The sequence below is a fragment of the Spea bombifrons genome, chromosome 1, assembly GCF_027358695.1.
Source record: "Spea bombifrons isolate aSpeBom1 chromosome 1, aSpeBom1.2.pri, whole genome shotgun sequence".
Taxonomy (NCBI): Eukaryota; Metazoa; Chordata; class Amphibia; order Anura; family Pelobatidae; genus Spea; species Spea bombifrons.
Window position 1 is genome coordinate 126224613 of NC_071087.1, and position 125196 is coordinate 126349808.

At 41.0% G+C, this 125196-nt stretch overlaps 4 protein-coding genes and 1 non-coding gene across 6 annotated transcripts; 2 read left to right on the forward strand and 3 right to left on the reverse strand.

Moving 5' to 3' along the window:
• Positions 1 to 2357: 2357 nt before the first annotated feature.
• Positions 2358 to 29879, reverse strand: PPTC7 (protein phosphatase targeting COQ7). 2 transcript variants are annotated; one of them, XM_053472967.1, is made up of 6 exons: positions 29248 to 29861; positions 12127 to 12306; positions 7960 to 8158; positions 6178 to 6301; positions 3095 to 3224; positions 2358 to 2831 (listed from the first exon to the last, which is right to left on the reverse strand). In XM_053472967.1, the coding sequence occupies exons 1-6, from the start codon at positions 29447 to 29449 to the stop codon at positions 2773 to 2775; spliced, it is 894 nt and encodes a 297-aa protein (XP_053328942.1). In that variant the 5' UTR covers positions 29450 to 29861; the 3' UTR covers positions 2358 to 2772. The 2 variants fall into 2 exon arrangements, with proteins under 2 accessions (XP_053328942.1, XP_053328949.1); XM_053472974.1 differs by lacking the exons at positions 2358 to 2831; positions 3095 to 3224; positions 6178 to 6301 and adding an exon at positions 6745 to 7242 and having other exon boundaries at positions 29248 to 29879.
• Positions 29880 to 38185: 8306 nt separating this feature from the next.
• TCTN1 (tectonic family member 1) lies at positions 38186 to 56074 on the forward strand. Its single transcript, XM_053454227.1, has 14 exons — positions 38186 to 38609; positions 38938 to 39058; positions 42560 to 42690; positions 45199 to 45341; positions 45902 to 45989; positions 47756 to 47862; positions 47960 to 47980; positions 49372 to 49497; positions 50172 to 50297; positions 53029 to 53110; positions 53259 to 53400; positions 54327 to 54495; positions 55415 to 55537; positions 55737 to 56074. The coding sequence occupies exons 1-14, from the start codon at positions 38186 to 38188 to the stop codon at positions 55881 to 55883; spliced, it is 1950 nt and encodes a 649-aa protein (XP_053310202.1). The 3' UTR covers positions 55884 to 56074.
• A 151-nt stretch (positions 56075 to 56225) lies between these two features.
• HVCN1 (hydrogen voltage gated channel 1) lies at positions 56226 to 71369 on the reverse strand. The gene is made up of 6 exons (XM_053472998.1): positions 71240 to 71369; positions 62930 to 63154; positions 62115 to 62219; positions 58862 to 59093; positions 57175 to 57287; positions 56226 to 56484 (listed from the first exon to the last, which is right to left on the reverse strand). The coding sequence occupies exons 2-6, from the start codon at positions 63104 to 63106 to the stop codon at positions 56404 to 56406; spliced, it is 708 nt and encodes a 235-aa protein (XP_053328973.1). The 5' UTR covers positions 63107 to 63154; positions 71240 to 71369; the 3' UTR covers positions 56226 to 56403.
• A 19649-nt stretch (positions 71370 to 91018) lies between these two features.
• Positions 91019 to 100418, reverse strand: PPP1CC (protein phosphatase 1 catalytic subunit gamma). The gene is made up of 7 exons (XM_053473052.1): positions 100311 to 100418; positions 96574 to 96705; positions 94662 to 94892; positions 93933 to 94037; positions 93058 to 93281; positions 92110 to 92244; positions 91019 to 91780 (listed from the first exon to the last, which is right to left on the reverse strand). Exons 1-7 carry the CDS (start codon positions 100363 to 100365, stop codon positions 91691 to 91693), a joined length of 972 nt encoding a protein of 323 aa, XP_053329027.1. The 5' UTR covers positions 100366 to 100418; the 3' UTR covers positions 91019 to 91690.
• Positions 100419 to 108194: 7776 nt separating this feature from the next.
• TRNAQ-UUG (transfer RNA glutamine (anticodon UUG)) lies at positions 108195 to 108266 on the forward strand. The gene has a single exon. It is a non-coding gene; the product is annotated as a tRNA-Gln (tRNA).
• The last annotated feature ends 16930 nt before the right edge of the window (positions 108267 to 125196 follow it).

Below are 125196 nucleotides of genomic sequence, written 5' to 3' on the forward strand. Positions count from 1 at the left end.
CTCTATTTATTAAATAATTTCATACAGTCGTCTTAATTGTATGTACAAACCTACGCTTGTGTTTTGAGACATTTCATTCACAAAATGTTTTTTTCTTTTCTGAAAATGATATATACACATATCTATCCCCATCTAAAGTATATAAATACTCGGATTGTATACCATCATCGTTTGAAAGTCTAACTCACGCACTCACATGATCTGAACTTTCATTTTTGGACACAAAAAAAATACACTCATATTTTCACTAGCGTCTTACCACATGGCTTAATCAAACATAAATCAGGATTCAGCCATACCTACGCATCTATCAGAACACTATACAGAAGACATACACACTCCTAAATCGTTCACTCTATATTACACTTATCAGTCAGCAGGCTTACACAGCCAGAATGTGCAATTATTCGGGTTATTTCTGTATTTTATAGACGGATTATGCAGCACTGTTATCAGCTAGATCCCTTTTTAGATTACATTAAACAAGACGGGAAAAAAGCAAGCAGTCATTCACCTTGTCAAAATCAACCAACACAAAAACAAAAAAAAAACGGACTTGTAACTTATTTGATCACGTGAGCATTTACACTTTCAGAGAGTTCCTTCTGACATTAAATGTTTTGTGCGCAAACAGCTTTAGAGGAAGAGATTAAGTAGGCATGTTAAAGAGTGGAGAACTCCAAACCAGTTACATTTCACCAGAATCCAGATTAAAGATGATTTATACTACATTATTGCTTTATAAACCGAGATGGAAAGCTATTCATTTGACTTTGCTTTGGCATTTTTAGTGAAAAAGCTATACTAGAGATATAATTATGAGGAGGGGTTCAAAAAGTGCTAATTGAACAACAGGGCACCAATGTAGACCATATACCATAATTACAGAATGCCATGTATTCAAATGTAATACAGCTGCACTGAACCAAGGAGCGGAAAAATATAGATATTAACACAGCTCCAGAAAATCACATAAGCTTTAAATCAAGCATTGGAAAGAGGCAGACATGTTCAAAGTTTCTTAAGTAACCTGTAAGCAAGGCACCGACAAGAAGGTTGATATTAACCCAATAGGCAGTGAGGTTAAAGGGAGAAATATATATATATCAAAACTATGTTGAATGGGCACAAAAAGCACAATGGATCCTAGCCACTTGGATATTTCCATGCTGTATGTTACACCATCACTCCCCAACATGGTCCATTCCAGTCTAACCTTGTTGGGTGCTACAAAGATGGTCCTCTGCTGTTTATTTAGTCTCCCCTCTCATTTCTATAAAGATCATTTACTGTTGCAGGTTCACATTCACTTTATCGTTTTATACGGTTCTAACATCATTTGTTAAAAATATGGATTTATTCCTCTGAACACTAAATGCCATCAGAAATCAATTTGGTAGGAAGAGGGCGATTTGATTAAACCAAGTATTGTACATGGAGCTTTGTGTGAGGAAAACCAAAACCACGGCATTAATTAAGGTGATGCTGGCCTGGTTGGCTCCTTGAAAATAAAGCAAATCCCTATTTTACAATGTCAGTTGAGAAAATGCTCAAAGATCGTAGAAAAATTCTCACTTGCTGTACTTATTTAAATACACAGCGATCTTTATAAACTCACAATCCGGTAGAGCTGCTTTGCCAAGTTATGGGCAGTTAAGGCAATTGAAGAAGTCATTCAAAGAGACCTCAGGTACGTACGATACCAGTTTCGGAATTACACCTATGATAACTTCTTCCAAATGAATAGCTCGATACCATTTAGAATGAAATGCCTGTTACAAGCATGATGCGCTGTCATTAGGACATGTACATGGTACATGTTAAAAGTCTTAAATAAAAGCTTAACATACAGTTATGCAAATATACAGTACTATTTCACACAAATGAAGAAAAAAAAAATGTGGGGTAACATTACACAATACAATCCTTTAGATTTTACATATAGGGAAGAGTATTGTAATCCCAAAGTTATAAATGGCTAACAATGTACGGTACATTTTATCATGTTACCTAAAATTATGCAAAAAAAAATTATATATATATATATATATATATATAAAATCATGGCTTTAAGTATCCATTAAAATAACAAACATACCATTTATATTGTTAACAAAAGTTAACAGAAGGTACTAACCATCTCATTCTTATTTTTACAGCAGTTGGGTTTCACACAAAAGCTTATAGTTAAGCTCAATAATTTAAAAAAAAAAAAAAAAAAAAAAAGACAGAACATTCATATTTTTACACAAAAAAAAAAAAGAAAATATTTACTAGTCCCCAAAAGATGAACCTGGTTAAATACCACAGATTTAAGAAAAAATGTTAATCTTAGTAATTGAGGTCTCCAAGTGTGCTTCTTTTTGGTAAAATGGGGAAAATACTATAATAAAAATAACTGACATATTATGTACATTAATATATACATAATAAAACAAAAGACAAAAAATGAATCAAACACATTAATGTTATATGGGTTTCATATGGTATGCTCCTATATTTTTTTTTTATTATTATTATTTTTCCTTCAATCAGGGTACATTTTTAAGCTGGTTCCTTTAAAAAGGTCCCATTCGATGCTTCCATGATTGCAGTTCCTACATTGACCTTGGTTGTATCAAACACAGATATAGCCTTTTTTTAAGGTCTTTCATAACTGGCCAATGAAATCAATTGAAAAGAAATAGTAATCCTGCCAGCAGGAAACAGTGCAACATAAATTTAAGAGTTCTATAGAAGAAAAAAAAAAATGTATCAGATGCTCCAGGAAGGTCAGTCTGTATATTCTGCTACTATAGAAAGAAGAACAGTGATATCATCTGGTTTTCCTCCTGCAAAAAAAGAAAAGTAAGGGAAATGTATATAAAACACAAGGATATCTGTACTGACTGACGTGCAGAAATACTTTTACACTTTTAAAAAAAATACAATATAATGTTTTAGATTGCATAATACTTGGCATGCATTTCCTCTCTCTCTCCATATTTGTATTATATACACACACACACACATCATAACTTTATGACAAAGTGATTGTTTTGCCGCCGCACAGTAAAAAGGTTAAATAACTAAGAACAAAAATGCATGTACTTACCTCTAACATTCAGTCCATAGTCGCATGCAAACTGTGCAAAAGGTGACATGTAATTTGGATCGTAGGCCAGGTCATGGGCTTGCTCTGCAATGCTACGCGCCGTCTGCTGTATACTCTCATAATTGGTATTCTAAAGCGCAAAAAGAATAAAAGAAACGCCTTTACCCAAGGGAACTCGCCACCAGTACTTCTTTACATCCGATTTATTATGTTAGCTATAGACTTGGCAAACAGCCAAACAATATGGTTCGGTTATCATGTAACATAATTTTCTGTTAGTGACCAATTCATTAGGGCTAAATCAAAATCTGGAAAGAAGAAACAAAAAGGGCAGAGGAATAAACTCATTTCACATTGAAATGTTCTAACAATAGGGACCAAATGAATGTGTGTGTTCCAATACTGCAGTAAAGATATATGCAAACATATCTACATCACATTGGGTTCAGGAATATACACAAGACCTGTAAAGAATGGAGAAATGGGAAAAGAAGTGTTCATACCAGCGACTTTAATCAAAATGCAGTATGGAGTGATGAAAGTTCATACGCACGGAAGACAAAGGGATAAAGCAGCCTTCGGTCGTTTGACTGTTCACATTCACTTTATCTTTAACCCCTTCGCGACCTTTGCCGGTTCAGGACCGTCATGACAAGAAGGTCACTAAATGACCTTTGACGGTCCTGAACCGTCAAAAAGTTAAATAAGCTTAGAAAGTGATCAAGGATCACTTTCTTCGCTTAAACGGCCTTGCTGCAATGCCTCGATGTCGAGGCATCCAGCAAGGCCGAGATCGGCATCGGGGGCCATGTCTGGCCCCTCCCCGGGGCGTCAACAGCCGCCATACATTGTATGGCGGCGGACGCCCGTTTTAAAAGCGTTTAGGAGGCGATCAACGATCGCCTCCTAAACTTAAATGGTGTCGCTGGAATGCCTCGATCAGGAGGCATCCAGCGACACCAAACACTTACCTTTAGGTGGGCTGTGACCGCTCCGGAGAGCGGTCACAGCCGCAGCTGCCGGTGATCTTCGCCATCAAGTAAGATGGCGGCGGCCCGGGAACTACAACAATAAAGACGAAAAAGTTCGCTAGAGGGTCTCCAGACCCTCTAGAGAACTGGCTCCACTTGCTGGTTGAATACAGGTACTGCATTCAACCATGCAAGTCAATGGAGCCCAGCTTTCTAATCACTATGTGATTAGTAAAATATTCAAAAAAAAATAAAAAATAAAAAAATGGAAAAAAAAAAAATGTGCTAACATTTAAAAATAATTATGCAGTGATGTCACTAGATGAACCATCCAGTACCAGCACAATGTGTAAAAAAAAAATATAAAAAAAGTATTAAAAAAATAAAAAAAATAAAAAAATAAAGTTTATTATTTTGAGCAAGTGCTAAAATTTCTCAAAAATCTCAGAGTTAAAATAAAAGCACTTCAAATACCCAAGGGGTGTCTAATATATAAAAAAAATGGCTGATGGGGTAAATTGGAGTGGCCTAGCTCACAGATAGGGCATAGGTACAGACTGACCAAAATGGAGAAAAAAAGCGCACTTCCCAAATGTGGCATTTTAAATCTGAAACAACCCGACAAACCCATGCATGTCGGGTATCACTGCACTCAGGAGATGTTCCTGAACACATATTGGGGGGTTGTTTGACAGTGACATATACCAGCACCTGTATATCTATAACTAAAGTACAATTTGTGTGAAAAAAAATTACTATTACAAAGTTTGACAAAGTGTAGTTCTATAATTGGTGCATGGAAAGGGTTAAAATAACAGCATTCGGAATACCCTGGGGTGTCTAGTTTTCCAAAATATATGGTTTGAATGGGTTAAATTGAGTTAACCGGCTTCAAAGATATTCCAAAGAGGAGATGGAGGCAGAATGACCAAATGACCACTTGGATTACGCATGCCCCAAAAGTAGCCTTTTACCAGCCAAACAATCTGACAAACCCATGCATGTGGGGTATCGCTGTACTCAGGAGATGTTGCTGAACACACATTTGGGGGTTGTTTGATAGTGGCATATACCAGAACCTGTATATCTATAACTAAAGTACAATTTGTGTGGAAAAAAAAATAAAAAAAATTACTATTACAAAGTTTGACAAAGTGTAGTTGTATAATTGGTGAATGGAAAGGGTTAAAATAACAGCATTTGGAATACCCTGGGGTGTCTAGTTTTCAAAAATATATGGTTTGAGGGGGTTAAATTGAGTTAACCGGCTTCAAAGATGTTCCAAAGAGGAGATGGAGGCAGACTGACCAGATTTGTTAAAAAAGATTTGGAAATCATAAAACGCTGCTTGTACTTATTGCCCTATAACGTACAAAAAACAGCAAAAAAACATAAAAACATTGGGTATCTCTAAACTCAGGACAAGTAGTAGAATCTATTTAGCTAGTTTTTTTACTTGCTTTTTTAGGTGAGTAAAAGATTTTTCAAATAAAAGTCATAAAATGTCTTTTTTTTCAATTTTTCACCATGTTTTTTTTATTTTTTTTATAGTAAATAAGATGATACGATCAAAATAATGGTATCTGAAGAAAGCCCATCTTGTCCTGAAAAAAACAATATATAACTTATGTGGGTACACTAAATGGGTGAGGAGAAAATTACACCTGAACACAAGCACCACAAAAGTGTCAAAACAGCCTCGGTCCCACAGGGTAGAAAACGAAAAATGAGCCCGGTCCTTAAGGGGTTAAAGTAGTATTGTGTACCCAATGTTGAAAATTCACACAGTTGTAATATAAATTTGTTAAAAATATGGATTTATTCCTCTGAACACTAAATGCCATCAGAAATCAATTTGGTAGGAAGAGTTGATTTGATTAAACCAGGTACTGAACACGGAGCTTTGGTGCAAGGAAAACCAAAACCACGGCATTAATTAAGGTGATGCTGCACCGGTTGGCTCCTTGAAAATAAAGCAAATCCGTATTTTATAACGTCATCTGAGAAAAACTGATTCAAATCTATAATATCTATAGATGCATTATAAACATTTATTATACACATATAGATATTTAAAATTACCAATATTAATAATAATAATAAGCTTTCTACCTTTAACTTCTTGAGCTCCTGTAGAATCATATAGTCAGGCATATTGTCAAAAAGTCCATCAGTTGCTGTCAATATAATATCTCCTAGTTGAACATCAAATGAGCTACTGTCAGCAGCATCAGGGCTGCAAAAAAACAAAACCATAAATGAGTTATGTTAGTAGAATTGAAAGTCGGAAATCAATGCTATACACACACACACGTAGTAGATGTCTTACTGCAATCATACGTTACATTAAAAAGAGTTAAAGAGGCGCTCCAGCAGTCATACGCACTCCAATGCATAGGAGAGCCGAGTGATCCCTTTAAATATTCGTGCAGACGCTTGGGGAGATTCTGCAGAGTACCCCCACGTGTATTTGTCACTTCCCCTGCCTCTTAGCACGTTGTCTTGCAGAAAATGTGTTTGACCTGCTGCTGGTATACTCACTGCCAGGCAACTCCAGCGCTATTACAACAAGGGTTCTGGGGTGGATCTTACAAAATTCCCCTTCTGCATGCGCAGAGAGCACTCTGATTTCAATGGGAATGCTTTCTCGTTACCGATTGGCTGCTGAGATGACCAGAGAAGGGGCATTGCAGCTTCTCCTTATGGGAAGTGCTTTATTTGTCTTTAGTTTTCCTACAGGTTTGATAAATGCATATTAAGTCACTCAAAGTACTTTAATATGCATTCCTTGTTGTGGAGGCTGCATGGAACATTAGTCCCTCTCGGTATATATTTTACATGCGCAGCTACACGGAGCAGTGAGTGAAGCACCAAGCTGGAATCATGTGTAGCTCCTGGATCAAGGTTCAGGTCCAATGTTCAGGCTGGTGCTGAATGCTCATCTCGTGCCAGAATCTGCTTCAACTGCATGGGAAAAAAAGAAAAGCCGCATGCAATCCTATGAGCAGGCCGGTTTCCGAACACTCCCACCGGGGGCTTGCTGCCAAGTGCCGGCTGCTTTTCTTTGCTAGGACACAGTGTGCTGTAGGACATTTTTTCACACTGATGAGAGAGAAACATGAGATCACTTTGATCACATGTCCCACACAGCCCTGCTCTCCAGAAAGCTTTCCTCTACTGTAATAAGAAACATCAGATGCAAACACTGAGCTCAATCACAGAGCATCATCTACAGGTCTGCTGTATAGAGGCATGAAAAATGCATCATTAAAATAACTTTACCTTTTCAGATGATACAGTGGGTTATTGGAATAAAATTAACTTATGTAATCTGTATTCTATTTAGAAACATCTTCAGTAAACATGTTGTAGCTTACACGTGTATTTTGTTTCATATGATGACAGTTAATGGAAATAGTATGTGTGTATGTCTTTGCGTGTATGTTCTCGTAATTAGTATCCCCTTGTTAAGCTTTAAGAAATGAACAGCTTCACTGTTCTGGCCCCACGCCAAACTAAGCAGCATTTTAGCAACCAATTCAGGAGGCATGGCCTAGGGTTTCTTGCACCCTCAAGAAACGTGTCTAGCGCTTGCAGAAGATAAGCCGGTGGCAGCAACCGCAGCTCAGAGCCCTAAGCAGCTCCATAAGCTTGTTTATTTGGTAGGGCTGGTCTTGTGATGCAGCCGCCATTTATGTGTTGTGGCTGGGTTCAATATCAATTCCCACGCTATAGATTTGTATATAGGTTTGTTTCAAAACTCACCACATGAGTCACCCCCTGCGCTAATTGGTACCTTTCTTTTTAATAACCCATTCACTAGCACGCAAGACTGTACCACGGACTTCACATAGACATGTATAGGTAGCTCCATGCTACAAGAGGCCTACATACCTGTCACTGAGCACAACACCTTCAGCCTCCGGAGGGGCTATAGAGAGCTGGAACGGAGTGTTGAAGTAGTGCTGCTGCTCATCAGACCGGTGGACCACTTCGCCGGCTCGGACCACTAGAAATCCAGAATCACCTAAATTTGCAGTGTGTAAACGATGACTTGTTCTGTCCAAAACTACTAGACAAGCTGTGCTGCTTCCTTAAAACAAAAAAAAAAAAAAAGACACGGTTGTTAATGATCAAATCCATTAGCTTATCTATTTGGGGTACAATACATACATTTTTTGATCAACTTCACGTTTCACAAACATTTATAGCCATTAAGATCCAACAAGTCTTGTCATACCCCTTGAATACATGTATTGTAAGATGTGCTGCGTAAATTGTTGGCGCTATATAAATAAAAGACAATAATAATAATGTCAGCTTCTATGACCTCACTGGGCCCTATAAGTGGGTATAAATCTTGTAGTCTCACCATTTAATGTATACAAAAAACAAAAACTGTCTGCGCTTCTTACCCTAATAAAGTTGGCAACAAATATATAAACATAATATAAATGAGAGGTTTTGGTTATATGAATTGGCCAAAGCATAATTAAGCTCACCCGCCACGTCAAGGCACACTCTCAATAGGGTGAGAACCTCCTACGTAGTGGACACACAAAGCAGGGTGAGCTTAATTATGCTTTGGCCAATTCATATAAACAGTTTTTGTTTTTTGTATACATTGTTTTTTGTATACATTGTACAGCCAATACACTGTTTCTTGCAGCATGCTTACACCTGTTTGGTAGGCCTCGTATTATACATTTGTATTATTTGAGCCTGTGACTAGCTTAGCGCACCGACATTTCTTCTTTTCCCTGTTTGCACATGTTTGAGGTTGTTGGCTCCTCATCAGTCTGGTTGCAGCTTGCTGTCCAGGGGTTAATAGGGAGGAGGTTTAATTGCACCTCCCCCACACATTAATAAGGTTTTGGTAGCAGTATAAACTGCTTTTTGTGCCCACTATGTAGGAGGTGAGAGTAGGTTCTCACCCTATTGAGAGTGTGCCTTGACGTGGCGGGTGAGCTTAATTATGCTTTGGCCAATTCATATAACCAAAACCTCTCATTTATATTATGTTTATATATTTGTTGCCAACTTTATTAGGGTAAGAAGCGCAGACAGTTTTTGTTTTTTGTATACATTGTACAGCCAATACACTGTTTCTTGCAGCATGCTTACACCTGTTTGGTAGGCCTCGTATTACACATTTGTATTATTTGAGCCTGTGACTAGCTTAGCGCACCGACATTTCTTCTTTTCACCAATTAATGTGTCACATTGGCCCACTAATCAGGTTATGCATAATTTAGAATCCGCTAAAATACTTTTAGAGGGAAAGCGCGTACAAAGGGAATGACAAATTTCTGCTGATATCATGTAGACCAGACATTGGACAATGGACGGTCCCTAAACCCATTGAAAACAATGCATTTTGAGCCTGTACATGTACGGGCTTAGTCATTAAGGGGTTAAAATCATAACATTGTAACATAGTATCTTATTATAGCATAATAAATTATAGGAATACACTAGTTCATGTAATAATGTATAATGTTCCCTGCCTCAATAGCAATAGCTTATACACAAACAAATACATAATATACGTACACATGCAAAAAAAAAAAAAAAGGAAGCACGTGCTAGAAAGTATATAATTATATATACATACACAATATATATTGTATATATTTGCAGGTTCTGACCAGACTTTGGGGTTAAGCACCTACCACACAGGTGACCATTAATGGTGTCCTGAGATGGCTTTTAATTGGGTCTCATTGGGTTAAAATGCAGCACAGTTCCACTGATTCAGCTCATTGTAACCAATACAGCCGTGAAAAATTATATGGGACTCGCCAAACTTGGGGTACTTTTTGCGAGGCTAAGCAGTATATGCCATACAGTGTTATGTAATCCCCTATATTGATGTAGTATTTGCTGGGTGTGCACTGAATCCTTGCTTCGTTTATAATATATATATATATATATATATATATATATATATATATACCCCAGTGTTAAAAGAAGCCGTTTAAGACAACCACATATTAGGCCGTACAGATTTCTAGAACAGTGCCAAGTAAAGACTGAAAAGTTCAATTACAGGGTTGGCATAAGCTAAAATAAGAACGGCTTATGTGTATTGAACTATCACATGCTTCTAGGCCGTTTCCCTGGAAAGAATTCCTTTAGCTTGAAGACCAAATAATATACTGTCTGTATACATATATACAACTGATCAAGATACTGGTCTTGAAACCCGCCGCTTTGAACAGGATGCACGGCAGAACTGTTACCGTTGTATGCAGGTCCATATGTATAATATATTTACGTGCGTGTGTTCATTGACGAAACGCACATGCAACTTTTTCTTTGGATGCTCCTTTATGTTAACTGTAATAGTAACCCCTTAGCCACCCCATAACATCGCAGACCCACCATACTTCTAATAAGACATATGAACACTGAGGCAAACCCGGCTGTTAATCAGCGGGAATATTATATATAATAAATAAAATCAGCAACCTCTAATTATTAGGGTGTTAAATTCTTTACAGAGTTACAGACGCTGTGGCTGGAACAGGCTTCGTGTTGTATTAAAAACCTTGGCATTTTGTGGCCCGTGTTATTAATACTATGGGCTATACTTGGCCAGCAATAAAATGGTCTCCCGTGCTTCGGAAGAACATCCCGATCCTGACTGACCTTTACATTCACATTAAGAATAACATCTGCTCTATCACAAGGTCCGTGTTATAGAGATGGATTTCAGTTCATATCGCTTGCTGGTATAGTTTAGATTGCAGGAACTCATTACGAATGATAACCAACATTTTAGATTACCCATACTATACACTACATTATTTTAATACGCTGAGAGTGATAGGAGTGAATAATTAGGCACTTAATATTAAATAGAAGATATAGTGGAAGATGCCGACGGTTCTGACGCTTAGATTAAATCAGGTTCCAGGTTAAGGCGACAAACCGCCTGCGTTGTACAGAAAGAGACAGAACTTTATGTTCCTGATTGGAAGGCTTTATGTTCCTGATGGGAAGATATGATACCCAGCCTATTTGATTAAACATCGTTATTAACAGCAGAAAGGATACACAATGTGCTGAAAGGTACAACCATACAGTTATCAAAAGTATAATGCTTTACAAGAAAATACTACATGGAAAAAATGGCATATTTAAAGAACATGTTCACGTTCCCACTTTGCAGCAAGGCTGTGTTCCCGGCTTTGTCGAAAGGGTGTAGCACAGCGGACATCGGCTCTCAAGGGATCCATGTATACAGTAGATATATAGGTGAAAGGTGACCATTGTTAATGTTATTTGCATACGTCTACCCAGAACCAAAATATTTCTGAGGGCAAAACAAGCTTTCAGGCTTGTCTGGTGGATGTAGATAAGGCCTTAATAATGCTACTGTTACCCCCTTCATTTAAAGTGGAAGGGTTTTCCATCATCTTTACCCGCCATAACTTTTGTTAGCTGTTTAAATGGAAAAGCTCCCTATAATTATCAATAAAAAAACCATAATAATGAGAAGGAAGCAAGTACTTAACAGGAGTTTTTTTCTCCCCAATGAGTGGGTGGCATGTTCACAACTTAGTTTTACTCACTATAAAGCATCATTTTCACATTAGTGACGCATATTCTTTCTTTGAAATATAAGAACGTTAACCTGTTCAGCATCAGTTAGCATGAGCAACGTGCGCATTTCTCGCGACAACAGCATTGATCATTAAAAATAGTAATATTATAGACATATGATACATCTTTACCTGTCCTGATGCACAACTCTACTGTATGAGATCACCCTGTTGCCCGGATGACTCGAATATACAATACTATATAGGAAGATGCACAACGCAGTCAAATTAGTTATCGCTAATAAACAGCCTTGTGCTTTTGAGATTTTTTAAAAGGAAATATCTGTCACTTAAGATCAGTGGTCAATGACCACATTGCATCCAATAAATCCAAGGTTATAACTGACCAGTTACGTATATATTATATATAACCTTACTACCAGTTGTTTACATCTGTGTATGCACTTTGGGTAAGAATCCATATTTAATGAGAGTAATGGCGCATTGCACTCACCTAATAAAGGTACTTTGTTCTGGAGCAGCTCACAATAACTAGTCGTAAGTATTCCAACAGGGTTGGTTGGCACAAACCGTCCTTCTTTCACCAAACGTTCACAAGTCCGCATAAGAGTCTCTGAGAATTGAGAAGGGTCAACGCCATAGTCTCTCCATCCTCCAACACCATCGGCCACACCTGAATGAACAGAATCGCAAACGAGGGTCAAGACATTGGCTGAAACATCAAGATTAACAGACACCAAAATCCTAGAGCATTTGCATTGTTACAATAATTATATAACTAGTTTACCATTGGGTCCGTCATTTATGATAGAGGGTCTCTAAATGCACTACCTAAAAAGGCAAAATTAGAACATATGGTATTATGAGCCTGACTAGAAGAGTGACAAACAAGAACCTGAAAACGGCTGAACACTAGCAAACTGACAATTGTCGATCAAAAAGAATGGGAACGGTCATTTAAATGGACAAAACATCATCAAATGTTTAACATGCCTTTCTAAAGGGAAGCCACAGACTTGGCTGCTGAACGTGCCTTAAAGGAATAGTAAACATCTTCTAGGAACAGGAAAAAAATCTTAAAATCGGCTCCACAGATGCTTCTTCCTTCCCTACCAGCTTCTATTTACAGCTAACGTCGCTTTCTGTAAATACGATTTTCAAACTGCTTTTGATATCTACTAACATGGCTTCTCCTCAAAACGGCAGACGCAAAGTATCAGAAATAAAGACTTTCCCTCTCTCTGCTTTAGGTCTCTTATAGAAACGAGTGTTTTATTAAGTCTTATTTTGAGAAATGACAAGGTCGTTCCTGCCTAAACCGGCCCTGTCTGCTTACAACTGAAAGAAGGCAGTTAATCCTTTTCGCAGCAGACCGCTGCAGTACGGAGAACGTCGTCTGTGATCGCCAAACACGCGTTCTCACGTTGGTCTCTACTCATTGCGATCGGAACAAAGATCTCTTACTGTGGAGCACCTCAGATCATACAGTTTGTGTGGCTAGAGGCGCTTGACAGACCCAAATATTCCTAATTAATTAAACATACACAGGTAATAAGTAATCAGCGGCACTGACAATAAGACTGAAACACAGTCATCACAACAGAGAAAACACTGCAAACCAGCTATTGCTTCTGTCCTGGAAGCCGCTGCAAACATCTGACTCAAAAATAAAAAATGTACCTACCAAACAAACATTATTCCAGGAACAGGTTTACACGCTGGGATTTTCAGTTATTTATTTTTTAACATGCCGACTTTTTAAGCCTCTTCTGTGGCTGTACTTATCTGATATTTAAAAGATTAGGCATGAACCCAGGAAGATGGAGAAAATGCAATGTTCCCTACACCTTATGGGGACACTGGTCCATCCAGAAGATGGGCACATCAAGGGAGAATGCAGAAGAGGTCAGGCCGCTGTAAAGCTATTCACTTGATTATTAGGAAAGGTTCTAGTTTAAAACCTGTCATGGGTCAAGAATACAAAAAGTAGCAATCTGAGATACGACAATTCCTCGTAACCCCTCTCGGACACTGATCCGTAAGGTCCTTCAAGAAAGACTTTTCAGAAAGAGAAGGGGATTTCACATTGACCGGCTTGTGAACTCGGTAATCTGATAGCAACCTGCTGCCAGACTGCACACTGCCTAGAGAGATTAATCCGACTGAACTCAATAGAGGCCAACGCTTCACCACCTGTTAGGAACAATAAAATGCATGCAGCATCTCAACTGCTCTATCAAAACGTAAATACAGCCCGCGGCCTATGTGACCAAGAACACAACAGTTTCTCTATTGAAAGGGGAACGGCTACTGTCATGGCTCTTATTGCTATGGTCATCATCTGAAACAACCTGTGTGGTATGCTTTTTATGTGGCACTGTAATTATTTTGGAGATATACTGTTCAACTGCTAACCTGATGGATGCACAGATCTATACGTTAGGATGGCAGGGTGGCATTATCTACCAATTTCCTGCCTGAATCTCCTCTTCACCCCAACCATACAAAGGCTCCCTGAACCGTTCAACAATCAGAGAAGAGACAAGAGGGATAACCATGCAGATACAGGGGGGGGATACCCCCACCCCTCCATTGAGCATAAGGCGGGTTTCTAATATGTGTATAATGCTTATTTTTAGGGCTGCAACTAACGATTATTTTAATAATCGATTAGTTGGCCGATTATTTTTTCGATTAATCGATTAATCGGATAAAAAAAAACAATATGCAAATTTTTCATTTATTTAAAAGAATTTAATGAACTGGATGTTAAAAAACAACTTAAAATTTACATTAACATTCTTATTTTGTTATGATGTAATAAAAAACAATATTTTCAAAGTACAAGAACCCAAACACAATATTTATGAAACAAAATAACCCCAAACATTCTGAAAAGAGGTGGACTATTACTGTTCAAGAAACTTTGCCCCAGCACTTTGCACCCAGCACTTTGCACCCAGCACTTTGCACCCAGCACTTTGCACCCAGCACTTTGCACCCAGCCCTGGCACTTTGCACCCAGCACTTTGCCCCAGCCCTGGCACTTTGCATCCAGCACTTTGCACCCAGCATTCAGCACTTTGCACCAGCACTTTGCACTTTGCACCCAGCCCTGGCACTTTGCACCCAGCACTTTGCACCCAGCCCTGGCACTTTGCACCCAGCACTGGCACTTTGCACCCAGCACTTTGCACTGTGCCCCTGCACCCAGTCTCTAACTCTGCCCTGCACCCAGCCCTGCCCCCACATTCTGCCCTGCCCCCACACTCACACTCTGCCCTGCACCCACTCTGCCCTGCACCCACACTCACACCCTGCCCTGCATCCCCACCCCCACTCTGCCCTGCACCCAGTCTCCCACTCTGCTCTGCACCCACACTCACACCCTGCATCCCCACTCTGCCCTGCACCCAGTCTCCCACTCTGCTCTGCACCCACACTCACACCCTGCATCCCCACCCCCACTCTGCCCTGCACCCAGTCTCCTGCCCTGCACCCCCCACCCCCACTCTGCCCTGCACCCCCACCCCCACTCTGCCCTGCACCCCCACCCCCACTCTGCCCTGCACCCACACTCACGAACCACTCTGTGCGAATGGAGCCACTCGCACAGAGCGAACCGCTCTGTGCGAATGGAGCCACTCGCACAGAGCGAACCGCTCTGTGCGAATGGAGCCACTCGCACAGAGCGAACCGCTCTGTGCGAATGGAGCCACTCGCACAGAGCGAACCGCTCTGTGCGAATGGAGCCACTCGCACAGAGCGAACCGCTCTGTGCGAGTGGAGCCACTCGCACAGAGCGAACCGCTCTGTGCGAGTGGAGCCACTCGCACAGAGCGAACCGCTCTGTGCGAGTGGAGCCACTCGCACAGAGCGAACCGCTCTGTGCGAGTGGAGCCACTCGCACAGAGCGAACCGCTCTGTGCGAGTGGAGCCACTCGCACAGAGCGAACCGCTCTGTGCGAGTGGCTCCATTCGCACAGAGCGATTCGCTCTGTGCGAGTGGCTCTGTGCGATCCGTGCACATAGACATGAAGAATACTTACCTCCGGAACGCGTCACATCCGTCACGTAGCTAAAAGAAGGCGGAGACTGCAGAGCGTGTAGCAGAAGCGGGGAACGCTCGCGGAGGTAAGTAAAAGGAGCCGAGTGCTCCAACAACGAATTGATCACTCGATTAATCGATAACGGAAATCGTTATCGATGATTTCCGTTATCGATTATTATCGATTTTATCGATTCGTTGTTTCAGCTCTACTTATTTTAATCACACCACCACTAGATTTACTGCACATAAGTGGGCAAAAACAATTAACTGCAAGTACCAAAAAAGGAGCATAATATTGTGATAGATGACAAGGCCAACTGTGAGGTATAAATAAGCATAGAGAAAACAAATATATAATATATATATAATCAAGATTTTAAACTGGTTCCGCATCAGGGAAAAGAAACGCGATGCTGGGAACAGAGGGTGAGGGAGGGAAGAAGCCCCAGAGTACAAGGCACTGGGGGAAAGAGTTCTAATTTCCAGCAAGATTACACCAGGTGTATCTCCCTGTACCCCTTACAGAGCTATACCTGTGCCCCTAAAACGTATGCAGACAACTGTCAAAATCAGATGTCTTGGTACTGCTTCCTCTCGAAGATCAGCCCTGCTTGAAAGGTTGTACGATCATTCAATAGGAAGGTGTGTGCCATGGCTCAGACATCGACTTTTGGTTCAATGTGTGGTTTACAGTAATTTACTCTAAGTAGTATATTACTAGTACAAGAAGTGGCTGGAAATGCATTATAAACACACACACTAATATATATATATATATATATATATATATATATTTATTTTTTTATTATTATTATTTTTATTTATTTTTTTAAAATAAATTTAAATATTTACAGTCACTTAATCCTGGCATAGGCTTCATGTGCTGTACACCTAATTGTTCTGTATGGCAGCCACAGCTATATAAAGCATGTAATTACTCTGCATGCAATAACGTTATGTAAGCAACCTATGTTTAGTTTCATTGTAAGAGTCTGAATCACGCCAGCCGACTCAGAACCGAGCACAGTGCCACAACCTCCTGAAAACAATTCCTATACGGCCTACCAACGTGTGCAAAAGTGCCACGCTTACTGGGAATTTATAATGCAAACCTTCATACTCCGCGCAAGATGAACTACAAACCACAGGAAATAGAATATAAAACAACTTCCAAAAAAGGTATAAAAACTGGCAATGCATGAAATAAACAAAGAGAAAAACATTCCTTTTTAAAATGTGCCAGGGGCCAAAAATTGGTAAAAGTATCAGAAAGACATTTTAGCACTTTTAGGCATTTCTGGTTGAGGCACTCAGCACAACAGTGTAACTAATCAGATATTTTAGGAGTTTGTAAAGCCACAGATTCAGGCCATAGCTTAAGAGGCCACATTACGATATTTCACACGCAGCTATGGTTTTTGGGGCCTCATTGACGCTTATTGTTATATCCAATATTGTGGACACCCTGGATGTATTTATGTAGCCACAGTTGTTGCGACCGCCCTTCTGCCCCAGGTGCATTACAATATATTATTATTATTAGACTTTATTTATAAAGCGCCAACAGATTCCGCAGCGCTGTACAAGGTAAATTTTTTTTACAGATAACGACAAGTACAAGATGACAAGCAATTGGCATACAGACACAAGAGGAATGGAGGGCCCTGTTCCCGCAGGAACTTGCATATAAAGTATGGAAGGAGACAAGGTAAACCATCTGCACATGAAACGATCAACCAAAATAAATAAATAAATCCACGTTGGTAGATATTAGAGACAATGGCACGGTGGCAAATATCAAGCAGTTAAGTGACCATGTCAAGTTTGTAGCTCATGGTTGGCAACGATGCAGACAGGCTGTGCCTTGTTGTAAGTGGTTAAAAAAAAAACAAAAAAAAAAAACCCACAATGATTACTTACAAAGCAACAGTATTCGGGTGTCTTAAGGAGAGCAAGGCTGACAAACTATACATGAGGGTATTTCCACAGCTCGTGGCTGGGCGTGTAAAAAACATTTCAATGTCTGAATTCTCCCAAAACGCTTACAAGTCAAACCGCCAACTCCCTACCCAGAGGGCTTGGAGACTCAATGAGGAACAAATTCAAATATAAAATACACATGACATGTTTAGGCCTCGAGATGTTGTGATACAGTAACACACGAAGTCAGTCACAAGTAAACAATGTTACCCTGTGATTGATGGGTGTGTTACCCAGCACGGCACAGTGCGTTCTTCAAGCAAACTTAACCCAGGTGGCACCTGTCACTGATTCACCTTTAAAAGTCTAAGGGGGGGGTATCATTCAATTTATATCAACGTGAAGATCTATAGTGCTTAATTAAGCAACAACATAACTGAGAAGCTGCTTAAAAACAGGTTTTTAATGAAATACCGCAAAAGCGTAAAAGAAATTTATGATAGGGAGGTGCAAATGAATCAACACAAAATAACCTACTGGTGACCTTCAGAAGAGCGAGTAAAACAGAATAGTTCTCTGCCAAGAGTTAAGTTAAAGATTACTTAAAAAGTGCAGACTGCCAATACATAGGCACCTGAAGGACATGGAGATCAAATTCCGTCATCTCGGGGTAATGTTTCAGTAACGGTGTCAAACTGCTGAGACTGTGGAAGGTGTGAACCATGCCCCAGTGTAAAGTCCAGTTGGAATAACATCTCAAAAAGACAGCCAAAATACATATTCTCTCGTCAGGTGACTACACGTACTTGGAGTCCTCACCGCGGATGAGCAGAGACCCATTGCACGAACGGGTTAATGCAATGACTTCCTTCTACAGATGAAAACCGCCTTCACTATGATATATATGTGCACAATGCCTTTCTATATGAAATCATTGAATCCACATTAACCTTACACTATTTACTACAACAGCCCAACTGCGTATAGTTACATTGCATACATCAAAGTGGACACGACCATCTATACACGACCATATTTTAAAACACTCAGTGACGCATTATAGGATGGACCCTGCAAATATGACGCCTTTTGACAGATTTAAGAGAGTTAATGCACTTTTATCAACAAAAATGTAGAAATGAGGCGCTTCTTTCAAGTCCATTCCATGGGCCCGTAGTTAAGATATACTGTGCAAATGTGTGTTAGAGGTATATTACTCTACAGAAACAAAACATTCAGTGCCAGGTAGATGAACGCCTGTCACAGAAATGGTTAACCTGAACGTGTTAAATCTTTTTAAACTGGTCTTTAATCTAAACAGGTGTGCAAATAGCAACATCGTGGGATCTATACAGACTCCAGCATAGCAGCAACCAGAACTCGTGTATCACCGTGTCCCATTAGGATATTCAGAGCCGGAAAAAATGCCCAAATATTTTAGGACGATTAAGGAAAACAAATATGATCCAATTAGTAAGGAAGGAAATAAAGCATTTGTTCTAGTAGTACTAACTATTCCCTTGATTTATGCAAAACAGGAACAAAAGACATTCGGTGTCTCTCACGCTTGCACTGAATATTTGACGCACGTAATATCTGTGGTGCTGCCCGCAAAAAGCAATTCTCTTTCCCTAATCAACGGAATTTTGGAAACCTATTACTGTCATGCAGTTTAGAACAGTTTCTAACACAAGCTTTCCATAGGAAACGGAATCTACAACGGAACACAAAACTTTGTAGGACTAAGCAGGCAGTCCTCTGAAAACAAAGTCATTGTATATAAGTCCTACCTACAAAATACCGGTAGTTAAAGAAAAAAGGGAAACCAGGAAAGAGAGAAACTGCATCTCTCCAATGTGACCTTCAACATAACCCGATCTGACAGCCTCATACAATGTTTCCCAATTCTGGACAGAAGCCGGTTACCAGGGTGTCACCTTTCCACACCTTGGGAGAGAGAACAAGAGTTGTATATATCTTAAACATGTTATGATACTGGCAATTAATTTTAACAACATTGTTACAGTCAGCTCATACTGCTGCTAAAGTTTTGATACCTTTACGTTATTTCAAGAGAAAAAAAACCCTAACTTTTATTAGCCATTTTCAAGGTATTGGGCACTCCAATGCATACGACAGCTCAGGGGTACCCTTAAATGTCCATGGTGTCCCCACCTGCAAGTGCATGGGGGGGGGAACCGTGGACTCCTGCACCAGTCATTTGTAGAAGGCTCCTATAAACTGTTCACCTCCACTATGCAAAAAATACCTTGGTGGATGTTGATTTTATATTATACTCAAAGCAACAACAAAAAACGACAAAGAAGCTCTGTTTGTTATTACGGATAAGATGGGAATGTTTATACAACATATCATTTGATTTATTTAATTATTTCATAAATTAAAAGGTTTCATCTGGTTGCTTTAAAGACTAACAATAATAACCTAACCACATATGGATAAAGAGCATTTTGATGATTTGGTCAGTCCTTTTTGCCTGCTCAATATGGGGTTTATTCAATCACGAGCTGTTCGGTTAGTTGCAGTGACCTTATAAATGTAGCCCCATTTACCTAACCATGCATTACCAAGGGAAAAAACTGTCAAGTTTCTCTTGTAAGGGCAAAGTTTGTACTGCATAATGTACAGTTAAACTGATTGCATTTTCTTTGCATTAATTTGACTACCTCCCCAGCACTCGCGTCCAACGCTGTGCGCCCCCTCACATCACAGACACGTTCGATAACACTTTGGGTTTAATACTTTCAACACATACCCTCTCTGTCATCAATGTCCAAGTTATGAGTTAAATTCTTTCCAGGTCAATTATCTCTTGAAAATTAAGCATCATGTTAGGAGCTCTGAACTTTCTCAAAAACATATGTGACCTTCTTGGAGACTGAGTAACAAGTGCTGCATCCAGCGTTCCAAGCAAGATCTGATCCGTGTAAAGAGACAAGCCCACCACCAATACTTCTCACTATAGCAGGAGTGCCAAGTTTTTTTCTCCAGTGGGCGACTCCATCAGAACTGTATGTGCGCATGGGCCGCATTCAATTTTCATTGAGAAAACATGGCCCAACCTGCCCGAAATTCACAATATGCACTATTATTTATATGATAATATTTTAATAATCAGTCACCTAAAGTGTCACTAATGATGAATCAGGTTGCAATAATTATGTATTAATGTTTGGATTCTTTATTCGTGTGTAATTTTTTTTTTTCTTTTTAGCTTGGATCCCCCCTGTCATAATGATCAGATCCCTTCTATTGGTCAAGAGACATCTAACATCACCCCGCTCCTGACTGGCTCTGCATCGGTTTAAACTGCTGCAGAGCCTAAGGGACCAAAATTGATGTGGAAACATCTTTTACTTCCAGGTCATTACTGCTGAAGACATTTTTACTCTTGCAATGCTGGTGCGCCATAGGAGCACAGCAGAGAATATAGTTTGGAATGATCGGGCAGCAGGGGAGGGCCCACTACATTTTAACACCAGTATATATGTCCTTTGATGTCAAGGGGTTTTAATAAGTACCACAGGCGAGGAGGATTGTTCCACAAATATCCACACTGTCCCCTAAGTGGCAACCCTAGTTACCACTGCCAGTTCATTTTGGACGCACTTGCACTACACAATCCAACATCCTGCTTTGATACGATCTAGCACTCACCATTATATTACTTGCTACCAAATTCTCCATTTTCAGCCCTCCTAGAAAATATTACTTGAATGTGTATAACACTAAACAAGATCAGCCAAACCCTTTTACGGTATGAGAGAAAGAAAATATTGCGTGTAGGGCTGCAACTAACGATTATTTTAATAATCGATTAATCGGCCGATTATTTTTTCGATTAATCGATTAATCGGATAAAAAAAAACAATATGCAAATTTTTCGTTTATTTAAAAGAATTTAATGAACTGGATGTTAAAAAACAACTTAAAATTTACATTAACATTCTTATTTTGTTATGATGTAATAAAAAACAATATTTTCAAAGTACAAGAACCCAAACACAATATTTATGAAACAAAATAACCCCAAACATTCTGAAAAGAGGTGGACTATTACTGTTCAAGAAACTTTGCCCCAGCACTTTGCACTTTGCACCCAGCACTTTGCACCCAGCACTTTGCACCCAGCACTTTGCACCCAGCCCTGGCACTTTGCACCCAGCACTTTGCACCCAGCACTTTGCCCCAGCCCTGGCACTTTGCATCCAGCACTTTGCACCCAGCATTCAGCACTTTGCACCAGCACTTTGCACTTTGCACCCAGCCCTGGCACTTTGCACCCAGCACTTTGCACCCAGCACTGGCACTTTGCACCCAGCACTTTGCACTGTGCCCCTGCACCCAGTCTCTAACTCTGCCCTGCACCCAGCCCTGCCCCCACATTCTGCCCTGCCCCCACACTCTGCCCTGCACCCACTCTGCCCTGCACCCACACTCACACCCTGCCCTGCATCCCCACCCCCACTCTGCCCTGCACCCAGTCTCCCACTCTGCTCTGCACCCACACTCACACCCTGCATCCCCACTCTGCCCTGCACCCAGTCTCCCACTCTGCTCTGCACCCACACTCACACCCTGCATCCCCACCCCCACTCTGCCCTGCACCCAGTCTCCTGCCCTGCACCCCCCACCCCCACTCTGCCCTGCACCCCCACCCCCACTCTGCCCTGCACCCCCACCCCCACTCTGCCCTGCACCCACACTCACGAACCACTCTGTGCGAATGGAGCCACTCGCACAGAGCGAACCGCTCTGTGCGAATGGAGCCACTCGCACAGAGCGAACCGCTCTGTGCGAATGGAGCCACTCGCACAGAGCGAACCGCTCTGTGCGAATGGAGCCACTCGCACAGAGCGAACCGCTCTGTGCGAATGGAGCCACTCGCACAGAGCGAACCGCTCTGTGCGAATGGAGCCACTCGCACAGAGCGAACCGCTCTGTGCGAGTGGAGCCACTCGCACAGAGCGAACCGCTCTGTGCGAGTGGAGCCACTCGCACAGAGCGAACCGCTCTGTGCGAGTGGAGCCACTCGCACAGAGCGAACCGCTCTGTGCGAGTGGAGCCACTCGCACAGAGCGAACCGCTCTGTGCGAGTGGCTCCATTCGCACAGAGCGATTCGCTCTGTGCGAGTGGCTCTGTGCGATCCGTGCACATAGACATGAAGAATACTTACCTCCGGAACGCGTCACATCCGTCACGTAGCTAGAAGGCGGAGACTGCAGAGCGTGTAGCAGAAGCGGGGAACGCTCGCGGAGGTAAGTAAAAGGAGCCGAGTGCTCCAACAACGAATTGATCACTCGATTAATCGATAACGGAAATCGTTATCGATGATTTCCGTTATCGATTATTATCGATTTTATCGATTCGTTGTTTCAGCTCTAATTGCGTGCATTAGTCATTGAAATTTTTTGGTCTTAATTGTGGAAATTCTGAATCCACAGAACAAATACTTATATGGTGCAGTGACTCATCTCTGTTCTATCTTCTATTGTTTTCACACACACAGAAAAGACCCGGCACTTACACCAAACATACAAAAGAGACTCATTAAGAATTTGCGAAAGGACAAACAAATCCTATCTGCATTTATTATGGGCTATGCAATCTTGTTCTTGGCTCGGTGCTATGCAATTCAGATATCATTTTATTCACACTGTGTATGCTGCCATGTTCAGTGATTAGATATTTCAAAAGAGAAGCCTTGCAGCTTATTCTATTACAGCGACAGCTTGTTACCCAAAGTTTTCCCTCATCCTTGTAAAAGCGGGGAATCTGCTAAATGAGATTAAGCCTTTATGCCAAACGTAACAGCCCTAGAGGAGCCTGAATAATGCGTAAGGGTTTGCATTTCACTAGATGGCTTTCCAAGTATCCATTTGCAGAAGCACATAGAATGATCTGTAACAAGCGGCTACACCATAAGCGCCCACCTTCCTCAGAAACTAACTTGGATGACTTGCTAATAAAACATGGATACGAGCAGGGCTCATCACACAACTATTCTGCATTGCAGGAACATGCCAAGAACACGTGTAAAGTTAATGAGGACCTGGCTAGGAGCAGTCATATCATTTTACAGATCATTCCTTTCATTTTGAGGAACATAACAGACCTCTGCCAAGAACTTCCACTTTAGGATCTGAAGTCTATATGTAGGAAGAGAGGTTCTGCTTTGACAACAGTTACAGTCTAGAGCAGGCATGTCCAAAGTCCGGCCCGCGGGCCAATTGCGGCCCGCGTTCCGGACTGATGCGGCCCCCAAGTGAGCCACGGGACTTGGCGTCATCAGCCGGCGCAGGGAGAAGGAAAGCGCGAGATCTGGGCTTTCCTTCTCCCTGCGCCGGCACACACAGCCACACACAGCCACACAGCGGTGGGCGCGGCTTCAGTGTTGTGTGCCGGGATCTGACAACAAACCCCGGCGCACAACAGCTGTTGCCGCGCGGATCGCAAGGGAGCAGTATCGGAGGTATTTACCGGACATCCGGCTTAAAATCACTCAAGGGAGCCGGATGTCCGGTAAAGACCTCCGATACTGCTCCCTTGCGATCCGCTCGGCAACAGCTGTTGTGCGCCAGGGTTTGTTGTCAGAAACCGGCGCACAACACTGAAGCCGCGCCCACCGCTGTCCGTGCCCTCTGAACCCCGTGGCCTCGGAAGAAGAAGGAAGAACTGAAGAAGAAGAGGAGCGAAGAGCAGGAAGAGGAGCGAAGAGCAGGAAAAGGAGCTGTAAGGAGAAAAGAGGAAAGGTAGGAAAGCATACAGTGAGAGTGGATTGGTGTATGTGTGTGGATTGGTGTATGTGTGTGGATTGGTATATGTGTGGATGTGTATGTGTGGATTGGTATGTGTGTGTGGATTGGTGTATGTGTGTGGATTGGTGTATGTGTGTGGATTGGTGTATGTGTGTGGATTGGTGTATATGTGTGGATTAGTGTATATGTGTGGATTAGTGTATATGTGTGGATTAGTGTATATGTGTGGATTGGTATGTGTGTGGATTGGTATGTGTGTGGATTGGTATGTGTGTGGATTGGTATATATGTGTGGATTGGTATATATGTGTGGATTGGTATATATGTGTGGATTAGTGTATATGTGTGGATTGGAATGTGTGGATTGGTATGTGTGGATTGGTGTATGTGTGTGGATTGGTGTATGTGTGTGGATTAGTATATGTGTGGATTGGTGTGTGTCTGGATTGGTATGCGTGTGGATTGGTATGCGTGTGGATTGGTATGCGTGTGGATTGGTATGCGTGTGGATTGGTATGCGTGTGGATTGGTATGCGTGTGGATTGGTATATGTGTGGATTGGTATATGTGTGGATTGGTATGTGTGTGGATTGGTGTATGTGTGTGGATTGGTGTATGTGTGTGGATTGGTATGCGTGTGGATTGGTGTATGCGTGTGGATTGGTATGCGTGTGGATTGGTGTATGTGTGGATTGGTGTATGTGTGTGTGGATTGGTGTATGTGTGTGTGGATTGGTGTGTGTGTGGATGTGTATGTGTGTGGATTGGTGTATGTGTGTGGATTGGTGTATGTGTGTGGATTGGTATGTGTGTGTGGATTGGTATGTGTGTGTGGATTGGTATGTGTGTGTGGATTGGTGTATGTGTGTGGATTGGTGTATGTGTGTGGATTGGTGTATGTGTGTGGATTGGTATGCGTGTGGATTGGTAAATGTGTGAGAGTGATGGGTGTTATGCTGTACCATTTCCAATGTATTTTTCATTATATAATTATGCTCTAAAGTACATCATAACTCCCATCACTCTATACTGTTCTATACAGTGGCAGAGCTGGGAGACAGAGGCCTTGCACCCCCACCGCAGGACTCCTGAAAGGTAAGTGAACTTCAAAGAGGGAGAGGGTAGATAGTTAGGGGGGGTAGATAGGGAGAAGGGAGTGAGAAGGGGTAGATAGGGCAGAAGGGAGCGAGAAGGGGTAGATAAGGCAATCATACTCCTATCAAGCCAAGTCTGCGACTGCCTCCTGGAATCTGGGTATGCCTGGGCATGATAGGAATGTGATTGCTGTTAACAATTATATTTATATAATTAAATTATTATATATAAAAAAATTATATATATATATTGTTATTTAATTGTTTTGTCCTATTTTGGTGTGTTACTTACTTTTTTTTATGGTGTGTGTGGGGGGTCATATTCAGTTTCGGCCAGGTAGTTTTAAAGTGTGTGTGGGGGGGTGCCACATACAGGATCCGCCCTGGGTGCCAAATACTCTAGGTACGCCCCTGCCCTCCCCTACACAATTTCTTCATCAGATGCCCTTGTGGCTGTGTGTGCCGGCGCAGGGAGAAGGAAAGCCCAAATCTTGCGATCTCGGACGTCGCTAGATTTGGGCTTTCCTTCTCCCTGCGCCGGCACACACAGCCACAAGGGCATCTGATGAAGAAATTGTAGGCAGTGGCGGAACTACCGGGGTCGCGACTGCGACCGGGCCCTGGAGTTCTGCCAGTCAGGGGGGCCCAAGGGGTGCTGAGCGGTTGCTGAAAAAGGAGAGTGAGAAAGGGATAGATGTGGTATGCCGTTTTCAATAAATGTTGCATAAAATAGTTAATTTGCATTTCATTTTAATGGTTCAGAAAATGTCAGGCAAAATGGTCGGCCCTCGCACATGTTCACCTCATCAAATCTGGCACTCTTCGAAAAAAGTTTGGACATGCCTGGTCTAGAGTAACCTGATTAAATGTGCAGGAGTTGTGGTCTGAAGATGCTGTACATATTGTTGGATGAGGTGGATCACATAACAGTAAAAAAAAAAAAAAAAAAATGAATAATATCAACTACAAGTGTTCTCCAACCCCAAATTCCGATGCAATAGAAGATAGGCACCAGCTGTAAAATATTAGGAGTAATGGTTACTTGGCTGGGAGGCATGTAATGAATGCAGCATAATTTTATATAGTCTATGACTTACACATAAACATGCTAGTTGGAGAGTGGCTTTAGGGCATACCTGCAAAAACATGTAACTATATACATACAAAAAAAACTAAATCCAAACTGGTGATGATGCAACTGTTCTTACCCTAAATTTAACAGGAGATTTACCATTAAAACAAATACAAATATTGCAAATAAAAAAAGATGTTCCAATAAGATGGCAAGTTTCCTTTGTCATTGGGTGAAAACTATAAAGGCCTTATTGCCCTGGTGTGCTCCACTGGACATATAGAAATAAATAATCCAGTGACGCTTTTTCATGTCCACCAGCAAGCTACCAATGGAATATTCCAGTTGGCTGTTTTCCATTACTGTAATTTATAAATACAGGCAATGAGGGTTATGTATTAAAAACCGGTTGCTAAAACAATTAAAGTGAAGCAATGGGCAGGAGCATGCCCTCAGTTAAGTAGAGCGCACCACATTAAGCACACAGAGCTGCTATTATACGTGCGTGACCTGCCCACCATACAATGGTGCTGAATATACTTTATGAGTAAATGAGGGAAGTGATCAGGGCTGGAAATTTTCACTAGCTCACTTGCCAGTCACAAGTTACATACATCATAGGAAAAAGGGGGGGGGGGTTTATCTGATTTTCCATATACTTATCTCTGGGAGGTTTACTTTAGTCCTTATACAAATTATCAACATGTTCTAAATCATTGTCCAACCGCAGAATCAACAGCATAACATCACACTTAGACATAACTGGGGGTTTATTCACCAAGTATGAGTGGCCCTCAGCAATACCCATAGTTAAACCAAAGAAAATATCAATGCCCTCCTTGCCAGTATAAAGAAAAGGGGTCGCTCCTCCATAAAGAATAATCAAGATCAATTATCCACACAACTCACAATTAAATGAATAATGTTCTGCTAGTAATGTTTCTGCTAGTTGGTTAAACCTAGTAGGTGCTCTTTCCTCTACTCTGTCTAGGTTTCCCATGCAGCACTTTCGTTAAGACATGGCGTACAGAAGCTTTTAGAAGCAGCTCCCTAGTTTCGGAGACAAGTGCCAAGTTCCATTATGACCTTGGGCAAGTTGGTGCACAGGAGCTGTGTCTGCCCTTCAACATACAAGGTGGCAGTCACATCATCAGGTTACACAGCTCTCTGTACTTACGGCACAGTCATAACAAATACTAAGGGTAGCGGTCAGACTAATCAGTCTTTGAACTTAGCATAGCTACCCAACGATTTTGACAAGGTTTATGCCACAAAACTCAAATTTGCAAATTATGCAAATCCTAGACGAGCATTTCAGCGACGTAATGCTCAACAAATCAATCAATGCCAAAAGCTAAACAGGTTAGGGTGTTTAATGCATGCAAACAAAGTAGCTTAAGGACAGCGGTTTAACAAAAATAAATAAAAAGGAAATAAGGCAAAAATAAAAGTTTGGAATACCTGCCTCCTAAAGAGCAACATTGATTGGCTTACAAAGAGAGGCAAGGCTGGGATAGAGTTTCTAATAGCTTGCCAAGTATAGGTCAGGGCATTAAGGACAAAAAAGCAGGTCCTAACACATTGAACCCTTGGTCCAGCATCAAAACGCAACTTTAAAGGAGCCGAAAGTTCTGGTCATCACAGGTCGGACCTAAAATCTTCTGAAAGGTGTTTTTGTGCCGTATCTACTCTACTGGAGTACCGGCAATGGAAGTAAAAGCTTCATACACATTTAGCGCATGGACGCTGTAATTATTAGATGATTGTCCTATCATGGACTAAAGACAGAACATTCGGATGGGGCTGCGTTTTAAACATCTTTAAAGCTGCACAGTGACCCCCCTTCTGTGCTAAATAAACAGAGGTGGAATTAGAGGTGGGAGTGTCATTCTCAGAACAGGATGGTACAAGGTAATGCCGGTGCACACTGCCATTGTGTAGATTACAACTTGCAGGGTTACGCAACAAGCTGCACAATGCGTGTGTTCACTGACGACCCATGCCATGCAGAGCTCATAGAAACTCCGATGTCCTTCAGACGCGTTCCTAAAAGGATCAGCGCCATAAACCAGGCATAATCCTGCTGGAAATCAGCATCGGAGTGCAATTACAATTAACATATTCCGCTGGGAACAGATATAGACAAAGCTTCATTTTTAAGCATTTCTGAATAGTATGGTCCATAACAGACCAAAAGGGGTAATAAAAAGTGGTTTCTTGGTCAAGTGTGAGAACACAACTCACACTGTTCTGTGCTCACAGGCTTCACCAGCAATCGGCTATCCGAAAAGGTTATGCAATTTTATGTGAGAAAGTCTGAACAGGCCAGAGGCTGCACAGATCAGAGCAATACATTGCTTCAGGACATTGCAGGGCTTGTGGGTCATAAGGGAAGATCATCTTGGTATGATCCATGTCATTAGAACTTCAGTTACCGATGAGACACCGAAGAAACAACTAAACCGCATTCCCGCGACCGGTTCCCAGCGCGCAAGGGCGGGAGGTCATACAAACTACTACCACGGTTGGACAATCTGTGGCCCTGAAGCTGTTGCCAGGCTACAGTGTGCATCATCTGAGGGTGATGGGAGTTGTTGTGCAGTTAATCATGCTGCCCATTCCGAGGCTCTTGTAGCAAACATAACAGATCCCTGTTAACCTTGACACTGATACCCGAGTACGCAGTTTACCACTCACCGAGCACATCTGCTGTCCGGTGCCGGGCTACGAAGCACGCGTCGTCCCCGTAGCACATGCCTTTCTTCAGGATGCCCTTCCTCGCATCCTTCCCGAAGCCGCAGCTGGCAGTTATCAAGCTGTAGTCCCGGGAATCGGTCTGGGAGAGCCCACCCAGCACCGCTCTAGCTACAAGTCTGCCGTAAGAAAGTACCGACAACATGGCACCGGACGGCTTCCCGCACCTCTTCCTCTCCTCCTTGTCACCCTCCGTTTCACCTAGTGCCTCCTCTTCCTCACCGCCTTCTCCAAGGACACCGGAGGCTGTACCCCTTTTCGCTCTCAGTGAATCTTGTCTCTCGTTTCACTGACTCTGACCTTACCGCAACTCCGGTAAAAGCTCGCTATGCCTGCCTTTCCGTACTCTCCGTTCTCTGCCCACTTATTGCCGGCTCTCGCGAGTCAACCGAACCTGGTGCGGCGCCATCTTTAACTCTACTAACTCACACACTGTCAGTGAGGCCGGAGGAGGGTGGCAGCTGCGCTAAGTCACGTGCTTTGTGAGGCGTCACCAATACGCAACAAGGATTCCCTACAATAGCCGATACGCATGCAGCGTTTGTTATGTCAAATATGGTCACTAGGGAGCTGTTAACCCTTTGTTAACGCTCAAGCGATAAAGCACACAAGATGCTAGCACAAGGGCACTGGTGACCGTAACAAGGCGTGTTAAAGCCATTGGTCCTCTATGGAGAACTTAATAAAAGGCATGATGCATTTTACCACTTACCCCTAGCCAGGAGTAGTTGATGGTGCTGTTCTACCTACTCTATTGAAATGTGAAGAAATAATTTTTTAGTCGTGGAAAATTATTCATCATTTTTGTTAGTGACACCCATATTAAGAGCTCATTTTAATAGAAGGATTTTAATAGAATGCCACCCTTGTCAGTCCGTCAAATTTCTGTACTGCTAGATCTGTCCCAGGCCAAAGTAAGTGCTGTTCTTGTGAGGTAGAAGCATGTAAGACCATGCTCACAGAGCAGGGCCACTAAGTGCTGTAGCGCTTAACAATCACCTGTCTTCTGTAGCATCACTCACCACAGAGGTCCAAACTGCCTCTTGAACAAACATTAGCGCACGTTGGGAGCTTCATGAAACTGGTTTCCATGGCCGAGCAGCTTCACATAAGTCGAAGATCACTATGTGCAATGCCAAGCATTGGCTGGAGCTGTGTAAAGCTCAACTAGGCCACGTCCTGCCATAAATGTTATCTGGAAACCTGTCCAGGCAGCTGCCCTTGGCCTGTCATTCCTGGGGGCCCATAGCAGCTGCACACTTCCCAACTGTGGCCTTTTATCCCCCAAACAACCCGACAAACCCATGTACTCGGGAGATGTCGCTGAACGCATACTGAATGTGTGTAAAAACAAACACATAAAAAATACTTCTGCAAACTTGTATGTATGTATGCAGGGAAATATTTAAAATTCCATCATTTGAAATACCCTGGGGTGTCTATTTTCCAAAATATATGATTTCGCCCTCGACACTCTACTGAGACCGCCCTTACTAAAGTTACTAATGACTTACTCACTGCTAAATCCAAGGGCCACTACTCCATGGTAATCCTACTGGACCTTTCTGCTGCTTTTGACACGGTGGACCACCTTCTTCTCCTTCAAAAGCTTTATGATCTTGGCCTCCGTGATACTGCTCTTTCATGGCTCACTTCCTACCTCTCTGATCGTACCTTCAGTGTCTCTGTCTCCAGTAACACTTCCCCTCCCTCTCTCAGTTGGGGTACCCCAAGGCTCCGTTTTAGGACCCCTTCTGTTCTCTCTTTACACTTCCTCCCTTGGCAAACTGATCTCATCCTTTGGCTTTCACTACCACCTGTACGCTGATGACACCCAGATCTATCTATCCTCCCCTGATCTCTCTCCCTCTGTCTTAGATCGTGTAACTAACTGCCTTGCATCTGTCTCTACCTGGATGTCTGAACGTTTCTTGAAACTCAACCTCTCCAAAACTGAACTCCTCATCTTCCCTCCCTCCAATGCTAAGATTCCCCCATCTATCTCCCTCAATGTTAATGGTGCCATCATCTCCCCGTCTACTCATGCACGCTGTCTTGGTGTCACCCTTGACTCCGACCTTTCGTTCACACCCCATATTCAGTCTGTCTCTAAAAACTGTCGCCTTCATCTTAAAAACATTGCCCGTATCCGTCCCATCCTAACGCAGCATACCACTAAGGCTCTTGTCCATGCCCTGATTATCTCCCGTCTTGACTACTGTAACTCTATTTTAGCCGGTCTCCCTCTTAACCGTCTTACCCCTCTACAATCCACCATGAATGCTGCTGCCAGACTCATCTTCCTCTCCCATCCCTTTACTAATGTCTCTCCCCTCTGTCAGTCTCTTCACTGGCTGCCTGTGCGCTTCAGGACTCACTTCAAAATCCTCACTCTTACTTTCAAAGCCCTTCACAGCGGTTCCCCTCCCTACCTCTCCTCTCTCATCTCCAAATACACTCCTAACCGGTCTCTCCGCTCATCCAATGATCTCCTTCTATCCTCTCCTCTGATTTCTAGATCTCATGCCCGCTTACAAGATTTCTCAAGGGCTGCCCCTATCCTCTGGAATGCCCTCCCCCGGTCTATCCGTCTCTCCCCCTGCCTTTATTCCTTCAAAAAAATCCCTCAAGACCCACTTCTTTAAGGGTGCTTACAACATAGCATACTAACGGCCTCTCATACTCCCATATTCCTTTAGCTCACCTTTCCTAGTCCCTCCTGCAATACTTTTACTAGTGTGGCTGGTCTATCCCTAACAACGGCACTTTTGCCTATTGTGTAATACACCCAACTCCCTCTAGACTGTAAGCTCTTTTGAGCAGGGCCCTCCTCACCTGTTGTCTCTGTTAGTCAGTTTGTAATGTAACATACTACTTGTTATGTCCTGTCTACCCATTGTACAGCGCTACGGAATTTGATGGCGCTATAAAACAATAAATAATAATAATAATAATGATGGAGTAAATTGAATTAGTTGGCTTCAAATATCTCCCAAATAGGACACTGGGGCAGAAAAATGCACACCTCCCAAATGTATCACTGTACTCAGGAGATGTTGCTAAACACATATTGGGTTGTTATTTGAGAGTGGCATATACCAAGAGCTGTAAATTCATACCTGAAGTAAAACGTGTGTGGAAAAAATGACAAAGGCTGGTGGTAGAATTAGTGCATGGAAGTAGTTAAAATAGAAATTCCTTGGGGTGTCTAGTTTTCAAACATATATGGTTTGATGGGGTTAAATTGAATTGGCCAGCTTCAAAAGTGTCCCAAATAGGACATGAGGGCAGTATGACCATACTTGCCAAAAAACAATACATAACTTGTGTGGGTACAGTAAATGAGAAAGAAGAAAATGTCAGCTAAACACAAGCACAGCAGAAATGTTAAAACTGCCATATAAGAATGCAAAGCCCAGAGCACAAGAAAAAGAAACTCTTTGACAGGCAACTGTAGGACAGCTAACCAGCCATCTTTGATCCAGCTGAGCTTGGCGTCGCGGAGCTCTGTGTGTGCTGGCAGAAGACTCCACACGGATTCCCTGCTCCCTTGGTACCGGTAGTAGCAGCAGGTAGAGGAGGTAAGAGGGTGACACAAGGTTTATGAATGAGGACTCAAACCCTAGGCATTTGAAGGATAGACTGTTTGTGTGGCACCCAGAATTAGGGCTACTGTGCTGCAGAGCCCGATTCAATAGCAAAATAAAACTAGGGAACGACAGACTCAAGGAACAAGAGAATGTGGGTCAAAATCGGTTACTGATAATTCAGGCAGTGTTACATCCATTGTGCAGCCTACACTCCACACAACTTTGAAGAGCCTCAGTGTGCGGAGGTAGAGTCTATTTTCCATCTGCCCAGGACCGTAGCAGGGAGTGTCCCAATTACTAGGGAGTGGCTCACAACTCTCAATGTAGTCAAGCTACTATTCAAGGCCTACCGCGTGGTGTCATCAACGTGGACAGACCTCCAGATGATTGAGTGAGCTCTCACCCCATATGGAAAATCCCCTATGCCAGTAGTAAGTTGCCTTGGGCCCGCCTGTATTGGCCAAATTGTTGCTTTTTAACGCTCTTTTACTGGCAATATAGAAGGTTGGTTAATGGAGCGAGTTGTATTCTTATATTATTATTTATTATAATAATTATATTATAGTTTTGACAAAAAAAGGAAACTGCATAGATTAAAGTATAAGAGGTCAAGGTAAATGGGCCTTGTTCCATATCATCATAGCAGCTTAAAAAATAAAACTTGATTTTGCTATGCCATTTGGGATAGAGATAGGAGAGGAGCCATAATGAATTCATTTTCATTTAGAATACCTAACCTAAACAAAAGTGTTAGAGAAGAACAATTAAAATATATGTCAGTCAAAAATGGAAACTGGAAATATTAATAAAATATTATAAAATGGTCGCTCAGTAATTAACAAATGTTAAACAATAGTGGTTCTTTGGTGGACTTAACCACTTACAATTTGAAGCAGCCAACTTTATTTGTGTGTAGGAAAATGCATTCCTGCAGGAGCTGTTGCTGCATTTACTTACGGTGTAGGTAAAAACACAGGTGTCATATGGAATTTTTGTATAGGCAACCTAAAAACGCAAGCGGTATAAAGAGTATGTATGGGATGACTAAGCCTCAACAAACTGACCACACTTAAAATATACTATAAGTATACCAGAGAACATCCAGGCTCCAGCTACCCACAGCCCTCCCTTTTTCGTTAAAAAAGCACCAAACTTTTAGGGTGCGGCCTATATATACGGGGGGCGGCCTATATCCGAGCCAATACGGTACATCCTGCAAGCAAACATAAGGGTACTTCTGAATTCAGCTGCAAAATACACATTTAAGAAAGTTATTCTAATAGCCTCTGAAAAATATAGGAAGACTGAGGGTCAAATGACATTCACTGCAATGTTTGGAGGTCAGGCTATCTGGTTTCACCATGACCCGAGGATTGGGGCTAAAATAGGAAACACTTCATATGTTCCTTCTCCAGATCTGGGTGAAAGGTGATCTATGTTATGTCTAGGGAAGCTGCTACAGATATCCAGCGTCTTCAATAAAATCCCAAATGCCTCCAAACTCCTATGTTAAGCATATAGGATGTATATATATTTTTTTATTTTAAAGCTAGCAGTAGTTTTAAGCAAGCAGAACAAAAAAAAAAACACAGAAGGAATATAACAGAAATGCTTCCCCTCTTAGGGAATCTCCAGGGACTCATCTGATCTCAAAAGACAAGTCCAAAACAGAAATCCTCTAATTATTATTATTATTTATTGTTTTATATACCGCCATCAAATTCAGTAGCACTATCCAGAATAAATAAATGCAAGCAGCTGGAAGTGTCCATATGCAAAGGAACAAAAGGAAGTATAGTGTAGTACTGATAAGAAATAAAAACAATTACACTCGCATAAAACAGTGCACTGAGACCAGCTCTTAATGCTAGAAAAGCACAAGTTTCTTTTACCAATATCCGTCTTCTGTGTTGATGTAAAGTCACACACGGTTACATTCCTAGCACAGATGTATAACTTTAAAGACAGTGATGTTATCCACTACCAGCAATATCCGCTGGACAAAAAGTGTCCTGAATGGCAATGGAACCAACACACAAGTAATGATAAAATTGCAATAAAAGCACCTTACTAACTCCCCATGGGTTACGCAGGTGTATCATATAACAATAATATAACGCACTTAAGGTGCGGGGTACTTTTTGTTGCAATGTTATCATTACTGGGGATATCAGAGGATGTCCCTGACTTGCACATGATACCCACTGCCAAAAAGCAGGACAGTGAGACAGTAACCCAGGACAGTACCTGAAAATCGCGACTGTCCCATCAAAACCTGGACTATTGGGAGGTACAGTCGTGTGAAGAAAAAAAATGTATGCCCTCTTTGGTTTTACTTATTATGACATAATAACAATCATCTGTTCCTTAACAGGTCTAAGAATTAGGTAAATACAACCTCAGGAGAACAACAACACATGACATTACACATGTCATGATTTATTCAACAAAAATAAAGCCAAAATAGTTTGTAAAGCCACCTTTATCAGTAATAACTTGAAGTAATCCTTTTCTGTATGACTTTACCAGCTTCTCACATCGTTGCGAAGGAATTTTGGCTGACTCTTCTTTATAACGTTGCTTCAGTTCATTGAGGTTTGCGGGCATTTGTTCAAGCACAGCTCTCTAAGGTTCCGGCCACAGCATTTCAATCGGTTGAGGTTTGGACTTTGACTTGTCCATTGCAACCTTGATTCTTCCTTTTTTCACCCATTCGGTGGTAGATTTGCTGGTGTGCTTAGGATCATTGTCCAATTTCATCCAAGCTTTAGCTTTCGGACAAATGGCCTCTTTTTCACATGAATGTATGTACTTAATTTCATATATTGATCTACACTAGTGTGTTTTAATACATTACATACCCATTTGTAGTGATTCAGACATGTGATATTCTATTACTGGGCACAGGAATCTTGTATTAATGGATACTTTTCACATCTTCAGGAAATTAGAACTTAATGAAGAAACCTGATCTCAAGTTTTCCTGCAATAAACGTTGCAGCAAAATGAGTGAACCTGGAAATGTCTCCTGTGTGTGATAAAAATGCAAGGAATGATAAACATGTCTCCTCTTCTGGATGTTGGAAGATGACCCATGGAAATCACATTTGGCAATCTTCCCACAATAATATAAACAGAAGCCCCCATAGTGGTGTTACAATGAGGGATAGCAACACTAACATCAATACACACACGTCATGTTGGTACAGGAGAAGAGGTCCCTCTCATTTTTGCTAATGTTGTGTGCAGAAGTTAATGGCATGATGACCTTGAAGTTCAGGGACACAGATGGTTTCTTTCCAGAGCATACTTCTCAATATGTGGATTTTTAGCAAGTGTTTAAAGTTAAAATACGGTAAATAGGGGAGAGTCTGACAGGACAGGGCATGGAATGTAAGACAATTGAAGTCATAGAGAAGCAGGAAGACAAGCGGTTGGAATTCATGCCTAAGGAGAGCTATACGGTAACTCAAGGGAAGGGCAAAGAGAGAGGTTCGGAGGGTATTTGCAGATAGAAGCAGAGATGTGGGATTAAGGTTATTAAATGCTTGGTAGGCTGGCATCAGGAGTTCAATTTAATTATGTAGCATATGGGGAATCAATGGAGGATTGACACTGTGAGATAGCAACTGAAAAATGGATATGATTCTTATATATTTTCTAGCTAGGTGAGTCGGTACTGATTTGACTTTTGCTTGTGAAAAGAGGAGAAGTACAAGTCAAGCCAGCTGTAATTCTTCTATTCGATTTGGTTTGGTTTTGTTAACCATAAATTCTCTCAGTGACTTTCCTCTCGTGCTCAGTGTGTCCTCCTTGGCTCATGCATGGCTCTGGATCGGGGCTTGAGTCTGAACCTCAAAATCAATTATTTTATGGTAACAAATGTTTTTTTAAATACCAAGATAAAACCAAAAATAATAAAACATGTTTGCATGTTGTTTGCAAAATAATTAATCCCACTCCACATACATTATATAATATTTGGTAGAGTCGCATTCATATCTTAAGGTATTTTTTAACATATGCACTGCGGCTTTACAAACAGTGTCATACAGCCCTCCACTGGAGATTTGCTCTAGAATGCCGCCTGTGGACATTGGTGTTCAACTAATCCCAGAAATTCCCAATGGGACTGAGATCAGGACTTTATCTTGCCTGATTGAACATATGTGTTTTCCATTATACATGGAAGCCTTTTGTTGACTTTCACATGCAAGGATAGACGCGTGTGGCTGATCCATCAATGTCCAATCAGCAGGTTCTTTTACATAAAAAAGATCATAAATATATATGTATGTACAACAACGATTTCCAAAACTTCACAAGTTTCAAATTCCATGTCTTTCCATACTTCTTGGAGGTCCAATCTATGTTGCTATTAATTTCTTTAAGGTAAGAGCTTTAGACCATTTGGACTTTGTCCAAAAAAAGTCAGTTTTCCTCGGCACAACAAATATTGTGTTTGATTTGCCTTAAAGCATAGAGCCTTGCCTTGAAGCTTCAGATGGTGTTGGTGTGTTTAAGGTCACTTTGGAAATATTTTTGCCTTTCTTCTGCAGGATTTCATTGGCATGGTGGAAGTTGCTTTATCGCTTGCTGGAATTGGATGCGTCTTTGCTCTCTCGAGATAATCTTTTAGGTCTGCCGTCTCCAAATTTGGTGAAAACATTGTTATAACCTTTCTTCCAATTATCATTATCTTTAACTTTGTTGCAATTTTCGAGCTATCCACTTACGTTTAATGAATGTTGCACCGGCCTACATTACTTCCCTATATGCATTGTCGTGCATTGGAGATCAATTAATTCAATATTAATTAGATAAATATGATAAATATGATATTGTCGTGAATCCGATCAACGCACCTTTGTTCTTTGCTGTCATTCACTAGGTTTGTCATGATTCACCAAAATCTGCAAAACCAAAACAATAATTACACATAAGTCCCACTTAGTGTGGATATATATATATATATATATATATATATATATATAGTGTAATGGTGGTTGATTTTATTAGTTAGCTATAGCTTTGTCATAGTATATGTACTAAGTATAAGTAAAGCTTATAAAAATACATAAAAATCACCCAAACGGAAGATGCCTTTTTTTGTTGTATAAAATGCTTAAGGTATCAACGAATGAATGAATACGAATGAATATGTGTGTGATGTGTAAGAGTATGAATTTATGTCACGTAAAATACCGGTGCCCGGCGCATTGCATTGCGTCATTTCCTGGATTCCGAACAGGCGCCCTGTTGTTTATAGCAACGCTCGTCGGGCCGCTGACATGTCTGTATTAGGGGGCTGCTTTGTCCTGCATTTACTCGCCGTAATAACTTTGTGTGTCTCGGAACAGCCCCGGGGTGGTTCTTACTCGGATTTAACCAAGATCGATGAACTGGAGGACCCGGGGATATACTTACTCACGGAAAACGGGACTGTCCCATGGGAAGACTCATCAAATGACTCCCATCATAGCAGGGAGCAGTATGGTCCCACTCCGTATGGCACAACAACGACAACAGCAGCAGCAGCAGCATCTGATGTGCTTAGTACCGAGAAGCCCGTGGTTACCCCGGTAACGGGAAGCTCGGACACAGCTCCCCCGGTTTCAGAGGTATTTCCTGAGACCCAGGCTCCTGTCATTGTGACTGACCCCGGTTCCTCTGTGGAGCCCCGTGCTCGGGCTCTGCCCTCCCCTGTCACTAACGGTAGGTAGCACAAAGCTATGCTCCTGATGAGCTGTATGGGCGATCACACTATAACCCGAGGAGCCGGTATTCAGTGAAGCTTAAAAGTTGCGTCTGTTTCTAGCTGCCAAAAAGATCTGAATTCTTCATACCGTGCAATAATTGTTGAGCACTGTTTCATATTCCATGCTGGCTTTCTAGAAGTCTTAGTTGATTCATGTAATACCCACTTTGAGTTTTGTTTATTTAAGCATGAATAAAGACCTGAAGGTATACATTCTATAGAATAAAGGAATGTTGAGTATTGTTGTAATAATTTCCCCCCTTGTATTTTATTTTTTGTTTGAAGTTGCCAGCCTGTGTGTTTGCGACCTGTTGGTGGATCAGTGTGATGTTAACTGTTGCTGCGACTCGACGTGTTCTGCATCGGATTTCAGCGTTTTTTCAGGATGCTCGATTCCTGTTGTCACGTAAGTATTATTATATGCTGCTTTTTTAGTGAATCAATGATTTCACGAAAGTTACTATTATTTAGAAAGTAAAACCCTTTTTACATTGTAATCGACCTTATGAAATGGTTAATCTAAGTCATAGTTAAAGACAGTGAGGGAATTTAAACATGCATGGGATAGACATAAAGTTATCCTGGATCTAAGACAAGACCAAGGACTGAATACGGTCTTGTCTTAAATTACATCAGGTAAAATGGGCAGACTAGATGGGTCTAACGATTCTTTTCTGCCTTCAAATTCTATATGTCTATGGAAATCAAATTAACTATCAAAGGAAGTCAGCTCTTGGCAATACACAGGGGGGAGAATAATAATAATGATAATGAACTCAGATGTTTATGTCTTTATAATCACAATGGGAGTATTGCAGCATGTATGTTTCTCTTTTTTATATACATATATATCTAAATTAAGAAAATATAGATTAATATATATCACAAAATATACGGTATGTAATAGAAAAAGGTTTTAATAAAGTCTTCATCAATACATGAAATATTTCGGCATATACAGTATATAATAATGTAATGATAATCCATTTAATAAAGTAATGATGAACACATTCATCTATTTAATAAGCTGATAAGTTAAAACATTAAATTATTGGTAAATAAGGTTAATAATTGCTAAATATTACATTGATGAATACATTAAATAACTGGAGATAAATGAATTCAATATTAATTAGATAAATATGATAAATGCATTAGTACATTATTAAACATAAATCTACCTGGAATGAGCTCTTTGTGCCTGTCACTTATGCTCTATGTTATGTGTATCCTTCATGCTTGCACGCGTGATAAAGTGTCGTGTGTCCACGTTCCGCACACACCTGTCAAGCACACTTCTGCTCCTCCTCTCCATCTACTGTGTGCCACTAACCCTAGGCTCACCCCTGACACACACACACCCCCATCATAACACCATATGCTGCCATCCACACACACTCATTCTAACACCATACATTAACATACACTTACACACTTGAAACAGTTTTGTCCTGATTTGAAGTTTGATTTGGTCTAAAATTTCAGATGCACATCACCCTACATAATTAGTTAAGGACATTAGTAATCTGTGCACAAAAATACAGTACTAGTTCTATGATCAATGATTAACTCAAATAAAGGCTGTGGTATGTGTCATTTAATGGTATAGTTTTGCTTTGTCCATAGTGCCATCTAGTGCTACCAAAATATATTATCTGGTTCTAACTTCATTTAGAAATTGACTATGTTCTACAGAACACTACTGCGATGATATACAGTCTTAATTTTACCGCCATAATAGCTCTTTAGCCTTAAAAACACAAATGCTTTGCACTATTTATGAATTGAATGAGAGATGATCCAGAGGTCTTAAACACGGATGCGACTCAACATTTGTTTTCTGTTGGGCCAAGAAAAGGTAGCACCTCCAGCCAGAGGCGTATCTATGGTATGGCACCTATGGCTCGTGCCATAGGCGCCATTTGAAGGGGGCGCCAGTGAGCGGCTTTCAAACGCCGTTTTTTTTTATTTTTTAATTTTTTGATGCGGAGGAAAGAGAGGAGCGCCTAGCAACCGCTCGGCGCCCCTCATTCTCCTCCACGAGGCCTCTACCTCCGTCCCGGTGCCGGCGCCGGCATTTCATGCTGAGCGCCGTAATATGACATCATATTTCGCGGCTTAGCAGTGAAGCATCGGGCACCAGCGAGCGGCTTTTAAACGCTGTCCTTTTTTTGATGCGGAGGAGAGAGAGGGGCTCGTAGGAGAGAGTCTCTCCGAGACTGTGGCACGAAAGGAGATAAAATGAGATGAAATTTCACAAAGCTTTCTAGTTAGGTGCAGGGTTTTAAACGGGATTCCAGAACATACAACCAACCAGAATAATGATTCACCGAGACAAAGGCTGTGCCAAATGTTCTACTATATAGTGCGTTACTTATTGCACACACACAGTCATGCGTGTGAGATTCCAAAGATATAGAGATAATCGTTCTATATATCCATTATTAAATTCCAGCCTGTTTGACAAGCATTTAAAAAAGCATAAATAGGGACCTGCGGTTCAACTTGAAATACAAAATCCATGATGATAAAGACAGAAGTGGTAAAAAGGCTAGATTACATTTCTGTAAGGGCATGAAGCCCATAAAAAAAAAACTTCATGGCCTGGAGCGGTTCTGAAAAACTCTCTTTATGATCCACACTTTGACAGGTGCCCTTCTCCGAAGACATTTGATTGAATTGCTTCCTCCGCGAGTGGGTGATACACTCCAAAATATTGTAGGTGGCTACCAGCAGGTGGCACCAGATATCCATTTTAATGTAAAAATTGCATTAGTGGTCCAAGCTGTTTTGGAGGTTTTTATGCACTGTTACTAATAGGGCTGTTCTCATACTGTGCAAAGAAATGGTTGAGCTCTTCTCTTGTGGCATTTTAAACAATTAAGAATTTCTCCATAACCTCAAACTGGACACTGATGTGGATTGAGCCAAGCCACACGAGAGCCAAGCCAGACTTGCCTGCAACATAAGGAAGCTTTGAGGATAAGAATAAATGGCAGGAGTTGGAAACAATTCTTACTCTCAACAAGCTGAGTGTTGGGATCGAGTCCTGCTCAAATCAATACCAACTCATCCGTTTGTAATAAAAGAAAGCTATGTTGGTACGACATTTGAGGAATGGTCGAATCTGAAAGAACACTCCATTGGATGAAAACCACATTTAAAACTTTGTCCCAGAATTGTTTTTTTTTATATACATAACCCCAATGTTTTATTCATACACACACCAACTTTGAGAAAAAACAAAAGTAAAACAGGGTAGTTAAGTAGACATAACAACAAAAATATTTTAAAAACTTATTTTAACTAGATTGTATAGTCTGTCATGATAAATGTAGGCTGTACAGATGAATTAAAAAGCAAAAAAGTGAAGTTGAACAGAAATGTGTAAAATTGACATGGCACTTTGAATTCAGAAAAAGAAAATCATAGTGTAGTACCGGTATATAGACGATTCTCTAGTTGATAGACTATATAACATATGTAGATACACTCACAAAAGTAGATCCAGGCTCTCGATTGTCAGGAGTAGGTGAGTGTTTTCACGATATGCACAACCACACTCTTTCACTTTATTTGGTGTGTTTGAAGGGTTTGCACACCAGAGGAGAATTTTGCTGCATGTCATAAAGAGTTACTATTAAAAGCACCCAATATTGACACACACTGGATCATATGCCACTGAAAGATGCCTGTGTGTTTCAAATGTGCTAAAATGTATTATTACAGTCCATCTGGCTTTCATCGTCAAGGTAACTTACAAAAAATTTATTAAAAGGAGCTGTCGGTCTTTCCGATGGCCTCAAGGAGTTGTTTGAGATATTATATATGCAGATATTTGACATTAAGTTTTTATTCATTTGATACACTGATAACTGACAGCATCTTCCATCTAATTGTTTTACAGTGGTGACAGTCAGCTGTGCACACGTGATGCTGCTTTCTATTCAATGAATTTTATCCCTGCAGTTCCCCAAAGAGTCATCCAAAATGCGGAGCTCATTAATCCAAATGTGTTCTGCATTCAAGCAACCAACTGTACGTATCTATATTTCGGCTACTGACGCGCAATCAATCAGAGAAGAAAGTCATCTAAAATGCTTCCATTGTGAATCGTCTTGCTTAATAATTTCTAATTTAGATTTAAAATACAAAATATTATGGACACTGTGTGCCTATATATAAGAGCTGAGATTCTCCTGAAATCAATAAGCTCAATGGATATTATTAATTGGGTACAGGCTAGGTATAATACTAATTTACCCCAATACAACCATTTACAATGTATTAAAAAATAAAGGTGGACCTTTTTAGGAAAAATGGACACACATAGAAAACATTCTTCCCTAACCTAGAAAGCGGTTCATTAGCAGTTAGGGGTGAGAATGATACCAAAGGATGCACAAAGCAAGACACATAATAGTTCAAGGACAGAGGATAGATTGAGACTAGTTTGCTAAGTGATGTAATCTGAAGTAAGAACAGATGGGGTCCTAGAACTGAGCCTTGGGGTACCCCAACTCAGAGGGGAAGGGGAGGGGAAGTATGATCAGATAGGTAGGATGTGAACCAAGAGAGAGCAGTATCATGGAAACCAAGATCGTGAAGAGTTTGAGGGAGAAGAGGGTGGCCCACAGTGTGAAACGTGGCAGAAAGGACCAGTAGGATTAGCATAGGGTGGTGGTCCTTAGATTTAGCTGTGAGTAGGTAATTAGTAACTTTATTATGGTAGGTCTCGGTAGGATGTGGAGAGCTGAATCCAGATTGAAGAGGGTCAAGAAAAGGTTTAGAGTGAAGAAACTTAGTTGGGTGTATAAAACTTGTTCAAGAAGCTTGGAGGCAAGAGGAAAGAGAGATAGAGGAAGATAGTTGGACAGATCGTCGGGTCAAGGGAATGCTTTTTGAAGATAGGAGTAATGGTAGCATGCTTAAAGGAGGATGGGATAGATCCAGCAGAGAGGGAGAGATTGAAGATATGAGCTAGCGTACGGACAAATGAGAGAGACTGGGTAAGATGAGGAGGGAAAGGATTGAGGGGACATGTGGTTGGACAAGAGGAGAAAAGAAGAGCACAAACCTCATCTTCAGTGACAAGAGAGAATTTAATTAATTTAAAAGAGGAAGAAGAGTTTCTTAGCAGTAGTAACGTAGAATTAATTTATAGTGCAAGAAATCAGATGTAGAATGAGGCTTCCGCCAACTACATTCAGCAGTGCTGGAACAACAAAGTTAGTTGGGCTTTGGGAGGAAAGAGAAGGAGTAGGAGTCAGAGAGATGTAAAGGAGAATTAGAGAAGTAAGAGAGAGAGCACATGCTAGAAAAAAATAAGGTTCAGCATGTGACCATCATCGTAAACATGGAAGTTAGTATGTTATGTGAGATCAAATACGGAGGTAGTGGAAAGGAATTTCAAAGCCACAGGACTAAGAGGGTTGTCAATTGGGATGTTGACATCTCTAAGAATGAGAGGACATCAGAGGAGAGGAAGTGGGGAAGTCATGAGGAGAAGTGGTCATGAAAGATATATTAATGGGTATACAACAGCAATACGTAAAAAGATGGGATTAAATAGCTGGATAGCATGGATCTTAAATGAGAAGAAAGAAAGTGATGGAGCAGAGGGAATAGGTTAAAAGGTGCACGTTGGATAGAATAGCAAGCCTACCTCACCACCCTATCCTGTCATCAGGTCTGGGAGTGTGAGTGAGGTGTAGGCCACCATAGGAGAGAGGCAGTGTTACACGAGGTAAGCCAGGTTTCAGTTAGATAAGGAAGGTGCAGGGAACTGGAGGTGAAGTGGTCGTGGACCAGCAGAGCCAGAGCTGGATCTGATTCGAGGTGCGTACATCACGTGCAGGGAGAGGCATTCGACCGAATGTATGTCCTGCAGGGCATTTAGCTGAGGGTGGGGAGAGGGGTGTATGCATTGAGGGGGTTGTGTTCTTTAGAATTTCATAGACCAAACGAAATGTAAAGGGACCTGTCAAGCATTAATGTTTATAGAATGGCTGGCATGTCCCTTTAAATGTAAAAAAATATATACCACTGGTCCCTAAGGGGTTGAAAAAGCCTTTTATTTTTATTTACTTACAGTAGTTCCATTTAAATAAGAAATAATATTTGTACTGATGCTACATGCTTTTCTGGGTCGTTAACGCTGGTTTTAAGTTAATCTCCATTACCTTTAATAAGGCTTGCATCTTCATTCGTGCGGGCTATGGGATAAGCAGCAAAACAATGCGCAGGATTCAATAATATATCCCCTCCCTCTCACCTTCTTAGTAAAATCTCCTGAGAAACCAATGTTGGGAAGAAATAAACAGTCAATATCGCCAAATAAATATTTAGTTTCCTGAGGAAGCGTTTGTTTGCTTGTATTGTTCTTGATCCTTGGAAGTGAGTCAAGAAATAAATGTTGAAGAATAATATATTTAACCCCTGAGTTAAAGATCAGTTGGCTCTACTGATTCAATATATGGTTTATTGTTTGACTATACAGACCTTTTCTGCCTTCGTAAAATGATCACAAACTTTTCTTCTTCTTAGATGGACCAGCATTGTCCTTCATCACACCTGATGTTCCTACAGAGAGTAACTTTGACAGTTTGCTTAAAGAGTTTGGTGAAGTTTCATTCAATACAGACAATCTGGTTGTCTCTTCTGGAGCCCAGAATGCAACAAGATATAAGGTGAATAAATCGACTGGGTTTGCAGAAATAGGCATATGAGATTTTGTAGGCATAGTTGAAAAACAGTTGTTCATGAGCAAATACGGTTAAACCTTTCCGGTACATGGGTAGAGAATAAGCATGTGGGGCACAAGCTCTAAACAAGGCAAGGTTATCATTAAGTCAGCCCGTACCTGTCTCCCACTGCACCCCAAAAACATGGCTTGCATTACACAGGACCCCCCCATCTAGAAAATATCATATAAAATGTACACTTTCTGCTAAGGAAATTGCTTGTTGTGTAAGGGCATCAAAAGCAGGGAGAGATGCTGGACTCCTTGTGGTGGTAGTTATTAGCACTGATATTGCAGGCAACAAATTCAACAAACAATATAAAATGTTCTTCCACAATGTTGGAACCAGATTCAGTGTGAAGTATATTTATTAATATAAATTAGTTTGATTGGGAGAAAATTAGTTTTCTTTATTTATTTTTTGTAATTTTATTATACAGGTCTAGACATGATGATTTCATAATTTGAATTTAATCGCTGCTATTTTTCATCTGTTTTTCCTTCCAGTATGGATCTCCTGTCTTAACTTCAGACTCTTTCTTAAAACTTCCAGCTTCTCTGGGTACCAATGTCTGCACAGATAATAATCCCATAGGTATGACTTTTTGATATTCCTCAATAACATTTCAAGAACTTCAGTGTGAATGTTCTATAAACATTATCAACATTTTGATTTGTATTATAAAATAAAGTTTTACTACTACTCAGTTTTGCAGGGGGAAAAGCCTTGAAAATTCAATTTGATTATGTATAATCAAATTACACTACTTTATTACAACACTCTGTGTATTATTATATCTGCTTAAGTTCCATATTGTCAAAATGTATCCAACAGGTCCATAAGTAGTATTAATTAATTAAGTAGTATAATTATAGGATTTTACTAAAACATGACGTAAAGTCATGATTTTATGAAAGACACGGAGGCGAATATTGTGCCACTCAATCTAGTTCTGTGTTTTGCCTTGGCAGGTCTCTTTGTTAGTTTATTCCATTAGTAGGAAAGTTTCTCATTGTGTATATATTACAGGGGCATATCCCTATCTCTCATTCATACATTATGGCTGGAAATAATTCGCCCTCTGGGGATCTCTCTGACCACGATCCCTCTATCAGAGAGGATTTAAATTCTGGTTTTGACCCTTTGAGAGAATTGAATAATTCTGTAACTCAGGCTATTGCCTCAGCCATGAGCTCTATGACCTCGGCATTGTCTGCTTCCCTGACTCAGGCCATCCATAGGTCTATGCCTGCTTCGCTTCCCGCTCAAGAACAGCCTTCAGGCTCGTCCCCTAACGCGCCCAAGGGCAAAAAAGCGGCATTTAAATCACGCCATACGCGTGCATCTGCCTCCAGAACCTCTATGACTGATGGCGACAATCCCATTCTAGACAGCGCTATATCAAAGCGCAAAAGAGCCCTTACTCGCCGGGCAGAACGGGCGAGGAAATGGAGGTGTGCTAGGGCACAATCCTCAAGCGCGTCTGACTCAGACGCTGGGTCATTGGAGGAGGCTAGGTATGGGTCTGACTCAGATTCCGCTGTGGAAGATAAGACCGCGGACGACACGGCTCACCCATCTGGGACCCCCGAGCAAGCGGAAGGTACCCAGAATATTCCTCCCTCCTCGGCCTCGGAACCTTTGGTTCTGGACCAATTTGGGGAGCCGTTCTTCGACCCGGAGGGTTTACATCACCCCCGTTCAGCCGGGTGGCTACCATCAGATCATGTGGCCCGCTATCTGCAGGCCAGAGTCCGCAAGCCGCTGAGCAAAAGTCTGCGCAATAAATTACGCGCTGAGTGTCCCCGGCCTATTGTCCCGGGTAAGGTATGCGAGACACCTGTTGTGGATCCAAAGATGGTCGAGTTTTTATCTAAGTCAGGGTGGAATCCCTGCAAGGGACTGGAGTCCACCTAGAAAGCTACTCAAAATAAGCACCTCGACATTTTTGGACCACTGACCAAAATGTTTCAGATCATTGAGGATTGGCTTGACTCAGGTTCCCCTCCGGATCCTATGGTGCTTAGAGGGTGGATGCAAAGAGCCATTTGCATTGCTGGTAATACAAACACTTCACTCTCCATTGAACACCAGTATAATTAGTAATAAGTAGTAAAATATTTATTCAATAATTATATTTAATAATTTACAGGGTAATCTGTTTTCATTTCTCAAACTGTCGACCTGATGACTGCATGGACATGTACCATCTTTTGTGGTTTTGTGTTTGGGAGGACTTGTTTTTTATCCCCTAGTTTGCACTTATTTAGGTATATCTGTACTACCAATAGCATGTCTAATGGGTTTATACAAAGATGCACAAACTTCCTTGTTTCAAGAATTGTTTTACCCAATTGTAGGTTTCCTAATGAACCAGGATTTTAGATGCACTAGAAGTGTACAGATTGACAATTGCTCTGTTCCTGCATTGTCCCTTGGAACGTACACAGATATTGGGATTTTGACAGTAAGTACCTGCAACTAGTAGGCATATGCTTCATATTCATTGAAAACATTTACTTTTGAGCAAGCATATTAATTAGTTTCATTTATTTATATTACAGGCACCTAATTCCGAAAAACCGGTAAGAATGTTTTCCATCTTGTTTATGTTGGTCCTGCAGTTACATGAGTTGATTACAGAAAGACATCAATTGGACCTGCTATTCCTTCCTTGACTCTAATAAACTCATAGAAGTTCATATCACTATTCCCTTATTTCCCTGGGGTTTTTGCCTATATGGTACGCTTACAGGGCTCGAGGGTAGTGCTGTATTGTGTGGAGGGTTTCAGGAAAAAGATACAGTTCTGCTCGCTCCTTGCACCCAGTTTGGCTTTATGGCCATACTTGTCTCTTCCGTCATACTCCAAGCCTACCAATGTTCCCAAGTATAATGTGTTTTACACAAAGTAACATCTTGGTCTGTAAAGGTTGGGAAAAATATCCAACCACCAACAAATCAGTATATTGTGGTGCAAACAAATACATGTCACTGCATTCAATATTCAATATGCATTATTGAAGACCAGCTAAGCTCTTGTCTAAGTAGGCATTCCCAGTAATTATCCCTGCATAATCCATAGATGAAGTAGTGGCAAACTTTTCTTTCTACAAAAACTCACCAACAACTCATAGATTGTTAAAACAACATTACTTTTTCAGAGCAAATATATCAGAAGCATGACTACATTCTAGACCGCTGCCCTCTGCCCCAGAGCTTTGATTAAAAGGGTCAAGAAATGAATGTTATTGAATCCCCCCAAAATTATGCTACCTATAGCCTTGCTAATAAAATTCATGAAAAAGTGCTGCCTCACTAATGATGAATGCATATTAAGCTATTTTGTAACCATTTACAATAAATCAGAGGTCCAGCACACCATCGCTCCTTTTGCGACACATGCCAGTTTTGGTTGCGAGACGCAGCCATCCACTCGATGACGGCCATGGATGTGCTTTCTGCACATGTGTGGGGAATCTTTTAGACATCCCTTTAAATCGCATGCGAGCCAGTGTTGGAATTGGTTGGCAGTGAGTATTTATGCATGGACACTGCACAGATGGAATACATCTCATTCAAGGCAAACGGCTGGGAGTGGAGTCTGATGAACACCTCAATGCATTTGTATGCATACATGAAAAATATAATGCCACGCAGCTATCATATGCATTTAAGTGTAGTAGTTGTAGACCAAGTTCGGGAGGGCGAAACACTTCTTTGTATAACAATTAAGGGAAACTTTGATACACTACAGAAACTTTAAAATGCAGAAACTAGTATGGGAAACCACTTGGCCTTCCTGTGCAGCCTTTTGCTGGCCTTGAACTTACGGCGCATAGAATGGCTGGAGTGTATCTTTGAAGTCTTGGTGACTATAATCTTAAGACTGCTTTGGAAATCGGGTCATGGCAGTGCGAGACCCGCAGGAATTCTGCTGTTACATCATTTCACTGAAATATTATTCCTCCTCCTAGGTTAATATCACGGTACAGTCTATTTTTCTGAAATCTCTGAATGGGACCCTCACTATAGAAAACCCCGGGAATGTTACACCATCTTTTGACAACGCTACAGGTATCTGCAGCTTTGTGGTTTTGGGGGTGAGTACGTTCTTGTAATTAATTTATTTATTGTGTAAAGCATCTTTTGTAAGATGCTTTATACTGAAAACTGTTGCTAAAATGTTATATCTTGAAATCCTGATATATTTATTAGTATGTGATACATGGAAGATTCTCTATGATTAAACATAATCCATTTGCAGTAACAATATACCCATATGTATAAAATAATTACCACCTATTAAAAATAAATATTTTCACTATATTGAAAAATAGATATTTAAAAATATATATATTTTTACAAATTCCATCACAGGCTATAGATAATAGCAGTTGCAAAATGCAACATATTTGAGGTCACCTTCTGGGACAATGATTCTCTCCCACGCTAGAGAATAATACTTGCAAGTGTACCCCGTGATGACCCGCTGATCCAGGACAAGACCCCAGCTGCCCCCTCCACAGCCACTGTCCTACCCGCCGAGTGCTGGGATATAACGCAATAGCAATGCTCTGCAATCCCCCCCACTGCTTATTGTATCTCTTCTAATTCTTATATCCAAAGCAAATTTACACAGATTAATTCATACCATATCAGATCAGCGTCAGAAATAGGTCAACGGTGGATTATACCAAGTGATCAGAATAGCACAGTTACTTGTTTAGAACCCCAACATTTTTTTGTTAATTTTCATTGTCTTATGTACCTTTAGGGTAGTTACACCATAATGTATACTGATCAAGGAGAGATTACAAATGTTACGGCTTCTTTTACCCTGGGAACAATTGACAGTACAGTGGTTCCAATAGAACAGAGCTTTCAAATTCGGTTCATCCAGGTAAATACGACCGTTTCTTCTCATTATATGCTAATAAATCACACAAGTAGATTATTAACCTTTCGGTAAAAAGGTAACAGCTTTGTTATATTCCATTTCCCATTGTTGTAAAAATAAACGTATTGGCTGCTCACATTAACCATTACTCCTGAGCCCGTTCTCAGGGGTGTTAGACTTGTGCAGATATTACTATGAAGCATCATTTTAGCTTTGAGAATGTGGAGCTGTAGATTTCGTGTGTGATGGTCGTGGGTGTATGTAAATACTATGAATGGGAGGAAGTCACTAGCTTTATGTGTGCCAGCTGGTAGCCAGGTGTTCCTAACTCTAGCCATGTGACTACATTACCTACTGTCAGACCTGCCACTCCTATATTAAGGTTCAGCAAGTTAATAAAATGGGCTTTCGGACATCACTGTCCATGTGCATTGGAATAAAAACATTCATCTGCTACCAGTGCATCCCCCTATGGAGACTGGGTTCAAGATTGAAGATCCATGAGCTGTCCATGCCATTTTGCCATTTTGGCCTGCTAGATAGGCTAATGTACAAGATCACAGAAAGGCAACAGGGGCCAAGCTCCTCTGCAGTGTGTTTTACTTAGATCTTAGGGCCAGGGGCATTTTCGTTAACAGTCTATTCCTGGAGGAATCTCTCAACAAATAGCCATATTAGCAATGCTGGCTGGAATGTTCTATTGTCCTCTTCTGTAAAACCTGATTGCAGTGCAAATGTTTGATTTAAACCTTCCTAGCCATGCAGTGCTGTATATTCTGGCATAGAGTTAAATACATACATGTGACAAGCAGGGCCGGCCCAAGACATAATGCCGCCTAGGGCGAAGTTTAAAATGACGTCGTCGTCCCCCCCGCCGACGCCGGGGGGGTGACATTTTTTAAACAGTCCTGCGTTTTAAACAGTCCTGCGGCGAGTCTCCCTGCTCTGCCACGGTGCCGGCTTGTAATGCTGAGCGCCAGAAATTGACATCACTTCCGGCGCTCAGCATTACAAGCCGGCACCGAGCTAGAGGGCTCGCAGAGGAGAGAGAGGGGCGCAGAGCGGGTACTGATAACTTGGTAAGCGAAAACCACTCGGCGCCCCTCTCTCTCCTCCGCTAAAAAAAAGTGCTTGGGGCAAAGTGCCGCCCCTTCAAAAGTGCCACCTGGAGCAATTGCCCCACTCTGCTCCATTGTCGGGCTGGCCCTGGTGACAAGGCACCAAATGTCATAAGACAGTAGTAGGCTAGGACAATACCCACGGAGCTGGGCAGTACAGTATTTTACGTAGAAGATGTTGAGTGTGTACATTGTACTGTTCTATTAAGAGGGCCATACCAAACTGCAAATGCTTCCCTGCTTGCAGTAAATTGGGTTCTCGATTAGTATAGATCACCTACAGTCCATACCCGGGGTTCTTAACCTGTGGGGTATGCCTCCTGGGGGAGGTTTAGACCGACTCCAGGGGAGGTGTGAATAGCCTCTCTACTATAAATTGTTTTAACAGAATGTATTCTGCCTAAGCCTAAATTTTGGGCCGTTAAAACATGGGAGGCGTGGGTCATAAGAGTTTTCACAAGGGAGGTGTTACACCCAAAAGGTTAGGAACCGCTTATCTATACTATAGTCCGCCTCCGTGCATGAATCATGCCAAATGTTTATGATTCTTTAATTGGCATGTAATCATATGATAGTGTATATTATTGACCGATGTATTATAAATCATCATGAAAACATCTTAGGACTGGGTGTCGAGATCTGTGAACAAATGTTCCATAGAAAGGAACATCTGAAGGTCAGACTGGGTCTTCTAAAGTGTTCTCTTCATGGAAAATGAAAAGGTATCACTTTGTAGAGTGTTCACCTATACATTTGTTAACAAATGTCGTGTACTAATGGCAAAGATATAAAAACAAATGTGGGTGCTGGGTTTGCTGTGCACACAACCATATTGAACAGAACCCAGAATCAACTTCTATATACATTTGCTAGGAATTGTGTGTCATGCACTTTAAAGTGTCAGTAAACCAGAAAAGTATCTTTTATGTCAATTTTCAGAAGGCGGCTTGTATTTTAGAAGCTACAAAGTTGTTTTCTCAGGTCTGCAGACAGTAAATCACTGCTCCTACATCCTCTCTACTGTTTGCAATCCTAAATGGAGCAGAAACACAGGATCATGCCTTCAGCCCCTAGTCTCAACTGAGACCCACGCTTAAACCAGCAGCCCGCAGCCGATAAGCTGTCATTCAGCTACAGTAAATGAGGCTTATCTCAGTTGATATGCCTTGTTTTCTGAGAATTCAAACAGGAAAAAAACCAAAAAGTTGTTCTTTTTAAAAGCTCTGTAACGAGATCAAGAATTTTTTTTTTTTCTTGTGGCAAATGTTTATTTTTACTAATGAATCAACTTGGACTTAATGCAAGTGGACCTTGGATATGCTGGCTTTGTAGCTACTTTTGCAAAGGGTCCTGGACTAAGTCTTGTCTTTACACAAAAGATAAGTCATGATTAATTGAAAGAGGCCCGTTTTCTGTTTTGCCTTCTGTGAAATCATTAACCGTACTAGGTAACTGTTGCCTCTCCTCTATGGTAATGTTTACCATTTTGTGCAGCTGATGGGAACAGTTTCCTAAGATTGAAAAGAATGAGATATTAATGTAGCACAGTCAACAATGGCTTTTATTGATTCAGTCATTATCTTAACAGTTATTTCAATCCATATGTTCTTTTACAGGATGGAACAGTACCTTCTCCAATCAGTGGAAATCCTGGTTATGTCGTTGGGTTACCTTTAATGGCAGGATTTAAGTTGACACAATATCCTTTTTTAATTTTAAAAAAAGGCAAGCAGTATGAGCCTTGCTTTTTAAAAAGGGATATAGCTGTCTATCTCAAGAGAAAACGTTGTCTTTAGTTGATACCTGTTATATTTCAATGGTCATATTTCTCCTTTACAACACTATAAATCGGGTATCATCCAGAGTACAAACAGGTTCAACCAACTAACTATGCTAAGAAGCTCTGCAGACCAAAACTGCCTGGTTGAAGAAGGTAGCAGGACACCAGTGCTGTTCGGTTATAACATGGTGTCTGGCTGCAGACTGCGGTAAGTATCCCTTAGTTGTTTATTAGCAATACTTGGTGACTTCCCACGGTTGGCTGCTAGAAGCTCGCTATACGAAACAGGATAGCGAGGTGCCTGTGATTAAGATAAAGGAATTAGACAGGACTGGATATAACCAAACACAGCTCCTCTGGTAAAAGAGGAGTTAATATTTGGTATGTTGAGTCCACATGAAAGTTGAGCGTTTCTGGGTGTGAAGGGCTGCAAAAGAGGAAGGAGCTATGCATGAGTGGGCAAAAGTTCTGGTTATGTGAGCACATCATGTGATTTATATTTATCATATTTATAGTTAGCTTTGTGAATACACTTCAGTGTCACAGATGTAGCGTGTTCATTCAGCAGTCAAGGGCTTTATAAATACATCTGTTCTGAAGTGATGCAGTGGTAAATTAAAAATGATATCCCCTTCAGTATACCAAGACAGTTTGGACGATGCTATGCTTACAGATTTGTGGGAACAGTTTGGGGAAAGCCCTTTTCTATTCCAGCAAGTCTGCCCCAGTGCACAAAGCAAGGTCCATAAAGACATGGTTGGATGAGTTTTGTGTGGTAGGAACTTGACTGACCGCACAGAACCCTGACCTCAATCCCATCGAACACCTTTGGGATGAACTGGAACAGAGATTGCGAGCCAGGTCTTCTCATCCAACATCAGTGACTAAACTCACAAATCCTCTACTGGATGAATGGCCAAAAAATCCCACAAAAACACTCCAAAATCTTGTGGAAAGCCTTCCCAAAAGAGTGGAAGCTGTTATATCTGCAAAGGGGGACTACATGTTAATACTTATGTATCTAACATGCAATGTCATAAAAGTCCCTGTTGGAATAATGGTCAGGTGCCCCAATATTTTTGTTGTAGATATAACATTAACTGTGTCATCAGAACTTTTTCTTTTCTCTTTCAGTTATTCTTTGACTGCCTTTTGCCAACTTGCAGCAGATGTTGTCCTTAAAGTTCTGAGAGGCCAGCAGTTTCCAGACTATGTGGCCTCATTTGGGAATTCTCAGCCGCAGAATGTGTTAGACTGGGTGCCGATTACTGTTGTTAGTTCTACAGAGCAAGGAAACATCCCGGTAATTGTTTTTGCTGACTACTGAGAAACACACACAAACCTATTTACTAAAATGCTTAATTTCTTATGTATTTTGTAGGATTTAGATATAGGAACTCAATCTCTTGTGATATGGATTTTCTAATTTAGAAAATCCATATCCGCACAAGTGGGCGAACTATTTTTATTTCTTATTGATGACAATTCACATCCGTCTTAAACTAATGCTTTTTAAATTCTCCCCACGTTCACCATCTGCTTTTTGCCCTTATAGGGGATTCTTTTTCTGACTATTTAGAGGAATTATTTTTTTAAATTCTAAGAAAAAAATAAACAGTGTTTGGCATGATTTCAAGTGCTCAGCTAATACACCAGACACTGGAAACAAGTCGGTATTGGATGAGATATCAGTTCTTTTCAAATGACACCTTTTGTACATTAGAAAATAAAAGGTAAAGCCAATATAATTGGAAATATTTCTTTTACATTACTGCTGCTGTAGTTAATTTGCATATTGAATTTCTAATTATTTTACATCAGCATCTGTTCTCGTTAATGAATGTGTGGAAAGGTAGAAGAAAGCTATCACAAAGAGGCACACAGTTTGCACATTTCATGCGCTACCAATAAAGGACAAAAGCATATTTCCAATTCACACTTTATATCCAGGATTTATTTAGTGTTCCCTACTGCTTATCTATCTTAACGAGAACACAAAATGTTCATATTTTACATTTTTTGCTTCGGTTTCTGAATTTTCACCTTATTACTGCAGTCAAGTAATGCTTAATATCTGCACTTAAAGCAATGGTTGTGAAGTCCGCTTCCTTATAATACGCATGATCCAAACATTATACAAGTAAATATCAATAAATAATTTCTATGTCATTATATTATTCATGATTTATTTCCTCACTGTCTTTTTATACTTTTCTTTTTAGGATGCTTGTAAAATCCCAGTATCTTTAGAAACAGAAGTAAGATGGACTAAATATGGCTCCTTGGTCAATCCCCAAGCAAAGATTGTAAATGTTACTCAAAAGATCAGTCATGTTTTTATTCCGGTATGTATCATATTGCCCTAAAGCCACAGTGCCTTCAACAGATGCGTGTCTGCAAATTCTCATCCTCTGGCTTTTCTGAATAATTGTGCAAATGTGTATATAGTTTATGTATCATACATTTAGATGGTAATCATCCTAACAATATAATACTTGCTCTGTCTCATTTGTAACTACTGGGCTTTTTCTCTTTCTTTTACAGACTGCGCTTTCAGCAAGTGAAAGGTTTCTACAGATCTCCACTTCTGTCTCATTCATTGATGTGTCTGCACCTGCACAGCCCGGTTACAAAGCTCAACCAACAATTGATGCCAAACTGCCCTTTGGTTTCTTCCACCCATTTGTATAAAACTAGCTGGTAACACATTAGTTGGTTATCTACTTTAATTCTGAGAAACATTAATGTTGTAGCTGTAAATGATTAGACAGTCAGAAGACTTAATTATCCTATTTCATATTGAAGACTGCAAGGGCAATTCCTCATACGTTACATTACGCATATCGTAATGTAACTTTAGTAGGGTTGCATCTTTTTCAAAACAGTTTTGAGTGTGTGTGTGTGTAATATATATATATATATATATATATATATATATATATATATATATATATATATATATATATATATATATATAATAATCACACACACATACATATGTATATATTGCTGTTCATTGTCCAATATAGAAACTGTATAAATCATTTATTTATTCACAGGTATATTTTTGTATATAAAGATGATCAATAATATTTATGCGGTTCCTTTTTTTCTTTTACACACTACATTCATAAAAAAATGTATGCCCCATCCATCTTCCCCTTGCCCACCTTAAACACAAATGTAGAATTAAGCAGAAAACAAGAGTAAATCAGGGAAGGTTTGTGTCTGACGAATCAGGAAATACGTTATGTTGTTGTAATAATTTCTGAAGTCTGGATATTTCTTGTTCCTAAAAAAAAAAAAAATTACATGCATTAGACTACTATTTTTCCTGAATATCGGTCAAAACATCCTACAAACATTACCCCCTCCCCAAAAAAATCTACCCCTCTGCCTCAATGCAGTAAAATTGAAGCAAGCAGCAGGAATATTCAATTCATTAGTTATTGTGGTGACTGCACTATGTTTACCAATTTGCAGGAGAAACAAAACCACAATCACTCTTACATAACCCCCTATTACCGCTCGTACTTATTTTTTGTTTTATATAGCAACATCATATTCCGCAGTGCTATACAATGGGTAAACCGGACATAACAAGTAGTGCATAACAACAGTTTGAGGTAAGGGAAGCCCCGCTCAAAAGAATTTACAATCTAGAAGACAAGTAATTAAGTTATCGCACCTGACATATGGAAATCAAGAATAATCCTGTAAAGACTAACGTCTAGTGAAAGGCACCCACTGCAAGTTTCTATACAAATCTCTATAGTCCTGACAATTTCCAGCACAATGTAGTTACGTATACCCTCTAAATAGCTAATGAATCATTTACCCTTTTAAATGCAGCCCTTACCATATTTGAATAAATGTTGGTACAAGTTATTTTTAGAGTAGGGGGGGGTAATAGAGGTAAAGGGGAAAAAATAGTACAAAACCAACCAGTTATTTGGAGTTATTGTTCAACGAAATATATTACCTGTTGCGCACACTGCTGCTCCAGCTGGGAGACCTTTGCAAGTAGCGTGTCCTGACTTTGTTTTAACTTGTTGATTTTCTCTTCAGCGCGGCTCTTCACGGATACAATCACTCCTGTGAAACATTTAGAGTTCAGTGCCCCATATACACACTCATACCTACTATATTGGGGACACAATGCCGTTAGGATTAGTACCTACCACTACTGACTGGCAGCTTAGACTTATGTTTAGACTTATTTTGGTATCATGTCTCCTAACGTTTGGAGACACTCTGGTTATCATATGGACTTCAATTCCTATGATAGCTTTGTGGTCACATTTAAATATTGAGAAAACAGATGGGGAGGGGCTAATGCATGTGGCGGATTCTGCAGAATCCCTTGACAACATTTAAAGGGTTAATGACAAAGCATTAAGTATGTATTACATATTTAATACTTTGTTAAAAGAATATGCAGATATTTGTGTGGCTAACATTTGAGCATTGTACAGTAACAGGGATGATATTTTGTGTCCCATATTTAATACGGAGTTTTCCTATTGATACCGCCAAATGTCCTGCAAAAACAAGTTACTGAATACGCATTGAGAGATTACCTTTGTGAGATTGGCACTTTAAATGTTTTAAATCCATAAGGCACCATGCATGTGCAAAGTGTGAGGAAAATATGTTGAGAAATGAATAGCATCAGACCCACTGATAAAAGTAACCACTTAAAAGAGACACTCCAGCCATCATATGCACTTTAATGTTCAGACCCCTGTGCGTGGGTATAGAAAGCGCACTCATTGATTTCAAGCAGTCAATTGGTGGCAAGCAATGTAGATCATGGAGGAAGACATCAGCAGAGCTGTTGCTTCGATGGCCGGTATATTATTATTTTCTCTTTCTTACAGAATGCATATTAAAGTAGTCAAGAGTACTTTAGTATGTATTCATCTTTAGTATGACTGTCTCTTAAACAAAGTACCCCACACAGATATAGAATTTCAGATTCAATTACAGTATGTTACATAGAGGGTCTGTTTACAGCATTATCAGATAACACCAAACAAAACATAATAAAATCTGAACAATGAGCAAAGACAGATGTGATCAAATAAACTACAGGGAAAATGCAACATATTCCAACAACCTAACTATTCGGTATTCTGAACCCCATATTTTTTTATTTTTTTTTTTTTATAAGCACAGTAATGTAACTTGCAATGTTTTAATATACCATATTTATCGGCGTATACCACGCGCCCTCCCCAGGACTGGAAGAGAGGGAGACGTGGCTGCAAATTGTGCAGCTGTAGGATTCATCGGCGTAGGTAGGGTCTCAGCTTCATATTGTAGTTATAAAAGTGCATGTTATACGCTGATGAATACGGTATGTGTGAATTATTAAAGTAGTTTACATAATTTTAAGCAAGAAGATACCTTAACCTTGGAGCAGGCATCTACCTGTGTTATTACAAGGGCATTTTAGCCATCATATGCGCTTTAATGCATAGGATAACTGAGGGGTCCCTTTATAGTGGTGCCCCCTTTCTATCTGGTTTGTTCCCTAAATATAACTAACACTATCACTCATTATTTTTTGCTCAGGATACATGTGTCTATCTTTAGATTTGCTGAATTAGTTTGCTATTGTTCCAAAATATGTGGTAATTTACATTAAAAACAAAACCCATACTCACCATTCACAATTCTAGCCACTCTCCAAAGCCGAAGCAATATAAGCAGCCCAACAGCATTGAATATATCTTCCCGAGAGATATAAACTATGTCGATAATAAACGAAATCACAACGATCGCTGCATCGAACACCTCAAACTTGTGATGAAAGAATTCTAGACGAAAAGCATATAGTTTGCCAACTATTTCCACAAGGAAAAAGGTCAAAACAGAAATGCTCAAATAATGAAACACCTAAAAACAAAAGAAAAACACAAAAGCTTAACATATTTTCATTCAGATTAATACAACAACCACTAATATAAACATCAACACCAGTAGCGTACCTAGCGTGGGGCGGGGGCATTCCCCCCCGGGTGTCGCTTTTTTTACGCGGAGGAGACAGAGGGGTGCCTAGCAACTGCTCAGTGCCCCTCGGTCTCCTTCGCAAGGCTTCTAACTCAGTCGCGCTGCCGGCATCTCATGCTGAGCGTCGAAATATGACGTCATATTTCAGCATTCAGCAGTGAAGCAGCGCAGCGGCAGAGCAGGAAGCAGCGGCAGAGCCGGCGTCCTGCTCCCACCGCAGGACTTCTGAATGGTAAGTACAAAACCTTTAACTACAAAGGGGGAGAGGGTAGATAGTGGGGAGGGTAGATAGTGGGGAGGGAGGGGGGGGAGGGAGGGAGAGTAGATAGTGGGGAGGAAGAGTAGATAGTGGGGAGGGAGAGGGGGAGGGTAGATAGGAGGGGGGAGGGTAGATAGTGGGGGGGAGGGAGGGGGTAGAAAAGGGGGAATGAGTGAATGTGTGAATGAATTGTCTGAATGAGGGAGATAATTAATGAGTTTGTGAGAATGCATTAATGAATGTGTAAATTTGTGTGAATGGGTGAGAGAATAAATGATTGTGTGAATAACCGTATTTGCTCGATTATAAGACAAGGTTTTTTCCAGAGCAAATGCTCTGAAAAATACCCCTCGTCTTATAAATCGAGGCCGTCTTCTGATCAGACCTCAAAAAAATGTCTGCTGGGGCCATGCTGCTTACCGGGCTTTGGTCGCGAGCAGCGGCTCTGCTACTAGCAGCAGGAGAACAGGAAGCTAGCACAGTCCTCACATAACTCTACCTCCCCCTCCTTCCTCTGGGGGCGGGGCCAGAGAAGTTGCTCGCACAGCCGGGCCCCTGCAGAAGTCTGCGAGTGGGAGATCTGCAGTTCAGGTAAGGGGGTGGGGGGGGGTTGATCAAGTATGTGTGATTAATGGAATGAATGAGTATTTAAATGTTTGTGAATGAGTGTGTGCGTGTGTGATAGCATGGATGTGTAAGGGGGGTGGGGGTGTAAGCATGGCATAGGGAGGCTGTAATCACACTACTATCATCCCCAGGTTCCAGCATGTACTGGCTGCCTTGGCTTGATAGGAGTGTGATTGCTGTTAGCAGTATATGCAGAAATGCATTTTAACCCCCTATATGCCACTCAGCCCCATGATATGTCTTTTAACCCCCTATATGCCAGAGTGGCATATAGGGGTATAAGGCATATCATGGGACAGAGGGGCATATAGGGGGTTAAAGGGCACATCATGAGGCACAGTGGCATATAGGAGGGTATAAGACATTTCTGGAGGCAGAGTGGCATATAGAGGGTTAAAAGGCACATCATGGGGCAGAGTGGCAAATAGGGGGGTATAAGGCATTTCTGAGGGCAGAGTGGCAAGCCTGGGGGCAGATGTGCATAACTGGGGGAGGGCAGGTTGGCAAATAAAAAAAAAAAAAATTTCTCAATCATAGCTTTTACTAAATATGAAAAAATAGTTTACATGAATTAATATTTACTAGTAAAACTTTTTTCCTATAGGGTAGTCTTATATTCATGCTTTTTGTTTTTTTCCTAAATTAATATTTTGATTTTGGGGGGTCGTCTTATATTCAGGGTCGTCTTATAATTGAGCAAATACGGTAATTATTTGAATGAAAGTGTGAATTAGTGAGTGACTGTTGAAGTGTTTGTGTATATGATAGATGTATATAGATGCTAACAGCAATCATACTCCTATCATGCCAAGTCAGCTAGTACATTCTGGAATCTGGGTATGCCTGGGCATGATAGGAGTGTGATTGCTGTTAACAATCATATATATATATATATATATATATATATTAATATTGTTAATGAATTTTTTTGTCCTATTTTGCTGTGTTCGCTGTACCACCGTCAATGTCTGCCTCAGTATATAGTGGTAGGTGTTATGCTGTACCACCGTCAATGTCTGCCTCAATATATAATAACAGTAATGCTGTACCACCTTCAATGTCTACGCCAGTATATAACGTTTGTGGGGGGGGCCACATACAGGATCCGCCCCAGGTGCCAAATTCTCTAGGTACGCCCCTGATCAACACACATAAGGGTGAAATGGAAAACGAAGAACAAGAGGGTACATTTCATGGAATAAATGAGTCACAAAAGCTGTCACTGGGTCTGAATTTCAAAATGGGAGTTTGTGTTACTGATAACTATTTTTTTTTAAAAGAAATTAGTTTGATGATTCAGGGAGAACCATCAAGAGTGGAAAATATCCAACATATTGTTTTACATGTATATTGTATGCCAAGCAAAGGGAGCTTGGGGTGCAATATATGACAATCCGTTGAAACTGAAATAAAGATAATTGTTATACACTGTATCTATTGCATATACCATATATGCTTATTAAATGTATGCACAAGTATATCCACAAAGATACATTCATTGTATTCCTCTGTTCTAAGATACATATAAACTTCCAAATACGGTGGGAGCAAATGGCAATACATAGCAAACATTAAATTAAATGAAGATGCAGCTCGCATTTCTATTGGTGGCACATATCCAAAATAACAATAAATGCATTGGAGCGTTAGTTGATTGAGCTTGTATATTGAGACAGGCCCAGGGTAAGTGGTTAAGAGGTCATATCCTGATGACCGATAATATTTCATGTGTGCAGACCTGTGAGTTTGATTTGTATGGATAGAGGCCCCTGATGCCCATACTCCACTCCTTGTAATAAGGAAATTTTGGAATGCAGAAGACCCACACATAGAAACTGGTCTTATGTAAACTTAGCTGTCTTCCTGGTTAGAATAGTATGGCACACATGCATTCATTCAATGGATCTCAACACTCTCACCTTCTGTTCTGTCTCTAGGCTAAAAGGTATTCAGTGTAAATACAGCTGGTCTACTGGGACAAGAGGGGAGAGTTAAAACGCACAAAGATATTTGCATCTTACCTCTGGTATAATGTGATTCACTTTATCCATAAGCAATTCCAGATCCAAAAGTACCTCAATAAGAACAAATATAGCATCAAGAATAACCAGGCACACAATGGCAATCTACAAGAAAGGAAAAAAAAAAGTTTAACAAGTCACAGAATTTTAGGTTGAGATTTCATGTTTAAAGAAGTACCATGTATGATACATTGCAACAATCTCACAGGAATAACCACAAAAACATTAGGCAAACCTGCCAATGTTTCTTTAGTTGATGAAAGTCTTATGAAAGGCTACCAGACCACAACCACTTCCACTGGACCACAAAGATTGAGCTACGTTTAAGTCTTACTTCCCTAATCCATTTACCTCTGTTGTGTTGTTGTAGTCTCGATGAGGTTATTCTGGTGCTGATGTTGCCTGTGTAATCTCTCACAATTGTGTTACTTATGGTAATCCTTTCCTGTGCCAATCTCCCCATCTATGGGAAATGGATACACTAGAAACTATGCCCAGTCCCAATAAAAAGTGTGTTCTCTAGCATCCTAACTGTTGTGTCTGACTGGTGGTACGGTTCTTTGGGAGACCCTTCTTTCCCCCAGAGGAGAAACTTTACTCCGAGAACCGCAGCGGCTACCCATCTATTAAGACGGCACATCCAGGATCACCTTATTAGCCGTTGGGGTGTGAACATACATGGAATGGTAGCACCATAAAGCCTAAGACAACTATTGCACAGCCTTATCCTAAGCAATACACATGCACCCCTTGGTTCTCTGCCCACTCCATCTGGGAGGTACCTGGTACTTCCTTTGTAGCAAATAAAACTGTACCTGAAACTTATGGCTGCCGAAGAGCCATTTCAATGCATCCCTGAAGCTATAGGAGGAAGTAAAAGGGTGGGGCGTCTTGGAAGTTTCCTCTTCTTGTTTCTCTAAATCTTCCTCATTCCATTGTTTTTGTTGTTGGACATCTCCCACAGATGTAAAATGTTTCAGATACTTAGACATCTTGATTTCCTACAAGCGCATCACACTGTGCGACAGAAGGTGGATGTCCTGGTTAAAAATAAATTTAGCATATCAGAACAAAGCTAATATGTGTGCTCTACATCATAAAAAAGCTAACCAAGCAAACGCTTCTTTAGGCCCAAGGCAGATAGCGGAAAAGGAGAATCATAAAGATGACACTATTGCTGAGTTAGTTATCTCATATTGATGGGCAAACCGTCATATTTTTGTGTGCATGTGGGATAGGCATAAGGCTACCCTGATTCCAAGATGAGACCGTGGACTAAGTCTTCACGTCAGGAAAAAAGGGGTAGACAAGGTGGCTTTTGGGTTCTCATCAGCCATCAAATTCTGATCATGACTCTGAGGGGATAAAAGCTTGTTCCGTAACAACTATCCTCGCACTAGGGAAAACGGCATGTTGATAAACTCATGCTTAAAGGAAATCCAGTTCTCACATTGGCGTGATGGGTATATGTTTAAATATCTATTGCCTCTATTCTCTTTATGCTTTATAATACGATTAACATTTATCTTTTCCTTCATTTAAAAAAATCTGACAATAAATAGTAATAAACGTTTCCCTATTTGTTCTATGCAACAAGGAAATGGATAGTGGGCAGACTGGATGGGCTGAATGGTTCTTATCCGCCATCACTTTCTATGTTTCTTTAATTAATTTCTCCTGCTTAGGTTTGCCAAAAAGGGAAGTTATATATACACACAAATAAAAACCTACAGATACACAATATATTTATTTAATATAAACATATTACAGCAATTTTAAGTGACAGAGCTATAAAACTGTTAATAATAGTTTACAACATGAAACTCTATCTAATTCAGATTAGCAGAGGTGTATCTTGTAAAACAGCTCTCTTTATTGTCTGTACAAAGCCTGTGTTTATACTGTATACCTACCATGTCATCATAACACAGTCATGGAAAGCAGGACACAGGCTAAAGGTAATTTGGAAAACCCCAGGTTTTAAAAGTCAATTTAGTTTGAAATTGCCTGATATAACACAAACAAAACCCTAGATCTGAAACACTGGCCTGGGCTCAAATTGATTCTAACACACTAGGGGGTGTACTCACTTTTGCCAAGGTTTAGACATTAACGGCTGTGTGTTGAGTTATTTTGAGCGGACAGCACATTTACACTGTTATACCGGGCTGTACACTCACTACTGTACATGGTAGCAGAGAGTCATTTCTTCAGTGTTGTCACATGAGAATATTAGAGCTGAAACAACGAATCGATAAAATCGATAATAATCGATAACGGAAATCGTTGTCGACGATTTCCGTTATCGATTAATCGAGTGATCGATTCGTCGTTGGAGCACTAGGCTCCTTTTACTTACCTCCGCCTGCGTTCCCCGGTTTCTGCTCCACGGCTCTGCAGTCCTCCGCCTTCTTCATGCTACGTGACGACGGAGGTGACGCGCGTCTACTATCAAGTTTGAAGTGGAACAAGTTCGTAGCGGAGGTAAGTACTCTTTATGTCTATTGTCTGTGCGAATGTTTATGTGCGAGACTGGGGGGGGGGGGGGAGAGAGAGAGAGAGAGAGAGAGAGAGAGGAGAGAGAAGAGAGTAGAGAGAGAGAGAGAGAGAGAGAGAGAGGAGAGAGAGAGAGAGAAGAGAGAGAGAGAGAGAGAGAGAGAGAGAGAGAGAGAGAGATGAGAGAGGAGAGAGAGAGAGAGAGAGAGAGAGGAGAGAGAGAGGAGAGAGAGAGAGAGAGAGAGACTGGGTGCAGAGCAGAGTGGGGGTGGGGGGGCATTGCAGGGTGTGAGACCTGGGTGCAGAGCAGAGTGGGGGGTGGGGGGGCAGGGCAGGGTGTGAGACTGGTGCAGGGCAGAGGTGGGGGTGGGGATGCAGGGCAGAGTGGGGGTGGGGGCACAGTGCAAAGGGGTGGGGGCACAATGCAAGTTGTTTTTAACATCTAGTTCTTAAAATTATTTTAAATAAACGAAAAATTTGCATATTGTTTTTTTTTATCCGATTAATCGAAAAAAATAATCGGCCAACTAATCGATTATTAAAATAATCGTTAGTTGCAGCCCTAGAGAATATATAATAAAATATTTACAAAAATGTGAAGGGTATACTCACTTTTGTGAGATACTGTATATATTCATGTCTGTTTACAAGTATGGACCAATACCAGTAAGTAGGCAGCTGCGGCCCCTAAAATTTACTTATGGTAACTAGTATTTAGTGTAATGCCATATTAATCTCTATGGATACATTCCTTTATGGCTCTCATCATCTGTTTTGAGACACTTACACGTGGTATTCTTTCAGACAACACACAATAATGTACCCCTGGTATCTAAATTAGGAATATAATGCTATAAAGGGAACATTGCAATAAAGTAGTGTTTGCATGTACACTGTGCTATGCAGTCAAACCACTCCAGCAGAGGTCAAAACCTTTCTGAGTCAGGTAAAATATGACAGAAGAGTTGATGGGCAAAACAAAGGCAAGATAAAGGGATGATGTCTATAAATACCTGCAGTGTAGACATCGCTAAAGCACTATTTTATTGGTTCCTTCATTCCATGATCTATTACTCAATACAATTGCAGCGGTATTGTCGGTGTATAAATAACTTGCGAGTCGCACCTGTGTATAATGCCAGAAGTAGCTGTCTAAGTAGTCCCAAAAGTTTGTAATATAATGCAATTCAGTTAATCAATAAAAGGTGCCATCTTTACCAAATTTGCTTATGAACTACTTAGAGATTTTCTAATCAGATAATTTCATTAAATGCAGAACAGTTTCACTTGAATCCATTATTCATAAAAGCATTGTTTTCCATGTCATAAAAAATGAATAATTCTAATTGCAAAGCATTCAATAAAAGTTAAAAAACAAAACCAGTAAACATTATGTTTGTGCTTAATCTACGTTTTGAACTTCTGCTTAGGTATTCTCTGCCAGTGCTGAAACCACTGAAAACCTCTGTTAGAGTCCAAGGAGGACTTTGGATCATCAATCCAAAGATTGTTCATCTAATCCAAACACATAACCAAACACACTGTAAACTCAATCCGAAGTACCGACAAAGAAGATGAGCTAAGGGAGTCACTAGCAGCTAGTCATTGAGGCAGGGAACAAATGTAATGACCTGGTGATCTTGATGGGTAGGATTAAGCAAGCATCCCTCTCAATTTCTCAGTCTATTGAGACATTAAAGAGAATGTACACTTTGCATTTGTTGCCAGCCCACACTTAGCTTCAGTATGCATGACCACGGTATATGTGACTGGCAAGGAATTTCATTTGCCATGATACAGGCATTCACACATTACATACTACCAAGAAGAAGGCTCACAAGCAGTAACTGGCAAGAAGACAGAACCCCTCTGTGCAGGAATTGACGTGACAGTTTATCCCTCCATATCTGTGCCTCTAAAGAAGCCCTATTGACCTTTAAAATGGTCCCCAAGAAAACTAATGCTGAGCCCTTTGGCCCATCTATGGAGGGTACAATACAGGCCCATGGAGGGACTACGGAAAACAACAACATCTTCCTTACCCGGAAGAGCAGAAAAATACATTTAACGGTAACTGCGAAGGGGGGAGTCTCCCTACAAGAGCTGAGAAAGGGCATTTCTATCTTGTACTGTTGGGGATAGCAAGGGACTGTATTCTAACTTGCATGTTGTATTCGTGTACCTGAACAAGCACACAACAATATAATATAATAACAATATAATGAAACATTACATTACTCTCAATAGTGTACTAATAAACTAACCAAATCATGAAACATTATCATTAAAGGGGCCGGTGTGTAAACAAAAGGTACAATTAATACCATAAACTGGTAAATAATGGTTTGGGGGGATTTTAAGACCAAGCCACATTCACAATAGGAATGGTATGAAGTGTTCCACTGCAATTCTGCATAATGGCATGTTTTGGGTTATAAAGCATTGTTATACATTTAATTCTGTTTTTGTCAGATGTTAAAAGCCAATTTATATGTTTCTTATTACTTTAACATCTAGCTTACTCAAGACTAAACTCTTTTTAGGATGTTTCATCAGATTGTGGTTTTAAAGCAATTAAGTAACCGAACATGTTCCAAGATGATCAAGATGATATAAGGAACTACCATTAACAAACAATAAAGATGGTGTTAGCAGCAAAAAACAAAAGATCCATTTCATATACAGGCATTCCTCTGAGGAAACCTATTAGTAAAACGCAAATTGGGTTTTTTTCCCCCTTGCTGAGAAACCAACATCCTCGAGCTGCCGATTATTAATATTTTTCTTTTACATTATTAATTTATACAACACTAGATCACAGATTTGATTCATACAGTATTTATTATTTATCAAGCAAGTCATTTATTAGCATTGCACTTTGAACTCCTTTTGCAAAAAAAAAACAACAAAAAAACTGTTTATCTGGTGATCTGAAATTAGAAAATGTGAATTAAGCCAGTGCCTCTCAAGACCCGATCCTCAAGGCACAGCAAACAGTCCAGGATTTGGGTATTACTCAGGTGTGTCTAAGGTCTTTAAGGCATTTTTGTTTGTTAATTATGCAAAACCTTAAACACACCTGAGTAATACCTAAATCCTGGACTGTTATGTGTGCCTTGAGGAGAGGGTTGAGGAGCAATGCTTGAAACTGGGAATTTGACCACAGGTGGCCAGAACATGACTTTTACTGGAGCAGATGTGCTTTCTTGAAGCTCATGATCTAGACTACAGTAATTGCACACAACTTAAAACATATTTCTTAACAATATTTCTTAAGCATAAACAACAAAAATCCCATCCAAGTCATAATACAGGTGGCTGTTGGGCTGTCAGAAGCAGAGAGGCCCAGAGGTCATTCCTAAGACAAAGTGGCAGAGGAACTGGAAAGTAGCCTCCAAAGCACTGCTTCACCGGATAATGAGACCAGACCGCCACGGCGCACACAAAGACTTTAATGCACTCCTGAAAAGTACCTTCCCAGGTAACTTTTCCACAATAAACAGATACTGCTTGAACTTCCAGGTCATTTCTTCTAAATATATAATTAGCAAGCTACAGTTCGTCACATGCAATAGGTCCTGTTAGTCCTGTATAGTGTGTGGAAATATGCTGTGAGTGTCATGTATTTACTCTCTTACACAATGTGGACCCAAGATCCAGGACACATTTAAGGGATAGCGAGGAATCCTATTACTTGTAATGGAAGAGAACATTTGAAGTTCCCGTCATAGCTCAAAATCAGGATCTCTAATATCCTGACGACCATAGGTGTCCTTGTATCACTCTCTTTATGTTATGTCTGCCTGGATTATTTATTTGCAATGTCACCAACAATTTCATCAGCACTTAACTTAGTATATGAGCAAATGAACACAGACAAACCAATAAATAATAAATAAAGGGTTTGCTTGCAGGAGCACAATATAAATTAGAAAATGTATGTACAAGAAGCTTACAGCAAGTAAATATATATATATATATATGAATGACTTGCAATCCATACATTAAGCCGAGTTCATTGTTATTGTATTTATTTTTTTTGGTTAGATCATGTGACATTATAGTCTTTTTGTTTAACGTTTTAATGAACATTACTTGAAATGTTACAACATAACTGGGAAATGGCTCAAGAGATAATACATTTCACAAATATTTAGAAATCGATATTGCCTGCTGCAATAAAGGATGAGGGGGAAAAACACCTGAGCCACTTTGCGACCATGGATATAGGGGATACGTCACAAAAAAATGGTCCTTCGGTAGTAAGGACATATCCCCTTCTTCATGGGCTTTATGCACTGGAGGGCTTAAGCCCTGACGCTGCAGAGGAGATCAAGTCAAGAGACAGCCTGTTCTCCCCTCTGACAGCTGGGGACACAATTTGTGGACCTGAGTTGTCAGACTGAATGTGACAGAGTGCCATTAGTTTCAACAGGGATTTAAGTGCCTGAAAGAATCCCTTTAAAAAAAATGGGGTTTTTTCCCAGCAGTTCCCCAGTTTTCTGCAATGAAAAGAAAATTTACCACCAACTTTGGAATAGAAAAGACAAAATGGCCCTAGTAAAATATCAAGTCATGCACAACTTGTAATATTTGCCCTAAATCAGACAAAATCAATGAAAAGCCTAGCCATACAGTGTGGCTTCCAAATCAGGGCAAGTTAATGAATGTGTTTGGGTATTTTTCCCCACAGGCTATAACTGTGTACAATTTATTTACATTAAAAACTGGAAACATGTGTTTTCTTTATACTTTATTTACACAAAATAATGTCTTGCATTTCAGAATACGGTTTCAAAATAAAGCCCTACTTCAGCTGAAAAACAAATATAATATATATATATATATATATATATATATATAATTTGCGTGGTTCCATTAATGAAGAAAGAAGGACATTCTAGATGAGCAGAGACATAGCACAAACTTGTAAATTGCTCCGGTCGTGTAGTGTAAAAGAGGCTTGGGCCTTTAGGGGTTAATCCGTATACCCTCATAAACATCCTCTACTAATGTTTCTGATGCACATTATCGCTGTGTTATACATACGATGTTCCTTAAACTTTGCGTGAAACAAGTTTTTATTAAACTTGTGTTTTCCTCAATGCTAAAGTATACATCCCAGAAAATAATCTTTTCAGGTTAGTAATCGCTTAAAGGGACGCTCCAGGCACCATATCCATTCACTATGCATATAATAGCAGCACGGTCTCTTTATATTTCCCCCCATATGCATTTGCCCCTTTCTACCCCCCAGCTAAATGCAGAACACATCTCCCTGCATGCGATTCACTTACCTCCGGTCGGATCCTCTACTGGGTAGGGGAACGCTGCGTTCAGCACTCTGTTCGGACCCCTTTGTACATGCATGGAAAGTCCTCCCATTGATTTGAATGGGAACACTTTTCTGCCACTGATTATCTTAATATGCATTATTCTATTAAGGGGGTGTCGGGAACACTTAACCTGAATGAGATATATATTGTATCACTTCAAGATTTCAAAGCCCCTTCTTCAGTCATTTGTAGAAAGAACAAAAAAAAACAATAAAAGGGGCTGAATCCTGCCACAATGGAGAGAAGCATTGATGAGCATGCATGCGCGGAGTATACCTGTGCGGATATCTGGTGCTGTTTCCCGACAGGTGTTGAGAGTCAGATACTGGGTTAGTAATAATGCAAGGAGTGAACATTGAGTAAATCTATGTAGACTGAGAACCGAACTACAATAATATCCTTCCCGTTCTGAGTAAAGTATACCTATGTACAACCCGCATTATGTGTTAGGACGCTAGAAAACATGCAAGCACTTTTACAGACCACCAACATGCAACAAGATGTGACGGCGGAGCTCAGGGGTCCACTGAGCATTTTCAGCTATGTGAAGGAATAGGTGATTCTTACTAATATTAATAATAATCTGCAGTAATAAAATCCCGCAGCAAAGGCTGGAATAAAGAGAAGTTCTCATGCTAAATGATAAAAGTGAACCGTTCAGCAGAATAAATTCAGTGTTTGCCAAGGCAACTGCACCGCTTTTATCACAAGGTTCTAGAACAGCGCTATATACAAAGCCCAAAATTTATAAAGATGAAAGTGTATAAACACAATGTTAATAATAAACAGTAATAATAATAATAAATAGTAATAATAATAGTGGCAACTCTGGAATGTGGTGCAGGCAATCCGCTGGCTACCTGCTGGCTGCTTCTATATCTTTTATCTGCAGGAATAAAGCAGTCCTTCGGCTACGTTTATAAGGAGCAGTCCTGGACTAAATAGCTAAAAGTGAGGAAAGTGGGACCGTCCTAGTACGTTCCCACTTTCCTCACTTTTTGTTTATAAACAAAGCCCGACAGACGTCCACTGCATACCCCGCAGCTCCACCTAACACCCCAATAACGGTGCTTACAGGACACCTTCCGCTGCAGCCACAAACACGTCTAGTTGGTATGGCAACAGCACAGCCATAGAAACTAGCGCTTCACAGCCTCCCCTACTATAAAGCAATGCAGCTATTAAACGTAACCGAAGCTCCCTAACGCGTGCAATTAGTGCTCCGCTATACAAGAGCTACGTGTTTCTTTGCATAGTCCCGCGCCAGACCGGGTTTGCGGGTCGTATACTCACCGCGGTGACTCGCACTGTATCCCGGTACACGACCAACAGATGCGCTTATCCCAACGGAGGACCAACACGATCTCCGCCGTTCGCTTCGCAACTTCACTATTAAGTTTGAGTCCAGCGGAGGAATACCTCACTGACACTTTTGTTTCCCTCCGCGTAACCCTCTGAAGCAATAGACATTAGTTTACTCAAGAGAAAATAGTCCCCTTTCCACGCCTTCGCTGGAACGCGGCTCGGCATAGTTACTACTAGTATAGCAGGATGCGCTGGAACCGCCTGCTTCCCGCGGGATTGTTAGTTCGAGTGTGTGGAACTAACCTTATTATTGTGACGATCGGTAATTATATGTTATAAATACTTTTTTTTGCACGAGAATATTTTTGGAAATCTGGTCTGCTTTTTATAATAGGTGTAAGGCTAGGTTTCCACTTGGGTTTTTTTAGCTAAAAACGCCTATAAAAACGCCAATAGCGCCACCTGGCGTTTTTTTGTGAAAAACGCATGCAGCCAGATGTTAGCTGTAATTCAATGGGAAATCGCAAAATGCCATTTCCACTTGGCGTTTTTCTGTTTGGCGTTTTTTCAGTCCTCTTTGGCGTTTTTCTGCTTTTTTGGGCTCTGTGGCAGTTTTTCAAAACTGCAGCATGTTGACACTCTGGCGTTTTTTGCAAGAAATCTTGGCTTTTTTTCTCCAATAGAAGTCTATGGGAGAGAAAAAACGCCATGAAAAAGCCATGTGGGTTTATTGCCTTGGCGTTTTTTATGGCGTTTTTTCCACAGTTACAATGCAGAGGATGGACCCAGTATATGTGTGTCCTATGAGAAATAGGCTGAAAACAAACAGTTTCACACAAAACAAAGTCCTGGACTGGTTCATATTGAATTTTACACCATTTGGAACAAACATGCCATTACAAACAAACATACGCGACCAGATCCTGCGTGCCAAAAGCAACAGCAAACAATTTGCACCATCATTTTGGGCCAATCTTCCCAGAGGAGCAGACATTCGGAATAAAGCATGCCTTACAAACCACAGAAAAGAGACAAAAGGGTCTACCAAGTAAATGACATCAGGAGAGGGCAGATACTTGCCATTTATCCTAATCCCTTTTAGCTGGGTGAAACTTCTAACTTGTAAAGGCTGGAAAAACTGCCTAAGGTCAAAAAAAGCAATTTCCACAGAAAGGCTAAAACGCCAGAAAAAACTGCAGAAAAAACGCCAAAACGCAGGTAAATGCAGTGGCAGTTTTCTTGGCAGTTTTCCTGGCGTTTTTCATCAAGAAAAAAACGCCGGACAAAAACCCAAGTGGAAACCTAGCCTAATAGTGTTTCTCCTTCCAGAAATATAAGCCATTGGCCAGGGAATATTAAACGCTATGAATCCAGTTATCATGGATAGTGATGGACGTGGTTCATGGTGGATATATTTAAATGTTACTGGCCACGGTGAACAACACTATATATTTCTTTTTATTTAAACAATAATAAATAGTTTACATAGGTGAAAATGTGTTAGAATGAATCGTTAGATCACTTTTATAAACAGAAATATTAACGGATAGACTGTTAAGGTACGCAGGTATACACGTCGCCCTTACACATGCCTGACCATTCACACATGCATACACAGAAACATACACATGACCTTACAGACACACTTGTCTAACATACAAACTTTCCTTTGCACACTTTCAAAGCACTCTCTTTCTGGTGCGCAGTGCGAGAGAGCAGACTTTGCGCTCCCTTCATTTTTGACCGGTTAGAATGTGAGGGACACCACAAATCATAAATGGACACCTTGCCAACCACTGCCAGTTATTCTATTACTTCGTATAATATTAATGTAATATGTCAGTTAGTGTCAGTTTTGCATTCTTCGATATCAATGAATCCTACAGTAGAATACGAAGCCGTCAGACGGTGAATCCCTGAAGTTGGTGTAAACACCCTGAAATTAAATGTATAATTATTAATTACAGGATTGCACTCTACAAATAGTGGTAATGATAACATACATATTTTTATTGATAATGCATTTATTGCTATAACAAATATGACAAAAAGATGGGGCACCTTAACATTACCCAAGGCTTCTCGTTACTAATAATTGATCCCAGCTGCTTTCAGAAAATTACAATAGTAATAGATGTCCGACACTACAAAAATAAATGATTATTAGTTTTCATAGGAACAGTCTGTTAGTATTAGGTCAAAATGAACACACAAAAAAAAGAGTCAGAAGACAGGCACTTTGATTTTAAAGAAATACAAAATAACACAACCCAAAATTTGGGATCACCATACAAATCTTTTATTATACCAAAAAAAACATAAAAACAACAACTAATTGATCATATACAAATACATAGATATGTTGGCAGTAAATTAAAAGCAGGAAGCTTCTTAATAATGTATCAATATATTGCATATACATAAAAAAACATCAAATAAGCTCACTTTGCTCGAAAAATAGAGCAATTCTATGTATATGAGACATTTCCAAAATCAAGACACTTTTTGGGGTATTTTAGTGAGCTCAAGTAGTTCAGTGACAATTATAATAGAAAACATATGAACTTTTTTTCAGATTTATTATGTGTGGCCAGGGCTGGACTGGGATGGTGGGGTGGCCTTGCCACTTTAAGGCCGCCAACGACATAAGTGTGGTCGAGCTATGGATATTCTGTGGCCAGGCATATCCAGCCAGTGAAGCAGCACATCTAGTGAGTATGGAGCAATGTTGGCAGACAGCCCACCGGGCATTTTCCCAGTGTGTCAGGTGGCTAGTCTAGGCCTGTGCGTGAGATCACAGCGCTTGTGGAAAGATTGGCGTGACATTTTATTACAGCTTGTGTAAAAGGAGTGCCTAATTCAGAAGGAAACGTCATTATGATGAGGCATTGTGATGTTCTTTTTAAGGTGACCCAAAACATGCGCTGCTGCGTTATTTTCCAATAAATACCAACATCATAAACAGATGAAGGCACTTGTGGGTGATGACCCTGCATGTCTTACAAGGCAGTTTTGCTCTTAAGGAGCGTTCTATAAACTGGCAGTTAATTTCTTTCATTTGCTCCCTGTTTATACAACAGTTTAAAAGGACTGCCATTCAAACAAACACTTATCTGTATACTGCCAAGCCTCCGGAGAACCTTTTGTGACATGTAACCACTGAGATACCAACCAAAGGTAAACTAGAACGGCCCTTTGTGCTTTACAGTCAGTATTAACCCTCTACCATTGAAAGTTGAGTCTTTATTATTATTATTATTATTATTATCCTTTATTTATATAGCGCCAACAGTTTACGCAGCGCTTAATACAATACATAAATTCAAGGGATATGACAAGAATTGACAGACTAAGACAAACCGATACATTTGGTGGGATCGAGTAGGAGAGTATTTGCTAATGAGGTCAGAAATGTACGGAGGAGCAGTATTATGGATGGCCTTATATGTCAGTACCAGGATCTTAAATTTAATTCTAAAGGTAATTGGGAGCCAGTGGATCGCAGTGACTGATGTCCAGTTCTGTGTGTCTATATCTCCCTGGAACTGGGGATACTTATACAATGTACCATATATTAGCGTCTCCATTAAAACTATATATACATAGTTTTTATGTCTACAAGGTACCAGAATCACTTTTTCTATACAACCTCCGAGGAGTCTGTTTTAGTGACTACAGCAGTGATCAGAGAGACCCACAACAGCACACAACCTAGTCACCTAGTCCCCCTTTTGCCCTATGATCAGCCCCCTCTTGGGCAAAGGTAACTCAGTTGCAGTGAAGCATGTACTCATATAAAATATATATAAAATATATGTAGTTTAAACACATAATTCAAAGAGCACAGCCCCTTAATGTCGCATTAATTATCTGGTACTGATGGTGGAATAGCAGATTGGACGGGTAGATAGAACTAGGGAAAGCACCTGGAAAGTTGTGCCGGCTGACACTTACTGGACATATTTTCCATTGCACAACACAGTAAATTCCCTGAGGAAGTATGTGACTTAGGATGTAAGCTTTTCACACCTATGTATTTATTAGTGATACGAAATCCCTCCCTATATATATTCCTGCTGGCTGATCTGCTTCAGTAATGCAGAAGAGTTTTCCTGCGGTATGTCCTGCAGTTTCCTGTTTTCAAACTTTCTTGACCTAATAATGCAAGCTCTGCAGATTATTGTGACTCAGAAGAACATTGGGAAGCTCTGCTGGCTATGTTCAAAACAACATCCTATAACATATTTAAATCAGCAGCTTTCCTTGGTATGTTGACGCTATAATAAGCTATAGATCATTTAGATCTTTAAAGAGACTTTGGGATCTATTAACTAAATGAAAAGTTGACAACAGAGTTCGCAGGACAGTTGTGGTTTCAGCTTCTTCACACCATTATACACTATAAGCAATGTTCCCTCTAAGCTGTGCACGTGTGTGCCTGTGCGCATGTACAGATGTTTTGATCTGGACACATACAAAAAGGAATGTGCACAAAGGTCCAATGCCTCCCCTCAGGGGCATAACTAGATGCCTCAGGGCCCGGTGCGAGAATCTGTTAAGGGCCCCCCACCCCCTCATCCCCCCAAAAAAACATGATTTTTACCCAACAATTTTTTTTCAACAAATTCAATTTACATATTGAATCATATCTGTAAAAAAATCAAAGAAAAAGAGGCGCATGTACAAAGGGCATAATCCAGGGGTGTCCAAGTTTTTTCTGCAATGGGCCACTTCATCAGAATTGTATACGTGCGCGGGCCGCACTCATTTTTCACTGTGACAAAAAATATGGCCTTTAATAAAATATGCAGATTAAAATAAAGTAAAATGACACAAAACCTTTACTCTTCCTCTCACTGATTTCTGGGCCTAGAAAGTTTTGCGACTACAAATTCAGGATTCCCTAGATTTATTCTAGGGATGAACTAAAATGAAAATTCTGGACCAAAACATTCAGGGTTCACTTAGCCAAAACCGAAAATGACCCCCACCTTTAAAAATAATAATAATAAAAACTCACATTTTTAATAAAAGTAGGTAAAACACAATTGGACAAAATTAGCAATATGACTTGGCATGATAGGAGTGTGATTGCTAACAGCAATCACACTCCTATCATACCCAGGCACCAGTAAATGCTGGTACCTAGGCATGATGGGACTGTGCTCGCTGTGATTGCTGTTAGCAATCACACTCCTATCATGCCAAGTCAGCCAGTACATGCTGGTACAGGGTGGCTGTAAGTGATGTGCAGACCCCATACTGCTGGCAGCATCACTACACAAGGGGGGCAGCTAGCTAGGTTTCAGCATGTACTGGCTGACTTGGCATGATAGGAGTGTGATTGCTAACAGTAGTCACAGTCCCATCATGCCTAGGTTCCAGCACTTACACATCCATCCAGTGCACTTACAGCCACCCTGTACCAGCATGTACTGGCTGACTTGGCATGATAGGAGTGTGATTGCTAACAGCAATCACAGTCCCATCATGCCTAGGTTCCAGCACTTACACATCCATGCTATCACACACACACACACTCATTTATTCATATAATCATTCATTCACAGATTCATTCCCTCAATCACACACACTCATTCAAACACCCTCCCCACCCCCTTACCTGCACTCCAGCTCCTCGATGCCGCTCACAGACTTCAGCAGGGGGCGCGGCCTCCCTCTGCCTTCTCTGCTAAAGCACAGAGGAAGTAGGATGTCACGTGAACTCCGCTTCCTCTGTGCAGTCCAGAAGACCATCCCACAAGTAAGTAGCAGGGCTTGAGGTGCGGCTCGCGTAAGATCGGTTGCCCTGGCTGCCGATCTTACGCGGGCCGCACCTCGAGGTCTCGCGGGCCGCATTTGGCCCACGGGCCGCATGTTGGACGCCCCTGCCCGATTTCGGGCGGCCCCTTGGCTTGGGCCCCCCTGACGCCGGGGCCCAGTCGCAGTCGCGACCCCTGCGACCCCGGTAGTTCCGCCACTGCCTCCCCTGCCTGTCACTGAGATCATGGATCTCCCTCTAATCGGCGCAAAATACAGAAAGCGGAAGGTTTCACCGCTCCCTCGAAATGGAGATGATGCTGAGCGCAGGGATATAATGTCATGTCTTGCCGTTCAGTACTGAAGCTGCGCGAATGTGAGTGTTTATGTATGCGCAGGCTTGTGTGTTTATGGGCAGGCATTTGTAAGGGTAGAGTACCCTATGTGTGTATTTTGACAGTCACTGTTACTGTTTTGCGCCTAAAGGGTATAGATTGAATAAAGGGTGTGCTGAAACTAGACTAAGAGGAGACCGCAGACTCTGAGAGGAGACCACTGTGGGTGTTAGACAAGTACTATGTGTGCAATCTGTATGCTGCCACAAATCCTTTGGGTGCAATCTGGGTGCTGGGGAAGTCCTGTGGATGCCATCTGACCTACAGAGCCCTTAACAATTCTGCACCCCCTATACCTCTAAAAAAAATAATTTGTTTTTCTTTAAATAAGCAAAAATTCCAGATATTTGTGTTATTAAATTGAAATGGAGGAGAGACAGCTAGGACTCTCTATGCGAGTATGAAATAGGCATACCTGGGAACTTCGCAGCTCCGGCTACCCGTCACTGCACACTGACGTCAGGGGAGTTCCCGCTGACGTCAGTGGGCGGTCCCGCTGACATCAGTGGGTAGTCCCACTGACGTCAGGGGAGTTCCTGCTGACGTTGGTGGGCGGTTCCGCTGATGTCGGTGGGCGGTCCCGCTGACATCGGTGGGCGGTCCCGCTGATGTCGGGGAGTTCCTGCTGACGTTTGGGGAACACCCCCATGTAAATGAAAAAATGTGCAGGGAGCGGGGCGTGTCAAGACCCCGCTCCCGCGACCTGGAGGATTCGGGTCTTGAACCGGAGGAGCAGTGCTCACCCGGCAATCTCCGGGTCAAACCCAGAGAGTTCCCAGGTATGGCAATAGGTCCTTATGACCTACAAAACATATATGGTAAAGACATATATCAATGTCAGACCATTCAACCAGCCTTACCGGAAGAGGATGTAGCTCAGTAGTAGCATGCATGCTTCACATGTATGAGGGCCCCGGGTTCAAACCCCCAGTATTTTCACTTTCTTTTTTCACTTCACTGAGGGCAGTGGATTAGTGAAACAGCTCTGCAATAGAAGACACATAGGCTAACAGAGTACAGGAATTTATACATGCATGACATATGAATAAAGCTAAACATTTCCTCCGATGTGATGATCCTGCTCACGCGGGCCACACCTCGAAGTCCGGCGGGCCGCATTTGGCCCGTGGGCAGCACGTTGGATGCCCCAGCAATATGCCATCCAATTCTGTTATCACCCCAGGTCTATTATGTATGAGGGAGGGTAGTGTATTGGCAACTGATAGACAGGGCCAGACTGGCCATGATGAGGTGGCCCTGGCAGTTTAAGACCAGAGCTGCGTATCCGGTGAGTATGTACAGTGTCAGACTGAGAATGAAAAGCAGCCCTTGAAACATTTGGACACCAGCCCCATATATTTTATCTCTTGTACCCACACACACCTCTCATACATACCTGAGTCACACTATTTGCCATCCAAATAACTGTAAATCATTATTTTTTGTGATGTTATTTGTAAAACGAATATAGTGTTAAAAGGCCCAAATAAGTTAGAAAGCTAAGACATAATGGAATCAAAACATTTGCTACTGCAAAAACTTTTAGATGAAAAAGTTCCAGTTCTGCCAGTGTGTATATAAATGGTTCTCCTTTAAGGGGAAGGGACTGTGAAAGCAAAGGGAATAATGAAATCAGTTCTTACAATTAAATTGGTTTCACAGACTTTGAAGATCCAAGTTTCTGCACTAATCCTTTGTGATAAGATATGCAAATTGAAAAAAGAGTAAATGACACAAACCTTTACTTTTCCTCTCACTGATTTCTGGGCCTTGAAAGTTTTGTCCTCTGAAGCGACTACAAATGCAGGAAGGCGTTTTATCTCTGGATAAGTAAAAAGTTCTATTTATTTCTTTTTAAGGCAATAATGTATTTGATAACCCTTTATAGTCTATGAAATCTCCGCTATTCCAGTCTCTTGTTTGTTCATTTCTGTTAATGAACAGGTCCTGCATAGCACCCAGATTGGAAGCATAGGACTTGCCATCTTTGCCACCAAAAAACCTCCCTGTGGCATATTTGTCCCCAAACAGCATGCCTGTGGCATCCTAGCCTCAAACAGCCTCCCTGTGCCATGCCCCTCCCCCCCTTACACATCCATGCTATCACACAAATAATCATTCATTCACAGCAAGTGGTGCTATCTGCTAGTTGGCCAGTCCGGGGCTGTTGATAGACATACTTGGCTGTTGGTAACATCCCAAAGTAGGCTGCCTGAAGGCCCCCACTCTTGTGTGAGTTACTTAGTAAAGGAGTGGGGCTAGCTGCTCAGTTAGGCGGGATTAATCATGTGGGGGGCAGGTCTACCCCTTAAAGCAGAATGGGAGGAAAGACTCTGGGTGAAAGTGTGATCAGCAACAATGAGACCTCCTCAGATGTGCCAGCAAATGCTGTAATGTTTAAAGAGAAAGGGGATTCTGAGGTGCTGTAACAAAACTTGTGGAACTGGTCCCTTTCACATGAATATACAATATACCTTGGGCCATTCCATAGCAAGAAGGAACATAATTAAAGGGACTTTTTGAATCCATGAAGCAAATTAGGTTTTCGTCACTGGTTTTTGTGAAATCTGAATCTTTTCAGCAAAAATGCCGCTTGTTCTGCTGACATTTGGTAATCAGTAGCATTGAATCCAGTGACAACTAGTGTATACAAACATTATATATTTGTGAATAAGAGGAAAACAGGGGAATACTGACATATTCCAAGTTCTATATTTTATAGAGGAAACATTTTTTTAAATGACTTTGGCCAAAACATTGTTAAAATGTTTTGAAAGGTTAAACGTGGTAAGTATTAGCACTAGATATCCAGCAGTTAAACTCCCAGGGAGCTGGTTAGTTATCAGAGCAAAGCTATGTGTCTTATGTAAACAGACCTAGAATCTTATATTACCAGCAAGCATTCTTTAGGTAAAGAAGTTCAAAGTTAACTTCTCCCCCAATGACATCAGCTGAAACCTGGAGCTGGGAGCACACATAAGTACAGATAAGCCTGGCTTTTCCTGGTGCAGGGGACTGGCTGGATGCTATGCTCCATTTATGAGGAGTGAGTGTTGCTAATCGGTCAGAGACTAATCAGCAACCTCAAAAATATGTTGCTATCAGCTATCAATGCGTAGAGCAGAGCCCCTACTGTGTCTGCTACCATGTCATCATGAGGAAAGAAAAAAAAAAGAAAGTGTGCCAAGTATGTAGGCAATCAGACATTATACCACAATCAGCCATCACCACCTGCAAATCATAAAATGGATCAGAAATAATATTAGAAAATACCTTGCACCCGCATTTTCTAAACATAGTAAATTAATTTTTGAATCACAACTCCCATCACCCTCAGTCATACTGGTGATGGGAGCCGTAGTTCATAAAAGTGGGTGCACCAGAAGAGCAAAAAGGCTGGCATACAGGGGACGGTTGGAATGTTCTGGCCTGAGGGGGTAATGCCAAAGAAATTTGAGGGAGACATCCGGAAGAGGTTCAAATGGAGAAGAACACAGGGCCTTGAGCACTAAGGTAAGATCCCAAGGTGGAAAAAAGGATCTAATGGGTGGTCTTTTAATCGTAATGGCTTTGAAAAATCTTCTAATGAGACGGTCTGATGCCAAATCGAAGAGCAGAAATCTGACCCTTGAGGCCTGAATCAAACCCTGAACTCAAAAATTGAAGAATAACCAGAATGGGGGTGAACTCTGCAGACTTTGAGAACGACACCATTCGAGAAATCTTCTCCGGGTTCTAAGACAATTTTTACCTGTAGATCTTCTCACTGAATTCAAAAGAAGATTGGCAATGTTACCTTGATCCTCCAAGATTATCCTTGCAGCAGCCATGCCGTCAATCGGAACCCCTGAAGAGTGTGGAGTCGAATCCCCTTGTTCTCTAAAATGTCTGAGGACACTGGTAGTTCCCAATGACTCATGTTTTGATGTGTGACTTGATCGCTAGACCATCCAGAAAATGCGGATAATCCATCTTGTAGAGAGAGGCTTGTCGCCATCAGATCCACCTCAGAGACCTACTTTGATAACTAATGCATTGAAGATACTCGGGTGTAGAGACCATTCTGCTTGGGAGCATCGGCCTCTGCTGAGATCGTCCGCAATCACATTGTTCTGACCTCTGATGTGGATTGCTGAAATATCCTCTAGGTTTAGTTGTGCCCATGGCATGATCTTTGAACAAAGGTTTTGAAGACTGCTTACTTTTGTTCCTCCCTGTCTGTTGAGATAGGATACTGTTGTGGTATTGTCTGATTGAATCTTCACTGTCCTGTCCGATATTCATGACCGGAAGGCTAGCAGGGCCTTGAAGACTGTGTTTAACGCCCTGAAATTTGAAGATTGGATTGCCTCTTGTGGCACGCATCCGTCGTGACTATAATCCAATTTTTGGGCTGAAAGGATAGGCTGTTTGCTTTCTTTTGACTTTCCACCAGTTTAACTGCTGGAGGACTTCTTGAGGTATACGAATGCCTGAGTCCATTCGGACCAATGGGACAGAATATGCCATTGTAGAGGTCTCAGCCTTGCTCGTGCCCATGCCACCGCAGGAATGGTGGATGTCATCAACCCCAGGATACTCATTGCCCGTCTGATGGAGCAGAGTGGATTTGTTTGTAACTGGGTAACTTTTTGACGTCTCTGCTTGGCTTTTAGATCTGGTAGGCGAAGACATAGACATTGAGTCCACCAGAAAACCCAGGAACTTGATCTTTGTGGAAGAGGTCAAATTGGACTTTGATACATTCAGAATCCATCCGTGGCGGTGAAAAAAATAATTGTGGTCTGTAGATCTAACTGAAGTTGGGCAGAAGATGATGCTTTTATGAGCCAATTGTCTAGATATGGAACCACTGCTATCCCTTGAAGTCTGAGTTCTGCCACTAATGGAGTGAGTATCTTGGTAAAGACTCTTGGGACTGTTGAAAGGCCGAAAGGTAGAGCCTTAAATTGAAAGTGACTGATGCCTGTCTTTGTGCTTACGGCAAATCTTAGGAATTTTCTGCTATCGGTACGTGCAGATATGCAACCTGGATGTCCAGTGAGGCCATAAAATCTCCTTTTTGGATGATCTGAGTAACTGGAAATATGGTTTCCATTCGGAAGTGTTGATATGCAATGAACTGATTGATCCAGAACTATCTTCGGTATGTTCTCTATAACTCCTTGCTTGAAGAGTTTTGATGTTGCTATCACTAGTGCTGAGTTCTCTTTTACCGATGGGTGTGAGGAGACTAGGAAGTGATCGCGGGGCACCTTGAAAAATCTGATGGTGTAGCCTTCTGATATTATTCTACGGATCCATGCATTGCTGGTAGTGTGGAACCATGCTTTTTGAAATATCTGAAGGCGACCTCCCACTTTATCAAAACTTTCTAGACCTTTCTTGTCTAGTAGTCCTAGCTGGAAATCTTGACTCTTTATTTTATTATTATTATTTATTTTTTTATATAGCGCCATCAAATTCTGTAGTGCTGTACAATGGGTAGACAGGACATAACAAGTAGCATGTACTATAACAAGTTGACTAACAGAGACCACAGGTGAGGAGGGCCCTGCTCAAACGAGCTTACAATCTAAAGGGATTTAGGGTATATTACACAATAGGTAAAGGATGAAAGTGCCATTGTAGGGGATGGACCAGCCACACTAGTAAAAGTATTGCAGGAGAGGGACTAGGAAAGGTGAGCTAAAAGAATATGGGAGGGTGTTAATGTGTAGTGAGGGAGAGGTTGAAGATATGATTTAGAGTAGGGACAAGGGTAGATGAAAGAGACTGGGTGAGGTGGGAAGGGATGGGGTCAAGGGGGCATGTGGTTGGACAAGAGGAAAGAAGGAGAGCATGTATATCCTCTTCAGTGACAGCAGAGAAATTAGTTAATGTAGTGAAGGGAGAAGAGGTCAGTGGGTAGGGGGGCACATAGTCAGAGGGAGGGTGAGGGCAGGGTGGTGACTGGGCGGATATGTCATCTCTGATAGTTTGAATTTTATTATTGAAGAATGTAGAAAAGTCAGATGCTTTAAGGTTAGTGGAAGGGGTAGTAGGGATCGGTCGGAGCAGGGAATTGAAAGTATTAAAGAGTCGTTTAGGGTTGTGAAACAGGGAGGAGATGAGGAGAGTAGTAGGAACGTAGCATTAATTTATAGTGCAGAAAGTCAGACACTGAATGAGACTTTCGCCATCTACGTTCAGCGGTGCGGTAATATCGTCGTAGGTGTCGGGTTACAGTCGAGTGCCAGGGTTGGAAGCGTGAACGTCTTGAGGAGCGAGTAATAACTGGTGCTACATGCTCAAGAGCAGATGTGAGAGTGGAGTTATAGACAGAGGTAGCGTTGTTAGGGCACAACATGTTTGAGATTGGAGAGAGGAGAGGGAGTAAACTGGTTGAGAAGTTCTGAAGGTTAATAGAGCTGAGGTCTCTGGTTAGGCAGGGTTGGGGTGTAAGGGAGCGAGTATGAGGCAAGGTTAGAGAGCAGGAAAGGAAGTGGTCAGAGAAGGGGAAAGGGGAATAAGAAAGGTTAGTGAGAGAGGAGATGTTCGAAAAAATAAGGTCCAGGGTGTTACCATCATCATGAGTAGTGTTGTTGGAGATCAAAAGAGGAGGTAATAGAAATAAATTTTGAAGCCATGGGACTCAATGGGGTGTCAACTGGGACGTTGAAATCCCCAAGGACAACAGATGGAATATCAGAGGAGAGGAGGCGAGAAAGCCATGAGGAGAAGTGATCAAGACAGGTGTTAGGCGGGCCAGGGGGCGATATATAACAGCAATGCGTATGGAGATGAGATGAAATAGTCGGATAGCATGGACTTCAAATGAGGAGAAAGAGAGTGATGGGGCAGAGGGAATAGGTTGAAAAGTACAAGAAGGGGAGAGTAGGAAGCCTACCCCTCCACCCTTCCTGTCATCAGGTCTGGGAGTGTGAGGCGTAGGCAACCATAGGAGAAAGCAGCGGGAGAGGCAGTGTTAGAAGGGGATAGCCAGGTTTCAGTTAGAGCGAGAAGGTTTAGGGAACTAGAGATGAAGTGGTCATGTAAAGCTGTTAGTTTATTGCAGACAGAATGTGCATTCCAGAGTGCAAACATAAATGGGGGGTAGGAAGAGCGGTAGGGTATGTGGACAAGATTATTGAGGTTTCTGGAATGTTGACTGGGAGAGGATGAGAGCACCAAATGAGGCCCAGGGTTTGGGGAGATATCCCCAGAAGCTAGAAGATGTAGGAGAGAGAGTGAGAGGAGGTGGGAATAGGACTTGTGTGAGCGGAGAGATTTCTGGGAGTGAGGGGAGGTGGGGGAAAGGGAGGAGGTGAAGACGTGAAGTTCCTGGGATGGGAGAAGGGGAGAAGATTGCCTCCGAAAGGAAGATTTATCAGCTGCCCTGGAGTATCTCTGCTTGTTGTAGGGATATCTTCGATTCCATCTAGGTTTCAAATCTTGTGGGAGAGCGTTTTTTAGTGTCAGATGTTTGTTTTATGAGACCCTCCAGTGGAGAACCAAAAAGCTTCCATATCTCAAATGGAAGATCACATAATGAAGATTTGGATGCAGAATCAGCATTCTAGGACCTGAGCCATACTGCGAGTAGAAAGCATGACCAACTCCTCAACCATGTCAATAAGGAATTCATTGGACAACTTCAAATTTTTTAAAAGGTGAGAAAGTTCCTTATCTGCATCATCCAAAACATGGTCTTCTAATTTCTTAATCCATAGGCCTTGGGGTCTTGCTACAGCTGCTGATGCTGCTTTACACTGAAAGGTCTGGAAAATCCTTCTATTAGCTTTCCATGGTATCCTTAAGACCAGACACCTCTCCAATCGGTAATAGAGTCTTTTTAGACTACTGAGCTATTTCAACATCCACTTTAGGGAGTTCCTCCCACTTATCTTGTAACTTAAAAAGTTGCTTGAAGCGTTTGGAAATGAATGCTCGTTTACCCGGATTCTTCCATTCACACTGCACAAATTCCGTGAGCTGGGGTAAGATGGGAAAGTGAGAATTCTTACCTGGGAATTCCTTTTCCGTGTCCATTTCCAAGGTGGCACAGGTGAAGAAGAAGGCTCCGCCTACCAGGTAGGGCAGGAAACACTATAAAAAAGGAGACCTCCCCCTTCCTCCCCAGTGTGGTTAAAAAGATAGACTCAGACAAACAATAGTCAAGCAAAAGCAAATTTAATGGGTGGGAGTAAAAGTGTGCCACCTTTGAAATGGACAAGGAAAAGGAATTCCCAGGTAAGAATTCTCACTTTCCTTGCCATTCCAGGTGGCACAGGTGAAGAATTAGCAAGATAGGGAGGGAAGGATTCCAGTCTGCAGGACACAACGACCAAATTGAGACTCGTCAGAGAGATGAAGATTCAGCCTGTAGTGCCTTACGAATGTATGGATCGACCTCCAGGCCGCGCTGCCAAATGAGAGACGGATTCACCTCGGAGAGTTCAGCCCAGGAAGTCGAGACGGATCTGGTCGAGTGTGCCATCAGGCCGGAGGGAGATTCTCTTCCCGCGGAGATGTAGCATATGGTGATTGCGTCTTTAAGCCAGCGGCTAATGGAAGCCCTGGACACTGACCTGCCCTTGTGGGTCCCCGCAAAGGACAGAAAGAGTTTGATTTCCTCCAAGCAGACGTACGAGAGAGATAAACCAGGATACACCTTCGCAGGTCTAGTGAGTGGATTCTTGGGATCCGGGCATAAGGTAGGTAGGACGATATCCTGATCCGAGTGGAAAGTTAAAACCACTTTAGGAAGAAACTCAGGTGGCAAACGGAGGATAATGCAGTCTGGAAGAATCCTGAGAAAAGGTTCCACTTTGGAGAGAGCCTGGAGCTCAATCACCCTCCTAGCGGAAGTGTGGGGAAAACTAGGAGGAGAACTTTGTAGGTGAGCAGCTTCAGCGAGGTATCCTCTAGAGGCGCAAAAGGAGAAGTGGTGAGTTGGTGCAACACGAGATTAAGATCCCAAGGCGGAACCGACGGACGGAGCCTGGGATGAAATCTGCACATCCCTTTAGAAAACCTGGTGACCCAGGGATGGGTAGCCAGATTGAAGTCTAAAAAGTTGCTCAGGGTCGAAATCTGAACCCTGATAGTAGCTGGTTGTAACCCATTATTGAAGCCATCCTGGAAAAAACACAGCACCTCATGGATGGATGGTGCAAGTTGCACCAAGTGATGAACGTTTCCCAAACCTTCTGGTATTTAGCAGCAGTAGTCTTCTTGCGACTGGAGAGAATAGTTTCCACTACTTCTCCCTTTCAGAAGCCATGCTGAGAGGTTGAACTGGGAGGGATCTGGGTGGAGAACAGGGCCTTGAACGAGAATGTCCTTCACCTGAGGAAGGAGGATGGGTTCGTCCATGGCCAGGTTGATAAGGTCCGAAAACCAGATTCTTCGGGGGCTAGAAAGGAACAATCAGAATGACTTTCAGAGGGCTTCCCTGAATCTTTCGGAGAAGGGGAAGTGGGGGGAAAATATATGCGAGATCAAAGTTCCAGGTCTGCGAGAGTGCTTCCAAGGCTCGTTGTCGACTGACTGTTGAAAGAGAGAAAAACTCTTCTACCTGTTTGTTCAGATGTGTGGCCATCAGGTCTATCTGAGGAGCATCAGCAACCATTGGAGCGATGCTAGAACGAAGGGGGAGAGCCGGACTTTCTTGTATAAAGACGTCATGGAGCAGTCCCAGTGGTCCAGTAGAAACTGTTGAAGAGGTCTTGCGTGAGCAAGTGGCCAGGGGACTGCTGAAATGGAGGAGGTCATAAGGCCGAGCAATGACATGATGGATCTGATGGACACCTTTTTGTTCTTTAGGACCACGTGTGTGAATTCCCTAAATCTTCGGATCTTGTCCCCAGGGAGAAATGTCTTCTGTTCGTGTGAGTCGAGAATCATCCCCAGAAAGTTAAGATGTCTGTTTGGGAGCAACTGAGACTTTTGTAAGTTGACTAGCCGTCCTAGGCTGTGGAGGCTCCTAAGAGATACTGCTAGATGGGACTGGAGTAAGGTTGCCGAGGCCACTATGAGGAGCCAATTGTCCAGGTATGGGACCACTTTTATGCCCTTTTGCCTCAGGAAGGCCACAACCACAGACATGAGCTTCGTGAAAATCCGTGGCACTGAAGCAATTCCAAAGGGGAAAGGGAAAGGTCTGAGGTTTCCTAGAATGACCCTGAAAAGGATCTGGTTTCGAATCTGGTATGTCATCCTGTAGGTTCAAAGTAGATCTGACAGCAGAGATGAGTTTCCCTGTTTCTTCGACTGGGAAGAAAAACTTTTCCTCTTTAATCTCCCCCTCCTCATCCGAAGACTGGAGGTCATTTGACTGGTAATCAAACTCAGAAAATGGAACAGGATAATCTTCCGGAGTATCTAGGAGGAAATTAGGTGGACCCTGCTGGTAAGGTTATTGCTGGGGCACAGGCCCCTGAGCGGAGCTTGCCATGGCTCGAAAACAGTCAGACTGAAGGTAGACTGAAGTTCCCCCTTCAACCAGGAGGTAAATTCGGACGTGGAAACCTCTTTAGGCCGAAAGCAGGAGCTGCACATTTTGGCCGATGGGTCATGCAGAGTCTTCTTGCAAGACGAGGAGGCTTTGTGTTTCGTTTTCCCCACAGATTTCCTATGTGGGGAGGTCTCAGGAGGGATGTCCGGATTTTTGTCTGACATGACTGAGAGAAAAAACACAAAGATATAAACACAGAAAGTAATGAAATTATAAAAGGAAATCTCTCTCCAAACAGAGAGGGCCAACACCTACTTGAAAAGGCAAAATACAGTCCTCAGGCACTGGCAGGCACAGCAGAGGTAATAGATGCCAAAATGCATCTATTACCTCTGCAAAAAACAATATAAGCAAAAAACAGAGAGCAAGGAGAGATCTCACCCATTCTGACGTTCTTATAGAGGCATTTAGGTGTACGGGACCGGAAGACACCATTTCCTGAAATTCCCTGCAAAATTGACCTCCCGTGACCCCGGGCCGAGCGTCGGAAGTGATGCAGAGTGGAAACCCCGGAAGTATACAGACCGGGTGTCGCGAACTGGCAGAGCCGGTTAGAGGTCTTAACCTGCCGTGCCTCGTCTCTGAGGATCCCCCAGGATGGAAGGAACCGGTGCCCGAGGCTTAAACAACCCAGTGAGCCCCCTGGGCTGTTGGCAGAGCCGGGAACCAGGAGATGTGCCTCGTATGAACCGCCGCGATGACAGCGGAATTAAACCCTGGATCCACACGGGACCACTACAGGATGCAGAAGGAGGACGCCCCCGGGGCTCCGAGAAAAAAAAAACAAAAAAAAAACGGAGGTAAGCATCAGCCGAACCGCTACCTGAGTAGGGCCGGAAACAACACTGGGGAGAAAGGGGGAGGTCTCTGTTTTTTATAGTGTTTCCTGCCCTACCTGGTAGGTGGAGCCACCTTCTTCACCTGTGCCACCTGGAATGGCAAGGAAAACCCTTTTTCTTAGCTTCCGGGTTGTGGAGCAATAGATGGTTCAGCTCTTGTACGAATTTCCCAAGTTCTTGGGAATGAAAACCGGCCTCAAAATCTGAATCCTCAGAACTAGAGGAACACACCAATGGAAAACATTCTCCGGATGACAACTCTGAAAGTGGAAGATAACTGTTCTCTCTTGCGCTTTTTTAATCGGTTTGTCCTGCAAAGCTGATTTAGCCGCCTCCTTGAACACCTGAGTCAAATTTGTCCTGGAACCAGCACAAAAAAGGACTGCATTGTTGGCATGTTTTTCTCCTGTATCTGTCTGGAAGAGTGTTGCATTCTGCGCAAGATAAATGTTTAGACTTGCATGAAGCTTTCTTGGGAGGAGCATCTGGCATTTTATCTTTTCTGGAGATGAAGGGGTTAACATTTTGGTATATCTGGATATGATACAGGTGATACAGAAACCTGTCCTGACACGCACTCTTGTGGTCAGACAGGTTTGCACAGTATAAATAGGCAGCCATACTTTGAATTTGGTGCCAAAAATGATCCAAGCGCATGCGCTGTATCGCGGTCGGATCATCAGTGGAACACAGCCACCTGGGCGTGCGTTCCACTCTACTGGGCATGCTCCTCCCCTCAGACTATAGAAAAAAAACCCGCTACAGATTCAACCTGTAAGAGCGGTTAGAGAAGTCTGCCATGCTCCCACCTGGGGAGTGAATGGACCGTGGGAACAGCCCCCCCAATCGGCAACAACCCGTGTGCCGACACCAGAATCTGCTGACTGAAGGACTCGTCTGTGCAAAACCCACACTCTTCCTCTGCGCAGGACAAGAAAGAACTGACTGGCAGCGTATAGCGAGTACAGATATAGGATAGGGCAGAGTTTAACCCTTTAACTATCTTTCAGAGTGCTTGTCCCGGGAGAAAGAGCAAGCCCACTGGTACGGCCACTGTACGCAGGGAAAAGTGTGCGAGTCCCACTTTCTAATTCCAATAACTAAATTTAGCATTCATTAAAATCCACTGGAATCTTTTTTTTACCATTACAACTAGCTCTACAAATGTCTTTTTTGTGTCTGTTTGACAGATGTTCATGCATACCGATATTCATAGATCAAAAAGTAGAGTCTCAGGTGTCCTAATACCCAATGTTGCCAACATAGTATGGTTTTGTTCTATTAGGTTGTGTGTCTCAAAAGAAAAGTAGGTCAAGGGGGGGGTCACCCTAAATTCTCATGTTACATTCCTCTATGGCCAATGCAGCTGAAAACCTCATCCATTTCAGTCCAGATTTGTAGTTGATCACTCATTTCCAGCTATTGTTTCTTTAATGAACACTACGTGCTCCGTTTTCATACAGCATTACTTTCAATCTCATTGTCACCGCAGACCTTTAGCCACTGCTTTATGGACCCTGCATATTTCACACCCCAGAAGCAGTTTCATCATTTTACATGTCCGTTCAATTTTACTCATTTTGTGTATCCATTTTTAGTGTAGCCAACTTGCTCCCATCAAACCAGATCATGGAAGTGTTAAGGGGGAGGGTGTCAGATAGTTTTACTCATTATGCATTGTACATAGCTACTGCAAAGCAAGTAACACATTAGGAAAGACATTAATGTAAGAACACTCAACAGGCTTAGAATTATGAATATTGTAAATGTGCCAAACTGAGCAGTCTAGTAGCCACTTCTAGAATATGGCAATTAAGGGTATGTGGGACTGAAAGAACTCAGCACACTATAGTTAACTGGCTTAGGAAACTTAAACCAAAATATCCCAATGCTACGCATTTCTTTACATAGAGTGAAAAAAGCTTTCCAAAAAAGCTTAAAACCTGAAAGTTCAATTTAAGACAAGATACTGTACATGTGGCTCAAAGAGTTCTTTATTAAAACAAAAAGGGCAAACATCAATACCTTTGGCATATACAAAGTCTTTAAAATTGAGCGGGCGTAGGGTAGGGCCTTTGAAGGCAGTAAGTGTTTGGATGGGAAAGTAAACCAACCAACCCTATTATATGTAATATTGGCAAGTGCATCGTTGTGTCTTTATAACCAGTCTCACTATACCTTGGAAAAACCATGCAAACACCAGACTCAGAGCCATCTCCAGCTAAGGAAGACATAAGGAACACAGATACAAGCTTTGGAAATCAGAAGACAATAGTTAAAATAATGGCTTTAATTTCATTTAAAAGTATACAGTACGGAAAATGTGCTTTAAATATACATACATCAAAACCAGTGATGCCGGCAAAAGGAGAGTGATAGTAAAAGCTAGGTCTAGAGTTATGATATTGGCTCAATTCATGGATTTTCAGGATATGGGTGAAGTCTGAAGGTGTTCAGAGTTCATACAATCTATCCTGAATATATTTCAGTGAACTGGTGACAGATTTGAGACAAATCCTTTGTTGGAAAGTGGAGGACTGTCTTTACGGGAGTCATTTCTGTATTTTGACAGCTATACAAGTGCGGACATGACTTTTGTTTTAAACAGGAAAAATGTTCACAGTGGTTTGTATAAACAGTATGGAAGTTATAGAAGTGACAATAGCGCACTCTATAGGTGTCAATGTAGCAAACAAGCATTTTACAATAGGTGTGGATTGTACAAAGTTACATGACAAGATGATTAAGTCTGGAGTGATCAGCAACACTGGAATGAAGGTATTTTAGACGCCAAGATGTAAAAGGGCTGACCTTAAAGTGATTGCAGTAACAAAAATATGCCACAGACATCTAGCTGGATGGAACTGACTGTTCATAACACATTACACAATTAAAAAAAAAGTGAGATTATATACTATAATACAAGTCCAAGGAGACCACTAAAGACTCATTTCTTTGCTTGCTTTGTGATCATGCCTCTTGGAGGTGTTACAGGTCTGCTTGCATTGGGCTTCTTTTTTTCTGCTGGTTTAAGTATCTATAATAAAAACAAAAATGTTATATTTTCTAAATTAAGATCTGGAACCTCAATATACATAAGCCATGTATTGTTCTACGTTTGGAACACAAGTAGTGAACCAGATTCGCAACAATAAAGTAACAAATTGTTATTAAGTACAGCCAATATCCATTTTTGGGAATCTGATCATTTATACACTGCCAACAAATATAAAGTAACAAAACAGAATATTTAACTGCAGTGTCGGTAACTGAGCACACCGAAGTCTGACAAATTAAGCCGGCAAGAAAATACAGACCTCCTTGCAGGGGCAGAACATTTTTAGAAGTTATACACTTTTGACTTACCTGGAAGGAACACATTAATGTTTCGTCTACGCTCATCATTGCACCGGCATTGTCAAACTCCCCGCAGTAATTTGGAGCAGAGAACAAAGTGACCAACTGCCTCTTAGCAAAAAATTCATAACCATCTTCAACCACCTATTATGGAGTAGGAAACAAAAAATACTTACTTCCAGCATGCCCTTTCACCACTTATACAGCTATTATGGTCTTATAGCAGGGGCGTCCAACCTTTGGCCCTCCAGCTGCTGCAGGACTACATCTCCCATAATGCTCTTTTCAGCTAAGGGGCTGGCTGAAGAGTATGGAGATTTAGTCCTGCAGCAGCTGGAGGGCTGGAGGTATTCTGTTTACAGTATCAGCTTTACAGACACCTTGCAAAGACTGTTGCATTTAACAACTCTTAACTGATCATTTGACAACTCACAAACCAGGAATTTACACTAATGCCATATATTAGTTAAGCAATATTTCTTATTTTGCATATAAAGTGTTGCTTTTATTTATCGGGCGCTTGTTTATAACATGTTTGGCAGGTCTCATTCTTTCCAACAGATGTTTTTTGGCAAATGTTTACAAAGTTTCTGGAACACGGACACGGTTATTCTTAGATTCTTAATTTTGTGTTTCTGCATTTTAGGAGCACTCCCTACAGGCTAAAAACACACTATAAGATGCTTGGTCTTGCAGTTCTCAACCAAAACATGTATCTGCAGATAACAAGCCAGGTAATGGCAACGCTTTCAGACTATTCAAGACCTGCAGTTCCCTTTAGTAACAGCAAAAAGTCTATTGCTAACATCGGCACTGGTGTTTACACTGCTGGAGGTTTCAGATAATGGAAAACATTCCCAGGTTGCAAGTATCTTCAACATATTGCTTACATGGCTTTATTACATAACATGCATTATATTTGCTTATTCCAGTTTTAGAAAACAATTGTTAAAATACCTGATGAGCGCGGCAAATCAAATCCAAGTCATGTTTATGTAGAAATTTAGCTACAACTTCAGCTCCAAAAGTGAAAGATACCCCTCTGTCATTTTCACCCCATCCCAATACATCTTTGTCTGGATCAGACCACAGCAAGTCACACAAGAGTCCCTGGTCAGGAACATCAGTTGGGCGCATAATTCGCCTGATCTGTTCCATTGACTGAAGATCTGGAGATAAACCTGTTAAATAAAATGTTACTGTCAAAATATGTGCGATTCTAATTTCAGACACTGATTGAGCAAGCAGTGGTCTTAAGGGTTAGTAGTTTGCATTGGTAGCCCCTTTCTGATGCTGCTGTTCTATTTGCACTTTTGTAGGTTCTTTGTATTGTTAAGCGGGAAGACTTATCCAAATCATTGGAACATTACTCTGCTGTACACGGTAATTTACTTCAGCACTGAACATTCTATAGCTCCAGGTTACCATTGCAGTTGTGATATTTAAGATCACTTCCCCAGCTCAGATAAGCCCCCCCCAACTTTGCATCAGATGGCCCCTCTGGGAAAATAAGATTGCTTTTTTTTTTTTAAATTTGTTTTATCACAAGGCACCATGCTGGTAAAAGCAAAGAACAAATATGCAACTGTCTAAAAGTTTTTTTTTTGTTTTTTTTTTAAAGCCAGTAAGTTCCAACATTAACACTGGATTTTAATGGGAGTAAAATAGTTCCCCTCAACTATAATGAAGATACAGCCTGTTGTGAAACTTGACTTTAAAGAGAGCTTTAGAGATACTTTTGACGGTTTATAGATGTAAAATCTACCAGCCCTAAGCAAGATCAGTGCATGGGGGTTGGAGGGGAAAAAACAAAATCCAAAAACACTACTTGCCTCCATGACAGCAGAAGATCTTCTCATCCACTATAGCAGCTATTGGCAAGCAATTGAAGCAGTCTGTGAATGTTTTCCATAACTTAATATTGTATCTTCTTTTACCTATGTGGACAGAATTAGGAGGATTAAAGACTTGATGCACTACTTGGCAAATCTTGCAGACTGCCATGTGCCAATGCATGCGCTCTAACAGAAAGGTTACTATGCAATAAGACAATCCATCGAGTGCACAGTACTGTTTTGGCAACTGAATCCTGCATATTGTGAAGTGAGGGAAGATTAGACAGCTTCTCCAAAAGCTACACAAGGAGAGTTTATATTTTACTCAGGGTCTAACAGCTGTGTCAATTGCACGGATTGCATCTGCAGTTTAAGTTAGGAAGGGATCAAATCACTGCCACGAGTACCTGGGAAGCCGATGTTAAGCAGATACATTTAAGAACATTGTGTTTGTTTTCATCATTGTGGCAAATAAAGGTTTGCGCGTAATAGCCAGCAGTGCCGTGTAGTGAAGAGTCTGCAATTATTGGGTCTGTCTAACCAAGCGCTGTCAGTTTGGGTAATTCAGCAGGTAAGTATCCAAAATACTTCATTTCAGACCCCTTTGCTTAACTTAATCTGTAAACATTACACGCTTTAAAGTATGAACACACAAATGGTATGAAGTATTTAAAATGTATACAAATGTGTTTATGCTAAATTTTAGAGAAAGTAAGGTGTACTTACATTCATCATAGAACCCATAGATTCTGTTAATGCTGGCACACTCATGATTTCCTCTGAGAAGGAAGAAGTTCTCGGGGTATTTAATTTTGTAAGCCAAGAGGAGACAGATTGTTTCTAAAGACTGCTTCCCTCTGTCCACATAGTCACCAAGAAACAGGTAGTTACTTTCAGGTGGAAAGCCACCATACTCAAAGAGCCTTAGTAGATCGTAGTACTGTCCATGAATATCACCTAGAGAATGATACAAGTATTAGTATGTAAAGCACAAAAACACTTAAGCAGCCACCATACAGAGACCAACTAAAAGGCACACATGCCAGGCTAGTTTCCCTGATGCTCTGTGCAGCTGTTCTTGGCTGAACATCAGGCATGCCAGAAGATACACAAGTGTTCTGAACTGCAGGGGTATGCAATACAAAATCCATTCCATTTAACACATGTTGAGGAAAGAGTTGAGATGCCAGTGTATCAGCACTTCACCGTGAGGTGCATGGTCCTGCAAAACTCACTTTTGTGATGTGCTTCCTAGAAAAGACAAGTTCAATTGTATTTGGCAATAAGCAGCATTTGTTGAATACTCCGAGTACCCCAGAAAAATAGGGCTAGGTTTGCATAATGCATAAATAGGCCAGATTTAAACCTCCTTGCCAGATGCTGCCAGTGTTAGTCCATTATGCCATAATTTGTTGAAAAGTCAACTTTCCCTTTAGCAAATAGGACCAATATCAAAATGTACAAATGTACATACAAAGTTAGTACAATACAGTTTAGTACTCCAAGAAACCCGTCATAAAAACCATGCCAATCTTCTAAAAGCTAGAAATTCCATTCAGTCTAGACTATACACACACAAGTTTCAGGCAGGTGTGAGAAAAAGCTGTAAAGCAAGAATGATAAACTATTGTCTTTGAAAACAATCAAAAAAATGCAAAGTGAGTGAACAGAAGAAAAACGTAAATCAAATCAATATCCGACGACCACCTTTGGCTTCAATTCATCTGGGTATGCCTGCACAAATTTTTTATTTTAGGAATTTGGCAGGAAGGATGATCTACAAATCATGGAGAACCATCAATTCTTCTGTGGATTTAGGCAGCCTCAGTTGTTTCTCTTCATGTAATCCCAGACAGATTGTGCTGAGATCAGGGCTCTGTGGGGGAGATACCTTCACTTGCAGGTCTCCTTGTTCTTTATGCTGATAGTTCTCAATGTGGGGGGAGGGGGGGTCATCATGCTGCAGAAAAAATTGGGGGCCAATCAGATGCCTCCCAGATGGTATTGCTTGATAAGTTTCTGCCTGTTCTCACAATTGAGACCAGTAATTCTAACCAAATCCACACCATTTGCAGCCCAAAACTTGCAAGGAACCCCAACTATTCTTCACTGCTGCCTGCAAATGCTCATTCCTGTACCGCTCTTCAGTGAACAAACAACGGATTAGTCAAACCTGAAATATTTGGCTGAAGCGGAAGGTAGCGCACCTGCCACCATTTTTCTGCAGGCCAGTTCCTGTATTTTCATGAATAGTTTAGTCCCTTGGCCTCCTTTCCATGTGAGATATATGGCTTTTTGGCTGCAAGTCTTCCATGAAGACTACTGACTGGAGACGTCTGGTCAGAAGTGGATTGGTGATCCAGAGCACTGCTGGATATCTTTCGCTAGGCATGCGCTGAATGCTCACTTGGTGTGTACCTACAAAGTCATAAAGTCAAGTGTACCTAGAATTGATGCTGCATTGAAGGCAAAGGGTGGTCACAAATATTAGATTTTTCTGTTCATTTTGTTAAATAAGCTATTTTTTTTTTTAAAAGCATTCTTACATAATTTCCACACTTGCCTAAAGCTCTTGATGAAAAAAATGTATGTAGTACAGGAGATTTATAACCCTTGCTGACCGTTACAGAACACTTACCACATATTTTAAGGGGAGCTTCAAGTTCAAGTAAAATTGGCTGACTGAGGAAGATTTCTCGAGACTTTAGACATAGGCCTCTAATTTCATTCTCCTGAAGTTGAACATTTTTCCCAGGTTTTGAACCCCTTACTGAAAAAAAAATTATATATATTTTTAGTGTATATACATTTTATTCTGCAATCACATTTTTGCATCCACAAGAAAGTTACTGCTATCATCCTATTTAGCAATTGGCTTTCCCACCTGGATTAACATAACCCCTATAAGCAAAAGCCAACATTGTGTAGAATACTAAGAATATTGCAAAATATATATATTTTAGGCTTTAAAACATTAGCACTCTGTTTCTTGGATGTTTCTATCATTACAAATGAAAACCCTGTTTTTCCCCACAACAAAGGATGAGGTCTAAGGTACCAAAACCCCCTGGGGCTGAAGAGGTTAAGAAGCTGCTTGGCTTGTTTATTTGGAGGAAAAGCAACAGCGAAGCAAGTAAGTCCCCCCTACAAGCTTCCATCTTGATTCTGAGCCAAGAAACACATTTTAGGAATAAAAGCAATTGCTTCAGAAGCTAAACTTTAGCGTTACTCATAATCTAACTCATATGCACCTGGGTTCAGAGATTATATATAAATATGCATAATGTTGGTAGCCATGGTTTCCTGACCACATATCAACCACAGGAGACCCAACTGGAAGGCCCTAAACAGAGTACTAGTTGCCCAAAGGCTGGTATGTCCTAGTATGTCCTTAAAATGCCTCAACAGATTTCCTTCTATTTTAGAACATGTGTGATAGTAGACAGTCAACTGGCTCAACTATAAAGCACTATAAAATAACCACATGCCTAGCCAGCAATATAGGAATATGGGGGAATGCAGCAGACAAAGAAATTCAGCCAATACAGTGGAATAGGAGAGTATTGTTCCAGAAGTACCCCAAGTCTGTGTCCATGTAGACCACTCCACTATGAGCCTTAAGAAAATTACATGACAAGTCCAGACTGGACCAAACAAATTTGAGGATCACTCACTGCAAATCCAGAAGAATGCATTTGACTGTCTGACTATGCTAAATGTAGTTAAACCCCGTCACTAAGATCCTTCATTATTTTAAGAACGGCAAAACGTTACAACATCACGTGCCACAGGGGTCTGCGTACCCAGCTACAGAGTAGTTGTACTCCATAGGAGAAAGCTTTCCGGGCCTCTGCCACCTGGTCCAATACACCCAGACCCAGGATTGGGCTTTTTAATTTGGAAAGCACTGTAACAAATCAAGCCAGAAGAGGGGCGGTAGGCCAAACAGTGGCTTGGTAATTAACATATCGTGGATGCTAAGGTGAACATCGCACTGTCCAGTTTACCCATTTACCAATGCTCATTTTTTGTCCAAAACATAATTTATGGATTTGAGGCTCAATACAATGTTACTGATACCAAATTTAGAAACAAAAGTGTATAATTTAAATAATCAATTTTCTTTGTAATAATTTTAGGATTTATTCCATTTTGTAAGAGGGAAAAAGCCCAATCAAGGATACAATGGAATAGCATGGCTTCTTCACTCATGTTCAAGAACATGTCAGCCAGGTGACTCTAAAATCTGTTAGTGCCCAAATTTACATCAACGCAGAACACTTGGTCCAAACCCTTCCCTTTCCACACAGGTAGCTGGCTGCTTTCGCACATGCATGTTTAGCAATTAACCTGCGGAACCCACTTAGAAGAGGAATGAACCGGCTGCACGCGCCTGTACAGAAGCAGTACTGGCAACGATGCTCGGCAGCCTGGTCTAAAGCAAGAAAGCTGCCGAGCGAAGTCTCAAAGCACAACAGATTGCAGGAGAAGGGACAGCGACCCAAACTGCTTCACTTACCCATCAGAAAAAAAAGTGCATGAATTATGGAAGAAGCCATTATGTAAAAGCTAAATACGAATATCAGACATTCTGACTTAGAAGCTAGACTGGGAAATTGAGTATTAAAAAGGAACAACTATAACCGACAACCCCACTAAGGAAAAAAAAAAAAATTGAAATAGAGTATTTTAATATGCATTAAGGCAAAAACCAGATGACAATACCTAAGGTAGAAGCTGCAGTGGAGGGAACACTCCCATAGTGTGCCCCTTGGTTTCTTTCTGCTTAGCCACTGGTAGAATTGACGAGCCAGTGCTAGAGCCGATGGGTTATAACTATCACATGCATGGAGCCGAACACTGTATCTCCTGCACGGAAAATGGCAGCAGGGATCGTGCAGGAAGCAGAGAGGCACCATGCAGTCAGATGCAGTAATAGGCTGGAGCTTCCCTTTAAATCGCCGTTTGGTCAGTTAATGGATATTTGACAGTACTCATCGTAACGCATTTATTGAGCTGTAAACCTAAATAAAGATACAGCCCCGCTGATTGCAGTACAACCTCCTTGAATGTAACAATTAGATCACAGCTGTTGAAGTTTCATGTTGCCCAAGAATGAATCATGGAGGAGACCATCAATGCCAAACAAAAACGCATCTGAGATCCACGTTTCCATGTATACCCTTCACACGCACAAGCCTTTAAACCTCGCAATCCCATACGCCAGAGAACAGCGCAGCGATTGAGAAATAGCACCGTGATGCCCACTCGCTGCACGTGCGTATTAAACAGACTTTACCATACTGCCAACACCTGTTTACAGAATCACTTGTTAAATCAGTTTCTTAAAGGAGACAGGATTAACAGATGTATATTCCGTTATTCTGTGTTTTACTGCGCCATTGCACAGATCTCGCAGAAAGGTCCCATCTATATACGAGCATCACCTTAACCATTTTACAGGATGACAACCCAAGCGACCAAGAAAGCAAAATCACCCGGCTTAACACACAATTACAGGAACAGCTTCAATTAAATGCTAATCGACCAACACATTACATAACAGGCCACAATTACTGCCATGAAGGAACACGGACTGCAGGTGAAAGGGACTTTAAACGGGGACAAGCGATAACAGCGACACATTACATGTCAGCTCAAGAGATTCGTTACTTTGCCCCCAAGAAAAGTAAAGATTAACCGATACAGTGCAACAAAAATTATCCAGACTCCGGTATCCACATCGCCATCATATGCCACAGCACTGTATAAAGGGCATTAAAATACATACAGAAAAAAAAAGCTCAGACACACACTAGAGATAAACGAACAGGATTGTCCACTAGATTTTTAAGATCATGTGACAAGAGCCCCCCGCACCTGTTTGTCACCTTGTTGTTATGTTATATATACACCCACCAATTGTTATGCCCCGTCTGCCCTTCGTACAGCGCTGCGGAGTCTGATGGCGCTATATAGAACAACCTGTCATTGCTCTCGGTAGTAAATAGAAGACCGGGAGAATGGTAGTCACCCTCCCATTCACACGCATTGGAGAGGGGCTCCACGTATGCCTTCCGCTGCAACCCGGCTACAGGGCATTGTAACGGAGGAATCATAACGAGTCTAGAGATAAAGCCTCCAGGTAGCGGGAAGACGCGATATGATTTACAGAGGTTTCGTTTGCGGTATAGCCGATAGCATCTGCGCTACATACTGCACAGAACCACAAGACAAAGCCGCAAAGCAAGTACGGCCGCCTAGATGTGAAATAAACACGCCACCGCGCCAACATACACGCTACTAGCGGCAAAGGACAAGCAAGGATCCAGCTTCAAAGCACCAACACGAACAGGCCCTCCCGGATAACCTCACCTTCTAACAGCCGCTGGATGATGCTGTCGATGTTTAACTTGTCGACGTCCGCCATGGTCCCTAAGGTGAATAGGCGCTAAGAACGAGTCCACACAGAAGGCTGCCGAAGAAAAGGGAATGAAAGAACGGAGGACGCCGCGGTTCTCACGAAACCCTTAATCCGCTTCCGTTACTGGAGCCTACTACCGAACAAAATGGCGACGCCTCCTCCACACAGCCGGCCGGCGCAAGAATCTTTCCTTCCGAATAGGAACTATTTAATGCCCACACGCTGCGACGTACTGACGAAAAACCGACCTACGTTCGATATTGTTCCGCTCAGCGGAGCCTTCTTGGAAGCACTATTTTTTCTTCCACGTTAATTTATATTACGTATAAATGTATTAGTTATGTATATATTCAAATTTCCTTACAAATTCCAGAGCAAATCCATATAGAAACTGAACACATATTGTGAAGTGTGATTTAAATGTGGGATGTAAAAAAATAGCTTTCTTGTTATTATTTTAATACAAATAGGGATCTCATACAGAGAGCTCAGTCTTCTACTCCTTTTGTTATTATTATTTTATGTCATTTTTCCCCATTGCATCTGTGTCTGGGTTGCATTGGAATTCAACTGTCAACCAAGAGGGAAGTTGTAACAGGCTTCATGGCCGCTTATGTGCATTAGGCTGCGGAGCTAATGAGCATACTTGGGAACTTTATGGCTCTAGCTACCCGGAGACCCCCTTGTATCTCACAAGCAGGTAGGAGGTCCCGCTGACGTCGCCATTGTTGGAGTGGAAGTGGGTGGTGAGTGGGCATAACTGCTCCAGCAACCCGGAGTTTTCCCGGAGAAGCGGTGTTGCACCCGGAGACCCCGGGTTTCCCAGGTGTGATTATAATTGTTCACAGCCTTGTATTCCCTTTGTTTTATTCTCTTGAAAACAAGAGGGTAGAGAAACAAACTAAAAAGTAACGCAATATGACTATAGAAGTCTACCGACTCACTAGGGTTGTCACCTTTGGGTTAAAAAATTATAAAATAGAGACATTTCTAACAGCAGTTGGTGACATCAGAAGTTTAAAAACATAACTCCAGCTAAAACTAGGGACTCAACAGCTAAAATTTTCTATATTAAACACTCATATGAAACAGATATCATTTCCCACAACAAATATTTTCCATTATCACCAATATAAAAAAAGGATATAAATGGATCTAGAATAGAATAAACTGCACTCTATGAAATACCATAAATGTTAAAAAAAGGCGTATTGCTGACAAGTGAGCAAATTCTGAAAGTGCTGACACAGCATATAGAGTCTATTATTTTGTTATATATATGTGTGTATTTATATATATATACTGTAAGGTTATGCGGTATATGTAAATATATATATATATATATAACAAAATAATAGACTATATGCTACTACTATACTATATATATATATATATATATATATATATATATATATATAATATTTCCACATTTTTTTTTTGAACCTGATATACTTGGTATATAATTTACATATTATAAAAGGACAGCAGACATTTCCAAGGTTAAGCCATAAACAGGCTATTAACATTAGGAAATCATTGAAAATGCTTAGATTGAGGTTGCAGGATATGACACAAAAGAGATATGGCAGCTATTGTGACACGGAAGCTAGGAAGTTGATAAAGAGGAAATGATAGCATTCTCTTTAATTTTCACATCTGAGGTAACACCAATCTTCAACCTGACGCCGAAAACCACCTATGGCGTCTATCCCATGTTATTGTTATTTTGAGAAATTAGTACAACCTGGTAGTTAAGTTGAAGAAGACCTCCAGTTTGTATTGTCGTCAATCTAGAGTCCATTGTTGGTGTAATGAAAAACACGGTCGTTTATTATAATTTCAACATGGTTCAAAAAGAGGCTAGATTTTTTTTTTTGCAATCTATGCATGATAAAGCCTGATTTTATGTGAATTCCATCCTTTATACTCCTTTACCTCTGACTGAATGAGGACGTCAGTGAGTGTTATCTACCATTACTATCAACAAATTCTAGTTTCGTTAAGACTTATCCAACTTGTTTCTATTCAACTTTCTAGAGTCAGCTAGTTTGCGCAGGAAGTTCTGTTTACTAGTTTTGACTGATAACAAGTAGATGATGTTAAGAAATAGGACAGAATATTTTAAAGAACTGAAACAGATTTATATATTAGCGATACTTTCCAAAACATAACCTCTTTTATTATCTAGGGGATTTTACGCACTAGTTTACATTTAGAATGTTAACAATGACATCATATACCAGTGACCATTCATTCACTCAACATGCTGTTCATGCAATCGGGGATCCATATAATTTGTTATGCCATTTTCCTTTTTTTGGTTTTCTTATGGTTCTTCTCCCTTGTTTAATCGCTACAAGCCGATGCCACTCAAATCCCCGCAGATCACTGGAACTTTTAATTGCCCACTGGAGTAATTCTTCCCCCCAAAGTTACTGTAGTTTACAATCTTTTTCCTAGCAGTAACATGCCCATTATTTGGACGATTGCACAACCGATTTTGGATTACGTATATGTTATGTGGTAATATGTTCTGCTTCTTAATGAATGACAATATATACCGGTAGTTTGTTTAACAACATCTTTGAGTAATTGCGCTTTTACGTACTAGACTATTATCTCACATGAACCTCAACTGGAATAATAATTAGGGTTATGGGAGTAGTACCCAGAAGTGCAAAATAGGAACAATAATTGTGTGAACAAATGTGTATTTTCTTCCTAGATTTTGATTCTTTAGTATAATAACAGAATGTATTCCCATCTTATATGTGCCCGCCTTGCTAATGTCACCTACATCTACATGAGCTTTATGTGCCATCCCCATATATGCAACTACATACATTTGGAATTTTACTAAAGGGAGTTAAAACACTTAAGAAAATTGTTTAATTTTCATTACTTTAATCATTACTTTAATGTTTTTTAATGTAGTTTTTATATTTTTCTTCTGATTTATTTTACGTTCTTGCATTGAGATGCTTGATAACAGCTTGTAAAAAATCTATGTTCAATGGATAAAAGACTTATTATGGCTCTTTAAACAATCCACCAATCCTACTAAATCCAATTTTGCATCTACTGGATATCATGGCTTACATTAAAGCCAGTAATCTCTTTTTCTTGTTTCCCGATGCAGTGCCATAGATCAAGATGAAACTTAAGAATTGATTAAAATCTTAAATGATCCGGAGCTCCCAGATCAGATGTGTTCACATCAGTATATTGCAAAAAAAAAAACATTCTTCCCTTTGTTCAGCTGAGTGGTAGAGGCAGTGTGAGTCCCGGTGCAGATGTGCAATGAAGTTTAAGTGATCACTAAACCCATCACAAATGGACAGGTGGAGTTACACTGGACCTTCCAACCCTGCTTATCATGCTTTCCTCCAGTTTGATATACACATCACCTGGTTATCTGCATTTAACTCATCCATGCCCCAGCCTCTTATGTCCACCTGGTAGAGAGGTACGGTTGTGATCCTGTCCACCCATCAGAAATGCCTCCCATCAGCATAAAGCTATCCTGAATCTAAGACAAGACTAAAGACTAATTAAGGTCTGAGTCAGGAAAAATTGGCAAACTAGACAGGCCAATGGTTATTATCATGCCTGGGAACTTGTGGGCTCCCACTACCTTGAGCCTACCCTTGCGGGACGTGGGCAGGACTGCCTGCTGATGTCAGCAAGCTTTCATGCTGATGTCACAGGAAACACCCTCATTTGAAGGGGAAATGGGTGGGGAATGGGGCATGTCAAGACCCCACTCCCCCAACCCAAGAAGCAGCACTTCTCCCGGAATCTCTGAGGGCAAAACCTGGAGAGCTCCCAGGTATGAGTATTGTGTGCCTTGAAATTCTGTGTTTCTATGAAACTGCAATACCATCTCCCCTTGCCATAACCAGGTGTTTTTGCATAAAGTTTGATTAGGATTTCTTGCTTGTTACTCACTTTTTAACCATCCTCCATATGCAAACTGCCTTTCCCTCCCTTCAGCCCCAATGCAATCTACATCTCACCTTTCCTTCTGTCATCATCCCACCTCAACTTCCATACAGTTCTCTCTCTTTTAAACCATTCTGTACTACTAACCAAACCTGTGTGAAGGCAGCAAATTTCCCAATTCTAATCCCACCTTCTAACACTTCTCCTCTTTCTATGCTCAAGGACATGAACGCAACAACTTGTTTAATTCCTATCTGCTTCATAGGAAACAAAGAACTGCAATATTGACAACCACTTGTTTATTGTATTCCCCCTTGTTGTGTGCCCTCCGAAAAAAATGCTCTAATTTCTCCCATTTTGAGGAAACTTTCATCAGGTCCTGCATCCCTGCCCAACTTTTACCCCATAAACTACTGGAAAACTTGACTTACAAATGTCTAACTCAATACGCCTTTATAATGTTCTTATGTCCTGTCTACCCATTGTCTACCCATTGATGGCGCTATATAAAACAATAAATAATACTATTACTACTAATAATAATAAATAATAATGTCTTTCATCCAACTTTCTGCTTTGGCTTTTCCAATCAGTTTTTTGTCTATAACACTCTACAGGGACAGCCCTTACCGGAACGATAACTAAAAAAGTGACCACTAAAACCAAAGGTCACTTCTCCATGACTTCTCCATGAGATCTGAGATGTTCAGTTTTGTTATGGCACAAATAAGTGCAAGTTGGTGGTTAAGAATAATAATCCAAAAATGTAATAACAGAAATCGCACATGACTGGGGTATGGCTACAAAAGTAATTAGCAGCAGATGTCACTACTCACATCAAAGAACCCTCCCCCAATGGTTATGAGGTTGCACATCAAATGCTAGAAGTGACTTCTGGTATACCCTATCTATGGCAAGGTCTTGGTATGTTTTTGAGCTATTCCCTTCTACATAGCCTTAATCTTCATGTATACCAACATAAAATCCTTTCCTGATTAGAGTATAAAACATGAACTAAATAGACTAGGTTATAATATTTTTGAGATTCATTGTTGGTCTAGACCAAAGGTTATAGGTTAAAATTGTTTAGACTGACATTGCGTATACACCCCAAGCGTCCATATTCAGATGGGACAGTCCCTCAGTCCTTCCTCCTTATTTCCTCCTGCTTTCTAGGTGCTGACAATGTTTGCATCTAACTAAAAAAAAATGTGTCCGTCTGTGGCTGTTTGAAGTGTTTGAACTTATGGCAAATGCCTATTATGTGGATTATATAAGGATGGTCATAATTATATTAAGATATCCCATTTACATTGACTGTACTAAGGATAGTGTTTTTTATAGTACATGGTACTATGAAGATTATTGGAAGGCATATTTACAATGACATTTTCTAACATTATTTTACTTTGTTTTCATTTATTTGAAAATTGTTATGTTTAAACTGTGCAACTAATGGGATGTATCATGTTTGACAAAGTCTATGTTAGCTTTACTAGGTGTGAATTTCAATTCTTATTCCTATAATCCTGTTCACAAATTCAAGTGTTCCATCCATTTGGCCACAGGTCTCTTGACTTTTAGGTCTTCCTGAGCAAAAATACTGTGGCATTAAAATGTGTCTCTACCTGTTTAAAAATGTAGAAAAACATATTCTAGAAAGTTTTACTCATACTATTCTAGAATTACTAAGTGTTGGGGGATGGATTTCGGGGACAATTTGTATGGTTCCTGAAATCACCTTGGAACGGGCTAAAATTTCTATGAACTAAGTCATCCAAAAAAAACAATTTGTATGTTGTCAGCAATTTGACAAACTTATAGGTTTGATTTAGTCAGCTGGTCAAACCTTAGTTGGTGTTTATGGTGGGGAAAGACTTCTGATTTAACTACTTGTCTAAGACTAACCCCTTAATGACAAAGCCCGTACATGTACGGGCTAAAAATGCATTGTTTAATGGGTTTAGGGACCGCCCATTGTCCTTAAGGGGCTAAGTTAGCAGTTCAGACTGCAAACACTTAAATAAGGCTAGCTGGAGATCAACGGGAAACTACCGACCCGAGTGATTCATTGGGGTGTAGTCAGAATTACTCGACATGTCTTAAGTGATTCAACATACCTTGGACAGGTGAGTAAAACACCCACCATATGTGCACAGGGGTTCAGAGACCATTTAACACAAACCATTTCTTTACAGAGTAAAGTCAGTACATATCTATAAACATTATTTTAAAACAATTTACTGTGTGTTAATTTCTTTTTTTTTTTTTTAGAGAGAGAGTCTAAATTGATTTCTGGGATTAATGCCAGAAAAGCTCATGCTCAATTGAACTAACCACATCAAAATGATGTAATTGAACATCTTTCTACAAATGTTACTAATAATATGTAACTAATGAGTCGTAGACATTATGGCTCCGTTGTTTCAATGTCAACGGGTTTATCACATATTTAACTTGATGTTGCCCCCCTGACATAAATGCTATCTGGGTGGTAGTTTAATGCTCGTGATGACACCTGATAGAGGCAAACTAAATACAGAATTGGTGACATGCTTGCCTGTTCTACTTTTTAAGAAGACAATAATGAGGTCTTTCCTGCTGTTCAGATACCTGCTTTTGAAATATACCACCTAACATTAGCCGATTTAAACTGATTTTGTAAGAGGAATAAACAGGGTTTGGTCACCCAGTGTCATACATCAGAATGAAAAAGGTTTTTATATGTGTGTGCTTCTCTAAGGTATAATTATGATAATTGAGAGAAACCTATTTCAGGGAGATTGCGTCATCATTTAATTTGTGCTTTGTCACTTTTATTCCAGCTCTTTAAGCCTCTTTGAGGATAAAGGCATTCTGAATCAGGCAGAGGAGTAGATACGTTTATTTCCTAATCTCATAGCTGATACCTAACCTCAAGGGAGGAAATAGAAACTGACATGGAACCTAGTGGAAAAATTGCATAAATCCCTATGCAACTCATCATGCTTTGTGTCTCTTTTACACGCTATATATAGATATATCTATATATATACATATATATAGATATATTTATTTATTTTTAATTATTGCCTCATACAGATGATTGTTTTTTTTAAACTTTATTAAAGAGAGTTCATTTTTACACCCCAGTTTTTTTTGATGCTCTAGTATGTGACGTGGATATTGTGCGTTCTTCAGGACTTTATTAGTATTGTGTGCCATTTTGTTGGTTAGCCACCTTTTCTGCACGGCAGAGACTGTGTGTTTAAACAATGTGTAAGTAGAACACTGTTGGGTTTTTCTTAAATAAAATAATTTCGCTCCATAAACCAGAGGTGGATTTACCTTGGGTGCGGCCCTAGGCCTGATCCAGAGCAATGCCCCCAGCCGACTCCCTCAATGGCCTCCATCCATCCACCAACCTCATGTATTAAAATAAAATTGCTCCACTCGTTACTAATGTAATGCCATGAGCATACAAAATATTGGACATTTTCATTAACCAATTTTTATTACTACCTGTTTTCAATTTACCAGAGGGCAACACATGGTAAAAAGGATAAGGGCAAATAAAGGGGCCATCCATAATTTCTAAAATGATAAATATTGAAACGCGATAATTATCTGATGTGTGGATTACATGCTATTTCATGTGATATTTCATGTGATATTTTTACATCTGTCCTATTACATAAATAATACTTAAATCTTTGAATCTCAGCAAATAGTGTAAGTCATTGTAAACAGCATTTTTCTTAAAATACTTTTTACCTTCCACTTCAGGAGATTAGCAATAAGTACTTTGTTAATACTTTTTAACAGAGACATTTAAGATGGGAGTCACCTCATGTGCAAAGCCATAAATTGGAGATTGACTCGTGAATGGCTGTATTCCAAATACCTTCATGTAGGGTTCCATGGTGTAATGGTTAGCACTCTGGACTTTGAATCCAGCGATCCGAGTTCAAATCTCGGTGGAACCTGTTTTTTTCCCTACAAAATTTTAATAATTTCATGTTCCTGTAGCATATATTGTCTTAAACTGAAATTTCCAATGATTTAAGATGGGGAGCTAATTTGCCAGTTTTGGAAAGCTGTTGGGAGACGCACATTTCTAGTAATGTCTTTATGATTGAACTACTGTATGAGAGCAAGTTGAAAATCTTTCAAGGTGGAAAGGCTTCCAAGCCTTATGTTACCTCCATCTGCCTTACAGAATGGAACAGCAAATAATTGCATTGAAAATCTGATCCTAATACTGGATGTGCTACATCGGATTAATCGGAATATTGGTTATATTTGCTAACTAGCTTGTGATAAATGAAGTGTAAAGCTTTATCTAAACTTCTTACATACTCGGCAATCTTTATGCCCAACACCATTGTGCAAACATGTGGGATTCTCATCAATAGCGTTTTTGTTGTTCAGAATAAGTACGGCTTTTCATTTTAGTAACAATGCTTTCCAGCTATTATAGCAGAGAAGGTATATATTTATAATAATAGTTATAACAATATATTGTTTGATTCTTTACTGTAACATCAGCCCTGTGGTTTCAAAGCTGGAACCCATGGTCTTGCATAACCCAAATGATTTACCCGGGGCAAGCTTGGACTTATTCTTTATGTGTCTCTATATCAATTGCTATACATTTTAATATATAGGCCATATGCATGTATGGCCCAGGTTAAGGCACCACCTAATCATACTGTTACCGGCTGCTTGTAAAAAGGTTGATGGGGGATAAATGAATAGCAAAACCTAAACTCCAAGACATTTGCACTTAAAAGCCTTCTTCAAAGGCATTTCTTTACATGTTTTGTCTTGTTAAACTTGCCTTCAAGGACTTTTCATACATCGTACTTTTGTATTTATCCCACAGCACTTTTTGCATCTTCAGGTTTCCGTTCAATAGTCTCTATCACCGCAGCATTAAATACTTAATGTAACCGAACGTATGCTGATTTATACAGCTAACTTCTTAATCAGAACAGGGCAAAGCTGTTTAACTTGTTCTTGTCTCTTAAGATGCGATGACACGTTGACAACAAAATAGGATCAGCGTAAACATAAACAACTATGGTAGTGATAATAAAGTTGAAATAACAGGCTCACTTGGCCTTATTTTACAATCGCTTATAATCAAATTAATCAATGATCACCTGCATCTTCTGTTTATTCCAATAATCCAAGGACCTTTTCTATAGTGAGAAGAGAACTACTTAAATTCTTAATGGCACCAGGAGGATTTATTTGTACCCCGTTGGGGCAACGTTTTTCCGTTCTCTATACATCCACGTCACCATCTTTTCCAGGAAGCTATATGTTGGATGTTTATGCAGCTGGCATAGATTTGCTGTTAACGCACCACTGAGTTGAGCTCTATCTACCTTACAAATATCCAGCAGGTCAACTAAGGACCAGTTCCAATAGGTTTTTGTCTTCTCTTTTCTGCCCAATATTCCCTAGCTGTTACATGGTGATTGATCTCGCTAACATAGCCTATACGACTTTGAGTATTCATTGCTCAATGATTGAGGTGAACATCAAGGAATTTTTTTTTGTCTTGGGGTCTTTGAAAAGAACAAACATTGGTGAAGCAGTGCTTTTTGGTGGATGGAGTGGATTGCTATTGTTGATGAGTTCTTTAATAAAAACAGGCTCAGACTGGGCATCTGATAAACCCAGCAAATGCCCAGTGGGCTGCTGCTCAACATCACTCCATATACACCTGTTCTTATGCTCCAGCAGCGGTCAGATGCTGTAGTGTGCGGCCACTGGCTGGATAAGCCAGGTCAAACTATTGTCGCGGTCGCGGTCCCGGGTCCGGTCGCGGTCCCGGGGTCTCGTGTGCGGCGATCCGCTCGCGGCTCACGGAGACCCGAGCTGGAGAGCTCGGGCTCCGTCTCCGGCGGGCGGACGTCCGCACGTAAGTGCGGTGGGGCCCGGAGTCCCCGATCTCCCTGCACTGGCGATCTACAACCCGATCGCCGGTGCAAGAAGCCGGGTGGCAGGTCTGGGGATTCGGCAGCGATCAGGATAAAGACTGCTCGCTGCCTTAGGAATCCCCAGAAAGTTTTACTTACCGGTTCGCCGGTCTCCACTGGGGGCGCAGCCAATTCTCACGGCTGGAGCCGTGAGTCAGAGGGACGTCTTAGGGCACGCCCCTGACGCTCTGTTGGGGGCGTGGCTTGAAGTGGCGCCAGATTCAAAAACCCTGCAGATCTGTTCACTGGCACCCTGTTGTGGTCCTTATCTCTGAGTTTGCATTTGTGGTTTTGCTGTTTCCTTGGTTGACCTTTGGCTATCCTGACTACCCTCCTGCCTGCTGATTTTGTACCTCTGCCTGAGATTCTTGTTACCGACCCCTGGCTCGCCTGACTACCCGCTTCGTGTACCGGACCCCTGGCTCGCCTGACTACCCGCTTCGTGTACCGGACCCCTGGCTCGGCTGACTACCCGCTTTGTGTACCGGACCCCTGGCTCGTCTGACTACTCGCTTAGTGTACCTGACCCCTGGCGTGTCTGACTACCCGCATTGTGTTCCCATCATCTGCTGCTTGTTGCACCTGCTGCTTCAGCTCAGTATCCACCTTTCTCTGCTATCACTGCGGCTTCCTCCCGATTGGGATCATCCAAATACCTGCTGGTTCCCTGTTCTTAAGATCTCCTGCGGTGAGTGCCTTCTGGTGCTAGCATACGTGACAACTATATGTGAGCATAAATGAGTAGCGTGGGGCTTGTCGTATGTCTCTGGCGTTAAATTGGCAGGGCTGCCTCATTATCCGCAGTCCAGCCCTGAATTAAATTATCAAAAGTGTTTGGCATGTTGTTAGTAGTTACTAGAACCATTTTCGTAATGTACATTTAGTAAACACAGATAAAATGATTAGACTGTTTACATTTAGCTGAGTAAGATTGATCATACAATTCCTTCTTCTGTGAAATTATTTTTATAGATGCTGGCTGGGAATACAGTTTTTTTTTTAGAAAGTATTGGAACCTTTTCAGGTTCAGAAAATAATAGTAATAAGGTACCTGAGGAAGTATAGCACGAAACGCTATGTACATTCGGTTGTGCAGCAGTGGATGAACGCGGGATGCTGTGATTTTGAAAACTGCCGCTAGTCCGATTATTTATTTATTTTATATATTAATGTATTCATCTTTATCTCACCCTCGCCTCCGGATCTGTGCTTTGAAGAATTTGGGAGTAGTTACCTCGATTTCTCGCTCTCTTTCCGAGATCACGAAGTTTTGAATAATTCCACGGTGGAGAGTGAAATCTATTCGGGAGACGAACAATCCCTCCCGCTCACCCCCCTACGCGGTTTATGGGCTTGAATAAGCCCCACCAAACGTAAGGGTCCATTTTGCCTGTCAGATATATATACACAATTATTTTCATGAACTACACTATGATGTTTTTTTTCTTTTCTCTTTGTTCTATGATTGAATTTTACATACTGCTCGGATTTCCTTGAAGCTGCATTGAATTGGTATCATTTGCATTATTTATACTCACTTGGTGTGAGGAGCGCGGTCACCTATATATGTGAGGTTTTGAGGTGTACCAGCAGCACATTCACATTTATTTATTATATATTTTTTTGCTTGTATAATTGTATTTCATATTATTTATATAATTTTATTGCGCACTACTCACTTTTTATTCAGAAAATAATATCCCTTTAATTGCCCGTGGATAGGATGATAACATTTTAATGATGGTTTATAGTTACAGAGGAATGTTCATGACTAATAATGACATTTAGTTCTAGTTTAGAATTATAGCAGCCTAGCAACCATGTCAATACACTGAATTTGAGGGAGGAATCTCCTGAATCGTGGATATGAATTTGTATGTCCCATTCTTTTTTTTTTTCACTTTCAAATTACAGTAACATTATATTTGATATTTTTGTATATTTCTAGTAAATAATCACTTTACTTATTACACCTCCGGTTACTTACTTTGCCAGAGGAGAGCTATCCATTTGTGGTGCAATGGGAGCTTGGTTCACACCAGCACATTATCTGGGGTGTAGAATAGTGATCAAATATTTATGGAAGAAGGTGGCCTGGTCTGATGAATCACATTTTTTTTTACATCACGTGGATGGCCGGTTGCGTGTGCGTTGCTTCCCTGGAGAAAACATGGCACCAGGATGCATCCATGGAAGCCCCACCTCGCAACTTGCAGGACTTAAAGTATCTGCTGCCAACGTCTTGGTGCAGATACCACAGAACACCTTCAGAGGTCTAGTAGAGTCTATGCTTCAAAGGGTCAGGGCTGTTTTGGCAGCAAAAGCGGTACTTACACAATATTAGGCAGGTGGTCACAATGTATGGCTGATCGATGTATAGTTCAAAGGGTATTTCATCACGTTATGAAACTTGATTGTTACATAACAGAAGTAAAAATAAGAATGCATTACAGTTCATGATATAATTGGGAATTATGTTTTGTAAATAGATAATGCTCTAATAAGAATCAAATTTACAAAGTAAGTATTGAATGATATATAATTGTTGTTGAGAATATGCCTGAAATCCCTGTTGGTCTTCTGCCTTGGTGAATACAAAATTACACTGTGATTGTGAAAGAGGGCCTTATGTAAGCAGAAGAATGGAAAGTGCAGTTCTTCCCTAAGACTAATGGGTTAACTGTGGGTACAATTAGAACTGCTGCCCTAATTTAAAATCCCTGGGTGTATTATGTAGGGGTGCGCCTATCTGCATTATGTAAAGTAGGTTCCAATATGCATGTAACATGAAAACAGGACTGCTCGTTTAACCTTCGAGTGACATAAATGCTTAAGAGAGTTTAAGAAATAAACAAATGTCTACCATTTGATATTAAAATAAAATTACTCTCTCATCACTCACAATGGATATCTTTATTAGCCTTCCAAGCACACCTTTACAACTTTCATATTAATTATATTTTTGGGGAGTATTATAGAATTAATACTGGGTTGAAGAATAAACATAGAACGCCTGTTCCAGGTTCTAAGAAACCAAGCTCATGCGATTCAGACAGAAGGATGAGGAGATGGAGAATAATACACATGGCGAAATTCAGGGACTGTTTTGAAGTCTAGAAAAAATTGGAGAACTCCTAAAACCCTGAATTTGTTCTAGAATTGTTAGAAGCTTTGCAGCAGGTAAGCTGGCTTTCATCAAAATCAACTCTAGAACTATATCCAGAAATAGGTGCCTGGCCCTGCCATCTTGTGTTGGGCTACTGGAATTTCAAGCTCTGAGAACAATTCCATTACCTATTCAAACTAGAAGGGGAGAAATAGTGGCATCCAATAGTGCAAAATCCTCCAGATAATGGATAACCGCGAGCATACCTGGGAACTCTCGACATGCCCGCTTCCCGCTGACGTCAGTGTCCAGTCCTGGCCACGTCCCGCAAGGGAAGGCTCCGGGTAGCCAGAGCCCAGAAGTTCCCAGGTATGACCATGAGGCAATAGCAGGAATTTAACAAAAAACAACAAAATGGTTCGGCGAGTCAAAGAATTTGGGACTGCTCTTTGAACAAAAAGTTAAACCTGTAGCAAATACATACTTACCCCTCCCACACACACTTGATCCCATGCACTTGCGATAGGTCTGGCTTAATAGGTAACAAGGTGAAGGCATCTGTGATATCAGATGTGGACAAACAAAGCTTATAGAAGTGTATTTAAGAGTAAAGTCTTTGGCTGATGGGAAGTGATGATGAATTAGGAGCTGACAAATTGAAAATCAGTCTCTTTTTTGAATGAAAATGTGCTAACAACAATGTCAAATAGGAAAAGGAAGATGTGATAAAGGGGCCATTAACATAGCCTTTTGCAAGCTCCTGAGAGTCTACCTCGTCAGGATCTGTTAGGGCCAAAATTATATTGGCTCATTCTAGAGTATCTTGTGGGAGTGCTACAATCTCTGAATGGAAATGCAACAATTAACTAGAAATGGAAAAAAAATCCCCAAATCTAGGGAGGGATGATTCTGCAATTTCTGTAAAAGGCACTCAACCTTAATTGGAGATTGCTTGGGGAAAAATTTGCCAGGACACAGGTGTTAAAATAGTTGCAGGTTGGAGACTGTCCCAAGAAGGAGATGGATCTACATAGTCTGTCATGAATCTTGACTGAAGTGGCCCCCAGGAGGGAGGGAACTGACGGCCCAGCAGCAATGGTGAAGGGGGTGCTGTCTGCAGAGGGACAAAATTGCCCGTGTGTGGCGTAGACTGACAGATGTGAACAATTTGTGATAATTATACAAAGCATTACCCCCATACGTGCAGCCTAAGTCCATGAATTTATATAAATAATGATCCAGTTCTTCCCTTCTATTAGGATAAACTGAACAGATAACATCCCTGATTTTTTGCGAGCCGTTGGATTGAAGGACCACTGAGACTCTTCCACAAGAAAAAGATTTATTAGCAGACAAATAAAAATATGTATTCGCAGACAAATCATGAGAGCTGATAAGGAAGGACACTAAGTTAACATCTTTCTCTTCTAAAATATCCTTTCTAAGATTCCCCTGAATGAAATGAGCTGGAGTTATTAAGGGGGACCTGATTCAGCAGGAAGAACCTGCAGCCACAAGCGAGGCTTCCAAATTGGCTGTTCTATCCTGGATGGTAGTAGTCCAAACTTTAAGGAGCCGTAAGCCGGTTATATGTGACTTTGGCGCAGGCGAATGGGGAAACAAAAGCCTATCTGATGCGACAAGCCTACATATAATTACAGAAAGTATATTTATATAAAATTACCCTATAAAACTCAAAACAAAAGGAAATCTATGACTTACAGATTACAGGCCCCTTGCACCGTTTTTTAGGTTGTGAAAGAATACCTAACACTTCCTAGGGAATAATTTATAGGTAGAGTTGGTACTTCGGGTGCTCATCTGCAAATTATAGGAATACTAAAAACAGATCATTATTTTAGGGAGATTCTATTTATCAAATAGTTTAAAAGCCAACATTCTTGTCTGATACTGTGTATAAAGTAACCAACTGACCTGGGCCTACAATGTCAATGATCGACACAATTGCTATACCTTGAAAAGTTATCCACACGGACGAAGGTTCCTAAGGATGCTGTTTCAAGACAGGGAAGATATGCTATAGATGATTTGTATATTTCTATCTATTCAATGTTTCACTCTTTATATACACAGTATATAACATAAATACAGTAGCTATGAATAACATATGTAGATTTTCTGCCCTGCTGCTAGTTTATTGATCTATTCAGCCATTTGCTTTTCTATTATTCTCTGTCAGATTGTGTCGCGGTAGTGCTAAATTTATACCAAATTACTTTCCTGAATAATGAAACTGATTGACACAATAATTGGCACAATTGGATGGCACGTCAAGCCTTTCAACATGATTACCAGTTACTGGGGTTTTTTTTTTTTGGTTTTTTTTTACAATTTACCTATATCTGCTGTATGCCAGTATATTTTGTGTGAGTTCAAAAAATGATCATTAAAAAATCCAATAAAGCTTTTTCTAAACTATTTATTGAAACATCTCCCATATATAAAATAGCAAGGTTAGGTATCATACCAATAACATAAAAACAACAATCTCCTTTCCTGTGTGTAAAGCACAGTATATGTGATCCAATATGCAATATATTGTCTCACGAGTAAGTACCGTTTTATAATTTATGACACATTGAAAGGGTGCCGAGGCTTGACTTGCTCCTAGGTTGTAATTATTCTTGTCTTCAACAAATGGGTACACAAGTTTGGTTATAGCATTGTGTGATATTCATGTTGTTGGTAGTCATATAACAACTGTATCTGTTTTGTAGCACTCATGTCATACAACACTTTAATATATTTGTTATATTCTATTTGTATACATTTTAGCTGAAATAGGTAACATGAACAGCATAGGCTTTGGACAATTCCCCTTGTTGCTGGCACTATCAGCCCCTTGCCCTCTCTCCCGCTAATAACATACGCACTGGCACAGATACAATTTTGCACACACTAACATACATGTATGCTACCTACACTTACTTATACTAACACACATATACGCATTCATGCTAATGCATGTAGAATCATACTAGGACACACAAACACCTAGTCAAATGCACTCATGCCAACACACACTTACACATAAGCACTCATGTTAACACATTTATGTATGCACACTGTCACATCCAGGAGCGTTATTCACCCTGATTAACCTAACCAAGGGTTGAGCCCCAAGATAGGATGACCAAGGACTTTGATGATCCAAACAGTGTGGAGGCTCAGGTAGAGGCAAATACGGTAAGATATAAGTTTCGGAATAGCAAAGCAACTGCAGATACATGTAGGTAGGTGATGCCACAGGAAGATACACCTGAACATGTAGTCGCAGGTAGCTAGGCAAGGAACACTGTATAGGTAGTCAGCCGATGCCGAGTTCGGTACACTAAGCGGGTAGTCAAACATAACCGGGGAGGGTACACGGAGCAGGTAGCCAGGGATAGCCAGGTTTGATAGACAGAGCAGGTCAGCAAAGTACAAAAACGCTAGGCAGAGAGGAGACGAACAGGCCAGGAGTCATACATAGCTACAAAAATCAGAAATGCAGAAACAGTAGCCAGAACGCCACAACACTTTGTGGAAAACTGAGGACCACACTAGGGTGTCTGTATACAGCAGTTACGCTTATTTGAATTCTGGTGCTGAGTCTGCCCCAACCCTTGCCATGCACCGTGCCTCACAGAAGCTCCTCCTGTACTGCGACCAGCCCGTTGTGACCGTGTAGGAGATGGCTCAGGTAGGCACCCTCCTAATGGAGACCTCTCTCCGGCTAGCTTCAGTTTGGCTGCCACAAGCGGGGCTCCGATACATGACATGTATTCGCTGTAACATACATAAATAGTCACTCCCTGCCTAAACTACCTTACCATCTCTTTCACTCCTAGGTGGCTCTAGGTTTTTAGGGAATCTAAGCAAGAATGTTTAAGGGGGGCACTGTAATGCCGAAAAGTATCATTGTACATTAACAATACTTGTTGTTAACATTACATATCACAATATCTAATTATTTAAAAATACTTAACAAAAGATACATTACAGTGATATCAGGGTATGGGGAATGTGTTTCTCACCCCCTCATACAATCCCTGAGGTGTCCCTTAAAGCAGTTGCTTAATCTGCTTATGTGGTAGCCTCTGGTCAGAAGTTCCATGATCCACAGTGACTTACCTGTTTAAATATGAAACCCGAAAGAAGGTGAGGAGCGCTAAGCCTCTTTTTACTCCGAAACGTGTTTTTTAATACCCTTGAGATAAAAAATCATACATACCGAGATTCACATACTCCTGCTTCAACGGGAAATGGGTTTTGTCTGTAAATGTACTATTCACTATAGTAAACGTTACTATTAGCAGGGACTTTTAGTTGTTGAATTGAGTTAAACTGAAATAATTATAGTGCATTATGCAGCACCGGTATATCCTTACCAGGGTTGCACCTTCATAGTACATAGTGAACGACATGATTTCATGTTGCTGGAAGTGAAGGCTTGGAAAAATATAAACTGTGACAGAAATGCTACATTCAGAATAAATGGGTCACTGAGCGATTAGTGGAACAGATTAGGGGGTGATGGATGTCAAATGCTCTTGTGCAGATGAAAAAAATGCATAAATGAGCATGCTATTTAATTCATTGTTCCCCATTCAAACAGTATTGATACAAATAAAACGATGATATATATCTATACTGTATAAATAAATATATATATATATGTGTGTGTTCTCTTTCCATTTAAAATTTAAAAAGCACATTCCTGTGCCCAATGCAGGAATAACAGCCTGAAATGCATGTGGTTCCACACGATGAATTCTCCTTACCCAACTGGGCAAATGTCCAGCCATACAGTTTTAACTATGTTTTAACACTGTTGTACTGTAGTAACATTGTCGATCCTTGCTTTAATTTCGTAACAGCTTAAAGTAGATGCATAATCGCAGAAAGCTAAATGTTGGTAGCAGAACACCTGGTGTCATACCGCCAGCTCAGACATATTATTATCATACTAGACATTGTACGTATGCTAGTCTTAATTTCTACTACATTATGCAAAGAATGTTTTTTCGTCTGTGCTTTACATTAATCTACTTGCTATGTTCTACTGTATGATGTATCCTAAAAGCCCATTTCTTCTTTGAACAATAAAAGTACCATAAAACAGCATATAAAGTGCGTGGGGGTTCTATAAACTCACAGAAGGGAACTAGTTCCCTTTACTTGTGCTGGTTAGCAACATTTGAACTATACATATGTAGGGTAAAAAAATGGTCAGTATGGTCAACCCACCCAACTTGTCAAAAGCTACTAGTGGCCTTCAAGCCACTTTGGCTCATCATGTGCAAAAAACACTCCATCAACCCACTAATGGCAATACATTTTGGACAGTAAAACAGCAAAGACACAGTTCACATTTTAAGAGCTCATTTGGAGTATTGTTGGAAAGGGATATGTAGGTCTTATGTATATCAGTCGCATGTTGCCTATCATAAGACCTTAAATCTATTTTTTAGTATGATAAAATGCTACTACTAAAAATAATTGTAATCATTGGACAGTCCTAGCAGTTCCGGCTTGCAGGATATCCTGAACGCTGGTTCACATATGAATATCCTTCTGTTATAGACTCCAGAGGAATGGAGATCTAACCTGCTGTCAGACGCATGACTCCACTCTGCCAATAAAAGTAGGAATGGAGGAAATAAAAAGCACTCACTACATGTAAAAATAGGTACGTATTAATAGAATAACCCATATACAGGAAGGTGGAATATGAAAAAAGCCACAAACAGTCACCAATATAGATACGTCCTATTATTTTATTAGATGCATTTTCAATTAAATGATGGGACTAAAAACATAAGAGTAGAACAGTAGACATTGTGGTTTAGCAAGATTTGCATGCATGTTGCCTGCTATATAGGGCAACCGTGTGCCAGGTTGTCAGAGACAGTCCCAGTCAATCCCCTTCTAAGAGAATGTGATGTCTCCGAATGTAATGTCTGAAAAGCGCTGATGTCACATGTGCATGTGTGTCATATGCGCATAAACCTATGTCAAAATGTTAAGAGATGTTTGTGTCAGACTGTGACTCCAACCTTTCTGAAGAAGGCTCTTAGGTTAACAAGACAACAAAAGGGTCAGATAAAAAAACAAGTATACTCTGTAAGAGTAAGTGCATATGTAAGTGTTTGTATGTATTGTTGTTTATATAGCACTAACAGACAGAGGGGTATCTAGGGTATGGCACCTATGGCTCGTTCCATAGGCGCCATTTGAAAGGGGGTGCCAGTGAGCGCTGTCTTTTTTTTTTTTTGATGCAGAGGAGAGAGAGGGGCGCCTAGCAACCGCTCGGCGCCCCTTGTTCTCCCCCGCATAAAGAAAAAAAAAAAAAAGGACAGCTTTTAAAAGCCGCTCGCTGGTGCCCGCTGCTTCCCTGCTGAGCGCCGAAATATGACGTCATATTTCGGCACTCAGCAGTGAAGCAGCGGGCACCGCAGCAGTGCAGGAAGACAGAAGCCTCGTGCTCCCGTCGCTGGACCTCAAGGTGAGAGAACTACAAAGGGGGAGAGGGGTTAGAAAGTGATAAGGGAAGGAAAGGGGTTAGAAAGTGATAAGGGAAGGAGAGGGGGTAGATATAAGTAAAGAGTGTGAATTCATGTGTGGATGCATTGAGTGAATGAGCGAGAGCATGAGTTAATATGTGAATGTATTGTCTGTATGAGGGAGAGCATGAGTTGTCTGTATGAGGGAGAGCATGAGTTAATATGGGGATGAATTTTCTGAATGAGGGAGAGCATGACTTAATGTGTGGATGAATTGTCTGAATGAGGGAGAGCATGAGTTGTCTGAATGAGGGAGAGCATGACTTAATGTGTGGATGAATTGTCTGAATAAGAGAGAGCATGAGTTAATGTGTGGATGAATTGTCTGAATGAGGGAGAGCATGAGTTAATATGTGGATGAATTGTCTGAATGAGGGAGAGCATGAGTTGTCTGAATGAGGGAGAGCATGAGTTAATATGGGGATGAGTTGTCTGAATGAGGGAGAGCATGAGTTAATATGTGGATGAATTGTCTGAATGAGGGACAGCATGACTTAATGTGTGGATGAATTGTCTGAATGAGGGAGAGCATGAATTGTCTGAATGAGGGAGAGCATGACTTAATGTGTGGATGAATTGTCTGAATGAGGGAGAGCATGAATTGTTTGAATGAGGGAGAGCATGATTTAATGTGTGGATGAATTGTCTGAATGAGGGAGAGCATGAGTTAATGTGTGGATGAGTTGTCTGAATGAGGGAGAGCATGAGTTAATGTGGATGTGGATGAGTTGTCTGAATTAAAGTGTGAATTAGTGAGTGACTGTAAAAGTGTTTGTGTATCATAGATGTATAATTGTGGAAGGGCAAAGATGGCACTAGCAGGAGGTTTGAGCCTTGGGGACCAAGATGGCCAGGATAGGGTGTATATGGGACAAAAATGGCACATGCCAGGCTGTTTGGTGACACAGTTGACTTGTGCTGAGCTATTTGGGGACAAAGATGGCAAATCTTATGCGTGTTATCTGGGTGCTGGTCAGATTCTATGTGGGCAGTGTGGATGCCAGGGCTGGCTTTGGGGTGTGCAACCTGTGATCTATGCCTGTAATTTAGGGGGTTTTAAATATACCTTTTAATGTCGTGTTTTTATGTGAATTCCAACTGATCTATACCTGCAAAGCTGGGTTTTGTGTTATTCTGTAGATCCATATGTGCTATGCTATGTTTCCATACATTATTTATGTATACCTGCAAATACAGGGTTAATATGTCTTATTCGGTTGATTAATACCTGCAATGCTGTTTCCATGTATTTATTTGATCTATACCTGCGATGCTACCTTTCATATATTATTATTGTATACCTGCAAATACAGGACTTGTATGTCTGATTCTGTTTATTTGATAAATACCTTCAGTGCTGAGATCACAAGTGAATTTCAATTGATCTGGTTTTGTGTGTTGATCTATACCTGCTATCGCAGCAGGGTCTAATATATATATATATATATATATATAATAAATGGATTTTAGATATTTGGTCAGAGGCGCAATTTAAGTGCATGCCATAGGCGCTATTATCAGTAGATACGCCTCTGCTAACAGATGTACTTGGCACTTTACAACATAATAAAGATGTGGCACAAAAAGTGCCATCATATAAGTGCAGACCTCTAAGACACCTGCAATGAAACTCAGCACCCCAAACGTTCAGTGGTTTGTTGTGCTTCTAATTTTTTTAATATCCAGGAGAAAATGATGCATTAGTAATGGGAGGAAAATGATTCATTAATAATGGGAAGAATTCATCCTGTGCGTGATTTGCGTGAACTGAACAATGAAGCTGAAATGCTTAGAATTAGAATCAAGCAGATGGGTGGCAGAATTCTATAATATACACAATGCAACACTGTGCTGATAATAATAATAATAATCACACAATACTATCATATTGTATCTCAATGCTATCTCTTTCATACATGTTTAAGCTGTTTGAAAGCCAGTGATGCATTAGTGATACTATTGAGTTTTGCATATGTGGTTGTCCATTATATCACCTGGGTAACATTATGGAGATGGTCTGGGTGTTGATGGTCTATTTGAGGTTCTAAAGTACATATGTCATGCAACAATGGTAAGCGTGCACTTTGAGAGCAGGCAACTACTTATTGCATTGGTTTAGCATTTTTTGTGGACCTACACGTTCTGATAACTGACACCAACCACTGAAAGAAGAAAGCCAAAAGACATTCCTGCGCATTCCTGTGCAGCAAAACCTCCTTCAACATGTGCTGTGAGCAACGTTACATTCATTTTTTCAATGGAAAATTTCAGATTATGTAAATTCGAGTAATTTATTTTAAATAAACATGATGCTTTCCTTAAATGGCCGTATAATGTATGCCAGGATCTCCAGGCAATGAAAACTTAATGAGGCAAAAAAAAATCTTCACAATTAAAAGGTTGAAAATTGCTTCTAAATCTAACTTCGAAAAGTAACAATTAGTGAGACAGCTTGGGAAGAGGGCTGTATTTGTGTCATTGTATAGTTGTTTGTCAGCGTCAGATCCCCTAGCAGCGCAGGTGTTAATAGAATGCAGGCTTGTCCTTTTCACGCTGGCAGAGTGGGTAGGAGGACGGGAATCTGTCACTTGTGGGGTGCTGCTTTCTAGAGACATCTCTTCACAGAAAGTTGCTCCTACACAAATCTACCATGAGCCAATGCATGATTCACACAATATGCCAGGACTATTCCGGGGATCTCCATACCAAATACCTACAACCGACGCTGTTTGAACTAGAAAGAAATAATATCACAGTTCTGCGATAATGATTTGTCATTTAAGCAGGTCAGTGTGGTAACATGTTTCCAGTAAACTAGATAAGGATCTGCAGCAGATTCTCATTTCAGTCCTGTTTGGTGTAATAAGAAACAGTATAAAAAAAGAACGATTGCATCTTTCTCCCGAAGGGACAGAAGTTCTTATTGAGTGGTTCAACCATATTAATAGGCATTTAAACAGAGAGGACAATGGGATGTGACATGGTAACACTACTTGCTTCAACCTGTACCACTTCACAAAAAGGTATCAAAGAAGACCAGTAAGTATTACATCAGTAGTTGGGAAAAGATTGTTATATGTCTGGATGTAAATGATTTTCTGCATCAGAAACAGCATAGAAGATCCTGTCAAACTAACTTTTTTTTTTACACAATAATTAGGAGGGGTGTCATATACTACATACTTTTGGTCTTATAGGAATATCTTCACATCGTCTCAATCAATCCAAAAAAGGAAATATTTGATGTATATCATAGATCTTTGCAGCCCTAGAACGCAAAATAATATTGATATCAGCCACTAATGTGACACAATGTTTCTTACAAAGTCTTGATAACGCCCTGCCTCTTACCACAGTTAGAGTTTGTGGTGGTGTGGGGGCTATGTACTGGGCAGGAAATGATAGGCATCGCTTGGTTGGGAGCGAGACTAATAAACTGTGGTCCTGCTCTGTATCCCATGAGTTGTTCCCCTAATAGGTTCAACTAAACTCGTTTAATCAAGTCAGAAATTGATGGAGCACAAATATAAGTGTTCAGAACTAAATCACGCACCACACCTTTTGCCTCTAGTGGCATGCCTAAAATGGGGAGCTCTTGGCACGTATTGTCCAGGCCAGGTTTGGAAATCGATGAAACGTGGCACCACTCACTTACCATTACTACTGCAAATCTGATGTGGCTGGATACAAGTGGCTTCATGCTGCAAGAATGTAAGAACGTAGCATGAGGCCATGTGAAGCCAGGTGGCAGCCACATGTATGCAATTTATCGTCTGCTGACCTTAAAGTGGCAGAGCCTATTTTAATCCCCAGTCTTGCTCTGGGCTTGTCTACTTTATTGGGAATCTGACACTATAAGCAGAGCTCACGTCTGCTGGGAGTCTCACATGGGCTTTTCTCCCTTCTTTATAAAAGTCTCTATATATTACTGAAACTGCAATTCCAAGGAGGCTCAGGAACCAATTGGCTTGACATCTTACTAAGTTTTATCAGGGGAAGCAAGCCTCCCATCAAATAATACTGTTTTTATATGTATGCTAGAGGGAATGGACTGGGTGATAGAGGGAGGGCTGTGGAGAGTTAGATTTCATGTGGTTTGGGTGTGATAGAACCAGGCTCTGAAGCCCAGGACTGCCATGAGAAATTTGGGGCCTCTTGCAGAATAAATGGTCTGTCCCTATCTTCTTTTCTACTCATCCTTTTGGTACTTTTGGGGGCACTTACAAGCTTTTTGAGGGGCAATGACAAGCTGTTTGGGGACAAAGGTGGCGCAGACAAGCTGTTTGGGGCAAAGATGGCACAAACAAGCTGGTGGTGGCAAAGCTGATAGAGACAGTGTCTGGGTCACTGACAAGCTGTTTGGGGACAAAGATGGCACAGGTAAGCTATTTCAGGACAAAGATGACACAGATAAGCTGTTTGGGGCAAAGATGGCACAGACAAGCTGTTTGAGGGTAAAGATATCTCCCCGTATTTAGTGCTATCCATCATTCCTTAAATCCTGACCAGTTTCCCAGTCCCTGCCGATGAAAAACATCTCCACATGATGTTGCCCCCCCCCATGGTGTTCTCTGTGTGCAGAAATCTTAGCTTTAGCGTCATTTGACCAGAGTACCTTCTTCCATCTATTTGGGGAATATGTTTTCTTGAAGCAATGGCTTTTATCTGGCTACTCTTCCGTAAAGCCCAGCTCAGTGGAGTTTACGGCTTAAAGTGGTCCTGTGGACAGATACCCCAATCTCTGCTGTGGAGCTTTGCAAATAAAAAAACATTTTAATCCTAAATTGTAATGCAACGAAATAGGAAAAATGCCAAGGGGGTGAATACTTTTTTGCAAGGCACTTTACTCTTCAAAATAACAGATACTGAAATTAGTATGTGAATGCAAGTGAAAGAATGCATTGTGATAATTCAGTGGATCTCGCAGGCTAACCAGCTGCTGGACTTGGATGTTGTCCTTGGATTTCACTCGATCAGTCCCTCTTTGGCAGAGGATGTTATCATCTTGCGTAAGTAGTAGAGAGCGAAACAGCAAATGAACCCTTACCTATAACCCCATCCAACTGTGCTAGCCCTTTGCTACCTGGCGTGGGTTGAAAGACCTTGTGAAACTACGGTGTAAAAAAATACTAAGATAATATTGGACTTGGCATCTTTAAACATGAAGATTTGTGGAATATAAATAATTTTCTTTGAGAGAGATATATAGTTTCCTGTGCAAGTAATGTTGTTTAGCAATAAGATTTTTACTCAT

What these genes read in the sequence shown, in the direction of transcription:
- PPTC7 (XM_053472967.1), bottom strand. Translation starts at nt 29,449, where the DNA reads ATGTTGTCGGTACTTTCTTACGGCAGACTTGTAGCTAGAGCGGTGCTG. An exon ending in CCGGACAGCAGATGTGCTCG is followed by an intron (nt 12,307 to 29,247) that starts GTGAGTGGTAAA and finishes CTGTTCATTCAG; the next exon opens with GTGTGGCCGATGGTGTTGGA. An exon ending in CTATGGACTGAATGTTAGAG is followed by an intron (nt 2,832 to 3,094) that starts GTAAGTACATGC and finishes CTTTTTTTGCAG; the next exon opens with GAGGAAAACCAGATGATATC.
- TCTN1 (XM_053454227.1), top strand. Translation starts at nt 38,186, where the DNA reads ATGTCTGTATTAGGGGGCTGCTTTGTCCTGCATTTACTCGCCGTAATA. An exon ending in CTGCATTCAAGCAACCAACT is followed by an intron (nt 42,691 to 45,198) that starts GTACGTATCTAT and finishes TCTTCTTCTTAG; the next exon opens with ATGGACCAGCATTGTCCTTC. An exon ending in TTCAAATTCGGTTCATCCAG is followed by an intron (nt 50,298 to 53,028) that starts GTAAATACGACC and finishes GTTCTTTTACAG; the next exon opens with GATGGAACAGTACCTTCTCC.
- HVCN1 (XM_053472998.1), bottom strand. Translation starts at nt 63,106, where the DNA reads ATGTCTAAGTATCTGAAACATTTTACATCTGTGGGAGATGTCCAACAA. An exon ending in TCGGCAGCCATAAGTTTCAG is followed by an intron (nt 62,220 to 62,929) that starts GTACAGTTTTAT and finishes CCTTTCTTGTAG; the next exon opens with ATTGCCATTGTGTGCCTGGT. An exon ending in TGAATCACATTATACCAGAG is followed by an intron (nt 59,094 to 62,114) that starts GTAAGATGCAAA and finishes TTTTGTTTTTAG; the next exon opens with GTGTTTCATTATTTGAGCAT.
- PPP1CC (XM_053473052.1), bottom strand. Translation starts at nt 100,365, where the DNA reads ATGGCGGACGTCGACAAGTTAAACATCGACAGCATCATCCAGCGGCTG. An exon ending in AGCTCCCCTTAAAATATGTG is followed by an intron (nt 94,893 to 96,573) that starts GTAAGTGTTCTG and finishes ATCATTCTCTAG; the next exon opens with GTGATATTCATGGACAGTAC. An exon ending in TGATTTGCCGCGCTCATCAG is followed by an intron (nt 92,245 to 93,057) that starts GTATTTTAACAA and finishes ACTCCATAATAG; the next exon opens with GTGGTTGAAGATGGTTATGA.